The sequence below is a fragment of the Cricetulus griseus genome (assembly GCF_003668045.3).
Source record: "Cricetulus griseus strain 17A/GY chromosome 1 unlocalized genomic scaffold, alternate assembly CriGri-PICRH-1.0 chr1_1, whole genome shotgun sequence".
Lineage (NCBI taxonomy): Eukaryota > Metazoa > Chordata > Mammalia > Rodentia > Cricetidae > Cricetulus > Cricetulus griseus.
In genome coordinates this window covers 14,119,337-14,249,043 of record NW_023276807.1, presented here as the reverse complement: position 1 = coordinate 14,249,043, position 129,707 = coordinate 14,119,337, and the positions used below count along the sequence as shown (strand labels likewise).

The 129,707-nt window shown below is 40.6% G+C and overlaps 3 protein-coding genes across 10 annotated transcripts in view; all 3 read right to left on the bottom strand.

Moving 5' to 3' along the window:
• Positions 1-8,403: 8,403 nt before the first annotated feature.
• Positions 8,404-20,482, bottom strand: Bag2 (BAG cochaperone 2). The gene is made up of 3 exons (XM_027386930.2): positions 20,299-20,482; positions 11,220-11,329; positions 8,404-10,140 (listed from the first exon to the last, which is right to left on the bottom strand). Exons 1-3 carry the CDS (start codon positions 20,409-20,411, stop codon positions 9,731-9,733), a joined length of 633 nt encoding a protein of 210 aa, XP_027242731.1. The 5' UTR covers positions 20,412-20,482; the 3' UTR covers positions 8,404-9,730.
• Positions 20,483-25,986: 5,504 nt separating this feature from the next.
• Positions 25,987-87,160, bottom strand: Znf451 (zinc finger protein 451). 4 transcript variants are annotated; one of them, XM_027386926.2, is made up of 15 exons: positions 86,937-87,154; positions 86,314-86,397; positions 76,951-77,031; positions 57,118-57,243; positions 54,847-54,958; positions 53,357-53,507; positions 52,522-52,648; positions 49,358-49,511; positions 48,513-48,660; positions 45,657-47,242; positions 43,019-43,159; positions 40,485-40,615; positions 39,480-39,666; positions 32,615-32,680; positions 25,987-26,681 (listed from the first exon to the last, which is right to left on the bottom strand). In XM_027386926.2, exons 1-15 carry the CDS (start codon positions 86,955-86,957, stop codon positions 26,635-26,637), a joined length of 3,162 nt encoding a protein of 1,053 aa, XP_027242727.1. In that variant the 5' UTR covers positions 86,958-87,154; the 3' UTR covers positions 25,987-26,634. The 4 variants fall into 4 exon arrangements, with proteins under 4 accessions (XP_027242727.1, XP_035309392.1, XP_027242728.1 ...); XM_027386927.2 differs by lacking the exon at positions 25,987-26,681 and adding an exon at positions 26,724-26,971 and having other exon boundaries at positions 86,937-87,155; XM_035453501.1 differs by lacking the exon at positions 43,019-43,159 and having other exon boundaries at positions 86,937-87,155.
• A 30,296-nt stretch (positions 87,161-117,456) lies between these two features.
• Positions 117,457-129,707, bottom strand: part of Bend6 (BEN domain containing 6) — a 59,799-nt gene continuing 47,548 nt past the window's right edge. For 2 of the 5 annotated variants that reach the window (XM_035452525.1, XM_027386922.2), the window contains 3 exons: positions 128,651-128,843; positions 127,688-127,824; positions 117,457-118,789 (listed from right to left, as the gene is read on the bottom strand). In XM_035452525.1, coding sequence (XP_035308416.1) covers positions 127,697-127,824; positions 128,651-128,843 — 321 coding nt within the window. In that variant the 3' untranslated portion in view covers positions 117,457-118,789; positions 127,688-127,696. Of the gene's footprint in view, positions 118,790-125,165; positions 125,189-127,687; positions 127,825-128,650; positions 128,844-129,707 lie in introns of those variants that run through there. The other 3 variants (XM_027386924.2, XM_035452526.1, XM_027386925.2) reach the window with 3 other exon arrangements.

The following is a 129,707-nucleotide window of genomic DNA, read 5'->3' as shown; positions in this document are numbered from 1 at the left end:
TTATCGGACACCTTATTGGCATCCCTCCTTGCCGGTGGCTCATATCCTGCCGCTGGAGGAGGAAGGGGTAAAAGGGGGAACTTCCTGTTTCTCCTTGATCAAATATGAGTCTCCTTGCTATGTCACTTTTGGCCTGGATCACCACTTGTCTACTACATTTCCCAGAATCCTCTTTGACTCCTAGTCCTGTCTAACTTGCTGTTTCATTGGCCAAACAGAACTTTATTAAACAATCAATAAGATAAACATGCATAGAAGTACTTCCCCCATTAGACCTAGGCATGTTTGTTTAAAATTTTCCTCTTATCTCTCTGTTCTGGGTCAGGTTGTCCACCTGATACTGTGTCAGGAAGGAGAGCAAAAAAGAGAAGGCCAGGAAGACATTTTGGCCTTGATCACACTAAGAAGCAAACCATTTACAATATGTATTACAAATGTCTAGGTGCTTAACTGGCTCAATTACCATCCCTTTTTTTTCTTGTTATTGTTTTCTATCTTAAAAGATTTTGTTGAAACTTTAACATTCTGTATTTTAGTAACTGTAAGTTTGTTGTGTATTATTTTAAAAATTTATTTATTATGTATAGATAATCTTTACATAATCCTAATTTGAAATAATATACCATGTTTGTAACTTAGATTCCAGTCCTGTTTTTCTATTTTTTTCCAGAAAGGGTTTGTCTGTATGGTTTTGGCTATCCTGGAACTCACTAAACTGTAGACAAGCTGGCTTCAAATTCAAAAGATCCACCTGCCACTGCCACTTGAATTCTGGCATTAAAGGCATACATCACCACTGACTGACTGTTCTCAACTCTTGTTTAGAAAAAGGGTATTCTCCCAATGCACTCATTTGGAGTAACATGTGCCTTACTAACATCTTAGTTGATGAGGTAGGCCCACTTTGGAGTAAATAACAATGATGTAGTTTGCTGCCATTTTGCCAGCCACATGATTAAGCTACCATCTTTACTAAGGTTAATAAAATGGCATGCCTTCTGAATTTACCATCATCTTGATTAAGGTAACCACTTACTATCAATGAACTAAAGAAGTGCCATTAAAACACTAGACCAAGTGAATCCTCTGCTTACCATTATATCTCTTTTATTAGACAAAGATGGCAACACCAGGCTTCCAAATTTGTTTACTTGGAAACTCAGTCATAAAATCTTGACATTTTGTAAAAGCAGAATATGAAAAGATCAGGAAAATGAGGTTAACATCTGGGCACTGTATTTATGATTTACAGGTTATTTTGATATAAAGGGACTTAGATTCAAGAACTGAACTTCTGAAGGCTCAAACTTAACAGGGATAAAATTGTAAAATTGTAACCTCATGAGAAAGTCACTAACTTATTGTGAACTGTTAAAGATAATTTAAGATATACAAGTTAATGGTCAGTAATGTTAAGTACAAGTATAATTTATTTACAGAGAAAAATTTGGGAGAATAGAGCAATTTTTATATATATTATTCTCTTATCTCACATTGTCTAGTGTTCTTTATATGTTGTCAAGAAGGTATGTAAAAATTGATTATATAATACTGAATGTTTGAGTAAAATGTATTAAATTTATAATACACCTGTATGGCAGCAAACCTCTGGCCAGAGTAGTTTCTTTGCATGGAGCACTATTTCACCAGGTTAAAGTACATACTGGCCTACTTATAGGACAAGGAGGTATAGGGAATGGGACCTGCCAGAAAATCTGTTGCTTCTGCCTCTGACACCATAATTCTGACCAAAGCTGGGTGTGTGGTATTTACCAGATCAGGCCATGTAGGATGAAAGGAGAAGAAAAGCAGAAAGAAAACAACTTCGCATCTACAGAAAAGATGAATTATTCCTTATGTCTCACCTGACAGGAAATGGATTCTCTTGATCATTGGAGGATCTCCTCGTTGGCATGTATATCATGAATGTTTCAAACAACTGAGAGGCAAATAGCAATTACTCTCCCCTCAATTTCTGCTGAACCTGACATATAGGATGTTATGAACAGGTGAACCTTGGACATAAACCCACCACCTGCATGCTAGCACAATTGGACCTGCCCTTTATCGTAACTTTCAGTTCTTTCTCTTAGCAAAAGCTAAATTCAAGTACTATGCCCAATTACCCATGTTGCCTCATTAAAGGAAGACGTGAACTATTTAGTCATTATACTAACATCTTTGAAAGTTATTTAGAATATCCAAGTACTGTCTTTGATTGTGGATTTTTTATCTGCAGTCAACAAATGTTTTTATTGTGTTATAACAGATTCTTCAGAAGGAGATAACTTAGATGATGGGAATTCTCTCCAACATAGGCAAACCTGTGGTGCTTCAAGAATAAAATCTAGGCTTTGTCTGACTAGAGGGCTCCAGGGCCTCTGCTCTTACCTTGAATCCCTCAAGTAGTAGACAGGCTTTAATTAGTGATATTTGTGGATGATTTCTAAGAAACTCCAAAAACCAATATTTGAAAAATCGCATTTAATTTGGTTATCTTATATTACAAATGATGCCTCTAACTACTCATTTGATTCTTAAATAGAATGATATTAAGAAATATGCTTATTGCTGTCAGTATATGGTAACCTAGAGTCTCTTGTCCATTCACAACACAAGAGTTGGCTTTATTCTTTGTTAATTCATTCCATGTTACATGTTGTAGGAAGCCGGTTCCTGCATTATCCATTACAATAATAGGTGCCTGAAGACACCAAGATGTAAATTACTTCAACAGGCGCTGGGTAATCTCCATTCCTTTGATCTCTGCCTATCCCGTGGCTCATTTTGGCCTGAGGAGCTGAAGCCATTCATAGGGTAACACGTCCCCGGCGGCTGGCCAGCCTTTATAAGGGATGGTTTTCTTGGTTCAATGTCTCCGCTCTGGAAAGCTTATGCTCTCCCCTCACAAGACGCATTAAAAGCTTGTCTGCAGAAGGATCCGAGTGTCCTGCGTGTGATTTCTTGCTGGCCAGAAATACAGAGCGCGCGGGACATATGGTGCCGAAACCCGGGAACATATGAACATCTCCAGCACCGCGGAGACCCCTTGGCTACAAGGCAGATTCAGAACTGCAGGATGGTAAATTCGGAGAGGTATGATTTTTCTGGACTTTGGCTTGGGAATGTTGCTATTATGGGAGGTTAATATAGAGGCTTCTATGCTTTTACTAGGAGCTATTTTGACTTTTCTCACTGTTGTAGCAATCTTAAAGAAGTCCAGAATTACATATCAGAAACCGAATATGGTGAGAGATGGGGCGCGCCTAACAATAAAATATAAGAAAAAAGGACCTCCCGGGATGTCTAGTGACAAGGGAGTAAATAATTTGTTAAGAGAAACAACAATAAATAAGAAAAAAGGACCTCCTGGGATGTCTACTGACAAGGGAGTGAATAATTTGTTAGATGATTCTGTAAATAAGTTTAAAGCTTTAAATCTTGATAGCTCTAATGACTCTAAAAGCTCAAGAGATGGGGTTTTGGAAGGAACAGCTCAGCTAGATGAGGGAGAGACAGAGAAGGAGGGAGAGAGAATGGGGAATGGCCGGTCACACCCCGGTAAATTTAGTAGATATCGGATGCCAAGAATAAAGAAAAATATGAGGCCATCGCCTATTAATCCAGCGGGTGTGCTTCCATCAGCACCCCCATTATATGAGTTACAACAAAAATTTGGTACCGACTCCTTCTTACCATCAGAGGAGCGGAGAAAATTACAGATGGCTTTCCCAGTCTTTGATAGGGGAAAAGGCCATGCCTGCTATTCAACACTTCTTAAAGGCCTGGAATGCCTGGGGCTTTAAAGCCTCATAAACATTGACGCTCGGGCCAAGCGTCTCACCTCAAAACCTAAAAGGCCAAAAGGAAATGGTAAAATGGAAAGATATCTTAACTGATCTTTGGAGAGGCCCGGATCCTATTCTCATAAGATCCAGGGGAGCGATATTGTGTTTTCCACAGGATGAAGAAAATCCTCTGTGGATCCCAGAAAGACTCAACCCGAAGAGCCCCTTCGGACCTTCAAAAGTCGGAACTCCACCCTCTCCCCCGGGAGTTGAGAGCCACTATTATCCAGATTAACTCCTGTCCTTGACGGAGATTGTCATCATGTCGCTTCAGCTGTCTCCTATTTTAAGGAATGGGTGGAGGTGGGATTGTTTGGTGCAGCCGTTTGCTGCAGATTGGTGTTGCTTCTCTGGCTGGTCTGTAGGCTCAGGGCTCAAACTAAGAGAGACAAGATGGTTATCGCCCAAGCGCTTGTAGCTAGGCCGCTGGCCAGACAGCTCTTGCACACCCGGAGCCTAGGCTCATTGCACAGGGTAGAGTGTCTGGTTTGAGCAGCCCATGAGGGATGCTGAGCAAGGCATCGCACAGAGAGTTGCCCAGTATGCAGGCTTCTCTGGGAGGCATGTTGTCCTGCATAAGGGTTGCCTGCCCTAATCTCCCTTTCCCAGAAAAACGGCAGAGGACAGGTCGAGAGCACTTCGGGTCAAGCTAACAGCCTGATGGCGACTCTTGTACACAGTCTTAATATTTGATTGGGAAGGTACAACCTCTGCCTCTATCCCTCAAAATTTGGGTGACCTATTTGCTTGTAAAAATATAAAGCCTTATCATTAATTAATAAAAAAGGGGGATCTGTAGGGAGCCGTCCCTGCATTCTCCATTACAATGATGGTGCCTGCAGGCACCGAATGTAAATTATTTCGCAGGCGCTTGGTAATTTCCATTCCTTTGATCTCTGCCTACCCCGACACCAAGATGTAAATTACTTCACAGGCGCTGGGTAATCTCCATTCCTTTGATCTCTCTATCCCGTGGCTCATTTGGCCTGAGGAGCTGAAGCCATTCATAGGGTAGCACGTCCCAGGCGGCTGGCCAGCCTTTATAAGGTATGGTTTTCTTGGTTCAGTGTCTCCGCTCTGCTCTGGAAAGCTTATGCTCTCCCCTCACAAGATGCATTAAAAGCTTGTCTGCAGAAGGATCCGAGTGTCCTGCGTGTGTTTCTTGCTGGCGAGGAATACAGAGCGGGCGCGGGACATATGGTGCCGAAACCCGGGAAGCTTAACATCTCCAGCACCTCAGAGACCCCTCTAACGAGGCGGATTCAGAACTGCAGGGTGGTAAATTCGGAGAGGTATGATTTTTCTGGACTTTGGCTTGGGAATGTTGCTATTTTGGGAGGTTAATCTATTTTGACTTTTCTCACTGTTGTAACAATCTTAAAGAAGTCCAAAATTACATATCAGAAACCGAATGTAATGAGAAAAATTCGGAGAGGTATGATTTTTCTAGACTTTGGCTTGGAAATGTTGCTATTGTGGGAGGTTAATATAGAGGCTTCTATGCTTTTACTAGAAGCTATTTTGACTTTTCTCACTGTTGTAGCAATCTTAAAGAAGTCCAGAATTACATATCAGAAACCAAATATAGTGAGAGATGGGGCGCGCCTAACAATAAAATATAAAAAAAAAGGACCTCCCGGGATGTCTAATGACATGGGAGTGTATATAAAAAGAGAAACTACAACGTATAAGAAAAAAGGACCTCCCGGGATGTCTACTGACAAGGGAGTGTATAAAGCTTTAAATCTTGATAACTCTGATAACTCTAAAAGCTCAAGAGATAAAGTTTTAAAAGAAACAGCTCAGCTAGATGAGGGAGAGACAAAAAAGGAGGGAGAAAGAATGGGGAATGGCCGGTCACACCCCGGTAAATTTAGAAGCTGCCCTACAACGAAACTGGAAGCCTTGGAGCTGAGCAGCTCAGACTCTGAGATTTTAGACTCTAACAAGGAAGCAAAGCTAGAGAAAGAAACAACACGGCCAAAAATGCCAGCGGGTGTGCTTCCATCAGCACATCCACTATTTGGTACCGACTCCTTCTTACCATCAGAGGAATGGAAAAAATTACAGATGGCTTTCCCAGTCTTTGATAGGGGAAAAGGCCATGCCTGCTATTCAACACTTCTTAAAGGCCTGGAATGCCTGGGGCTTTAAAGCCTCATTTACATTAACGCTGGGGGCCATACCGAGGCCAAGCGTCTCACCTCAAAAACTAAAAGGCCAAAAGGAAATGGTAAAATGGAAAGATATCTTAACTGATCTTTGGAAAGGCCCGGATCCTATTCTCATAAGATCCAGGGGAGCGATATTGTGTTTTCTCACAGGATGAAGAGAATCCCCTGTGGATCCCAGAAAGATTCAACCTAAAGAGCCTCTACAGACCTTCAAAAGTCGAAACTCCACCCTCTACCCCCGGGAGTTGAGAGCCGCTATTGTTATCCAGATTAACTCCTGCCCTTGGCGGAGCGATTGTCTCTACTTAAGGGGTGGGGGTAATTGTTCGATGCAGCCGTTTACAGATTACTGTTATTTTTGGCTGGTCTATGAGAAAAGGGGTGGGTATAATTGTTCGATGCAGCCGTTTACAGATTGCTGTTATTTTTGGCTGGTCTGTGAGAAAAGGGGTGGGTATAATTGTTCGATACAGCCGTTTTTTGGCTGGCCTGTGAGAAAAGGGGTGGGTGTAATTGTTCGATACAGCCGCTTATGGATTGCTGTTACTTTTGACTGGCATGTAAGCTCCAGGGCTCAAACCAAGAGATCATCCAAGCGCTTATATTTTTGGCTACTAAGCGATAGGCCGCCGGCCAGACAGCTCTTGCACACCCGGAGCCTAGGCTCACTGCACAGGGTAGAGTGTCTGGTTTGTGCAGCCCCAATGAGGGATGCTGAGCAAAGGCATCGCACAGAGTTGCCTATTATACAGGCTTCTCTGGGAGGTACGTTGACCTGCATAAGGGTTACCTGCCCCGAGATTTCCCTTTCCCAGAAAAACGGCAGAGGACAGGTCGGGAGTACTTCGGGTCAAACTGACAGCCTGATGGTGACTCTCGTACACAGTCTTAATGTTTGATTTTGGGAAGGTCAACCCCTGCCTCTATCCCTCAACATATGGGTGACCTATTTGCTTGTAATAATATAAAGCCTTTTCATTAATTAATAAAAAAAGGGTGATATGTAGGAAGCCGGTTCCTGCATTATAATGCTGCCTGAAGACACCAAGGTGTGAATTACTTCACAGGCGCTGGGTAATCTCCATTCCTTTGATCTCTGCCTATCCCGTGGCTCATTCTTCCCTGAGGAGCTGAAGCCATTCATAGGGTAATACGTCCCAGGCGGCTGGTCAGCCTTTTATATAGGGATGGTTTTCTTCGTTCAATGTCTCTGCTAAGTCTCTGCTCAGTCTCTGCTCAGTCTCTGCTTAGTCTCTGCTCAGTCTCTGTTCAGTCTAATGCATTAAAGCTTGTCTGCAGAAGGATCCGAGTGTCCTGCGTGTGTTTCTTGCTGGCGAGGAATACAGAGCGGGCGCGGGACAGAGAGGGTGGAGCATAGTCAATTTTGTGAGAAGCAATCAGTGACCATCCAAAAAATTCCACTGTGAAAAATGACACCAAGGGCTAAAGAGATGGCCTGGTGGGTAAGAGCACTTGCTACTCTTGGAGAGGACCAGAGTTCAATTCTCTGCAGTCGTTTCAGGCAACTCAGGAGCTCCCTGTAACTCCAGCTCCAGGATGTATCACGCCTTCTTCTGTCTCTGTGAGCTTGAGTGCATGCACAGATACACACAAAACCTATAGAGAATGAGAAGGAAATAATACAAAGAATACAAAGGTCAAGGAGATAGCCAGAATTTGTGACAGAAGTTCTGGATGGATGTAGAGTGGGTGAACTGGGGGAGGTCGGCATATCTTCCCAGGGCAGAAAGGAACCAGAGAGCCTGACATTTGAGAGCCTAAGGGAAATTTGTGTACTTCTTAAGTTTAAGAAGCTGCCACAGGCCAGGAAGTGGTGGCACACGCCTTTGATCCTGGCACTGGGGAGGCAGAGGCAGGCAGATCTCTGTGAGTTCAAGGCCAGCCTGGTCTACAGAGTAAGTTCCGGGACAGCCAAGCCTACACAGAGAAACCCTGTCTCAAACAAACAAAAACGAAGCTGGTGACAGAAAATATGGTGACAGTGAGCCTGGTAGCAGGCTAAGTCTGCGGGCAGATGCTTTGCCCCGGCTGGGTCCACAGAGTCTGGCATAGCATTTTGGCATAGAAGGTTCAGCTCAGTAACGTCTGTACTGAGAGATTACAATCCATATAGATCTTTGGTTTTTGGTATGGAAAATGTCTCCGTCCTAATAAAAACTGTTGGAGGCGATTTACTTCAGAGTGGTTGTTACTGAGAAGTCAGTGTGCCACCAGCACTATTTACTTTTAGTAAATAGTGTTCCATTGCTGCTTTTAGTCACAGGAAGATGGCCTGCTGGCCAGCTTTCTCGGCAAACCAGGTGCTGATTAATTAAGGGGCTTTGTGTCTAATGGGAGAAAAGCAAAGCCCAGTGCTAGAGTTCGGTGAAATGGATTCTTTTAATTACTGAAGGCAGTACAAACTGATAAAACTTATAAAAATTTAGAAATATGTTTTTAGGCCGTGAAAATGTATATATCTCTTGGCCCAATGAACCCATTAATGGAATTTTATACAAAGAAGACCAAGAACAGAAAAAAGCTCCAAGGACATAAATATGCTGTAGTCATAGAAACAAGTTGAAACCACCCACATGTCCACAGAGAAGTGACTACTGGGTCATTATTCTAGGCTCCCACTGCACACTTGGTAACGTCAGGGCAGCTCATCTGCACCCACACTGAAGAGAGGCTGCTGCAGCCTGGTGGATACGGACCTTCACCATGGTAAAATGAAGCGGTTTCCTCACATTTTATGTCATGCTTCCACACACATAAAAAACATGTCATGAGATGCATAAAACAGATGGCCCAAAAATTGAGAACATGCAGGGTGAGGTTCTGATGTCTTTCCTTTTATCCTTCTAGGCACACTGTGTGGTAGAAATACACTGTTCCAGGTGCTGGATGCTCCATCACACTGGTGTGAACACACCGCTCCAGGTATTGGGTGGGTGCTTCATTCACACTGTTGTGAACACACTGCTCCAGGGACTGGGTATTCTGGTCACTCTATGGTGTGCGTATACTGCCAGAGGCTTGGGTGCTGTTCACACTGTGGTGTGAAAACAAACACTGCTCTAGGGGCTGGGTGCTGTTCACACTGTGGTGTGACAACACTGCTCTAGGAGCTGGGTGCCTGTTCACACCATGGTTTGACTACACTGCTCCAGGGGCTGGATGCCCTGTTTACACCGTGGTGTGAGTGCACTGCACCAAGGACTGTGTGCCCTGTTCACACTGTGGTGTGAGTGCACTGCCAGAGGCTGGGTGCTGTTCACACTGTGGTGTGAGCATTGCTGCAGGGGCTAGGTGCTCTGCTCACACTGTGGTGTGACTACCTTGCTCCAGGGGCTGGATGCGCCTGTACTGAAATCAAGGAAAGAGCAGTGCTGCATTTGCCCTTTATTTATTTCCCCACATACTATGTGTGCATCTTCAGAGGTTAAACATACAGAGCTGGAGCCCAGTGCAAGACAGGAATGCTGTTCAAAACTTCTTGGGAGGCGACTGAAATACTTGTGGTTTTTAAGTGTCGTGTGTCTGCTGACACTGGGATACTTCCTCATCTGAAACAGTTATCAGGATGCGGTGTAAGTGGTTATGCCCAACATAAAGAACTAGTTATTTAAAATAGTGGTTTTTCTTTTTCTTTCTTTCTTTTTTTTTTTTTTCAACAGCGTTTGTAAGGGCCCGTGGGTTTGAGGGCTAATTAAATTTGCCGTCCATGTTCTGCAGAGTTTTGGGACCGGCTCCTTTAGAGTGCTCTAGTAGTTTGATGGCCTTGTCGGAGTTGTCAATGTTCCTCAGCAGTGTCTCCAGCCGTCTCTTGATTTTCTTCTGATCTTCAAGAGCACAACCGATCACTATCGATTGAAATTTCTGGTCCACTGGCCCAGGCGGCACCTCAGACGAACACGCGCTGTAGAGGGACATTAGGTGGCTCTTGGCAGTTCCCACATCATCCAGGAACTTACTGACCACCTCGTCTATAATCTTCGTGGCGTGCTTCAAGGATTCCTCCTGCTGGGGATTTCGGATTGTTTCCACTGAGACCTCGACAGTGAGGGTTCGGCCCATCAGGCGGTTTGCAGTCAGGTTTAATTCCTCTCTTTCTCCTAAACATGAAACATCAGTCAGTTGGAGACAGAAACCTGTCACATCAGCAATGCCAAGGCATGCACTTGTGGCTACCTTTATTTTGTGTAAACACTGCTGTGAATTTTTAAAGGTAAACGCCAAAACTACCATAGCATGTAGGATTAACAGATGACGTGCTGGATGACGGAGCTAGGTTACAGAATGCCTTTCCCTGGAAGTCTGTCTACACAGTAAGGACCAGCTGTCATTCCCAAGTCTGTATGTCCACACATTTGGCAGAGGCACCTACAGCTGGGATGGAAATCATAAACTCAAAGCAAGCAAAATTTAGCTAGGAGGGTGGCTAGGGCTGGAGGTGGGGCAGGGTGGGGGCTCGATAGGATGCACATGTCTGTCAGAATACACTGCACACTTTCGGCCAAGAAGTAGCAGTGACAACGGAGGACCAGTGGGCTCCCAAGCCAGCCCTGGTCTTCTCCCCTGCAGACATACTCAAGCTGGCCCTAGGTTCAAGTCTTGGCCAGTGACAGGAAGTTGTGGTGGCCACGGGCTTTGGTAACATTTCAAGGTTTACACAGAACCATCAACAACTCCTTTCTTTTCCAGGTCCAGAGCTCCCTAAAACATTAATCCTTTGTCATGATGGTGAAGGACTAGGCAGGACCCATGGTGGATGGACGGCACTCTGGGTCCAGCTGCTTATCTCCCCAGCATTCCAGCCCACTGCATTCAGTGATCCATTCTTCCTAGGCTGCCATACTCCTCAGATGAGCACAGCAGTGCATTTTACGTTAGTTCCTTAGCCCATCACACCTCAGACCATCCCAAGTCTCCACCTCCACTTTGTTCCTCTGCTTTTACTTCCCCGCAGCCCAGGACCTTGTAAAGTGCTGTGGTCCTGAGGTAGGCTGCATGCCATACTTCTTGCCTGCCCCGCAGGCTAGCGTGGGGGTGGGGAGCTCACCAAAACAATGACCTCCACCAGCTGCAGCTGCTCTCCAGCTGCTGTTAATGTTGAATTGGGGTACACACACCCAAAGGCAGGCAAGTGCTGACTCCCATTCATCATGGACTCGCTCGGGGCAACATTTCTCACCGTCACTAATCTGCCTCATGTCCTGGCTGTTCTGGATACTGTGGATCATCTCCAGGAGGATTTCTTTCTCTTGTTCAACAGCAGTCGCTGCATCTCTCAAAGCTTCAACCCTGTGTGAATTGGCAAACAAAACAGTTGTTACTGAAAGGGGTAAACTAAATAAACTAAAAGGCTTCACTTCTAGGAATGAAGGGACCAGACCCTCACTCAGCCCCCTGCTTTAGCAGCCATGACAGGCTACAGAAAAGACACATAGGCCTGTAACACAAGGAAACTCCAGATCCTCTGGCTTCCCAGAGCCTAGGGCCAAAACTGAACACAAAGAAACTCCAGAAACCCCCCCCCCAAACCCCAGCCTCCAAGGTACTTGGTTCCTGGGAACTGTTTGGCCACAAAAGAAACTCCAGGGGAAACCAAAACCTCCAGGATACAGTTCTGAAAACTATTAGTATCTATGAACAACAGGTCACCTGCAAGTAACAAGACAAAGCCATAGAAACCACAGAATGTTCCCTCTCAGCACTGACCAAAGAGAATACCTGGCACACAGGTATTTCATGCCAAAATATGACTTTGAGAAATTTTCCTGATTGTTCCCAAATGTCAACCAATCAGAAACCAACCCGTACCTACTGATGTAATCCTGTAACTTTTGTCTTTAAAACCTAGCAGTAGACAGGGAACTTCACCCTCTCTGGAGGCTGCTGTGTCAGCTTGCTAGACGTGGTCCCTCCTGAGGTAGGACAATTTAATAAACCTGCATTTGCATCGGTGTGGGCACAACAGTTACAGCGACAGGGCCCTTCCTAGTAATGTCCCTCAGCTGCCATCTAAGTCAGTTCTAGTTTAAAGAAAAGTAAGAAAGATTTGCAAAAAAACACATTACTGCAAAAATACATTGCTGGGCATGGTGGTGCACGCCTTTAATCCCAGCACTCAGGAGGCAGAAGCAGGTGAATCTCTGAGTTTGGGGCCAGCCTGGTCTACAGAGGAAGTTCCAGGACAGTCAGAGCTATACAAAGAAACACTGTCTCACGCGGGGAAAAAAAGCATTACTTAAACATTTTTTTTCTAAAGGGTGTTTTTGTCTTGTTTTCTGAGACAGGGTTCCAAAGGTGGGCCTAGAACTTGCAGCAATCCTCCTGATTCCGGTGGGGCAGCAAGCACGAGTCACTCACTCCCTCTGGCTCCTCTGCTTGTTGAGTTCCTGTTTCCTTGCCCAGGGCAACTTTAGAGGCCATGTTCATCTATGGCTGTGTTTGTATATTTGCATTTTAAACTTGTATCCACTTCTTTTTCACCTTCCTCTCCAGAACCACCTGGTGCTGCACCCTGTGTCCTGTGTTCTCTTCAGTCTTATCATGCGGAGATGGTCACCCACGTTCACTTCTCACTTCAGTGACTTGGATGGGGTCTACATGCTCAAGACATTAACTCCTTATTGGCCGCCGACATGGAAACCTTTTTTTCCTGTGAGCTTTGTTCAGGGTGGCCCTCACTGAACAGATACCTGCCCAGCCCCCCAAGGTAAACGTACACTAAGTCTGGTACCCAGGGTGCCCTGTGCTGTTTCAGCCTCAAGCACTGGGATCACCTGCGTGTTTGTTGTTGGTCTACGTGCCTGAGTATTTTAGCTGCATTATGTATGTGCCTGGTACCCACAGAGGAGTGGAGGGCCTTGAGGCCCCGGTTACTGCTGGAGTTACAGATGGTTATGATGGGTGCTGGGAACCAACTCCCATCCTCTACCCTAGCATCCAGGGCTCTTAACCACTGTGCCGTCTCTCCAGCCCCTCATCTTGTATTTTTGAGACAGGGTTTCACGATGTAACCCAGCTGGCTTTCCTGCTCCTGACTCCTGAGTGATAGGAGATCACTTTGACGTGATTACTTTCTTGTGGCTTATCCTCTTGAAGTTTTAAGTGCTTCTCTCACATGCTGGTCATAATATTTTCCCATATTCTTATGTAAACGTTTACCTCCCTGGTATTTGTGTCTTTAGTCCACTAGAATACACTTTGGTGTTAGGCAATAACCCAACAGCCACTTTCCTTCTTTCTTTACACTAACTCCCATGTTACCTACAGGAAATGCACCTTTGAGATCTCTCCCCGTTGGTATGCTGGCTGCCCTCACCCACACTGCTTTACAGCAACATAGGCTTCATACCGTGCAGTGATCAGCCTCCTCCAAAATCTTCTATAAAGGCAATGGTAATGTAGATATTTGTATACCTTTATTCCTCTATATAAGTGGTATAAGTTTGAGTTCTTTAAAAAAAAAATGGGGGAATTTGGCATCCTTTTGACAGTGTGGTTTAATTTACATCTCTTTGTTTACTTCAGTTTTATATATTCTTTTTTTAAAATTTATTTAATTTTATGTACATTGGTGTGAGGGTGTCAGATTCCCTGGAACTTGAGTTACAGACAATTGTCAGCTGCCATGTGGGTGCTGGGAATTGAACCTGGGTCCTCTGGAAGAGCAGCCAGTGCTCTTAACCGCTGAGCCATCACTCCAGCCCCTTATATAGTCTTTATTAGCTTTGAAATATTCTTCACAGTAGGCTTGTGGATTTCTGAGTGTCCCAGAAACCTGGTGGATATTGCTGCAGATCATTTTAATTATATTTCTAGTCAATTATTACTGGCTTGAGACATGCTGTCTTTATAAGCTCAGCTTACAAATGGAAACTTTGACTGTATTAAATTTTAATGGTCAGCTGGGCAGTGGTGGCACTTGCCTTTAATCCCAGCACTCAGGAGGCAGAGGCAGGGCAGATCTCTGTGAGTTCAAGACCAGCCTGGTCTACGGAGCTAGCTCCAAGACAGCCTCCAAAGCTACACAGAGAGAAAACCTGTCTCAAAATAAATAAGTAAATAAATAAATAAATAAATAAATAAAGTCACTTCTATCATTTCTTATGAGTTAATGATCATACTGTCTGGGGGAAAAAAGAATTTCTGTCTCTTTTTCACCCATTGTTTTTTCTTTACAGGACTGATTAATGTCTTTGGGTACTATATTAGACAGTAGAGTGATGGGATTTTTGCTTTTTCCCAAATTTAAAGGGAAGGCCTCTTTAAAATTTTGGTGTAAAACCCTGATCATACATACCACTGAACACTTCATCCACCACCTCCACCAACTGCGCACACACACACACACACACACACACACACACACACACACACACACACACAGTTAATGAACAAGCAACCCCTGCTATTGAAAACTAGGTTGCTGAATCATGAAAAGCAGGAGAAAAATGTCTCACATATTTAAGTTTTCTATTTCTAGGTCACTTTCGTATAGGTTACAGTGACTACAGTCCCAGCTTTTGTAGATGACCCCAGAACATGAGGCCACAGGCAGGCGTTCCAACCCAGATCACTAGTGGAAGTGGCCAGAGAGGGAACAATCTCACCAACCTTTTATTAGCACACATCAACCCGTGACCTCCCATTCTCAACCCATCCACATGTCACCCACCTGTCAAACCCCAAAATAGCACTTTGGGGTGGTTCACTTATAGCACGTCTCTAAAGAGCCAGTACGAGCAGCCAAGAATTGTATGTACAAATCTGGCCACAAACCAAACAAGACAAAATATTGGTAGGGCAACAAGCTCCTTCTAAGCCCACTGTATTACAGTAGTGGCCTCCTGCAGATAAATGAGAGCCCAGTAGGTAAGAAAGAGGCCCAGCTGGCAAGATGTGAAATGTTTATAATTAGAAACTCTAATTATGACTCCAGTGTTTAGAGAGATGATGCACAGACTCAGAACGACGGGATTACATTTTAGCACTTGCACTTGTATTAAATATGACTGAGGGATGGATGCTGTTCTAAAAGGGCTTCATTACAGTACTCAGGTGCAGCCCTTAGTTTGTGGGGTTAATGAAACAGATTAAAAAGGAAACGTCCTAGGGGAAAACAGCTCTGTGTATAAAGAAGCTATTTGAGCCAGGGATGTAGCTTTGAGGTCCAGGATGTGCTTAGATTTATAAAGCCTTGAGTTTGATCTCAGAGAGAGAGAGAGAGAGAGAGAGAGAGAGAGAGAGAGAGAGAGAGAGAGAATGATATTGACTGATGGGGGATCTTCCTTCCCCTGAAAGTTCTTTATGCATAGTAGAAATTGCCAGAGCGATATACATGTCTACATATATTTCTACATTTATCGTGGGCCTTTCATTTTCTGTTCTTTCTTCCTCCAACATTCTTCCTGATATTTAGGGTATTTTAAAAAATTCTGTTTCCCTTGGGCAGGGACTGTTCACAGCTTCCCTCTTCCTTTTCCTTAAGGAAATGAGTACCTTCCTTGGCACTTGTCTTAGTCATGGTGTCTATTGCTGTGACAGATCAGCATGAGCAAGAGTGACCTGGGGAGGAAAGGGTTTATTTTTCTGACTCTTCCACATCACAGTGCACCACTGAATGCAGTCCGTGTGCTCAAACAGGACGGAACCTGGAGGTAGAAGCTGATTCAGAGGCTACAAAAATGTTGCTTACTGGCTGGCTCCCTCATGGCTTGCTCAGTCTTTCTTATAGAAAGAACTCCAGCCCAGGCATGGTGCCACCCACAATGGATGGCTTCTTCTACACCAATCACTAATTATAAAAAAGAAAACAAAATATCCCAAAGCAGTGGTTCTCAACCCCTTGGGGCTGGGGGGGGGGTCAAACAACCCTTTCACAGGAGTTGCCCAAGACCATCGGAAAACACATTACAATTCATAAAAGCAGCAAAATTATAGTTATGACGTAGCAACGATAATAATTTTCTGGTTGGGGGTCACCACAACATGAGGAACTGTATTAAAGGGTTACACAGCATTAGGAACGTTGAGAACCACTGCCCAAAAAAGGCTTTCTTGCCTACAGCTTGATCTTATGGAGGCATTTTCTCAGTTGAGAGTCATTCTTCCCAAATGGCCCTAGCTTGTTTCAAGCTGACTTTAAAAGAAGGCAGGACAGCACTGTTCATTGGTCTTACCCCCACCCTCTTCCCTCTGAGACAGGACCTCATGTATCCCAGGCTAGCTTGGAATCCACTTGAGCTTCTGACCTTTCCACTTCTACCTCCTGAGTGCTGGTGTTACAGACATAGACGATGCCTGGTTTATCTGTACTGGCGATGGAACCTAGGGTTTCATGTGCACTAGGCCAGCATTCCTCACTACTCAGCTTGTTTAAATTATGTTTGCACTGTTTTATTGCTGTACTTAAACTCAATTCACAGAATTTTGTCTATGTAGCTTTTCCATTAGTCTGAGGTTAGTGACTGAACCTTATATACTGTCTGCCTCCCTTCCTATTAGTTTCTTAAGTAGATAGACAGATATAAACATCCAGTCTTGATAAACACATGTGATGATTCTTCTCTTGTCATCAAGGGGCATTTCTGTGGGGACTGGGATCCAGGGAGCAGCTACATGTCCAAATTGGGAAAGGAGGCATCTCACAGCCCCGCTGACTGGGCGGCACCTCTGGCAAGCTGCACTCTGAGCGGGCTCTGGCAAAGAGACTGTAGGGAGAATTTCCATGCACACAAAACTGCAGCATCCTCACTTGGTCCCCAGCCTCCCGGCATCTCATAAGCCTGCAGCAAGGGCAAACTGGTAGAAGGGCAGGTGCAGACAGGTGTCACCAGACAGCAGCTCACAAAAGTGACAACTCCGGAGCTACCACCCATGCTGTGTGAGGAACTACTGCTGACTTCACCAAAATGTCCTCACCCAGGACACCAAGGATAAGGAGACCTGGCCGTGACCGAACAAAGCAAACCAGAATGACAGCACCGGCTGAAAACTTTGGCATGAGTCAAACGCTATGCATGACATCAGCTGCAGGAGATTCACGGTGGTTATTCTAGACTTACTCACGGCCACACTCTCATTTGTTAACAAAAATGTATGCTTCTATGAACAGGGAACTGGCAAACGTTCACATCAGTGGATTTATGAGAAAGGAACTTTTTCTAAAACAAGATCTTAAACTCACAGACGAGGCTCCATGTGAGACCATGGCATCTGCTGCAATTCCTGATACTGTCAGGACAGCAAGGTTCTCTCCTTCACCAAAATGTAGCACTCATTCACAGTCAGAATGACTCACCAGTACAATAGATTAAGACAAGGTACCTAGTCCCTCAGTTTCTCCTCCCCCCCCATCCAGACAGGTCTCATGTATTCCAGGCTGGCCCAGAACTCACTGTATAGCCCAGGATGACCTTGAACTTCTGATCCTCTTGTCTCTAGGACTGGGACTATAGGCATGCACCACCATGCTGGCTTTCTGAAGCCAGGTATCAAACGTAGGGTTCTGAACCTGCTAGACAAGCATCCTATCAACTAAGCTCCTTTGCAACCCACTGCTCTCACAGCTGAAAGAGATAATAACAGCTTCCTCCTCCTCAAGGGTTATAGAAGTTTCAAATTACAAGGTATATGAAAAGTGTTCTTTTAAATTACAGACTATTACTCCAATTAAATATGGTGTCGACTTGCTTTGTGAGTCCTGGGACACTGGGACATCCTGACAGGAACCTTAAGCAGTAAGAAACCAAAGCAGCGGACAGTGCATTTCCTTGGCCCTGGCGACAACATCATTTCCTGCCTGGGTGGACTGGAAAGAACTACTCCCTATGGGACCATTTGGGAAGTGTACGGACAGCCGACCTCCCAGTCCTACCTATCATTCATTCCTCCTCTGCCAATCCCCGAGACCCAGCTGCTTTATCACCCACAGCTTCTAGAAGCTACTCAATACTTGGCACGTACTGGGTGCTCAATATTTACTCAATTAAATGCTAAATTGATTTTTCTTTTAGTAAAAGCACGTTCTTATGCCAACTGGACAGTTTGAAAAATGATATATTCAACACTAAGACACATGGTGTTTGATCTGAGCAGCCCCTCTTCCTGTGTTCAAACGTGGAGTCCACAGCTCTTGGCTGCAACTTGAGGCATGTCGTTTATATCTGAGCTTCAATTTCTCATCTGTAGAATACAGATAATGGTAACTCCCACAGAGGCATGAGGCCTAGCATGCAGATAGATGCTAACATGTATTATTTATAAACTAGGATAAACATTAAAAAGTAATAAGTAAGCCATCTAGCCACGAAGGGCGCAGAATCCCATAGAACTGGTCGCAAAAATCAAGAAAGGACAGGGTTACCTCTTTAGAGGAGCTGTAGTAGAAAATATTTTTTTTAATGTCAGATAGTGTAGTTAATATTATAAACTAATAGAAACGAACGACAATCCACTAACAGCTTGTAAAACAGGGCTGAACATTTTAAAGCATTTTAGGCAATCCCAGAGGTCAGTTCAGCCTCCAGGATATAAAGCCTTTGATGTGGTTTCAGTTTCAGAAGAAAAAGTGACTTCCACTGTCAATAGAATCCACACAACTGACTGGAAAATGCATACTATCTACAAACCAGGGTTTTACAGCACCAAATCCACAGCCTTGCTAATATTTGTATACAAGGAAGCTAGTATCGGGAAATCACACAAGCTTCATCTTTCCTCTATCATCCATATTTAAAAATTTTGTTTTGTTTTATTTTGTTTTTTTTTAAGACAGGGTTTCTCAGTAACTATGAAGCCAGTCCTGGAACTCACTGTGTAGACCAGGCTGGCCTCAAATTCACAGATATCCACCTGCTTCTACCTCCCGAGTGCTGGGATTAGAGGTGTGTGCCACCACTGCCCAGCTAAAAGTCTAAATTTTTAATAGTGCAGTGCCCTGTGTCAAAGTGGCTTCTAAAAAGGAGCCCCATGCCTTGAGCCATTAAACACACATTAAACTCTCCCTCTCAGCAAATAGTTAAAGTATCAATTAATCACATATGTGCAACAGTCAGAATTCCTTTTACATTAACCAAACATTAGACTGCAACACCAAACCCAAGGCTTTCAGGAACCCCCTCCACCCCCCTACCCAGCACTAGGGAGGCATTAATTCAGGTTTCAGGACAGTGACTCAGCTAAAGAAGAGTAACAACTTCCTAAACCCTTTCAAGGAGAAAAAAATCTGAGCAGTTGAGAATATACTGTCCAAGTTCAGTGCCTACTTTGTAGAGGGAAGCATTCCCTCTCCTCAGAAGGGCTTGAAAGCTGAGGTCCCTTTGTCTCACTCCGGGCTGGGGACTGTATGGTTAAGGCTTCTCTTGTGGCTACTCAGGAAATTGTGAAAAAAATTTCTCACCGTCTGGATCTCTGCTCCTAATAGTAATAATAACAAATGCCTCATTTGTAACAATGCTGCTTGTGGTAGTTTTCTGTGCAAACATCCTCCCGTTTGTTTGTTTGGTGGACGAATGGAAGGAGATTAGGCACACAAGACTCTTATGATTTTGCTCATATTCTTTTGCTTATGCAGAACCTGGAGAAAACTAGGGAACAAAATGTTCGCAGTTCCAGAAGACCCAGGGTGCCTTGATAAGATTTTCATGGAACAACACCTGCACACAATCAAGACTTGCACAACTTCGGAGACATTAACCAGATAGGTAAGATCTCAAATTGCTGTAGGCAACAAAGTATTTACAGCATTTGCTAGTATTTACTATTTAGAAATTTTACTACAACACCGATCCTGCGATAGAATCTCAGGCAGAGTGTGACTCGTACCTTTTCAGGCCTGTGGCTGGCACTTCCTAGGTGTCATCAGTATCTTCTAAATGCACAACAGATACAGACCGAATGCGGAGGGCATTGCACGTGGTTAAGAAAATGAAAGAACGCATCCAACTTTGCCACCCACAACGGCCACTCGTGGGTCTAATTCTCGCTGGTCGCGGGAGGTGCAGTCTGGAATTTTCCTTACTCTTGTGTTACTATGAAGTGGTTTGGGGCAAAGAAACTTACTACAATGGGAAGGTGGGAGGGAGAGACCCCACTAAGCTGCTGCCTCCCTCCAAAGAGCATTACTGGAAACGTGGAAGTTAGAGGCAGCGGGGACCACACACAAGGTTCTGGAAGTTGGGCAGGCCGCGCGCGCTCGCCCGGGGAGTGGAGCCCACCCGAGGCGCCCCCGCCTGCACGCTCACCCGCCCGCCCGCCCTCACCTGAGCTCCAGCTGGTCCAGGCTCTCCAGCAGGCGACTGGAGCGGTCTGCCATGGACGAGGAGCGACAGAAGCGACCCTCGTGGGCCTTGGCGCTGATCTTCGCCTGGGCCATGAGCTCCGGGGGTCCGGGGCGTCCGCGGGCAGCAGTGGCGCGGGCCGCACGTCGCCGTCACCGCGGGCGCCGCTGACGCGGACGGCACCGCCCCCGAGGCCGCGCGGCCAAACAAGGGCAGGCGCGGGCGCAGCCGCCAGCACTCGGGTGGGGGACCCTGTCCCGGTGCCCGTCGCCAGCCTCCCACCGGGCTGCCGGCTCGCCGATGGCTTCTGATGTTTGTCCCAACACCCACAATTCACAGCAGGGACAAAATCGTGCGGCCCGTGACGTGGGAGAAAAGATCCCCTGGTGTAGCGTTAAGACAATTGAGTGCGCCTTAGGGGCAGTCTCTACTTGCCCGACCTGCCGGGTTACCAGGCAGGCTCCTAAGAGGACAGGGAGAGCCTGGGCAACACTGTGCTCCAAATAAGGAAAAGCCAAGTGCATTTATACTGTCTCGCCTTTCTAATGAAAGGTTATTACTTTCACACCCAACTTATTGAAATCCTCCGTGAATAATATTCAATAGGCTCCTGCAGAGGTCACTAAGAGGTGGAGTAGGGTTGAAATACAAAGCCATGTCTGGTTAGAGTTGTGTTTTGTCCTCTCGGTGCACAGAAAATGAGAAACTTGGATTTACAACCTTGAATCAGAACTCAAAGCCATTTGATGACTTAACAGAGTCAAGTCCCTTAAGCACAGCTGGCTTCCAGGTCCTCCACCACCATCACCACCCGCCCCATCCCCAACTCATTTTACATAATAAGGAACAGTAGGTTATCTGGCTTCATTAAACATTGTCATTTCATGACACAAATGTGAAATTTGAACGTTTTGTGAATGTCTTGAAAAATCGAAGCTTGCGCTCATCTCAGGTCTAATGCCAGCTCATCTGGATGTTGATAAAGGATTGTGTCTCTCGGGCCAGAGTGAGTTCAAAGGCCAGGCGGGGTTGCTTTGCCAAGAGCTAAAAATCTCAAAAAGTATAAGGGGCTGTAGACGTAGCTCGGTGGTATAGCATCTGCCTTTGTCCTAGGTTAGCAACTAAACAAGGCAGATGTCATGGATTCAGTGTCTTATGCTCTCTGGCATCTGGTCCTCAGTTGGCTGTTTGGGAACGATTATGTGTGGTCTTGCTGGAGGAAGTATGTCACTCTGGGCATGTTGCAGAAGACTAGCCATTCCCAGTGTGTCTCTGCCTCCTCCTTGGGTTCCAGATGAGTGCTCAGAACCTGTCCTTGATGCCATCGTGACTCTGACCCTCTGTAGCTGAGCCCAATTAAATGATGTTTTGCTTTGTTTTTTGAGACAGGGTTTTTCTGTAGCTTTGGAACCTGTCCTGGAACTCCCTCTGTAGACCAGGCTGGTCTGGAACTCACAGAGATCTGCCTGCCTCTGCCTCCTGAGTACTGGGATCAAAGGCAAGTGCCACCACCGCGGGGCTTAAATGATTTATAAGTTGCCTTGGTCATGGTGTTTTATCCCAGCAAAAGGAACTAATATAGCAGATATCTTCAAAGTAACCATTTTATTTTAATTTTGTGTCACCAGTTGGGCACACACAGAGGCATTTTCAGACTACATGTGTGTTCCTGTCTAAAGATGTGTGAACTCTTTAGAGAGAGTGTGCTTCTGAATGGCCAGGCTCCTCCCATATGACTATAGACTCTCTGAACGAAATCCCCAGTGCTTGTGGAGTTTGTGGAGAGCTTTGCTTTGGTAATGGCTCCCATGCTCTTCCTTCCTACCCAGTACAGGTTGCAAACCTTTGTAGTTTTCATCTTGGCTGTGCTTATTTTGGTTTCACAACCAACAGAACATTTTGTTACAGGTTTGGTAATTTTCAGGGTTCTAGACTAGAATCACTCTGGACTTTCACTCATATCCTGGACCCAACCCATTAGTAAGTCCCAATTCTACTTTCAGAATATATCTTGACTCTTCCAATCCCACCATCACCTGGCCAGTCTTCCCTGGGTGACTGCAAAGCCCCATCCGCTCCCTCGGCATCTATCTTGCCTCTCTTGGGAATTTTTTTTTTTTGGTTTTTCGAAACAGGGTTTCTCTGTGGCTTTGGAGACTGTCCTGGAACTAGCTCTTATAGACCAGGCTGGTCTCGAACTCACAGGGATCCACCTGCCTCTGCCTCCCGAGTGCTGGGATTAAAGGCGTGCACCACCAACGCCCGGACATCTCTTGGGAATTCTTAATACAGTATTTAAGCACAGTAGATTGTACCAAACCCTCAGGAACCTCCTGTGGCTCACCACAGAGCAAACAAAAGAAGCACCATTTCTCTTAAGTGTGTGTCACTTTTGCAAAATCCTAAATCAAACCACAAGTCAGGGGCCACCTTGTACATTTTTTTGCATGGCTGATTCCTTTGCCTTCTTTGAATCTTGGCTTAAGTTCACTTACCAGTGAAATTTTTCCTGACCACTGTTAAAAATATCAAGCCTGAGCTGAGCGGAGTGGGCGCACATCTGTAATCCCATCAAGCATAAGGCTGACCAGGAGGACCTGGATTGGAGACTAACCTAGGCTACACAGCAAGATGCTGGCTCAAAAAAAGAAGTAATTCTAGGGTTGGGGAGAGCTAAGTGGTAGAGAGTGTTTGCCTAGCATGGATGCTGCCCCAGATTTGATGATCCCCAGTGCTGCAACCCACCCTGAATCCGGCATCATTCTCACTGCTTCTATACTTACTACATTATCCCCAATAGGTACAGTTTTACCTATCTGCTTGTTACCCAATACTCTCTCCATATAGCCCACTCTCCATGTCTGAGCAGTAGAGGGACCGGAGCTCTTAGGATCACTGTCCCATCTCATGTACTTTGAGCAGCTGCTGTCACTTGGTAGATCCACAATACTTTGTGAACAAGTGAATTAACAATGAAATGAAAAAAAAAAAAAAAACCCTGTTATCAATATTAGAAATATACTTGAGATAATAATCTACAACTTTATTATTAATGATTCCTGTCTAAATTCAAATTATGAAGCAGTTTTATAATGTTTTAAAATCATTTAGTGAGTAATGATGTTAACACATTAAAGAACACTGTTACCTCTTCCTAAGAGCCTCAGGGAACTATCCCTTTCCTGTCAAACCAAAAGGTTCGGCTGCTGTATGAATGCTATAGGAGGTGCTGGGAGTGAATCCCTGATCTTAGGCACACTAGGCAAACACTGAGCCACACACTTAACACAAAAGCTCCTTAACAGACTATCAGGGTACACCATGCTTGGATGTAGAATTTCTGTGGAATTTCTGGCAAAGAAATGCAAATGTTTCTTCTTGTTCCAGATCTGCATAGCTACTTTCAAGGTTGTCTTTCTTGTTGTTTAGCAAGGTCCTGCAAATGTGTTTAAGATCAACATGAGGACTGCCTTTTATATAGCCTTGCTTGACACTTTAACATAAAAATGTCAAAGCAGCCTGGGCTGCATAGTGACAGCTTCTTGAAAACAAAAGCAAAAGAAAAATAAAGCACAGTCTGATTGATTTTGCAATATAAATACCAAATTCTCAAGCTATAATATCTACTTAAAAAAGAAAGGCATAGTGGCAAACCTCTGTATTGGGGAATATTACTTTAAGGTGTTTGACTTTTGCTGATGCTGCATTTGCTTAACTCTGTGAAGCTGTTTTAGTTTGCCTGCCTAACATACCCGATTGGTCTAATGAAGAGATGGATGGCCAGTAGCAAGGCAAGAGCAAGAATAGGTGGAGCTGGCAGGCAGAGAGTATAAATAACTAAGAATAATAAGCCTCCATGTGTGATTTATTTTGAAGCTGGGTATTGGGCCCCCCAAAGAGCCAAAAAAGTAAAACATTCCCCCCCAGAATCCCAACACTCACAAAGTAGAAGACAGTGACAGCTGGAGGCCCTTCTAGGTGCTCACTAGCTCCTCCAGGATAGCTTTAAGGAAAATGGTTAGACACTCTGAAAAACAAACAAAAAATCAAAACCAAAACAAGAGTGTAGGCAGAGAGGAGACACACTGCTTTTAAAGCAGCACCTGGGATATAAGCTCTGCCCTACGTATCCCAGAAAAGGACCAAGACACAACATACTCAGCTCAAAAAGTGACATTTAAAAAAATGATTTTTAGTATGGATTGAAAACACCAGAAATGCTATTTCATATTAAACTATCCAGTATTCAAGCCACATTTTTTTGTCTTAACAAAAAAAGAAAAATGTCTTATTTAGAAATTTGTGTTTTAGTCTTTTGAGGCACAATCTCACGGTGAAAGACCCCAACTCAAGCCTAGCCTGATACCCATCAGCATGTATTTGAAAATCACTCTGGCCATACACAGCTCTGGGACAAAGAACACATGAAATAGTGGTCATGATGACCAGTCTCTGGAAATTGTTATTATTACTAGTTTCTATTATCTTCAACAATTGTCTGATTTCTAAAAATTGTTATGGGTTACCCTGCTCCAGAGCACCCAAGTTTTGAAAATAAGTATAAGTCACTCTGTTCCCAGAAAAACCACTAACTGTCCCATGGCCTTACAGCTGTAAAAACCAAAATAAGATTCCAAACCCCTGGTAGGCAAAATTGTAAGTTCAGTTCCCAACCAATAAGTAAATGACTCATGTATGTTATATAGCCAATCAATATGTTGTCATACTCCTGCCTAGTGACCAAAAAGCCTGCTTTGGAAACTCGGGGCTGTTCTCTTCCCAGGGAACGACCCCAACGAGTTGGAATAAAATCCTTTTGTTTTTGCATCGAACTTGTGTCCTGTGAGTGACTCTGTGGGGTTCGTCTCCCAAGGTTGGACTGCACTTTTGGGTCCAACAGCCATAGGGTGGTCTTATTGCCTTAGACTTCTCAGTGTTGGAATCACTGTTGTGGCCAGCTAGAGAAATTTGTTTGTTTTGTTTATTTTTTTAAGACAGGGTCTCACTATGTAGCTCTGGTGGTCCTGGAACTCATAGTGTAGACCAGGTTGGCCTCAAAAGTGTTGAGACCAAAGGTGTGTGCCACTATGCCCAGAAAGAGAAATATTTTTAATATTGACAAATTACAACTTGAAAACTTTGTATGACATTTCTGCCCAAATAACATGAAGCATATATATCAAGATAATATGAGATTCTTATTCTTCCACTGATAAAAGGTTTTTACTCACAATGGAGCTTCAATACTTAAAACTAAATATATCATACCAGATGTAACTCAATGAATAACTAAAATAAAGACAGTCAATATGAAACTGAATTTTTTAAGAGTGAAGGATTACTCCTCAGTATACTAGAGCTTCAACATTAGTTTTTGAAAAGTATATATACAAAAGAAAAAACAGAAAACTTTTTTTATTTTGATTTTTTTTGAGACAGGGTTTCTCTATGTAGTTTTGTAGATCAGGCTAGCCTCAAACTCACAGAGATTCGCCTGCCTCTGCCTCCTGAGTGCTGGGATCAAAGGTACGGGTCACCACCACCCAGCCAGAAAACTTTTAAAAATAGATTTGCATGAATATATAAAAGACTAATATTAAGTGTAATTCTATGTATGTACATTGATATTTGAAGTTATACAAAAGGCTGAAAGGGATAGAAAAGGTTTCATTTTAATTGTTTTGAAGATGGTTTTATTGTAGCAATGTGCAGCTCTAATTAGAGAAAACATACAGCTGCATTACAGCACACAGAACCTTGCCGGCTTTAATCTGTTTCCATAATCAATTTCCGTTACCCATTTCTAATAATCATAAGCAATGATCTCAAAGTATATTATATATTAGGGTCACACAACATACAGAATTTCTGGAAAAAAACTGAGTTATGGCACCTTTTATTTATATTCATTTTCATTCCTAAAAAAATAAACTAGAGACATTTGTACAGTACAATAAACTAAAGATGTAATGCTACAGGGAAAACATACAACAGTCAAGAGCTTTCCACACGTTTCTCCCTTTAAAAAAGGATTTTAACCTAAATGCATGAATTCTAAGTTAGCTGGAAAAACGTGACACCCATTATTAGAATATGATTTATGTTTGCATTGGTATGTTTTCAGTTCCTTTCGTTCAGTTTTACCCAATAGCACAAAATACAAAGCAAATACAAGATTCCGAACATAGGAAAGAATAAAACATGTTTTTAGATACATTTATCCTAGTAGATTTCTGGTTTCCTTTAGAAAACAAAATCAAGAATTCCTTTTCCTGAGTCTCTTCAAGGCCACTTGATGTTGTGTGGTAATAACTTTAATTACATTTCCTCAAGACTTCTTCTAATAGCTTCTTCTAATTCCACATCTGCATTAAAAAACAGAATTTTAAAACACAGCAGACAACTAATCATGTGCTGCTTCTGAGTTTTATTAATACATTTCTTTCCGAGAAGCAGGGTCAGAGTGGATGAACGTACAGTGCAATGGAGTTCCTCGACAAAATCTGAGTATTTTGAAACATGAGAATCTGGATATGACCCCCAAGTCACCTTTACACACGAACTTAGTGTGCCAAGGGGCATGTAAGCTGTTTCTGTTCAGAGACGTAGAAACTCAGCAGACTCTAGCAGCACAGTGAACACCGTCATTTACTTCCTAAAAGATTCAGGATGATACATGTAAGAAACGAAACAGTGGGCTGCTTGGGGTGCTTAGGAGGTACTTGCCAAGCCAGACATATCTTTAAAGAAACAGAATCCAAATGTGGCAGCACCAGCCTTTAACACCAGCACTCGACAGGCAAAGGCAGGTGGAGCTCTGTGAGACCAGCAACCAACAAGGGCTACGTGAGACACCACTCACCTGGTGGGGGGAGGGGAAAGAGTGGTAAAAATAGGCAGATCTCTGAGTTCAGGGCTAGCCTGGTCTACATAGCAAGTCCTTGGCTAGCCAAGGCTACAATGAGATCCTGTCTCAGAAAAACAAAAGGAGAAGATGACACAAGGGAAAAAAGGAGGGAGGGAGGGAGACAGAAACAGCAAGGTAATACTACTAAATGGCTGTTAAATTTACTTTCTATTTGTTAACTATACCTCAGTAAGGCTCAGGGAAAATTACCTTAGATTTGTAGCATTTGAGGCAGAATGAAGCTCTCAGCTACATGACATCTAAGAAGTAAGAGGGGTGAGGGTACACCTGTCATAAATGTCTGCTAAATTCATACCAGATGCCAGGGACAAGAATATAGTACTGGAGATAGGAGAAGATTCAGTGGTTAATATTCCTGTCACATAGGCATGAGGCTGTGAGTGGATCCCATAACACATGTAAAAGTTAGGCATGATGGTGTGAGCTTTGTAGCCCCAGCGCTGGGGTGGCAGAGACAGAATGACAGTGCAGCCAAAATGGCAAGCTCAGTTCAGATTCAGTGAGATACTCTATCTCAAAAACAAAACAAAAAAAAACAACCAACCAACCAACCAAAAAAACCCAACCAAAAAAAAAAAAAAAAAAAAAAAAAAAAAACCAAAACACCACTGCCAACAACAACAACAAAACAGAAGTGGAGTGTTAACCCCTGGCTTCCATACATGCACACACGAGTACACACATGCAATGCACACGGAGAGAATACAACAGTGAACAGGACAAGCATCCCTGGCTTCCAGGTCTTTCTCTATGCTCCCATTCAGAATGAGACTGAAATCTAGAAGGGTGTGTTTAGGAGTCAATTCATCAGCTTTTACTAACTTCTCACCAACATCTTTTCCCATCTGGACTTTGATGCACAAGCACTAGGGGCACCTGTAACAATTTTCCTGAAAGGGGAGCTCTGGTTTGTTACGTTGCCTGCAATTTAAAATACTAAAAAGCTAGTCTACACCATGCATTAAGTTATAGCTATACTTCAGGGATAGTGAGATACCTAAGATGAACTCAAAGAAGTGAGTTAAACACAAGAAAAGCTATGACACTTAGAAAAACACAGGTTATAAACTTTTATATAAATTTACAGTATTTAAGAGTGTGATATTAGTGATATAGAGTCAAAAAACAGCAGAGCCGCCTCAGACCTAGAACCGCACTGCATATATGGGCACCTGATTACAACAAAGGCAACCTAGGAAAATATGCTCCTTTCAGTAAATGGAGGTAAATCAACTAATAGGCCATGTAGTAAAATAGAGATTTATCCCTATCTTAAGGAATATACAAAAACAATTTACTGATATACTATATAGCTAATTGTAACAGAAAAAAAAACAATGCAAGGAAATGTATTATTAATGATGTAAGGATAATTCCCAACATTATGGAAAAGGTCAATAATAGAACTGAATTACAACTACTTTTATTGCTGGGCGGTGGTGGCACATGCCTTTAATCCCAGCACACGGGAGACAGAGGCAGGTAGATCTCTGTGATTCAAGGCCAGCATGGTCTATAGAGCTGTTCCAGTACACCCAAGATTACACAGGAAACCTTGTCTCAAAAACAAAATAAAAAAAAAAAAACAAGCAAACTACTTTTATCAATCAAAAGGCACCATGGCACTCCAAAGGATAAGACAATAGGATGACTGAAGCTTGGGAGTTTGAGATCAGCCTGAGCATACAGTGCAGTCCTGAGAAAAAACAAACAGGCAGGAGAGATGACTCCAGAGTTAGAAGTGTTTGTCACTCTCTCAGGACCTGGTCTTGGCTCCAAACACCCACATGATGGCTCACAACCATCCACAACTCCAGTTCTAGAGGTTCTGACACTTTCTTCTGACTTCCATGAGCATGAGCCATGTACATGGTGCACATACATACATACATACATACATACATACATACATACATACATACAATAAAATAGATCTTAGAAAAGTAAAACAACAAACAAAACAAGATAGACCACATGGCACCATTCAATGTCAAAAAAGGCCAATCAAGGTCACAGAGTGGGAGAAAATATCTGCCATACACAAAACTAGTGGGGGGGAGAGATCTTTAACCCATAAGTATCAAACTAATCCAATAGAAAAGATGTTTGAAAGAGCATCAGGTATCTAGCTAGCAAACATTACTCATGAGGGGTAGAGATGGTATGCCTAGGAAGCACACTACAAAACAACAACAAAATAACTATACACACTATTAGTGATTTTTTAAAAAAGTAAATTAACTCCAAAAGGTGGAAAAAAATCCTCACCAGAAAAATGCCATTGCACAATTATTTGACTAAGATTAAAAGAACTGAGTGACCTAGGTGTGGTGGTTCACACCAAATACCCCACTCAGGAGACTGAGGCAGGTTCAAAGTTGACCTGGATTACATAATAAATTCCAAGCTTGCCTAGACTACAGTGTGAGACTCTGTTTCAAAAACAAAAACAAAAAAATCACTTCCATGATCAATAGTGAGGCTGTCTTATTATATAGAATTAGTAACAACTGACACAATCACATTAGAAAACGATATTGTAATACGTCAAGTTCAACCTCAGCAATTCCTGTCCTAGGTATATTTTCAGAAACAAGAGATAATACACTGAGAATCATGTACGGCATGAGAAAAAACACAGCTGAATCACTTCTATCAAAATATACAAAGAAATTAAATGTCTATTCAACAAGCAATCATTTAATGCCCAACACCATGCTAAGTTCTGACGGAGGAAAGAAATAAACATGATCTTATCATCAGGGAACTCAGCAGAGACGAGAATGTGGACAGAACTACTTCAAGGGTACTTGGTGTTGTATTATTCAGGCATCTGTACTGGCCTGTCCTTGGGATTCTGACAGGATATGTCCTCAGCTGTGGCCACTAAGAGCACCACCTGTGTACATTCACTGTTCCCTTTTAGAAGGGCCCTGCCCACCTCCCATCCTCCTGTCTGTCTTTCTCACCCTCTCTCTGTCCATCCCTCTCTTTCTCTCGCTCTCTGCCCCTTTCCTCTCTCTTGCCGCTCCTGTCCCTGGAGGCCAGTACCCCCCTTTTTTCCCCCCTTTTCTTAATAAAAACCTCTCTGCTTGAACCCTGTTGCATGGCATCTTTCTCTCACACGGTGCTTTTCTTAAATTACAACACTTGGTACGGTACAGTCGAAGCTTTCTCAGACAGTAGCTATAGCCATAGCTTCAAAGAAATTCAGCTGTGTGTAGTGTAAACCTGTAATCTTAGTAATAGGGAGGCTGAGGCAGGAGATTATGAGTTCAAGGTTGCCTAAACAATATGGAAACCCCATCTCAGCAAAATAAAACCAGAAAACAAACTAGAAATGACATCTGAGCCACTTATTGTGTAGAGGAAAGGGGGTGCTTAAAGGAGAATGGAGGGAGGCCATATCCGTTCCTTTGCAGGGATAGATACACCGTGGACTCAATGCACACACAGATAGAACGCACCATCAGGAGAGATGAACAAACCACACTTCCACGGCCCTTGTGTGTTCTAGGAATGGATTTCATGTTGTCACTTCAAATGTAGTAAACAGCTTAAGGCATCTTCTTTTGGATCCTCTCATTTGTTAGGTTTTTGAAAGATGGTTTCATGTAACCCCATGAGCTTCCAAATCACTAGATAGTCAAGGATGGTCTCAAATGTCTGGTTCTCCTGTCTGCTTACCTGACGACAGATTGTACGCATGTCCTACCAGATCTGGTCTTCTGTGGCACAGTGGACAAGCACTTTACCAACTAACTGACCTATGTCCCCAGCGTGTTATTTGGAATTTTTAACAGTAATTCTTTCCCCAAACTAAGAACCATAAAAAATATTCCATCTCCGAACTATACAATACATTGCAAAAGTAACAAAATGGGGAGGTTTTAAAACATACTCACTTGCACACAATGCATAATTACCAGGTTAGCCAGAGCCCACAAAACTGAAGAATCCCAATATGTAGGTAGTTAAAATTTATAATTTTGACTGGTTTTTTCCTGGAATTAGTCTTGGGTTTTTGCATAAAGATTGCAAAAATGTGGATTCCTCTCAATGGTGTTTATCTTTCAGTGGTCCCAGTAAACTACTTGGCACTACTTTTTATATAAATTCAACTGAATTTTTTTCTCTGCCTAACTCATCATTATGTGAATGCTAAACACAGACTTAGACCTCAAAGATCATGTTGGGAAAACTTGTTGGGCAAGCCATTTGCTTCTAATTGGGTTGTAGATTTTCTGCCAATTTCGTTAGCCTGTGACTTGGCTAAAAAAAAAAAGAAAAGAAAAGAAGAAAAAAAAAGACCACAGTTCCAGTTTATTAAATAAATAAATAAATAAATAAATAAATAAATAAATAAATAAATAAATTCCACCGCCAAACTCAAATTCCCAAGCTCCTCCAGCATACAGCTATAGTAGACTCTTAAGAGACCAACTAAATGCTCAGGAAATAAATCTACTGGGCTGTTTCGCCTGTGTGTTTAGCCACATTTCCTCTCCTACCTTCCAGCCTCCACATTTCTGCCTGCCTCAGGGCCCACAATACTATTAACTAATGCAATGTAACTGAACACCGTTTTCCTTTCATTAACAGATACCACTATCCTTTCAACTTCACCACTGCAATCTGAAGTGTTTTCTAGATCTACTTACTATTCTTTCCTGATTATTAAATAACAGTCTATTATGGAAAAGTTAAAATTAAAAAACAGGTTAGACAAGGAATGGCACAAGGCCAAATCACACAAACAGCTCTCTAGTCTATGGACGGAAAGAGTTTTTCATTGAAGGAAGAAAAGTGTGCGTCTATGCTGGTTTGAATGAAAATGGCCCCACAGTTCCATAGGGAGTAACACTATTAAGAGGTGTACCCTTGCTGGAGTAGGTGTGGCCTTGTTGGAAGAAGTCTATCACTGGTAGGTGGGCTTTGAGGTCTCAGATACTCAAGCCAGGCCCAGTGTTTTACTCTCTTCCTGTTGTTTGCCAATCTGGACATAGAACTTTCAGCTACCTCTCCAGCACTATGTCTATGTCCCGCCATGTTTCCTGCCATGATGACAATGGATTAAAGCCAGCCCCAATTAAATACAAGAATTGCCATTATCATGGTGTCTCTTCACAGAACTCAAAACCCAACTAAGACAGTTCTTAACACTTTATTTGCAAACTAGGCATTGGACTGGATTTGGCCAAATGGCCACAACGTGTTAATGTGCTCTCGTCTAGGTTTACTTTTCAGTCTTCTTACGTAAGGAGAAAATCTTTTAAAAGAAGAACTATGGAGACAGTGAAGGCATAAGAAATTACAGACGACAACGACAACAACAACACACACTCATGTGTGGCAGGGATGAGCTCTTACCCTCTGTGGATCTGAGCTCCTCTACTGGAGTGCCTTTCACACCAGTGCTGTCATCACTGTCACATTCTGCAAGAGACAAATGCAAATACATTTCTGAAAACCTGTGTCCTATACTTCATATTCTCAAATAGTATCTCCCTTTCCTCTATGTTGTTATCAGATTAAAACAAACAAACCAGAATGTCACTCTGTAGCCAAGGCTGGCTTCAAATTTACAGCAATTCTCCTGCCCCAGGTGTGCACCACTATGCTTACCAAACAACAGTATTTTCAAAGACTTTTCTCATGCCAAGGTTATTTATTAGTACCCCACTGCTAGCCCCGCAGGGATTGTTGTTAATGCTTACCTAGTAATATTAAAAATTGACAAAGTCTCCTATATTTTCAAATCCTAGGTACTAACCTTTATAGATAATAAAAAGCCTTAATTGACAACGATGCCACATGGCAAAAACTCACCTAATGTCACACAGGCTTTCATAACGAGCCTTAAGTTTCTATAAACTGCCATGATTAACCAGTTTTTAGAAAAATCACTTCTGGTATGATCAGTGTCCTCATTATTTATTTGGCTAATCACTTTTAATCAAAATTCAAATGGACATATATTAATGTATTAATATACAATTATCTGTAAGAAGACCTGCACATAAACAACATGAATATATCACAGGGACTGAATCACAGTCAAAATAACTAAGTAGTACTTGCTTTTGCAAAAATATAGAAAAACACTAAAAAATGTTCACAGTTGTCTATGAATAAAAATTAAATTTTTGTATTTTATTACATGTTTTTATTGCAGAAATTTTGCTATTTAAGCAAAATGCTTCAAATATTTCAAGCAGTAACTTTTCGTTTCATTTAGATTTTTTCTTTTTATTTTTTCTTGGTTTTTCAAGACAGGGTTCTTTTCGTCCCCTTGGCTATCTTGGAACTTTCCCTGTATATCAGGCTGGCCTCAAACTCAAGATATCCACCTGCCTCTGCCTCCCAAGTGCTGGGATTAAGGGCATGCACCCTCCACCCCTACCCCACCCCAGTCATTTCATTGAGTTTTAAAAACCAAGTTCAGCATCTAGAGTCTAGACATTAAACACACGGAGAGAAATAGCTGCTGAGATGGCTCAGCTGGTAAAGGTACTTGCCATCAAGCCTGACTACCTGATCCTGGGACCACATAGAAGAGGAAAACCATCTCTTGCATATTGTTCTTTCCTCTATAAGTGTGCAGTAGTATATGTATGTGCACAACCACAAGTAAATAAATAAATGTAATAAAGCCTATTTTATAAGAGAACAAAGGGAAAGAGAAAAAATATAAACAAAACCAATGAACAAAAAAACTACAAAAGAGCCGGGCGTTGGTGGCGCACGCCTTTAATCCCAGCACTAGGCAGACAGAGGCAGGCGGATCTCTGTGAGTTGGAGGCCAATCTGGTCTCCAGATCGAGTGCCAGGATAGGCTCCAAAGCTACACAGAGAAACTCTGTCTCGAAAAACAACAACCAAAAACTACAAAACAGTAAAAAAGAAAGTATCAATAGGTTTCCGTTACCATACTGTAAAGTGTAGGTCTCCCCAAAGCAACTTGTCCAAACTGACCACTTAAGTCTGAAAACATGCAACTGTTGGTTTTAACTGCATGCACAGAACACACAGGGCTGTAAGACTAAGAACAGGTTCTTTTGCCTCCACCAAGCCATGCACACAACTGAGAACATCACTGACATTCTATTTCTATTTCCTCTGCACCGATTAACTGTACTGTAAAGACTGGGAAGCAATAGGCAGATTGGCTTTGTTTTAATTCAAAAATTACTTAACATAATGCCTATTCTATAATCACAGCACAGGTAAACTTTTATATCCACTTTTAAGATGGATTTCAAAGTCTGTATGACTTTGACTCTACATACACCAATGAGGCTTAACACAGAGTAGAGAGAAGGCAGATGGACAACCAACTAGCCAGGGTTGCTACTGAATGTCTTGAAAGACACAGGCTATGTACACAGACAACACACTGCAATGCCTGAAGTTCTACACAGTCTCGGGGGCCTGGAAAGATAGGAAGATCAGTTTAACTGCTTGGCAGATGCTAGGACATTTAGCACGTGCCTGCTTTCCTTGAGTGTTCACAACTATCACAACCCATTTCTATCTTCTGACAGAAATACAACAAATTCCCAAATATTGCTTCAAAAGAAAATCTGATATATACCTTTATGTAAACTGCAGCATCATTACTCTATAGCAAAATATATCCCCTCTTCACTTTTTTTAAATTTTAATTTATTTTACATGCATTGGTGTTTTGCCTGCATGTATTGTATGTCTGTGTAGAGTGGGACTGGAACCGGAGTTATAGACAGCAATGTGATGTCATGTGGGTGCTGGGAATTGAACCAAGGTCCTCCAGGAAGAGCAGTTAGTGCTTTTAACTACTAAGCCATCTCTCCAGATGCCCCCCTTTACTTTTAAAGCACATGGCTAGAGCCAGTGACTTACAGTGTGTGTGGGAGGGGTGGGTGGGGAATCTCTCTCTCCATATCAAGGGATCTGGCTTGTACCAAACAAAGTCTGACCCACAACAGATAGTAATGATGAAAGAAAAGCACAGTGGCCATAGGCAGGTAATTTAAGTTTTCTAAATCCCTGCTTCCTGCCTCTAAAATGAAGATTTGTAATCCAATAAAAAAAAAAAAGACTGAAAAACATCTAAACTTGTTAAATGTTTAAAACAAGTTGATTACTTAAAAAAAAAGTAGCTAGCATATTGATTATAACATTAGCTTTTATTGAGAGTACACTCTCAATAAAAGCCAATTTACTGAAAACTTAGCTGACAAGTGTTATGTTCATCTTTGAAACATGAAAGCTTCGATAAAAGATTTCTGAATAAAATGTAAAAGGATTAAGATCAGCCTATGTAGCACCCCTGATTAGGACTACTAGGAAAAACTACTGAAATATTCTAAGTTTTTGTTTTTTACTGTTGGAGCAAGGGTCTCATTAGGCCAGCGTCGATTTTAAAGTTTCTGAGTTATGAAGTTACAGGTGTGTACCACCAACTCCAGGCTCCCTGGCACCTTTTAGGAAGGAATGCAATAGAAAATAGAATTGATGAAAGATAAGACCACCAAAGAGTCAATCAGGACAAAACTGCAATAGATTTTCATGTCTCAATAAGGATTTTTACATATATTGTATAGAAATAAAATCAAGGCAAAAACCATGATACAACAAAATTTAATTTAAAGGCTCACCATGACTGAAAAGTAACTGATTTTCAGAGACCTGGAAGAAAAACTACTGGTTAAAGCTACCTGGCTCCCCGACCCTGCACACACAGAAAATGACGTAGGGCCAAGTAACTGGACATTGATATATGGAACTAGCAACTCCAAGTAGCTCTATTTGATTTTGTTTTGGGTTTTTTGTTTTTTGGGGTTTTTTTGGTTTCTTTTTCTTTATTTTGGTTTTTCGAGACAGAGTTTCTCTGTCCTGAAACTCACTTTGTAGAACAGGCTGGCCTTGACCTCACAGAGATCTGCCCACCTCTGCCCCCCAAGTGCAGGGATTAAAGGTGTGTGCCACCATCGCCTGGGCCATTTTACAATTTTTACTAAGCTAAATATTTCTCAAAAAAATTTCCAATTAACTGAAAAGTTTACAACAGCTAAATTCTCCAAGGATAAGATACCACGTGTCACTGATCCTCATGCCACTATTCAAATAGCTGTTTCTGATTATACAGGACTCTCCCTTCTAATAAATACTGCATTCGACCTTGGCAATATTCAATTTCTGAGAATGAGACTCAAACATCTGTTTGTGAGAGAACTTCCTGCTGTGTTACCTACAGAATAAGCTGTTGCAGGGCTGGAGCTAGAGCTAACTGCCAAGAGTGTCTGCCAGCATACACAAGGTTAGCTTCAAGTCTCAGCAACACTGTAACAGAAAGCAAAAGCACTTCTGTTGTATCCTAAAAATCAGAGTTCTGCTTGCTGGTTAGAGCCTACTATGGAGACAAACCTAAAACTTTTATGTAATACTATCCATTCACTTTTCAGAGAAAGCTTTCAACAGATTCTCAAAAGGCTCTAGTGAATCCCCTATCCCACAACTACAGTCTTAAGAAAACTGCCAAGAAATCTACAGACAGAACACCCCTGCCACAGCAGCTATCAATTGCTAGCAGCTCCCCAGCCTGTGGTAGGACTTCATGCCCACCTCCCCTTTCCAGGCTGGCGATTTGGGCTGGCTTGAGTTTGTTGTATGTGTCACAACAGCTGTGAGCTCCCATGTGAGGCTGCCCAGCTGTGTCTGGAAGACAGTTTCCATACAGGCACCCACCACCTCTGGTTCGGACACTCTTCCTGCCCCTTGTTCTGCAATGATCCCTGTCACTTTTACTACTTTAGAAACACAGTGGCTAGGAATAGTTCTTTTTTATGGCAGTCCTAAAAAAATATAGTCTGATTCTCTGAACATCTAAAGTGCTTTATATACTGTGTTAGACATAGTCATACAGATCACCAATGCTTATAACCTAAAAGATATAAAAATAAGGTTCAGAAAAATAGAGTAACCTGTCTGAGATCACTCAGCTAAGAAGCTACAAAGTTAGCCATCAATCAAAGCCCATGCCCTTCCTTTTTTGGGGCACAATCTTTGCATTTCACAAAGTTCCTCCCAAAGCAGTAAGGAAAAAGGAATTCTGGGTATAGCAATATAGTAAAGGACTATGGACTACGGATGCATGAAAACAGTTGCCAGGAAACTGCTTCTTACCTCCAACCCAGGGCCCCCACACAGACCTCCTCACACATGGTACTCACTGCAAACCACAGCAACACAGGCTGTCTACAGCAGATCTCACATCCTCAAGTCCCTAAGAAACAGTCCCCACACTGGAGCTCGAAAAGAAAGATGACGCTGCTCTAGTGTAGCAAGGCACAAATGGAGGCTGCTAATAAGAATAGGAGTGACACAGAGGAACAGGGGTTTTGTTGGTTTTTTATAATTGTTTGGTTTTTCGTTTTTTAAAGAAAGTCCTAGATAGAAAAATTAAGTGGATGAAAATAAAAATTAGAGGCTAGAAAGATAATATTCAGAACTAAGGTATGGTACAAATACGGAAGAGCTCATTTTCCTTTTTAATCTTGTATCAATACTGTGACTTTTTGTGTATACATTAACCAAAGCCAGCTGTCAACTCCCAATGGCTCAGTTCCCCTAAGGGCTGGATTTCAGTCATATGACACCACACCAGCTTCATTATTTGTTTTATTTGAGATGGTCTCATATATCATTACTAGGGCTTTTATTTTTTCCTTTATTTCTTTTTTGGGTTGTTATATTCAGAAACAGGGTCTCACTTTGTAGCCCAAGCTGTCCCGGAACTCACAGCTATCCTCCTGCTTCAGCCTCTCAGTTGCTAGATGCACCAAGTGTGAATCACCATAGCTGTCCATTAGAATATTAAAATATCACTCTTGTATTCTCTTCATATTTATGTCATAAATTAGGGAAAAAAAAGAATTCCTATGACTACTTTCTTTTTAAAATACTGGGTGGTGAAACTGAACGTCAGTATTCTTAACCACAGACAAACTCACAAAGATGATCAGGAAAGTGCCAGCCACTCTACCCAAGGACTTAGAGGCTCATCAGCACTTCACGGTGTCATGGGCAACCTCTCAAATAGTATAACTTTTCTTCTAGGTATTGCTTTATTTTTTGTTTTCTTGTTTATCTATTAACACCTCATTTTCTGACAAAATTGGATTCATTCAGATCGAAGACTATACTTTCTAAAACTCTGAAGATAAATTTGCAATTTCAAAAACCAAACAATAATATGAATTCTAAGCTTTCCTATGTTTTAAGACATGAATATATATTTTATACAAGTGGATATTGATTTTTATCTAGTAGAATAAAAACGGCTGTATAAAATTTCTGTGAATTCAGACTGGAAGAGTCAAAACTTCAAAAATACGCTGCTGGGCTCTGTCAACTCTAGAGCAGTAGATGTGTACCAACACATTTCAGCTGAAACAGTAAGCCAGAATCATAAATGAGTAACAGAGATAATGCATAAAGATTCTATGAAGATTATGCTAGATGTTCTATAGGTTGAAACTATAGTTTGAAGTGAAGAATCAGTATCACTTATGCTGAATCAGATTAATGACTTGACAGCACCTCAAGGATAATTCTGGAATTTGAGCTCTATAAATCTTCCATGTTATGTTCATATTTCATGCAATTTCCACTAGTGACTGTGTCAACAACAGAGATAGATCTGTATCAGCTTCAGTAAAGTATGCATATATAGATTAAAGCCAATACTTCTGTTATCCACATTAGTAGAGATTACTTTAGCTAAAAGGCTTCCTATTTATCTAAGAAGAAAACTCTGGGGTAGGTCGGGGGGGGGGAGATGGGGTGAGGGAGGGAGAGGGAGAAGGGATTGATATGTGAAACAAGTTTGTTCCTAATTTGAACTAAAAAAAAAAAAAAAATCAAAAAAATTCTGTGAATTATCCTCATTCTGAAATACTAACGAATGACAATATAATGCCAGGCATGATGGGAGGAAGAGACAGGAGGATTAGGAGTTCAAGGCTAGCCTCTGCTACATCATCCTGTACCAGACAGAAGTTTGAGGCCAGCCTGAGCTATGAGACCCTGCTCAAAACAAACAAGTACACAAGAAAGGATAAAAAGACAGATTTATGAAAGCACAAAGGTTTAGGAAGCAGACAACAGTTCACTAGCAGACAGCATTTTATTGGTTTCTCTCAGCAGTGAAATCTCCTCTTGGGTGGTTTGCACTGTGATGGCAGCGGCATACCTTTGGTAGTATCAGATATGCTATTTAACAAGGCACACATCATGTCTCCTTCTAAGTGGTGAGGGTTCAGTATATGAGCTGGCCGCTGAGTCTTCTTAAATTGATTCTCTAGTTCCAGAAAACCTTGGTCTCCTGAGAGGATAGTGAAGGGAATTTGCTTGGGCAGTTGTTCATCTAGTCGGCCAGCCTAAATTAGAGCAAACGGCACAGGTTCTTAGAAATCTGCAAGTTTCAAATCAAGTAAAATCTATTTCACAATGAGCACACCCCTAAGAAAGTATGTTAGAATCATTTCCTAGCCAGTCTTCATAAATGATATGATATACATTTAGTCAAATATAAGATGTCAATAATACAAGATAACCTACATGTGTACCATTAAGGAAAAAGAAACAGCCAAACTACATGTACAAAGGGGCACGTATATGACGGAGGGACCCAAAAAGGCCACTGATCCAAGAAGGTGGCAAAGAAACCTTCACAGGGAAGATGTACGATAGGTGAACTGTGTAATTCAACCAGAGGAAGAAGGAATTGCTTGAGGTTAAAAGAGCAAATGACATGTCTGCAAAAGCATTCATTCACATTACATGAGTGATATAAAACATTCAAGCAAAGTACTTAATATAAAGTGAGTCCTGGCTCAGTAGTTCCGTTGGATGACTGGCATAGGCAGATGTAAATGCAAAGTGCATTTGGACTACAGTGATTTGTACAGTGCTTCTCAGTTTGAGGTATTAAAATGTGAAAGTGTATTAGTACACAACAAGTATAGTTATCATCAACTATTTGCTCCATACATAACTATACAGATGAAGATCTCCGAGAGGACCAAATAAGCAGTAATTAAATATGTGGTGGGCCCTTACCAGACCATACAGCAGCAAGCAGACCTGATGCAGAAAGTTTCATAAAACCCACACTGAATAATGAACTATGCTGTCATTCCAGTTCCAGTGGGAAGAAATCCAAACGTATCCTGCATTTTATAAAACGCCTACTTACATGCATACATATGGCAAAATCAGCAGCATCTTTTCTTTTACTACAGCGAGGATGAAGAAAGAAGCATCCAATCCTGTTCAAGTAATTATAGACCTTACAGCTGAGTGGGGGCTTCCAATTGGTGTTTCCTCCTATTATTTTAGAAAAAAAATATAAATGATAGTCAAGCAGGGAAATAGACGTCTGACAACCTTTTCAAGGTAAAATATAACCTATAAAAATTTTTTTCCTTAAAAATACTAAACTACAATGTGAGGGAACGTACCCACAGATGTAACTCAGTTTATTATAGTACAAATGTACTAGAATGTACAAAGCCTTTGGTTAGATCTCCAGCACCACATAAACCAGGCCTGGTGGTGCATACTCATGTAGGGTGGAGGCATGATGACCCGGAGTTCAAGGAAAGCCTCAGCTACAAAGCGCGTTTCAGGCCAGCCTGAAGCTATATGAGATGCTGTATCAGTCCCACCAGAGGCATCTCCATCGTGTTGCTTTACAGTCTTCGGAATGGAGACTGACTCCTTTAATCTACCTACATATGTACAAGTTCATGGGGTAGGGCATGGAGAGATGTCTCAGTAGTTAAGAGCACTGGCTGTTCTTCCAGAGAACTGGTCTTTTTGATTCCCAGAACCCACAGGTAGTTCACAACTGTCTATAACTCCAGTTTCAGGATGAGAACTAGCAGGTAATACACAGGCATATATACAGATAAATGCCCATACACATAAAAAATAACTTTTCTTAAGTTCATATGGATAGTGAGCAGAGTAAAAAAAAAAAAAAAAAAGTTAACAGAATGGTACATGAATTCAAAATTTGGTCTTACAAGTATGCCAAAATCAGTGGATAAAAATGATGCATAGTATCTAAGGCTTTCTGTTTATACCCCTAGGTTAGTACTACTCTTGCTCTCAATCTTCCTCAGAGAGGCTTCTCTTATATGGGCTCAAGTTAAATCAGAGACTCATGACTAGTTAAAGTCCTGAGACAATTGATGGCTGAATGATCAGTTACATCTTTGTAACCCCCTCCAATGCCCACAAAACACAATGGAAAAGGAAGCATAAAGAATGTAAGAGCCAGTGGCTGGAAGAGTGCTCTGAAGCACTGTCTTCTGGACATGTCATGGGCCTCAATTGAGAACTCACTCACAGCAGCTGTGAGGACCTACACCAGGTGGCCATCAACATTCCAAAAGCAACTGGTGAGGAGCATCTGGTTGCTGGAGACAGAGTCATTGGCTTGAGTGGCAAAGTCACTGTCATGCTCTACTAAACTGCCCATGCTCTACTAAAGAATCTCCAACCCATACTCATGAAAGGAAAAAAAAAAAAAAAAAAGAAAGAAAGAAAGAAAGAAAGAAAAAAAGACATGAAAATAGAAGGAGCACGTTTTTACCAAGTAGGGGTAGTAGAAGTGATGTGAGATGGTGACAGGGTGAAAATGAAATATATATAAGTGAAATTAACAAGGAGTTTTAAAAACTAAAAGAGTGAGGCAATCAGCAGAGCTAGACTTAATAAAACATTAGATTGGCTAATTTATCCAGATCAGTATGTTTCTATCTTCAATGTTAATCCTTATCTTTGTATGTCATTTCCTCTGAAAAATGACCTGTACCAGACACTCACTACACTAAATCAGAGAATTCCTTCCCATAGGTCTGGTCAGTGGTTTATGGAACCATCTAGTAAAGTGGTTCTTCATAAATAGCAACAATGAACTGAAAAGGCAATGGTGGCATGCTGAAAACAACAACAGTCCCATAGCTAGGAGACCACAGCTCAAGAGATAACTCTGCTTTCTAGTAATACTGTAACAAAACACAAGCTTCCAAGTCTGCTTCCTTGAATTTTGGTTTTTTGTTTGTTTTAAAGATTTATTTCTTAATGTGCCTTGAAGTTATACCTGCCTGTATATTTGTGAGAGGGTATCAGATCCTCTGAAATCAGGGTTACAGAGAGTTGTGAGCTGCCATGTGGGTGCTGGGAAATGAACCCAGGTCCTCTGGAAGAGCAGTCAGTTATCTCTCCAGCTTTTGAATTTTGTTTTTAAGTTATATTATGATTTTATACAATTCTCTCAGCCTGCTTTCTTGTATTTTAAAAGCCTGACACATTATAGGTGTTTAAATGAATCCTTCTTCAATGTGTATCAAAAGATGCATAAATTCTGGGTTAACAGAGCTAATACTTTCCATAGAAATATGTTAACAAAAACAAAAATCTAGATCAGCATCCAGATAGCTAGTGGGTAAAGATGCTTGCCACCAAGACTGATGAACTAAGATTGGTCCCTGAAACCCACACAATGTATGAAGGGAATAGATTCCCACAAACTGTCCTCTGAACTCTACACACATATACATAAAGTAAAATAAATGTGAACAAGTAATCTAGCAGAGCAATGCACAGTAATAATACTCAAGCTATGTTTTCATGTTCTATTCAGGAAGGCTCAAAGGGACCTTTTTAAATGAATCACTTTCTCAGAAGAAGTGCCTCTAACGCTTTCCTTCTTAACCATACCTTGAAAGCCCCAAATAAACGTTCCTTGATTAAGGTGCCCAGGTAGATGACCAAAAAAGTTCGACCAGTTATCAAAATCTACAAAGACTATATGAGTCATGGTTCGCAGGTAGTCCACATCTGGAAGCTCAACTTCCTCCTCTAAGAACACACACAAAGAAAACACAACATAAATTCAGTAAGAATGCTCCATAAATATTCAAATTTCTCAAGTCTAGAAGACATTAGAGGCCCACTATGCAAAAACGTTAATTGTTCCTATTATTCATCTCTATCGAAACCTTTTCAAGGAATCCAAATCTGTAAACACTTTTAAGATATTTCACACCTGATCATATATTCTTCTTAAAACTTTCCTTTTGACTGTAAGGCCTTTGTGTTTTTCTTTTATTTTGAGACAGGATCTCACTTAGTCCAGAATGGACTCAAACTCACTCTGTTATCAAGGCTGGCCTTGAACCCTTTGGCCTTCACTTCCCAAGTGCTAAGACTACAGGCATGCACTACCACGACTGGCTAAAGTCATTTGTGCTAGAAATTAATTTTTTGTTGAAAATAAAGTTATTTTTAGCAAATTAATGTACTAGGTCGAATAGGAGTCCAAATTTTAAGACTAAATTCCCTTATCCATAAATATTCAGTGTGCATGAAAAGATTCATTAACTTATATCAAAACAGAAACACACAAAAATAATCTAGTAGACTAATACATAGTAGCATTAAATTATGTCCTAATGTTCCATTTAGGAAGGCTCAAAGGAACTTTTAAAATGAAGAAGTACCAGTTAGGTAGCACACATCTTCAACCCAACACTCTTGAGGCAGGAAGGAAGATCAAGGTTTGATGGCAGTCTGGGTGACACAATAAAGCCCTACAAATATGATTGTCAAGGTTATTTACCAAGAATGCTCTTGGCACAAAAACTTGCTTTTCTTAGTCTTGACTGATTTATTAGTAGCCCTCTGCCTTGACGATTAAACATTTATGAGGCCACAAGGTAACTTCAAAGCCTGATCCCACCGGAATGAGAAATAGGTGCTGGTAGAAGTTACTACCTACATCTTGGTTCTCTCTTGGGTTCTTCTTTCATCTCCTGTTCATCACTGCTTAGCCTACCTCCCTTTCAAGCTTTTCCATCTTGACAAGGCCTGATAGTGTCTGTGATGTTCATGCAAACCTTGGAATATTTGTAAATGAGTATTTTCTAGTAGGCCTAACAGAGGCCTCTCTTCAGTGTATCACTTTCATGCGCTATCCCTAGCTCTTAGAAATCTTAGGCTTAGATGCTGCAGGCATCTTCTGTCCAACAGACAAACACACATTTCCCCCCAACACAATGAAAGACCAAAGGAAAAGCACAAGAAAAGATAAAATAGTGTAGCTACTGTTTCACTTTTTTGGAACTCCACACATGCTCCCAGCCAACTCTAAGCCAAGGCCCAGAGTGGCTATGTATCGCCAGGGAGGCTGAAGCAAGGTACTCTACCCTGGACAATGTCTTGGAATTCAGCAAGTGCTATAGCAGGGGCAAGAACCAAAGGGTTTCTTTGTTTTTCAGCTGATACCAGGAGTTTCTAGGTACACAGGCCCTTGCAGAGGTCTTACATCATGTGGACAGATTGTGAAAAATGTTAAAAACTATTACTTGAAATATTATTGAAATGCTACTTTACAAATAAACAATCCAAAGAATAAAACATGAACCACAGAATTTGTATTTTATCAGCCAAAATTTATTCACTGTTTTTACTCTGCCTTTTACAATTCACCAGGTTAATATTCAAAAGTCTACAGATTTATTGTATCTAGCCAAAAAAATTAAACTTTTAAATACCATAAAGAACTATTTACTTAACCCAGTCATATGGAGGGAAAGTTCAAAGGAAGTGTACAGGAAGGGATTTGCCTTCCAACTTCACACCCACCTTTCTAGTTCTACTTCTAATCACTAATTATTTACTACAAAACTATGTTGCAAAGTAATCTTAAATTACATTTATGATTTCTCATGTTTAAAGAATAGGCCAAGTGGGGAATGATAGCTTGTGACTGTAATCCCAGTACTTAAGGGGCAGAAGAATAGGCACAATCTCTAGGCCATCTATGCTACAAAATAAGCTTCAGGCTAACCTAGGCTAATGTGTGAAATCTTGTCTTTAAAAAAAAAAAAAAAAAAACTCAAACAAAAATCCTTAGAGTAAATAAATTTAAAAAACATTTAAATAAGAACAAGCCCAAAGAGATATAAAAGCAATTTACCTAGGGCTAGTCATGTAGCTCATGATACAGCACTTGCTTAGCATGTAAAAGGCTAAACACAGCACACACAGAAAGATAAAGGTGCGCGCACGTGCATGCGCATACATACACACACACACACACACACACACACACACAAAGATACAGATGGAATGACTTTAAGAATCTTTAAGGAGTAGCAACACCTGTTATTTTTCAATACTCTCATAAAGAGATCTCTATTATTAAAGACGGCAGAACCCTGAGACTGTACACTGGCTGGTCAGCAGCGGACACCTCTGATCTCAGCATTCCCTCAGCTTTTGACGGTGAGTGAGTGAGTACACACACTAAGTTCCAGTGAGAGTGGGAAACTTGCCCCATGCTACAAAGTCATACCTATATTCTGGCAGCTGGCGTCATGCTCAGCTCCTTTCTCCACGTCTGAATGTTTCTGATAGTTTGTCTGCTTTGGTTTTTTCTCAGCATGTGACACACTGGCAGCAAACTTGCCCATGCTTCCTCTGTCAGATCCACCATTAGTCCCACCGGGTTTCTGGCAGGCGCCATGCTTTCTGTGGAAGTGCTGCTGAGCACTCTCGGCATTCTGAAACGCTGTGGTGCAGACGCCACACTTGATCACATACTGCTGTCCCTCGTCACTGTCTTCTCTTCCATGCACTTGATGGATGTGAGCAGTAATGTCATCCGAATTCTGTGCTGTCGCTGAACACAAACTGCAGCGAAACCACAGTTTACCTTTATCTAGCATGATCTGAAGACATCTGTCGTAATCTTCCTTTCTGTTGACGTTACAGATGTAACTCTCATGACAACCACAGCTTAACAAATCACTGGTCTCTATTATTTTAAAATCATCCTCAGTTTTAATTGAGGTTTTAGTTTTTTCTGACACAAACACATAATCTGTGCTGTGGTGATCCTTATAATGACTCAGAAATGCTTCTTCCTTGTTAAAAATAAGATCACAAAGCCCACAGAAGTACTTAACCTTGATCTCATTGTCATGCTCATCCTGGCAATGTCGGTACAAAGTTTCTATTTTATGAAAAGTCTTTCTGCAATGGGCACAGCTGTACCTATGAAACTGGTGACTTGTCAAGGACATGCAGTGCTGTTTTACACATTCCTGGGAATCAAACATATCTTCACAAATCCTGCATTGCCACCTGCCCCTTGGAGGGCTGCTTGTCAGGCGATGATCAACAACAGTAATGGGTGAAGGTGGTTTGTCAGCATCTAAATGACTCACCACAGACGATGACGGCAAGACTTCATCTTCTACCTCATCCATCTCATAAAAATATCTATGGCCATTATGAAACTCAGTAATGTGTGCCATGATGGCATCTTTCTTTATTAGCTCTTTTTTACATGTCCGACACCAAAATAGAAAGTTATTTAAATGTGCTCCTCCATGAAACCGGCTCATGTGTAAACGCATGACCCCCGAATCTTCACACACCTTTCCACAGACCACACATTTATAACACATTGTGTTTGCTGAGAAGACATGCCTTTCTACTGCATCTTCACTAGGAAAGCGCCGATTGCACTCACAACACCAGGCTGTAACTGCTGAATTCTGTCTCTGCACACAGGCTGCTCCTCCATGGCTTTTGCCTCCTAAATTCAGCTTCTTTTTTGGAATGACACAATCCTCTGCACTGGATTCTTTAACAGACATAATTCGTTTAAGTGATGAAAATTTTGGTTGGCTGAATAAATGCAAATCACAAGGAGACTTACTGCCTTCACTGATATGGCAGTAAAGTAAGACTGATTCTTCCACTGAGTTCACAACTGTGATTTTGTGTCCTGAATTCTTGTGACTTTGGATGCTGGTTTCATCCACAAAGATCTGGTTGCAATCTGAACAATAACCTCTTACTATGAATTCTTCTGCAACCTGAGTAATACTTTTCTCAGCTATGGCTACAGGTCCAGCGTTTCGACAACGAACCCTAATTTGGATTTAAAAAAATAAAAAAAAGAAGTGTAAGTTTTCTTTGCTTAATAAGAATTTTAAAATAACAATATAAATAAGTAGTAAACGGTATTTTTCAATAAAGCAGTTAAGTGATAGTATATCATCTTAAAATACTTTTATATCACCTCTATTTTATCTTTCTAATCCATATACAAGGGGTTAAAAGTGGAATCAAAAGATTAAAAATATTAACGCAAACTTTAGAAAACTTCAATCAGTATCAAATATACTGATAAAGGACTCTGAAGCAAATTAGATTCTGAAAGGTCATTGAAACAGACGAACACTGTATAATTCTAGACAATATTCCACTCTTTTTTGTTGCGGTTTTCTAGCTTTATTGTGGGTTTTTTAATTGATTAATTGATTTAACTGTATCTATTTAACATGTATGGGTGTTTTGTCTACACATCTGTTTACTTCTTGTGTGCCTGGTGTTGGTGAAAGCATCTGGTCCCCTGGAACTGGAGTTACAGACAGTTGTGGGCGCTGCAAATTGAACCTGGGCCTTCTGGAAGAGCAGTCATGATGTGCTCTTATTCAATGAGACACCTCCCAAGCCTGTTTTGTTTTATGTGTGTGGGTGTCCGCCCTTGCCCCTCCCCCATTTTTGGTTTTTATTTTATTTCTTTTGATTTGGTTTACTTTTTGGAGACAGGGTTTCTCTGTGTAACAGCTCTAGCTGTCCTGTCTCTGTAGACCAGACTGGCCTTGAACTCACAGGGATTCACCTGCCTTCGCCTTCCGAGTACTGGAATTAAAAGGCATGTGCTACCACCACCCAGTTTATTCCCCTTTTGGATAGTTTCACCATGAAACCAAGGTTGGCCTTGAACCTGTGATCCTTCCTCCTCAGCCTTCTAAGTGTAGGGTTGTATAGGTAGGCACCACAACTACCAGCTCTACTTATTCAGAATTGATGAACTTATGTCAGGCATATGCTCTATCCATGTTTGCTTTTTTGCTAAAGAACAAGACTCATTAAGAACCGGCTGACAGGCTGAACAGTCTGGGGATGAAGAACCCTCTGCCTGATGGCTACTATTCTGCATCTCCATGCTTCCCAGCCACACTTCTCCCACTCTTCCAACTCCCCTCATCATGCTAGATTGGGTTACATTCCAGAAAACTACATCCTTGTTTTAAAGGACAGACACATGGAATAGAAAATACTTGCTGAACCCTTCCGCTATTGAAAAACTCACCATGATTTCTTTATGACTTAAGTTTAGACCTGTACAAACCTGAAATGGGCAGTGAGCTCCATGTGGGATCGCAGAGTCTGGCGGCAGGCCACACACTTAACTTGAAATGGAACATCTTTGCACAGAGAGACCAAAAGTTTCTTTGCAAAAGATGGAAATGATATTGGATGTGCTGTTAACTTATCATCTGAAAGACAAAATAAACTATAAATTGCAAAGTAATTTGAACAGAGAGTCACCCAATCTTTCTCTTCTTTCCTTTCTGAACATCAGCTATGTAAAAGATAGTTATATAGTTAGTAGTTTTTAGATTGAAATACAAAGAGTGCCTTCTACTGAAATTAAAAGGCATCTTAAATGCAGAGGAAGAGCCAATTTCCCATACCTTCCAGATAACAAAAATACTATCCTGAATAGATGGTTTCTTGCAAGTTTCTTTCCATCCTTCAAAATGCATAAAACATAGCTGGGTGGCAGTGGCACCTTCCTTTAATCCCAGCACTCGGGAGGCAGAGGCAGGCAGATTATAATGAGTTTGAGGCCAGCCTGGCCTACATAGTGAGTTCCAGGTCAGCCAGGGATACAAAGTAAGACCCTGTGTAAAAAAAAAAAAAAAAAAGAAAAACAGAGAGAGAGAGAGAGAGAGAGAGAGAGAGAGAGAGAGAAAGAAAGAAAGAAAAAAAAAAAAAAAAAAAAAAAAAGAGGGAGCTAAAACACATTCACAGATACAAATAAACATTTTCTTAAAATAAGAATTTAAATAAAAGCATTTCCTTTTTATGGTTGTAAACTGATAAGCATAGCCAAACAATGTTTTGCAAAGTATGATGATTTGCAAAGATATAAATCCTTTAGAGAAATGTAGCAGTGACACACTAACATACCACCCAGCTTAAAGCTCTGACGGAAATGACTCTTTGCAGACATATGCTTCAAACACTCGTCCTTGGTGGTGAACAGAAGAAAGCAGTGTGGACACGCAAAACACTGAATGACCTGAGGAGGAAGGCTACTGCTATGTCCATCGGCTGCAGCTACCTAAAAGAAAAGGCAAAGCCACGTCACAACTAAGACCAGTGTGTAAACTAACACAATAAAAAGGGGACTTTAAAATTTCCAACTTTAAAATTAGTATTTGGAAAATTTCATGCCAATGCTACAACTAAAATCAATACTCAACACATTTTTTAAAAATCAACTTTAAAATTTCCAATTTTATGTATTTGAAAAATTTCATACCAATTTTTTACTTTTCTTCCCTAAGTATGAATTAGGTAGCTTTTACCATTAACAAGAGACCATAGATACAATTTAACCTTTTTTTCTCAAAATATTATGGTCATCTTTCTTTTATACTAAAGAACATTTATTTCCTATACACTTATCATTTCTGATAAATTCATGTATAATATGCTAATATACAAATATGACCACAGTATACACTTATGAATCTGAATGCCTTTTTCTCTCTACCCTGAACTTAACTGATTACTATAATCTTTTAATAACCTTTTCTGTTTAATGATTTATAATTATACTGAGAAATTTATGAAGGAGAATGCTTATATCAAATGCTATCATCTTATAAACTTTTATTAGTTCTTTCATTCCATAATAAGTAGAAATTTCCAAAAATCTACTGGCACCACTTGAATCCATACTTCTTACTGACTGTCAACTAGTTGACAGAGAAGATCTATTCTGAATTAGTCAAATATTCATTGTGTGTGTCTCTGGTTTGAGGTCTACCCCACCACCACACACTATAAACAGTGATGTTGTAAATGACCTTTAAAATACTTGTTTCTCATTATTCCGGGCATCTCTACATAGCAAGAAGGTGTGCATACTTGAAGACTGAAAGATATTGCACGATTACTTTTCAAAAGGGCTCTATCAATGTATGTATTCCCTAGCACTGAATGAACCTAATGGCAAGTGAGACTAGGGATCTTTCTTATTTTTTTCAATCAAGCAGGTTTTAAATCCATTACTATTTTAATTCAAATTCCCTGCCTACAATTAAGTTTGAACATGCATTCCTACATTTATTGGGAAATTTGGTTGTGTTCTTTTATGAATTTCTCACTCATGTCCTTTAGAATTGTTTTCAGTTTTGTTTTCCAAGATAGGTTTCTCTGTGTTACAGCTCTGGTTGTCTGGGAACGAACTCCGTAGACCAGGCTGGCCTTGAACTCACAGAAATCCCCTATTTCTGCTTCCCAAGCTCAAGTGCTAGGAATAAAGGTATGCACCACCACTGGCCAGCCTTTTCTCCCATCTTTAGCAGTGCTATGTTACTGGAACTACTTCTTTTACTCATTCTTCGTTATGTAAATACTTCTCCAAATATCTACTAGTGTTTGCTTATGGCCACTTTAAAAGTTTTGGATAGTCAACTAGGTAGAGCTTTTGTCTTCTGAGACAGAGTCCTAATATACAGCTTATGTCAAACTCTCAGGGACTCAAGAGATTTTCTTGCTTTAGTCTCCTGAGGCTGACCTAGAGCACACAGGTATGCACAACCAGGTGTGGTTAGAATTTTTTGTGGCATCTAATTTTATAAACGTGGTTTAGAGTCTCCTCTATCCCAAAATTAAATTTAAAATTGCACGTTATAAGAAAAAGTATGTGTGTGCTTGCTGTAAATTACCTTTCCTATTAACCATCCTTACAGTAATAATCTTAAAATATACATCATGTCTTCTTAGATGTACTACCAGTGAAACTGGGAACTTAACAATTGTACAGTGTTTGAGACACAAGAGGAAAGACAGGAAATTCACATTTATACTGAGAACATGTCAAGACCACACTAGGATTCTGAACATGTTTCTCTGAAACATCTTTATAGCAATCCCATGGGGCATCATTTTCTTTTTCAGTTATCACCACCACTCCCAACATCTCATAAACAAGTTATGCCCCTAAAAGAGACCAATCAGAGATTTAAAGCTAGCTTTGTACCTCTGGCTCTGGTTCTATGCTCTTTTCATTATTCCCCCATATCCCTCGATTGTGTTTTAATTTGACTAATGCCACAGAGGAGAAAAATCTAGGAGGACATTCTGAATTACATTTAGAATTTTCTCAATGACAAGAGCAATAAAGGCATTTACTATCAGTCTACAAATTTCTCCTAATTTAAGAATCTTAAACTATTTTTAGTTCAATTCCAGGTTATATGCAGATCCAAAGTAAAAAATGTTTAAAGATTTGCTCAATAGAATCAAAGAATTATACATAAAATTTTACTATACTGTATCTACTACAAAAGAATGTCATATCTGTTGCGCAGTGGTGACACGTGCCTTTAATTCCAGCACTCAGGAGGCAGAGGCAGGAGGATCTCTGGGAGTTTGAGGCCAGCCTGATCTACAGAGAGAGCTCCAGGATGGCCAGGGCTACACAGAGAATTCCTATCTCAGAACCACACCATCCACCCCAAAAACCACACCACCCCCCCTTCCATCTAAAAATTGGAAGAAGGAATAGGAAATAGAATGTCCAGTTAAGTCAAGCCAGAAAATTTCTTTTTATCATGTTTTTGGGACATTAAAATAATATAGCATACAAGGGACAGAGAAATGGCTCAAAAGGTAAAGGTGCTTTGCCACACAAACTTGGAGACATGAATTTGATCACTTAAACCATGTCAATTTGAGAGAACCAATAGAATTTGAGAGCTGGAGAGACAGCTCGGTGGTTAAGAGTGTAATGCCCATGCAGAGGACCCAAGTTCATTACCAGCCCCCACACGAAACAGCTCACACCTGTAACTCCAGCTTAGAGGATTCAACACCTTCTTTTGGCCTCCAAGGCGCACGCGCACACACAAGATTTTCTTTTTAAAGAATAAGATGCAATTCCCTATCATGTGACCAAAACCACAGAGCATGTATAATAAGGTAATTTCATATACCACAGAGCAAGGTAATCTTAATGCATTATTAGTGACTACAAGATTAAGAGCAACAGGAAAAAAAAAACTACACCAACTCCATGTTCATCTAGAAAAAGGATATCTATTCATAGTACATGCTCTTACCTTAGCAAGAAGATGATCCCTATACTGCTGTTGAGTAGCAAAATGTTCATAACATATACCACAAGCAAAGGAATTAGCAAGAGGTCCATGTAATGTAATTGTTGGATCACATGGGGAGTGATCAAACCTACACAGCCAAGAGAAGTAGTATCAGAAAGATCTACTTTGCAGGAGATAAATCAGTCGGCTTTGCTTATGAAGCTGATCCATATGAACATAAGACACAAAAATCTTTCTGTACTTCTCCTTGAGACATCTGTGAAGGAAAATGGCTGGAAGCCCCAAACTCTCAATTCCTCATCTTTCAGCTATCTGAAAAGGAGACTGCAAAAACCCTCTGCTTTCTCATGATCTACTAGAAAGAAGCTCAGCTAATCAGTAAATGGGCAACAGCACAGTATTTAATTGTAAATTCTGCCATAGGTAATTACTTTGGAATGCTATACCAGATTATATAAGATAGACAATATACCTGTAAATGCTCTGTCTCCTGAAATTTACTTTTATAGCATGGATTTCTCTACAACTATTTCAACTGAACTGTAATGCTAGATAGAGAACAATCTAAAATCTTACCCAGCTTTCTTAAAAATAAAACTCAATATAAGTTACAAATCACATATCAAAATAGCACAAACAACCTGACTTTCAAATATTAAGCTAAAATTGTATTAGTAAAGATATATTGAACTTCATTTAACAAAATCATTTTGAAGACTGTTTACACAAGAATAAGATTCTAAACTGGATCTCCAACACTACAGAAAACAAAACAATGTCCCGTCCCCCCCAGATGACTAACCTTCAACATCTGAATTCTGAGAATCCTACTTACCTTTTCAAATGTCCTAAAAGAAGGTGCCCATTGTCAAATTCCTTGTTACAGTGCATTATAGGACACAAAATTGGCTTCTCGGACCTCCCCATTCTGCCTCCACTTTGGAATGATTTTTTTCTCCCAGAATTAATTGCACTGTTTTTGAGTCCTATAACATCATAACATAAATTCTTAGGTTACTATTTTTAGATAGCTGTGTACTGGGCTGGGGTCTTCAGAATAATGACAAAATAACAGAAATTAGATCATAGTATCAAGTAGGTGATCCTACAATCTTTCTTTTCTTTTCTTTTTTTTTTTTCTTTTGTTTTTCAAGACAGGGTTTCTCTGTGTAGCTTTGGAGTCTGTCCTGGAACTAACTCTGTAGACCAGGCTTGCCTCAAACTCACAGAGATCCACTTGTCTCTGCCTCCTGAGTGACAGGATTAAAGGTGTGCACCACCACTGCCCAGCCTCACAATCTTTCTTAGAAAATAGCTTTAAAGTAAACAGTTATTGGGACACACAAACATGCCTGTGTGCAAACATAATCAAGCTCCCTCATTTATTTAAATCAAAAATGCTCTTTCCCTTGAATTCTTATTTTCCCTTTAATCTAAACTGTTCAACATCTAGAAAATTCCCTGTGATATAGTGACATGGAAAGTAAGATTCTGCTACTAGCTCTTGAAAGTTCCAGATTACTTACCCAGAAAAAACTGTTCCTCAGTGGTCCTTCCAGGAAACTCAAAGCAACAACAACAACAATAAAAAAGGCTAGCCAAGCTTTAAAATAATTTCAAGGGAACACTTCCTACAATGTGTCAGCACGGGCCACACTGATAAACCACCAGATCTCACTTTGAATTCCAACTGTCACACACCTCTCCAGAGACACATGGAATACTTTATACAATGTTTAATAAATATCTAAAGAGCTCAGGGATGACCTATCTTATTCACATTCAAAATATACTTGGCCCAAAGAAGTCAACAGCAAAGTAGGCCACTGAAAAACAGGCCACAGTTGTAGAGTGACATTAGCACCATTGAAACTAAATTTCTGTGTGTGTGCACATGCATCTATACACATATACACATGTACATGTTCACATATGTATATACCACATTTGGAAGCCAGAAGAAAAGCATGGGTGTCCCTTCCGTGTCTGTCGTTTCTAGGGTTCTGTATGCCTTTTTGGAAGCAAGGTCTCTCAGTTGCCTGAACTTATTAAGTAGGGTACACTGGCCCACAAGCCCCAGGGATCTCCTGTTCCTATCTCCTCAGCACTGGGATTAGAAACACACGCTGCTGCCAGGTCTAGCATTTTTGATGTGAGTTCCAGGAATCTCACTGAGGTTCTCTTCCTCCCACCTGATCATTGCTCCATCCCTAAAACTAAATTTCAGTATCATCTATGTTCACTAGCAATGGAATCAAATCCACACACTTTCTACCCTATGGCTCCCAAGAAGTTCAGAACTCAAATGTGATCTCTAACGGATACCTGACATTTTTAGCCACTGGTCAACACACTGTCTTGCTGCTTCTGTTTCTGAATGTCCTTGAATAAATTCCAATTCTTGTAAACCATGAGCGTGCTGAAAATCAAGTTTTTCCTAAAGATAACAAGAAAAAAAAAATCAGTTGACTTATGATAACTACTGCCTCTTGGGTGAAAAGATTTTGATACATCAGTGATAGAAAATACTGAATACTCTGTATCCCAAGAACTCCTACCTAGAAATTTATACCAAAGATTACACATATGTCAAAATAAAGTCATGTGTACTGCTCTAAGATGTTGAGCCCACAGCTATTTGCACAAAGTTTGCTACATATTGTATCTCCAACAATAGGGAGGTAGGTAAATTACAGCACAAACATTTGATGCAAGTCAATAAACAATGACCAAACATTTTCCATGTTGTGAGAGCATATTTTTGTGAGTCACCAAGTGGTGTTAAATAAATAAGGACAAAATGAAGGAGTCATTCATTTCAAATTATATAAACTATACCTGATTTCAAAAAGGCTAAAAACAAAGCTAAATATTATTAAGGCAATACTGTAATGGAAATGTAAAGAATTGTTTTCATCTTTAAAATTTGAGACATTTTTGAATTTTTATAGTTTTCTATACAAAAGAGCTTAGTAAATACGTCTCAATGAATAATATTAATATCAGATACTCAGTAGCATTTCCTAAATGGCAGTACAAAGCATCTGTTACCATCTACACTGAGAGTTGGTGTACATTTTCAAAAGGGCTAAATACCCAACTAGGCTTAGCCCACTGTGTTGTCTCCACTTCTACCTCTCACCCCTGCTGCTGTAGCATCAGAGTAGCCATAGACAGTATGTCAACAAGTATGGCAGTATCCAATAAAGCTTTATTTACCCAAAAAAAGCTTTATTTACAAAAATCCACAAACAAGTACTCCCGAAAATACATGTATATATTTAGCTTTTCCTATCCACATTTCATATGTATATAGATGTGATCAATTTATCAAAATCTTTTGATAAAACTGCATCTGTACCAACATGTACTAACTTTCTTCTTCTTACTCCCTAAACAATATAATGTAACAACTATTACATAGCACTCATATTTACTAGGTATGATAATTAACCAGTTAGTAATTCAGGATTTTTCAGGATCTAGAGAATGAATGACCTATTTAGCCATATAATAAGACTTTCCTAAGAAAGGGTATACAGGATAGTTTCATATCTATGAGCAAACCTGTAGGGCATTTTCTTAATTAATGATTGATAGAAGAGGGTATAGCCCATTGTGGCTATTGCCATTCCTGGACTGGTAGTTCCAGGTTCTATAAGAAAGCAGGCTGAGCAAGCTAGTAAGTAGCAACCCTCCATGCCCTCTGCATCAGCTCCTGCTTCCAGATACCTGTGTAAACCAAATAAACCCTTTCCTCTCCAACTTGCTTTGGTCATGGTGTTTCATCACAGTAATAGAAGCCCTAAGATAAGGGTAAGTGAAGAGAAAAATATTGACCAAGACTTCATTATAAAGACAATTTATAAAATATTGTTCCAAAGGACAGCTATAAAGAAGTCTCAAGAATGCTGACACATACATATTTAAATTTTCTAAGTCAAGTAAACATAGAAATACTGGCTTTAATACAAAAATTTAAAAGTATGTTTCATATAGAACTTCTAAAGCCCTAATGTAGTAAAGTGATTTTTCAATACACAAAGCATATATCTCAACTTCACAAGCCACCAGTTTCTTACTACATAATCACTGCAATAAAATCTTCCTTAGTAATAACATTATCAGGGGCTAGAGGGATGACTCAGTGAGTACTGTGCCACAAGAGCATGAGGACCTGAGTTCACTCCCCAGAACCCACAGAAAAGCCAGGCATAAGGGCATGTGCTTATAACCACAGAGCTGGAAGGGTGGGTAGGCAAATCACTGGGGCACACTGCCCAGCCAGCCTCACCTAATCCACGAGTTCCAGGAGGCCAATGACAGACTTGTCTCAAAACACAAGGTAGATGGTTCCTAAGGAATAACACCCAAGGCTGACCTCTGTTCTCCACAGGAATGCACATGCACACATATAAATTATAAAACTCAACTCACAAACACCAAAATAATTAGAAGACATTTTCAATACTAGTATTTCAATACTAGAATTCTTCAAAAATTCTATTTATTATTTTTCTTTCTTGGAAATATCTTTACCTCTTTATTATAAATAATTCTATAAACTAGCAAATCCCAACTAAATTAGACACATACCCTGAATGCTCTATTCTTCTCTTCTTTTTGTTGTTTTTCCACTTCAACATGACGGGCGAGGCGAGCCAATGTTAAAGCAACTTTGTCCTTCTGATGGTCTATATAGTCTTTGTGTTTAAAATTCCCCTATAGTACAAACAAAATAAAACAATTTTCATTCCACTTAATACAAAATTAGCACTTAGACAGCAAACATTCACTTACCAAACAGTTATTGTCAAGAACCATTTACTTCTGTTATAGTTCTAAAAATATTCCGTGTGTGTGTGTGTGTGTGTGTATGTGTGTGTGTGTGTGTGTGTGTGTGTGTGTGTGTGTGTGTGTGTGTGTGTGTGTGTGTGTGTGTGTCTGTGTGTTTGTACAGGAGGGAAACAGATGGGGAGGGAAGGGAAGGTGGGTTGGTCTTTGTCTCCTGAGTATATATTGTACTTTATTGTGATATTTTGTAATTGATATGCTATTAGAAGAGAAAAATAGAATCAAATAAAACACTCATGTAAGGGGCTGGAGACAGTGACCAGTGGTTAAGAGCACTGGCTGCTTTCTAGAGAATATAGGTTTGATTCACTATAACCACATAGTGGCTCACAACTGTCTGTAACTCCAGTTCCAGGGGATCTGATGCCCTCTTCTGACCTCCAAGGGCATGAGAAATGCTAGTGGTGTACAAACACACATGCAGACAAAACATCTATATACATAAAATAAAAACAAAACACATACATGCACATAAATAAGCAACTCAAAACTACAAATGGGAAAAAGGAGAAAACATAAATAGGCAATAAACAAAAGGAAGAAAAAAGAAAAGCAACAAATAAACAGTAAGAAAATATAGTAAATATGGAATTAACCCAAGTATGTTAATCTCTCTACATGGCAATAGTCTAAATATACCAATTAAAAGATACACTGTCTAATCCTTAAAAAGATTTTTTGAAGGCCAGTGGGATTTCTCAGTGAGTGGTGCTCTTAGTACCAAGCTTGAGCAACCAAATTTACCCAGAGCCCACGTGGTAGAAGTAGATAACTAGCTCACACAAGTTGTCCTCTAACCTCCACATATGCCAAAGCATGAACACACTCACACACACACATGCACACAAAATATGTAAATTTTTTAAAAATTGAAAGCAAGATCCAATTATATGTTGTATACAAGATCTTCCTTTAAATATAGAGGTACACAGAAATTAAAAACAAAGGGGCTAGGGATTTAGCTCAGTGGTAGAGTGCTTACCTAGCATGTACAAGGCCCTCAGTTCAATTTCCAGAGGCAGAAGGTGGGGAGAGAGAGAGAGAAAGAGGGAGGTAAGAAAGAAAAGGGGAGGGAGAGAGAGAAAGAAGAAATGTGCTAACACAGAGGTCAGACGTTGACTTCAGATGTCTCCTCAATTGCTTCCCACCTTTTTGCTTGTTTTCCTAACAATTTCATACAGGTACAGAACATACTTGGTCAATCACCCCCCCCCTGATTTTTCACCCCCATCATGTCCTCCTTCCCCTCCACACTCCTTCTGACCCCTTTTTCCTCTCGATTACTCCCTCCTACTTTCTTATCTTGTTTGCTGGCCACTCACTGGGTCTTATTTTCTTCTTAAAAATAAACAAAAGGAACTCTGACTACCAATCTTGAGAGTAAGTAAGAGACACTGCTGGAAACTGCGGGAAAAGTTTAGTAAATGAAGCAAGCTTTGAAACTTTTGCCAATTTGAAGTCAGAACATAAAATCAGAAAATATTTTAAGTATTTTCTCTTTAACTGAGGGAAGATAAGTAATATGAGGCAGGTTTAATAGTTACAATGGTGCTATTATACTATTATTTATCACAAATCTTCTGTTTGAGGGTCAGAAGAGCTAGCTAAGGCTAAAGGCATGGCACAATGGTAAAGCACTTGCCCAACCAGACCACAAAACAGAAAACGGCAAGCTGCTAATTAGAGCCAGACATGAGTGATGTTACCACTCTCTCAAGAATGACAAATTCCACTGCTAGACGTACAAAGTGAGGAACGGCCGCTAGACCTCACTGGTTTAAAGTGTTCAGTGGTTACAGGAGAACACACTGGCCCTGAAAAACTGTCCAAAGATCACAGTAAACACCCACGCTACACAGCAACATAGCAGGTAATTCAAGGAATCAAAGAACCTAGATACAAATTTTAGATTATCAGACTCCAGGGAAAGAAAATTTCCCATCACCTTGTTAGTAACTGTGGTGGTTTAATCTTCACTGTAAACTTGAATGAGTTGGAATCACAATGGAAGCACACCTCTGAGAATGTCTACAAGGGTGTTCCTATTGGAGGATGCAATGGCAGTTGTCTCATGCTCCTGCCATAATGGACTATGCACTCAAACTGTAAGCCAGATAACCATTTCCTTCCTGAAGAGGATTTGTCAACTATATTACAACAATGAGAAAGCAGTTAACGTAGGAGTCTAACTTCAAGTGAACAAATTTCAGGACAGAAAGAAGTTTTTACATGTTTCCTATAAAACTAAGATAAAGGGGTCCACAATTCTCAGGACTCACTAATGCCAAAATGCTGTTGTGATTTATTATGAAGTCACAGAATTAATCTAGAACCTCCTATACACTCAGGCTGGATTTGCCATTGGCTTTTGCTTATTTATATTCTTAGATCTTTTCTAAGATCAGGTTTTCAGGTGTGTAACTTACCACGGTCACACTAAACTGAATCCACATAAGAATGATAGGTTTTAAGTTTTGTTTGGAATATTAGCAGCTATAGTATCTCTAGGACTGCACATCTTGCAGTACTCACCAAGGTCACCCTGGACTAACCTCTGCATATGATACATAGTACAACTAACGAGTCCAAATGGACAACAAATGATAAGGTTTTGTGGTAGGGGTAATACAGGAAACCTTTATTTGCACATAAGGAGGTAGATAAGCAACAATATACCTCCCCTAGGACTGAGGGAGTAAACCTAGGGCCTTGAGTGTTTGGCAAGTGCTCTAACCACCTAAGCAACATCCAGGCCCTCTCTCCTTACTCCATGTTTGAGACACAGTCTCACTATGTTGCCTAAGCTGGTCTCAAATGTTCCATCTTTCCTGCCTTGGCCTCCTGAGAAACAAACTGAGGCTGCAGGCATGTGCTACCACTCCTGGCTTACCTGTATTTTTGACCACTCTCGTCTTCTTCCATTCCAGAACTGCACAGAATTAGCAAAAGTCAATACAAAGCCAGGAGGTTCAGAGGCAGAAACATTTAGCCAGCATAAAATTCTTAGACTTCTTTACATTTTGTTGCTCCTAAGAGGGTCTCCTAAAGGCTAGATTGTCCTCAAACTTGCTATGTAGTCAAAGATGGCCCGAAATTCCTGATTCTTCTGCCTCCACTTGCCAAATGCTGGGATTTCAGGTCTGAACCACCATACCTGGCTAACTCCTTAATGTTTTTCTTTTAAACTTGAGATTAAACATGTACAAAGTATCCTAGAAATGTCAATCACATTCCAGATACTAGTTAAACCTGACTATTCACGCCCATGAACTTCAAGCAGAGACAGACAGATGCCAAGATAACTTTTAATGTAAAGAACATGTATAATACCAGCACTTCAGAGACAGAGGCAGGAAGACCTAGAATCCAAAGCCAGTTATAGCTACACAGTGATTCTGGGGCCAGATCAGGCTACATTACAACCCCATAGCACAGTGTGATTGGTTGGCATGCACAGGTGTCTGAGTTCATTCTCTAGCACCAAAAAAAACAACAAAAAGTTTATCCTTCAATACAGCTCTGCAAATCTACAAATGGTATAACCTGGGGAAGGAAAGAAGGAGAACTCTTTTATGATATCTAGATGAACAATTTTAACCTTGTAACAAACTAACTATGGTATCCTTTTCTTTTTGTTACAGATTAATAACCATCTCACCAGAAATTAAATTCTAACTCTGATGCCAAAAGATTCACTGATAATTACTTCCAATGAGAATTCTATCATTCTGACAGAATTTTCACCAAAAGATTTATCAAATGTAATACACAAGGATTTCCTGGAAAGTATCAGAACCTGCAACATTCCTAGTAATTGTGACCTGCTATGCAAACTATGCAATAAGGTACAATTATTAAATAGGCAAACCAAGTAACTGACACAAAATCCTACTAATCAATAGAGTGATGCTAAAGCTACATCTCAATATCTTTCTTTTCTATCATATATACATATGTGTGACAATAATACCATACAGCAAATCTGGAAAAGTATAAATCAAAATGTTTGTAGTTATCATGTTTTTCTGAAGGGTCTCTTTCTTTCAGAACTATTTTTTAATTTTCCTACAATGAAGACATGCAATAAAATTGTTAAACCTATTGATGACCAAGAGTAGATGAAGACAGAATGTGTTAGAGCTTTTAATCTTTTGTTGCCTGGAAATACCTAGAGATAAAATGATTGGATTATAATTTCCCCAAGCTCAACAGAAGCATATTAATTGAGTCTAGGTGTAGTGGTGAACATGCCTGTAGTCTGAGCTATTTGAGAAGTGGTGAGAAGTTTGCTTAAGACCATTCAGGGACAATATAGTAGGCGTCTCAAAAACTAAGAATTAAGATAAGTGACTACTGACAAACAGGTTTAGTGGCTACTGTTAGGAAGATATTTTCACAGCTTTGAGACCAGGTACCATTGCCATTTTAAAGCAAAAGGCTATTTGGTTAAAACCAGTTAGTGTTATTTTTGTTTACTTATATATGTGCCTTTCTAATATTAATATGCTTGTTTTCCCCTATGTTCCCACATTAAGTCTCCAGCTCTCGGACTCCAGTGACACACCTCTTTAAGCCTACCAAGTGGAGGGAGAGCAACCCTGAAACTATGCACAGCTCACAAGTGCTTTTTGAAAACATCCAAAGCACATGCACTACCTTTGTATTTTAAATACTAAAAGTACACATAACCAAAGTAGAAGCTAAAAATTTTAAATATTTACTTATCTAAGTTAGAGCCTACCTTCCTCTGTCTGCAACAGAAAGTTTGCCCAGTTATAAAAGCTTGTTCAATTATAAAGGTAGATCACTTCACAAATGTGTTAAAGGAAGCTGATTACATCCCCAAGGAAATTCTTATTAATAGTTAAGTTTCTACCAGGCTAATCAACAATGAATGCCTACATAATACTAACAGGTGAACTTTCCTTTAAAACTAATTTACAAATGCCTGCTTCTCAGAACACTGTATTCTCAATTCTGAAACGAATATGGTTTAGCAAGCTAAATGCCATAAGCTTGCCAACTCTCCCCTAGTAATTAAGTGCTGTCATTAACACTGAGTAGCGAGAACAATACATCTAAGCCCTGTTTTGTTTTTCCTTTTTGATACAAGGTCTTGCAGCATAGCCCAGACTACTCTCAAAGTAGTCATGGCAATCACCATGCCTGGCCTCTTGAAGGCTGGGATTACAGGCATGATTATGTTTTATTAAGAACTTTGTCAGGTATGATAGCGATGTGCTGGTAACCTCTCTCAGCAGTGGGGAGGTGGGAGCAGAGTTGAGGCCAGCGTGGTTACATCTAAAACATTACTAGAATTTTTTTCAACATCCCATCCCTCTATTTGGGAGGCAGTCTCATTTTGTGTGGTCCAGGATGGCCTCAAATTTACGCCAGACAATCCTCCTGCCTCAGCTTCCCAAATACTAGGATTACAGATGTGAGTTACCTTCATTGGCTTTTGAGGGGTGGAGGGTGTACACCATCACACCCAGTCCAGAAATTCTCTCAATTCACTTCTCATACTACTTTCACCAAAAGATGAGCCCATTTGCTGTCACTAGCTAAATCAGTTGTTCAGAAATATTTGCCAACATTAATGCAATAAAACTATAAGGTTAAAGAAGTGAGTCTGCTTTGACAAGTCCTAGAAACAATATTGGAAACCATGGGACTTTGTGAATAAAAGTGGCTTTTTAAATAATAAAGACTTAAATTCTTAAATCATTGCTCATCTCTAAAAAGATTTTAATAGCAGTATTAAATCTTGTACATCCTACAGAATTAATTTAACTGAAACATGAACAAACTACAGCCATGTTTCAGTTAAGGTAATTCTGTAATTATTTAATTCTGTAAAATGGAATAACTACCTACTTCTTGGGGTAATAGAACATAAGAGAAAAGCACCCTGTAAAAGCATCGCCTCAAGAAGTGTTCTTAACAGCCATCTTCCGATCTGACTCACCAAAGGCACTTTCTGGCTTTGGTCAAAGCCACTAAAAATGAAATAAAAATGTGCTGGCTACAAGAGGTTGAATAGTAAAATACACAGAAAATGACCCAAGGCCAGGTTTCCTTAGTTTCATCACCTTCTATATAAGGGGCCCTGATTTCACAAAGCTGAAAGGAGAGACTAACTGCAAAAGCATTATACATTAACCATCTGATCAGCACTCTTAGTTGGGAAGAATTCCTGAAACAAACGCATTACGAAATTTAAAGCCTTTGTCACCACCATTCTAAAGCTCCGAGATTGGTTTGCAATTTGTAATCCCAAAGTTCTGGGTACCAGAAGCCCCTTCTGCCCAATTTATGATTCAAGCTTCATCCCCCACCCCACCCCCCCAAAAAAACAGTTTGAAAGGCAGCAAGTTTTCTCAAGAATTTTATATCCAAATACAGATAAAACAGGAGATAAACACAATGCAGTACAATATATACTCATCACCCCCAGCAATAATTTTGAAACCAAGAAACCCTCTTTTTTTACAAAGCCATCTCCTTCCCACTCCAGTTTATTTTTCACAAATACAAAGTGCACAGAATATCTGCTTTATATAGACAAAGTCATAAACAAACATGCAGACATACCCCATTCTGTACTTTATTCCATCAAGAAAGCCGGTACCTCCAAATCTGTTACAGAAGATTCTACCTGTCATATCTTTTTAGTAAACTGTTAATATCTTTCTATATTTTTTTCTAACGATAGCACAGGAAACACAATGTGCATGCTCGCAGGAGTTTATACAACTTTGGAAATTAAGAGGATTTCTAACTATCTTTGACTATGTGAAATTGTGACAAAGGAGAGTTACTTTTGCACCCTGAGTGCCACTGAGATGCCTCTGACAGAGGAAAAGGAGGAATGGGAGGCAGGAAGCCAGGTAGAAGAGATGGGGAAGGAAAAGGAAGCAGGACTAGGCACATCGACTCATGCCCGTGATTCCCACACTCAGGATGCTGAAGCAGGACCACTGCAGATCTGAGGTTAGCCTGGGCTAGAGTGTAGAAAGAGGACTTGGAATGGAACTATAGGGCGCTTGCCTACCACTGAACAAGCCCTAAGTTTGAGCCTCAGCACAGCACAAACCAAGCATGGTTGCTCATGTCTGTTACCCTAGCACTCAAGAAGTGGAGGCAGGAGGATCAAAATTTTAGGTCATCCTCAGCTATACAGTGTGTTCAAAGCCAGCCTGGACTACATGAGATCTTGTATCAGAAAAATAAAAAGGAAAAAGAAAAAGAGAAGAAAAAAAAACAGGTTGATAAAAGTGTTTGGGGGCTCCTGGAATTACCAAGAGCACAAAACACCTGCAGATGCCAACTACAACATTCTTACAAATGTTTATTTTCTCCAACTCTACCCGGAAACTGTTCATAAGTCAACACATTTAGCTGCTCTGAAGAAAGTACTGGCTAAAGGACCCTATGCAGCTTCAGCCAGGAAGGATACCATAGTCTGTGTGTCTACAGTGCTCTCCACCAGACCTAAGTTCTCACTGTTTAAGCTACACCGGAAAGAAATGCAATGCTGAGGTCTTTCCTGGGCTTAAATTATTTTAGATGGTTGGGCAGTGGTGGCATATGCCTTTGCACTCAGGAGGCAGAGACAGGAGGATCTCTGTGAGTTTGAGGCCAGCCTAGTCTACAGAGCAAATTCCAGGACAGGCTTCAAGGCTACACAGAGAAACACTATCTTGAAAAGAAAAAGAAATTTTTATTAGATGTGCATGGCAGATACAGTATAAAATAGTTTCTGGACTACTTCCATAGCCTTCAAGTAATGGCCACTCAAGCAATATACTCTGAGTCACAGGAACCAACACAACTTCATGCATAACTTACCCTTTCTGCAGTTTAATTTCCTTAATTTCTGTCTACTACAGGCTGCTTACAATTCTGAAGCCAGACATACCTCATGGCAGTCTCAGTTTCCTCCCCCTAAATGCATGCCTGCCTCTCCAGCAGACCAACTACACCAACATCCTCCAAAGCTCAGCTGGGCCAGTTGGTGGAAAGGCTTTCCTGACCTCTCTAGTGGCCCTGTTTCACTCCAACGTTTCACAGGCACTGTTTCCTGCGAATAAAGTACTTACTACAGTGTATTGGCATTCAAAAGAACACCTGGCTCTTTCTTGGCTTTTGTTTTGAGACGGAGTCCCATTACTCCAATACCAGCCTTCAGTATACCTGTACCTTTCTCAGGCTTTGCCTGCAGACAGTGGATACTGAGGTGTGACTGACAGGCTGCCTATGCACCAGTGGATGACATATGGGCGGCACTAAATGAAGGCAATGGGATTTTTAAAAAAGAGCCATTAAGTTGGGAGAGAGATTTGTTTAGGGAGGCCCAAGAAAGTAGAAGGGAGTGGGGGTGAATAGGATCAAGATATATGGTATACGTATACAAAATTTAAAAAACTGTTCATTCATTTATACCCAAATATCATCCCATTCATAGGAAATCTAAGAATGCGGAACACCAAAATTAGAAAATTAAATCTGCACTGGGCTTAGTGCTTTTCAAAATATTTCCAGTTATTTATTATTTGGAGTCAGGGTCTATATAGCCCTGGTTGTCCTGGAACTCACTATGTAGACCACCCTGTCTCTGCCTCCCAGTGCTGGCATGTAAAGACATATGCCACCACACTCAGTACCTTAAAAAGTAGGGAAACTGAGGCTGAGACAATAGGTGATACGCTAACATTGAGGTCAAAGCCTTTAGTGTTTTAAAAATCAAATTCTCTGCACCATTTCACCTTTGTTTCATTAAACAAAAATGGTACAAAAAAAACAAGCAATAAGAATTATGACTGAAACAATCAGTGCTGCAAGTGGACTATAAGACCACTTCTGGGAACAGAAGCTGTGAGCACTATTAAGAATAACCTTAGTCCAGAACCTCAATGGAGGAGTGAAGACTGTTGCTCATCTGAAGTGAAATAACTAGAAATTAGTACCAAGTACTAACAAGAATGTGTGTAAAGCCATAAACAGAAAAATATTTGTCCATAAAAGACATGGCAGCAGGTGACCTCAGGGAGTTCTGCATCAAAGTGGAGCCACACCACTTGAACAAGTCATTTAATAATGACACTTGTGTACAAAGAGATGAAGGAAGTACGTACAGGATACAGTCTGTCCTTGCCTTTCTTCCCAAACAGGAAGTTGACAATTAAATCTTAGAATCAAGATCAAGGTGGTCTAACCATTCACAATACACAGAGCTATTACAGATCATTAAAGAAATATAAACACACACAATTCTGTGCTAAGAATCTGAATGAGGCTATTTACATGTTAAATATACCTTACTTAATACTGAATGGGCTGCATTCCAAACAGGAAAACTGCCACAAAGAAACAAGGTTTTGTTATTGTTGATTTTATTTTTTCTTGATACAGGGTTTCTCTATGTTGCCTTGGTTGGCCTGGAACTGGCCATATAAACCAGGCTGGCCTAGAACTGATAGGGTTCTGCCTGCCTATGCCTCCATAATGCTGAGAATTAAAGGTATGGGCCACCATACCTAGCTAGCAATGAAATGTTTTTCAAACAAGACTTGTGATCCTACCACTTGAGGCAGGAGGACCGCAAGTCCTAAGCCACCCTGGGCTATACAATGAGACCCTATATGAAAACACCCCGCACACACATCAAGTAACAACAACAATAACACACCCTGTGTCTTAAGACGGGGTAATTTCATTCCATCATCATTCAGGTCAGTGCTGCCTAACTAACTGAAAGAGATATAAAGGGTCCACAAGCACAGTAAGTTACCTAACACACACACTGCAATTATATAAACCAAGAAGTGTGAACCAGCCATCACAGTCACAAGAGGGAGAGCCCAAACTGTGTTCGTTCAAAATGAACTCTGTGATATCAGTCACTCTTACAGATAAGGCAAAAAAACAAAAGGCAGGGCATACAGTTCATGGGAAAAGGAGCACATGAAAACCTAGCCTTGTACAAGACTAACAGAACTTCTAATACCAATACTCGAGTCATTTACAGTCAAAGTTGAATTTTTTAAAGTTATCACCAAATATACATTTATTTTCACTTACACCAGAGAGAAGAGTTAAGAAATACTAAACACACTTTAATACTCAAAAACAAAATCTAAGGTCTTCAAAGTTCCAAGAGAAACCTGAGAACTCTGACCTCAAAAAATCCAACCATCCACAATAGTTCCCTCAATAAAACTACTAAAGCCCTTAAAAAAAAAAAGGCCAGTTAACATATCAGAGCTATACTATAAATTAATTTTATGATAATAAACATTAACAATATATACAGAATGCATCTGTGAAGAATAAACAATGTCTCTCTCACTCCTGTACTCCCAGGACATGGGAAAGTGAGGTGAAATTGTCTTCAAGTCAGAGCCAACCCAGACTATTGAGACACTGATCAAAAGATAAAACCAAGAGCAGCAACAAATATATATATATATATATATATATATATATATATATATATATATATATAAATACAGTTGAACTAAGAAAATGCCATTAGAGACTTTTTTTTAAAAAAATCAATGAAAGTTCAATAGTCAAGAAGCACTTCTGAGACTGGACTAGCTATGGGATATTTTTTCTTTCTTTTTTGAGACAAGGTCTCATGCAGTCCATGAGGGCCGTCAACTCAATATACACCTAGGGATGACCTTGAACTTCTGATGCTCCTGCCCCTACATCCTAAGTGCTGGGTTTAAAGACATACCATTACTGGTTTATGCAGTACTGGGGTATGAGCCCAGGGCATCCTGCACATTAGACAAGAACTGTTCCTAATGAGCTAAAATTTCAGACCCTGTATTTTTTTTTAAGGATTTTAGAAAAAAATAAATACATTCTTATCACAAATGCTTATAACTATTAAACATACAAATTAAATGGCATTTAAATATACAAATTAACATAAAATTCTTGGCTAATCGGACAAAGGGCTCACACTTTGTAATTCCAGCACTTAAGAACATGAAATAGGGTTGGGGGATAGCTGGCAAGGAAAAAGAGAGAGGGAAGGGAGTTGATGGGAGTGATGGGGAGGAAAACTAGAGCAAGCAAGCAAGGAAGAGGTGGGAAAATGGCTCAATTGATAAAGTGCTTGCCACGTAAGAATGAGGAACCAAGTACCCATGTAAAATGCTGAGCATAGTGGCATGCACCTATGATCCAGTATGGGGAGGGGGTAGGGTGGAGAATCCTGGATGTCATGGGCCAGCCAAGAAAAAAAAAAAAAAAAAAAAAAAAAAAAAAAAAAAGCATGAAAACTAAATAAGTAAGTCACCTGCCACCAACCTCTGGCCTCCAAGTGCTATATACACACATATTCACCAAACACACACACACACACACACACACACACACACACCCCACACACATACATTTCTAATAAGTATACATGGTACAATTAAAAATATCAACCTCAAAGAGATTAAGGGAAAATCAGACTTCCTTTTGGAAAGAGATTTTGGGTAAAGACAGATCAGTATCAAAAATCCTCACCAAGATGGCATGACTAAAGCCCAGCATGGTGCCATACCCCTGAAGTCCATGCCATTAGGAGGTGAAGGCTGGAGAATCTTGTTAGGGGCAGCTTAAGCAGCTACCTAAAGACCCTCTCAAGACACAACTGAACTGTGACCATGTCTACATCCTACAGGAAGTGAACACAAACTCCAGTAGTAAGACCTCAAGCATTACAAAAGTGCATCATAATAAAGTCAAATAAATAATGACACAGGAGTATAAAAATGGGACTCCACTAATAAGAGAAAAAGAATTTAATAAAACACCATTCTCATCAACCATCCAGGAAGAGAAACTCCATAGATTTTAATGGTATATAAAACTTGTTAAATATAAAAGAAGATTTGCATTCAATACAGTAATAATCAACATTCACTTACTGATAAGTTCCTTCTTTAAATTTTAAGTGAAAAGAACTGACTAGTTTGTATGTCCACTAAAAACCATACAGAATCAATCTGACCAACCGAATGACATGCATAAGATGTATCCACAGTGACAATTAGTTATTGGTCTAGCCACCAACATTAAGTCCATATGGGTAAGTTTCAAAAACAGGGCTAACTAGACAGTGCAAAACTGGGGCAAAGTATGCCCCACATTGAAGAAAAAAAGTTATTTTGTTATTGCAATCCTCTACTTCTACAAAGATCTAACCCATATTTCAAGCCTTCAGCAGAATCCCAGTTAACTACCTTCAAGAATGATGAATGTGTTGCTAACCTTTATGTTCATCCTTATCAGTATCCAATTCTACAGCGATAGGGAATTCTGGACTTTGTCTTTTCAACCTCCTTGCTTACAATACCTGAGAGGTATATATCCTGGATGTATCAGGCCCTTAAGGACATTATCAATCAGGTCACTTAGGTATAATGCAGTAAAGCAGCCTGAAAGAATATATGCTGCCTTCAAAATGCATTTTGAAGGTTAAGTAAATAAATGCAATATACTGATAAAGAAGCTGCCAGATTAAAAAGGAAAACAAAAAGATAATACTGACAAGAAAGCTGCCACAGACTACTATATATAAATATATAGTGCCATCAACTTTACTGTTTAAAACGTCCTTGCTTCTTCTATCCCAATAAACACATCCATTAAGCAAATATAAGTTGTTTTACTATGGCTATGAACAAGGTTAGATGTGAGACAAATGACTCAATCAAAAAATCTAGAACATGCAAAGAAAAGGGCTACTTTTATGTCTAGAGACAGAACCAATCACTAAACTTTAAAAAGAACTTCTGTGACATTACTTAAATAAAGAGGGAGGTTTATTCTATAACCTTCTGAAATTAGTAACAATGTTATAAAGAAAACAAATTAGCATTCAGAAGTACATTTAAATAGTGCAATTGTACACATAATAAAGATAATTAAGCAAATCACTGTACAGAACTCACATAAATACCACATCAAAGGCTAGGTCTTAAACATAAAGAGTGAAATTGAAAAAGGCACTTTATATAACAATAAATGGAAATAGTATTTCTCTATACATAGTAACTACAAAAAAAATCATATTGTCTTTAAATACATCTTATGTCTAGTCAAGAAATGGCATTTTGAAGGAAAGGATCACTAAATACATCCCTTTTAAGAAAACCAAATCATTATACTTTTAAGTATTCTAAGGTGTCTAAAAAAAGCTAGTGATACTCTCACTCAGAAGTAAACCTAATGGGGAAATTCTGTTGCAGGCTCTGCACATGGCAGACACTATCTAAATATTCACGTGGTTAAATCTAAATGCTATTTTCTACTGGACTGTCTACTGGGGCTGTCTCACTAGACCAAGTACCAACTTTTACTTTTAAAACACCACCATCATCATCATTCAAGTATGCCAGAGTTTAAAAAAAAAAAAAAAAAAAAAAACAGGTGAAGGCTATTGGAATAGTTCTTTCTGAGTTAAGTAGCTATAGCTAAGAGTGTTCCCACCCTACCATACTCTGTCCACAAATAACTTGACTGCCAAATATTTCTATTAGGATGTCTGTTTGGTCACCAATTTGGTAATTTCCTGACACTTTTCACTTTCAGGAAAATTGAATTCTTTGGAGTTCCCTGGACTTATCAATTAATGATCAAGCAATGTTACTTTTACTTCATTAATGAATACCATATACATCTAAGATAGAAGTAGGGCTATCCTAAAAATACTTAAGAGTGTATAATAATGCAAAAATTATTAAAGTGCTAAATTTCATGTGCTTTTTTTGTTGCTGTCTACTGTAATTTAACAGGGATGGGTACAAATAAATTAAGTGGGAGTGCCAAAACAGTTCCAAAGAACACATCTTCAAGCATTATTTACTTTTGCTTCATTTTTGAACAACAGGAGTATCTCACAAATCATATGTGATATGTAGCATCTAATTTGGGGCAAGACGGAAGAAACAATCTTAAATAGCCTGAAACTAATCAGAAATACTGCACAAAGCCACGTGCACCCTTTCCCCAGTGAAGTCTGGGTGCCTACTCCTTTCTCAGAAGAAAACTACAATACTACTGGTATGGGCTACCTCTTTGTATAGCATTCATTATAACCTCCAAAAGTCTTGTTTTTCTGCAGTTCATTTGAGATACACTTTAGAGAGAGCCCTGGTATGAACCCAAGGAAGTCAAAGTAAAATTTTGTTAACAGAAAAATAAGGTAACTATTAACCCTACGTACAATTTGTTTAAATCTGCTAAATGATCTTGATAATTTCAGGTTTCATCTACAAAGAAAACAAATAGGACCAATACAGTACCCTAAAATTATCTGACAAAGTAACTTCTTCCAAGTTGGAAAATCCATGCCTTCAATCTATATGGCACAAATGAGAAGCGGCAGCTGGGCCTGGTGGCACATGCCTTTATTTCCAGCACTCCAGAGGCAAAGGCAAGCAGATCTCAATGGGTCCAAAGCCAGCCTGGTCTACATATCAAGTTCCAAGTCAGCTAGGTCTATGTAGTGAGACCCTGTCTCAAAAACAAGAGGAAGAAATGCAGATTAAGCAGAATGCTGACTATGGGTATGAGAGAAGGAACAAGTTGCCTAATGAATTACAAAAAGGTAAGCATCACAGAAAATTTCAACCACTATGATGCAAGAATCATGGTAAGAAGCAAAAGTCACATAAACCCTTAAGACAGTGCTATATAATAGTATACCTAAAACATTTTGATCAAGCAGATTAAAAATTAAGAAAAAGCAGATGTTTAAGTAACCAAGAAGTTACATAATTACATTTGTGAAAAAATTATTTTTTGGCTGCCAAGTTACATTAGGTGAAGTGTTCAGACCTCCTCAAACTTGACACTTTTTCTACTTTAAAAGTCATGCGGTAAAGACAAAGACATAAGTGCTGGTATATTATACAGCCATTGCCTTGAGATTAAAGAGATGATACTGTGGAACACGAACATAACTGAGGTATCTGCTGCCAGCTCCAGAAAGTGCAGAGTTAGTATTGGGAGCAAAATGTAAATCACCTCTCAAGAATTAGTCCAGTTGGATTTCACAACAAATTAACCTAGTTAACCAAGACCATGTCATTGAAGTCTTGATTACAGCCTTTCAAGAATTCAGTAAATTATCTAGATATCCACAAACAGCTGTTTATCTTGAAAACACCCAGTCACACTTTACATCTCAAGGATTTCTCAATGAAGTCTAGACTAATTGCATCCCTCTTTACGTCAAGAGAGACCAGATTGTCAGGCATGTTTGGAATTCTTGCTCTTAGAGTTCAGATTTGCATGCCTGGATGATAGGATAATATTCTGTATTTCCAGGGCCATGATGATACATTTGTCTATTGTACTGAGAATGTAATGCACTATCAAGCTCAAAAGAATCAAGTGCTTAGAAGACAGGCTTAAGAAGGCCATCTTACTGAAAGGCCTACAATAGAGAGACTTTTATGCCTGAGTCTCATGGGTAGTTGACACGAGAGCTTGGTTAAGTCAAAGACTACTAGGATTGATGGCAACAAAAGCTATCTCACACGCAGTGTTATGAGTAGTGATGGTGTGGTAGCCATCATAGTCAGGATGAAGATAGTTTAACTTTTCTACAGTGATGTTACAGATAGGAATATAGTTTTTCCATTTTGAGTCCAAAAAGTTGACCTGTGACATTTAATCATTCCAGTTAGAAGTAAACTGGATTTGGCAACAATTTTAATGAATTCCAGCAGACATACAGCTTCATGGTTAATTCTCAAGTCTCACAGAGCTTGATAACAGTACAAACTATGGTGAGCTGATCATCTTAACATAGGGACTGTAACAGATCTACCACTTTTTGATGACCCATCGAGCTGAAGTTCCAGAAGCATTGATGACCTAAAAATGAAGGATTTACACTTCAGTTTTAGTGAATACTGATCTAGTAGCAAATTGTTTCCAGATCCAAAATCTGCTAGTCCTCAGTTACCAACAAGATTTTCCTGAGGCAAGAATCTACGTATTTTAACTCCAGAAGATTCAGATTCCTGAGTACCCTTCTCTGGACTTATTTTAGAACAAAAATAATGGGTAAACCTCTGTCCAATACTCCTTAGAGCAAAGTCTCCATTTGGCCAATAAAGCTTAAGTCTTTTTATTATATACTTCATTCCAAAAGTCTAGAACTCCAACATCAGCTGTGATTATTCCAGACATGCACTCAATTTTTTGAAATGACCCCCAACCTGGGGAAGAACAGGTAAAATAGGATCGTGGAAGGCTAATCTGATAAACATCCACAGTATCAATTTTTATACCCATGTCGCTCTGGAGACTCTCCCTTTTTTCTGTATCTGTAAGGGTGATTCCGGGGTTTGTACCAATCCCCTTTGGAGTACCCTCTGTTGTGATAATGTGCTTTCTGATCATGACTATAAAAGTATCGATGCTGAGTATAATATTTATTGTGATCTTTATATTCATTTTCTTTAATACTATTGTCTTCTGCAACAATAGCATTCACATCTTGTCCAAAAAGAGATGTACCATCAAAGGGTAAGTGTAAGATCTTCTCCTGGGTTTTCTTAGTCAGAGATGTGAGTCGAAGCCAGGCCTGTCTTCTATAGTCTACTGCCATAGCCATAACTCTGACCACAGAGTCCATTATGTCCCTGGTGGTACAAAGCTGCCAAAGTCCTGCATCCATGCCATCAGATATTATACACCTTGCTTTTCCACGATCAAACTCCGGATCATGAACCAGATCTTCCATGTCTTCCCAGAGTTTACGCTGATACTGAGTCATATAGGCCATATAGCTGGCAGCTCGGGCTGCAATGGAAGCAGCATGGTAGAACCTACAACCCATGACCTCCATTTCTTTTGAGGTAGAGTCTAAAGGAGATGTCGTGTTTCCTCTTTTGCTATGTTCTAATACATCTATAATGGGTCCCTCAGCTGGTGGATTTGGCTGGAAAGGAGATGTGTCCTTGGCCACAGGATATACCCTGTGTCCCATGAAGGAAGAAGGATGGCAATCAGCGGGGTCTTTAAAAACTTCAGTGGTGGCAATTCTCAAAAGTGGATGCAATGGAGGAACCAAACGTTTTTTAGAGGTCATCCAATCAGGCTTCCCCTCACATGTTTCAGCTTCAGACTGTAAAGTCACCCTTTTTATAACACCTCTTTGTTCCATTCTCTTCAAAAGACCTGTGAAACTAGATTGCATGGGGTCAGTTGGCTGCCCTTTGTCATCAGCTGATGGAGATTTGCAATCACCCTCTTCTTCAACTGTGGATAAACTGTCCTCCTTAGAGGTGGAGATATCCCAAGGAACTGACGAGTTCTCACTTGGTCTAGAATGATGAAATCTGAAACAACTCCTGGACTGCAGATCACGTATGACTCGGGACATTTCAGCCACTTGTGTCTGGAGATACAGGATGGCATCCTGTCCATTCTGTGAAGCTGAAGACATCGTGATAGGTAAATCTTCTTTGACCTCAGAAAAGGCCAAGGACTCTTGGGGGACCAGAAGTGATGATGAAGGCAGAGTCTGACAATTTTGTGATTTAGGTGTCTCTGTTTCAGAAATATTAATATCTGAATTATTTTGATCATTTTTCTGGTTCTCCAATTGGTTCTCAACAGAAGAAGGTTGAGAAACTATTCTTTGTGGACTGTTGGCACAACTCCCAGAGGAGGAGCTGCTGTCTCCAATGGGAAGAGGAACACTGCAGCTAGAGCACATTTCTGGGCGATGATTCTCAGAGGGTGGCACCTTAGATTCAGGCATTCTCTGGGTTATCCACATGAACAAGAAAACCAAGGAAGAAAAAAAATATGCTTTTAATACGTTAACTTTCAAGTGCAGAGATGCATGTCCAGTAAGTAGAATTCAAATTTTATATTACTATAAATAAGAATGACAGAAACAATCCACTATAGGTCGGCAAAAGATAACAGAAACCAAATGCACAGGATTTATTACCCTCAACCCCATAAAAACTATAAGCATTAATGCTGAACATAAAAAAAAAAAAAGAAATCATGATTATAAATAAATCATTTTGGAGTTGGGGAGATGGTTCAGTATGTAAAGTGCTTGTCCACAAACATGATGACCTGAGTTTAGATCCCTAGTACCCACATAAAAGTGAGGCACACAATTGGACATCTGTAATTCTAGCACTGGGGAGATGGACACAGGCAAATTCCAAATTCACTGACCACACAACCTAGTCAATCAGTAAGTTCCAGGTTCCTCAAAAATAAAGTAAGTAAAGTAGAAAGCAACTGAAGAAGAGCCCTGATGTTAGCCTCTGGCCTTCACAAGCACACATGTACACTTGCACCTGCACACTCATTTGCACACATCCATACACACACACACACACACACACACACACACACACACACACACACACACACACGCGCGCGTGCGCGCGCGCCACACAAACAAAACAAATTTCAGTCCTAAGTAGTACTATTCTCCTCTGCTGCTAAGATAAGATGCTGTGGTAAGGCCACTTGTAATAAAAACTAATAAAAGAAAAAGAAAGTCTGTTCAATATATAAAAGGCAGAGCTAGTGGAAGATAATGATGGCAAAGAAAACTTGAACAAAGTCCTACTGAAATGGAAAAAGAAACTTTTAAAACTCTCTCAAGTGGAGCCATTTTAAATCTCCTTAAGAACTGTTATTAACTCCCCATGAATAACCTTTCAGAGTTTTAAGGAACTTACATATTTGTTAACTTCTTACATCCTCACAACAACCCTGTGAGGTAGGACTTATTCTCATTTGAATTGAAAACCAAAATAAAGCAATACAATACTAAGGCTAAAACCAAGCAAGAGAAACCTCAAACTGAGCAATTCTGATCACAGATCCAAGTCTCAAGTCCCTACATCATATAACAAGATGATCCTGGCCATCATAAGCAAGCAACAGCCAGTAATTCTTTAATCCATCAAGAAAAGCTCATTAACCGAATTTTGGGCTAAATCAATAACAAATGGAAGCCAACATTGCCATGAAGGGTTCAAACAATTCAACTCTCAGAATAAGGCATTGGTTTAAAGGTCAACCCTACAAGTAGCAAGTCACATGTATCCATTCTAAGAATGGGGAAGAGAAAAAGGATAAAAGGAAAGAAGACTGGAATCATTATCAGCTGTAAGTCTCCGCATTCCAATTCTTAAAGGATCTTCACATATCCTTTCTACAAGATAAATTTTCTGTGGCTACATAGTTCAAAAAGTAAAGAATTCAGTTGTACAGATACCAGAAAGGAGGGAGGTGGGAGTAAGCAAAAAGCTTGTGGTTTTTAATTATATTTCCCTTTATCAGTTACTACTCTCCAGTGTTAAGTTTCCTGCAAATTAAAAGAGCTGACAGAAGCAAAAGACTCCTTGAACTACCGATGCTGGCCCATCCTAAGAAATGAACATTTTTCTAGAGCACTGATGCTCTTAAACACAGCCATTATTGCTTTCTATTTCAGAAAAAATAACCAAAACAAAACAAAAACTCTTAACTTACAAGTGAAAAAGTTTGAATCAAATGTAATGTACTTACATCACTATGAGAGGTACTAGGCTCTTCATCATCACTGCTGACCAGATCAATATATTCAAGAACAGGTCTTAATGGTCCTTCCTATAAAAGGAATTGAGGAAATTCATATCATGAACATCATTTAAACCAAACCAGCATTTTAAAAAATGTTCTTTGTTGGGATTGGATCTGAGAAGGAAGACATACAAGTAGCAGGAGAGAAAAAAAAAAAAAAAAAACTATTCAGAGAACATTTTTTAATTTAAAGTGACTTAGAGCCGGGCAGTGGTGGCGCAGGCCTTTAATCCTAGCACTCGGGAGGCAGAGGCAGGCAGATCTCTGAGTTCGAGACCAGCCTGGTCTACAAGAGCTAGTTCCAGGACAGCCTCCAAAGCCACAGAGAAGCCCTGTCTCGACCACCTCGACCACCCCTCCCACCCCCACCCCCACCAACAGGCATGATGGTACATGTCTATAGTGCTAAGCAGTTTAAAAGCTGAGGCATGAGAACTACGAGTTCAAGAACAGCTGGGCTACTGTACAGCAAGTTCCAGACCACCCAGGCCTATAAAGTGAGATAGTATCTTTAAAAAAAACAAAACAAAAAAAACACCTAAAATTTAGAGCCTAAATCCCCAGAGACACAGATACTACAGCCCAGTACATTTCAGCCAGAAAGAGTATCAACAGTTTAAGATACCCAAGTTTGTGAACACCAGAGTATATAGCACAAAACATGGAGATCTTTGACTAATGATTTAGCTTCATTTCCCCAAACTTAAGAGAGTAAAACATCAAACCCAGATTCTTCTCCAATCTTCCTATTCTTATGTCAGACTTAAAAGCCCAGATCTCAATTCTATATGCAAAGAGAAATTAATGAATAACATTACACTAGGAATAACATATTAATATAGGAAAACGTGGAAAGCCAGATAACTAATGATTACAGACAAATAAAATACAACTAATAATGGTGATGGTAAAAAGACTGAAATATACCTAAGATAATCTGGGCACAATGGGAAAAAATAGGTAAGAAAATTCAGATCTTATCCCAAGAACCAAAACCAAACAAAAACCCAAATCATGGAATTCAAGAAGATCAAGTGACTAGAAATACACTAATGCCAGCATAGCAGACGTGCACAAACAAGGTGCCTGGCCAACAACTAGGCACGCAGGCCTCTAATATGTGTATAAACATTTGGGAGTGAGATTCGGAAGTTGCCCACCCCTCAACAAGACTACTAAACTCTCAACTATCCAAAATGATTACAGATCAATGAAATGCTTCATGTGGGCAAAAACACTGTACATAGTACATTACTATGTAGTCTTACTTAATGTAGTCTTACCAAGAATAGTTCAATAGTCTATAGTCTTACTATGTAGTCTTACCAAGTATAGTCAATAATGACTTTTGAAAGAGAAATGCTAAATAAAGCAATAAGCACATAAACCATACAATAAAAGGAAAAGAGAGCAACACAAAAAAAAAAAATAAAAACTCCAAAATCTAAGATACGATTGGCATATGCCTATTTTTTTCAGCACTTCAGGTTAGTGCAGAAATTTGAGGCTAGGCTGGACTATGAAGTGAGAACTTGTCTCAAAATTTTAAAATCTAACACACTGGAATAAGAACAGGGGTGGGAGGTAGGAGAAAACCACAACTGATGCTAAGAGTTCCTAGAGTGAAGAAAGCTGCCTGTTGTAGATACAAGATAAGATCATCTAGTTCAAGATTCTCCTTTTCCAGATCGTCATCTGTTTTTCTCTTAAGTTTTAATAAACCATAAATTACCATTCTTCTGGATGGTGATCCAGACAGGTGATCAAGATAAACCAGTGAGCAAAACTTTAAGACCATGAAATGTAATAAAGGAACTGGAACTTTTGCTCAAGCTGTTAAGATGAACATCCAAGGGGTGGAACAAAAGAGGAAAATGGCACAAATCACATGTAACAGAGCTGTGTCATCAACTTTAAGACTTAAGCCTACCTATACTTCGTATTGACACTGTCCAATCATCCCGTCATACATGTTCTACTTTCAGGGTGAAAATGTATCTGCTTTCAAATAGTGGTATTACTACCACTATTTGGATTCTTCAAGCAATGTTATTTAGGAACTTGTTAAAATTATTATTATATTCTACTTTCTGGTTTCTGATATAGGGTCTATGTAGCCTGGGTTGGCCTGGAACTTTTTTACATAGCCCATTCTGGCCTCAAGTCACAATCCTCCTCAGCGTCCCAAATACAGGGATCACAGACATTATGGCTGTGCATAATCAGGCCTGGCTTTTAAGAACTTAATACTGTACACAGAAATATTAAATCAAGAAATACATGGAGAGGCAGGATAGTTAGCTGTAGCCTAGCCAGGCTAGAACACTTAGGCAATTGCAGGTCAGTTAAACACTATAGAATTATCTCAAATAAGCTGGGCATGTACAGCAGAGGCCTGTAACACAGAACAATGGCTACAAGTTCAAGGCAGAACTAAAGAATAGCTTGCAAGGGACTGGTGGTGGACATGCACAAGGCCCTGGAGTTCAGCTCCTGGTACTAGAGGAAATAAAAACACTTAAATCAGGTGTGGTAATATCCATCTAAAATCCCAGCATTCAGGAGGCAGAGACAAGAGGGTTATTAAGTTCCCAAAACAAGCCCAGGCAAAATGCTGGCTCAAACATAAAAATTTAACATTCTTAAAATGTATCTGAAGATATATTAGATGGTCAAAAATAAGAACAGATAGATAAAGCAACTACCAGAACTTTGCTACTAAATCATTTCACTGATATGCAACTGTTGTTGAACTATAAAAGGTAATTTTATATAATTTGTGGTAATTAAGACAAACAAATGAAAAATAACCAGGACAAATGAAGTAAATAAAGGCGTGCGCGGGGGGGGGGGAGTTTACTCATGCAACAAATAATTACTGACTTACAAGCAACAGAATGAGACAGGGAGAAGAATGTGATGATTGATTTTGACTCTTACTTGACAGAACTGAGAAGACCCACCCCTACTCTGAGCAGCATACTCTGAGCAGCAGCATCCTGTAGCTGGTAAAAGGGTGCAGAATTTCTGCTTCCTGCCTGTGGACACATGACCAGCAGCTTCTCTATTTCTGCTTTCTTCTCTATTGTGGACTGTGAGCCAAAATAAACCTTTCACTGCATAAGCTGCATGTCAAGTATTTGATCAAAGCAATGAGAAAAGTAATACAGAAGACAGTAGAGACTGAAAAGAAAAGCAATTATATGCATGCCAAAGAAAAATTCTTACATATAAGTGGAGTATACTTTAACTAATTTTCACTGCAGATACATAATAATTAGCAGTAATCCTTCTGCCTCAGCCTCCTGAGTGTTGTGATTACAGTGTGTACCATCACACTCTGGCTTGCCTTGAGATAGGATCTCTCTCTCTACAGTGCCCAGGATAACCAGGAATTCCCTGTGTGTTGTTTGTATCAATAGCTACTCTCAATCTTCCCAGTGCTTGGATTTCAGATATTCACAGAGACCAAATTCCTTCTTATCTTTACTTAAACTGTTTGTCATACTGAATTTGAGGAATCGAAACATATAGTATTCCAGTTATTCTATTCCTAATCAATAAAATTTATTGAGCCCCATGCCAGGCTCGGTGCTAAACTTTCCAAATTAGACCACCCAATTTCCATAACTGCTTTACAAAGATTCTAATTACTAAAATCATCCTATTATAGAGATAATAATACTGGAGTGATATCTACACAATTGGTGTGCAGTCACTATCAATTCAGAGATACTTTAAAGTACATATCAGATTTTTTAAAATTGCTGCTTATTACCTAGGTTTCCAACTTAACATCTTCATTCAGTAAAAAACAAAAAAACCACTACTGCCTGTATTATATTTCATAATGTTGCCCAATCAGATAAGTTACTAATTCCCCAAGAAGTGATGTTAATACAAATATGAAGAAAAACATTATCTCCTACAATATTTATTTCTACAATATTTATAATGAGTACCTATGCCTGTAATAAGAATAAATGCACATGGTCCTTCAATTATAAGTTACTTTATCCGAAGTTACACTACCAGTTAGTCTTTATCTCCTCTTGTACCAATACAAAATAAAGGATTCAACTCAAAATGCCATTACAATTTAGCAGCAGAGGATCATGAAGAATATTATCAGAACACAGAAGAATATTCTAAGTTTTAAAATATATTGCAATAAACTATTTGCATTCCTTTAATTAAATTCCAACTGTCAAAATGAAAACCACCAATTTTTCTATTTAGAAAGAGATGTTAATACATTAACTATCATCCACAACTGTTTTACTTCAAAGAAAGAAAAAGAAGTTAGGGTCATACCTCATTTCCGCAGTCCTGCCCATTTAAAACTTTCAAATGGTTTCCAACTGCCTACTTTTTGTTTCAAATATAGTCCCTCATTCAGGATCTGTCATACGGCCCATCTTTCTCTCTCCCACCTTAAAAACTAAAGAAACTATAAAAGCACCTCTCTCCAAAATTACACATCATGCTGTTCTTTCATTTTCATGCCTTTTCTCTTTCTATTCAAAATGCCATTTTAAATATTCAAATATCTGGGGACATGGCACTCAAATAGCAAGCAGAAGGTCCTAAAGTCAATCCCTACTACCACCCACCCACACCCATACAATTAATACAAATAATCAACCAGTATTTACAGCAAACTAATAAACCATAAAGTCTTATGCCTTCTCTGTATGTGTGTGTTCTCTGTGTGCATGTATGAATACAGACACGTGCCAGTACAGGCAGGCGCACATCAGAGCACACCTTCCAGGGTTCTCACCTTCCACTCTGCTGAGGCAGGGTCCCTCTTGTTTCTGCTGTTGGCTGTGAACTTGGGATTACAGACGTTCAATTGCCATCACATCCGTTTATTTATTTAATTTATAATTTGTAATGGGGGTTCCAAGGATAGAATTTAAGTCAAGTGCTTTTACTCACTAAGCCATTTCCCTGGACTTTTTGTGTCTTGTCTTTTTTTTTTTTTTTAAGTATTCTGTGCTTTTTATAAAATTTTCTATTGAGGCCATTTTCTTCTATCTCATTTTTTCACTAAAACACTGACATTCAAGGATAGGACATTTTTCAATCAAATATATAGGTCTAATATTAAGAACATACAACTTTGCACATTCTAAGCTTTGATACTGCTTTGTTTAATGAGTGATTTATAGGTAGTCTAAGAAACCTAGTCAAAAGATGCTTCTGGTCAATTAGAAAGATGGCTGAGTGGTTAAGCTCATACTGCTTTTCCAAGGGACCCAAGTTCAGTTCCCAGCAACCATATGATGACTCAATACCACCTGTAACTCCAGCTCCAGGAGTGCAAACACACTTTTTCTGGTCTCTGCAACTACACCGATGGCAAAGAATTACACACACACACATACACTCGCAGTTTTAAATACATAATTTTTAAATAATGTTTTCTGCATGTGTCCTTCCTTTCTATTGCAGAAAAATGTATTAACATTCAATCTGGGTGCTCACGTTTATAAAAGTATGTTTTGAAATTCTGAATCTCTTCAAAATTGTCTTGTTATGAAGATTATAACAGGTTCCCAGCAGTTGTATGCTGTTATATTTAAAGTGGTACTGTGAACAATCCTGTTAGTAGTTACTTAGCTCAAATTTTTTTGGAAGTAAAAGAATTAAAGATGTCCCATTTTGAAAGAAAACATGATTTACAAGTTAAATAAATGACCACATTTCTAAACAGAAAATGTAATTAATTGACAGGCAGAAACAAAAAGTTCTTATCAGTGTTATTCTTTTTCTTGATTTAGGCACTGTCCTAATTTGCTTTCCTGTTGCTGTGATAAACATCATAACCAAAATCAACTTGGGGAGGAAAGGATTTATATTATCTTATACTTCCAGGTCACAGCTCAGCTCTGAGGGAGTCAGGCAGGAACTTCAAAGCAGGAACTGAGAAGGTATGCTCTTACTGGCACTTGCTCAAGAGCATTCTCCCTTCTCTCCCCCCACCCCTATATACAGCTAGCTTTTATATTCAGCAAATAACCACCTGCCTAGAGACATACTACTCAGGTTAGATTAGGCCTCCCTTCATCAACCAAACATCAAAAGAATGCCCCCCACAGTCATACCCACAGGCCAGACTAATCTAGGCAATTCCCCAACTCAGGCTCCTTCTTCCCATGTGACTAGTTTATGTCAAGTTGACAATAAAAACTTACCAGTGCAAGCACCACTTATAAAATTGTATTGCGGTGAAAGGACTGGAGAGATGGCTCAGCACTTAAGAGCACTTGTTGCTCTTGCAGAGAACCCAGACTGCATTCCCAGCAACCATGTGGTAGTTCACATTTGGGTCCCAGCAACCACACCGTGGCTTACAACCATACACAACTCTAGTTCTCAGGAGATCTCCTCTGAACTCTGTGGGCACCAGGCATGCAAGTGCTGCTTGCTACACATATATACAGGCAAAATAATCATACACATAAAATAAAGTTTTTAAAAAATTCATTCAATTTATTACCTTTGCAAGTATCAAACAAGGGTACCTCCCTGAATATTTCAAGAAAAGTTAAACAAAAGGATTCATTTTCTATCTTCAGATCTATATTACTACTTTCTTTCAGCATGCTGTGTATGGTTTAGTCTGAGACACAGAGTCTCCTGTTCAATGATAGTTTACTCCTGTGCAACTTTGTCATACATAATTTTGTTATAAATTACAAGCTAACTGGGTGGTGGTGGCACATGCCTTTAGTCCCAGCACTTGGGAAGCAGAGGCAGGTGGAGCTCTGTGATTTCAAGGCCAGCCTCCTCGACAGAGGGAGTGCCGGGACAGGCCCCAAAGCTACAGAGAAACTGTCTTGGAAAAACCAAAATAGATAAATAAATAATAATTAAATAACAAGCTAATAATCAAAACCAAGCTAATCAAGAAGTTATAACATAGTTTGTACTGAAACACTCAAGACAGAAAACTGGTTTTCATCTTTACTAGATAAGACCTACCAGAGAAATAGAATTGTGTCACAAAGAGCACAAAGATTGTTTCTGGAGACTTTCGTCCTTCTGTAGGGAGACACTCTAGCCCCACCCCAGGTAACCCGTGAGGGCGGGGTGAGGGGAAGTCTGAGGGACCACGGACACGTGGACCCTCCCTTCTTCTGGCCCTGGTCCTGGCTCCCTCTTCCTCGCTTTGGCCTGCGCTTGGCTGGTGTATCTGAATAAAGAAGTGTTTGCCCGATTGACTGCTGAGTGATCACTTAACATCCTTCCTTATCGGAAAGTCTAGAACTTCCTAAGTAAGCAGCTCAGACCATACTCCAATTCAGGCTCCTTCCACTATGACCTCCCCAGTGCAAGATTCTAAATGTATCTTAAAATGAAACTATCACTAATCATAATTTAAATGATAGCACTTACATGCTCAGGCAAAGATCTATATACATTATAATACTTTATTCTTGATGCAAAGGCAGAAGTACCTTTGTACATTTAAAATAAAATGTAAATAGTACTTTTAAAATTCGTATCAACAAATACCTGAATTAACTAGTTACAAGCTATGTTATTTTATTTCACAAGATATAAAACAAAACATTTACCCCCACCCTGACAGGGTATCTCTGTGTAGACCTGGCTGTCCTGGAACTCACTTTGCAGACCAGGTAGCCTCAAACTCATGAGACCCATCTGCCTCTGCCTCCGAGGGGTGGGAATAAAGGGGTGTGCCATCACGTCCAGCTACAACTTACTCTTTGAACCTTACTCTTTACATATTCTATCAATTTCTCAAAAGGCCATATTTTATAATGAAGAGTTACTCCTTTTCTCTTACATGAAACATCAAGGTAAATATTCTGTTCATAAAAACTGTGATTCAGGAAGAATCTGAAATATTGGTCCTAAGGAGTCACTAAAACCTTTATTATAACACATTCATTACCAACATTCTCCTTTCTCCAAAATACTTCGGTTTGCTATGAAAAAAGGAACAAGACACAATGTATCTGCATACCTCAGTCCAGATCCTCAAAGTTGAAAATGAAAAGGACAGAGTGAAATGTGCAATGGAAAAACTGCCAAGAAAATAATTTTATGAGGACTTCCCTCAAAACCCCACTAAAACACCATACACAATGGATTGCCACAATGGCTCAATGTTGAGTAGGATCTTCTTCACAGATCACTATTTTATAGTTAGCCCAAACTTCCATATCCATATCAGGTGAACAATAAAGAACTATACAGTTTTATAATAGGCTGTAGCTAACTACAGCATTTCAGGAGAGCTGTAAAGAGCTGTAAGAGCAGGGACATTCTCTGGCTAGCTACTACTTTAAGAAGAGCCCAACATACAAACTTAACCACAGGTGAAAACCACCCAAAGCCGTTTGTCTTCCCCTTAATCATCACTTTATGAAGGTTGAGAGATCCAAATGTCCCAAGTTGTATTCCAAAATGACAATACCTAGGTTCCGCCCTGAAGTCCTGATTCAACAGATCTGGAGTGGGCCCAGGAATCTGCCTGCTCACAGTTAATGCTGGAAAACTACTGTCCCCAAAGGAATAAATTTAGAAAAACACAGCAATGCTCCAGGTGATGCAGGACTCCTCATTGTGACCAGCAATTGTACTGTGCTGTAACAAAATGACCTCAGAAATTAGGGACATCCTCAAGCTATCCTAGAAGATATACCACACTAAGATGCTGGGCTCCTCTTTGTTTGTTGTTGGTTGTTTTTTGATTTGGGGGGGGGGGGGATTCGAGATTGGGTTTCTCTGTGGCTTTGGAGGCTGTCCTGGAATTAGCTCTTGTAGACCAGGCTGATCTGGAACTCACAGAGATACGCCTGCTTCTGCCTCTCGAGTGCTGAGATTAAAGGCGTGTGCCAAAACCGCCCGGCAGACGCAGGGCTCTTTATAGCCCTTTCCTACTTCCTCGACATTAACTAGTCCTCTGTATATACATTTGGAATGCATTCTTGCCTCATTTCAAAACAAAAAAACAAAAAGCAGTCTTAAGAGACCAGACTTCAGTCCCAAGAACAAAACGGACACACTTAAATAAAGATCTGGGAGGGGCCATTGCATGCATAACAATTCTTCAGGCCATCCACTTTGTGATGCCTACTGTAATTGTTCCGGTATCCCTTCAGGTAAGCATCCAAGCATCTTTTCAGGTAAATGTCCTGTTCACCATTGTGTGGCAGCTATTCGACATTCATGACTATCTGTTGAGTGATGAATGTATGGTGAGGTTTAATCACACAATGGCTTACCATACTCTTTCAGTCCAGAAAACCGCGATTGTCAGCCTCTACTTACACTAACAAACTGAATGTCATCTTCATTTTCATCCGTTGTTGACTCAGATGCCTCAGGCCCAGCTGGTGGGGCAGATTCTATTATCTATAAACAAAAGCCAAAACACGCTTATCTACGCGGTCACACACTCGTAGAAGAAAAAAAAAATTTCTCCCCCCAAAAGAAACGAGTTAAGACAAAAGCCCCAGAGGGAACAGCGCGCATCACGCACAAATCCGACTCACAGAACTGCATGGAGGCGGGTTTTGCTAAGGCGTCTCGGAGCTGCAGAGACCTAGCCTTCCCAAGCGAGTTGCCACAATTCCCCTCCCCGCCTTCTCCAGGTGCAGGGATGCAGGCTCTAAACCTCCAGGATCCGGGGATTGCAGGCTTGTAAGGCAACGACGGCCTGCCTCTAACCGTCTCTCCCCCTCAGGGCTGCGGCTGCCACAGCTAGGGCGGCCGGGGGCTGGGGGCTGGGGGCGGCCGGACCGCCATTGTTGAGGGCTCCACGCAGACGTGCACAGGCCTGGAGGCCCAGCAATCGCCGCAGGCCGCGGCCCACCTGAGGCACCCACGGCCTAGAAGACAAACCCTTCGGGGTCGGGCTCGGCCGAGCCAAGGCCCGGGCCGCCACCACTCACCTCCGGCCCTGGGTCTCCCATTTCTCCCACGGTCTGTCAGCACCACGCTCCCGCCACTGCTGCTGTTCCCGACGCCGCCGCCACGACTTCCCTCTCGCCCTGCGCCGCCCGACCCGCCCTGCGTGAGCGCCCACGCAGATGACGCCTCAGGCCGCGGGGACGACGCCGAGCCGCTAGACCTCAAGCGCGGCCTCGCCGCCGCTAGCTTCCAGCGCCGCTTTGTACGCTCCCCGCCTTCCTCCCGCCCCGCAGAGGATCCTGGGAGTTGTAGTTTCCGCCGGCCTCGAAGCCGCCGACCGCGTGGCAGGGAAAGCGGGCGAGGACCTGGAGCATGGCGCTCACCTGCAGCTCCGGAAGATGGAGGAGGAGGCGGCGAGGGTCTTGACAGAGTTTTGAGTCCACGCAAAATCTCGGTCTGCTGCCGCCTTTTACTTGGGAGACACTGGCAGGGAAAGAGCGCCACTGCAAGAAGCGGGGAGGATGGAAAAATGGAGGACTTTTTCCTTTTATATCTTGGCAAGGGTGGCAGATGCAGAAGCTTATATGGCGTTTCTGAGAGGTCGTTAATTCTTGCAGCAGTCTCCCAAAGTGGCTTCCTTGTTCACAGGTCTCTAGACGACCCATAATTCCTGTAAACTAAAAGAAGCATTACTGATTAGGTCCCATAGTGCTGCCAGAGGTCTTTCATGTTTGTCTCTTGCTCTCTTCAGGCTAGGCTGAGCTGGTTCCTTAATTACTTGGAGAGTGGGACCCAGAAGTCTAGGCAAAAGAGGACCAGTGGAAAACAGACCTGGTAGTGTTCAGCTAATCTGTTCAGACCTTAATTGCTCCTACTGCCATAAAAGCAAAGCTCAGTGGTCTTTGCTTTGGGCCAGAAGGACGGTGACTGGAAATAATTTGTTGCCCTTTTCTCTCTCTCTCTCTCTTTTTTTTTTTTTTTTTTTTTTTGGATTGAGGTATGGAGTGGGTAGGTTTAGGTGAAGTCCAAGATGTGATGCCCTCTTAGGTAGTCACCTTTCTTATGGCTAACGCCAGCGCACCAGCAAGTATTGAATCTTGCTGAAGGACCAGATAGAGGAGCACAGCTGGAGTCCAGGGTTCAGCAGGAAAGGAAAAGCGCCAAAGACAGACTCCCTTCGTTAGGAAATGAACAGTGGCATTGTATTGTACCTTTTCAAGATATTCCCAGGCTCTATAAAATAAAACTGAACTTGTAAAAGTTGACTCATGCATTAGTCAAAACAACTATGGTTTTAAATTTTTTTCTCAAATAATGACTTGGAACAAAAGCCTTTTTAAAAAAATATATAAACAGAGGCTGGAGAGATGGCTCGGAGCTTAAGAGCACTCACTGGCTGCTCTTCCAGAGGACCTGAATTGAATTCCCAGCAATCATATGATGGCTCACAACCATCCGTAATGAGAGCTGGTGCCCTCTTATGATTGTCTGTGATATCTAGTGTTGTTCATCTATATTCAAAACACCATTTAACTGCCTATGACTATAGAAATTAGTAATAGCATTACCACAAAGTGTTCTGAAACTTCTATTGCTTTCTACCTAATAAGTTTGAGACATATACAAACCAACTGAGAACCAAAGATCCACTGTATGCATTTTTCAAAAGCTATATTTATGTAAATATTTCTAAACCCAAGTATGTAGTCCAGACTTTAAGAAGATAAGTTCAATGGAACATCTATTTGGTTTCTGGTAGGAATTGGTGGGTCAAACTTATGGAAAATATAAGTAGTTTGTGACTAGAGCAGAAAAATGCTATTCATTATCCATTAGCTATACTATTCATTAATTAAGGTTGCAATGACTTACCCTAAGGTTACATCATGGGTTTGTTTAGAATAGAAAAACATTGAAAAAAACATATGACTAGTGATTGAGGCTTGCATCTTACTTTTTTGAAGAAAGGGGTTCATCCTGGACAGGTGAACACAGTAATTTATTGGGGTTCGGCAGCTATTGGAGTATGCCTCTTTTTAAGTGATTTAAGTTGGTCATGTGAATGACTGTCTTGTAGGGCTTTAAAAACACCAGATCTTCCAGCTGAACCAAGTCAGAATGAGGTCAAATTGTGATGCCCTCTGCAAAAGTAATACTGTAGACTGACTTAGCTCGCTGAAAATGTTTCCCTACAATTTCTGTCTACTTACTTAAAAAAAAAAAAGAAGTGCAAGAGATACATTGAATAAGTAGAACCATGCCAATAGAATGTCTATAATAGAAAACCTACATAAATATGAATGTGATTTTTTTCTAGCTGCCTTGCTTGATAAGAACATGCTTGGAAGCTACCTAACAGAAGGTTAAATCAAAGCCAGTTTTTATTTAGCATGGTATAGCAAAGGAGGAAAGCAAAACATAAATATTATGGGCAAAATTTGGGAATATGTTTTAGGAAATTAAGGTCTTGGGTCAAGTGGTTCTATAGTCATTTTTGTCTGAGAGTGGAAAATAGTTTAGCTACTGGGTCTCCATTCTTGTTTTCTAGGAAGGAAGGAACAAATGAATGAACGAACGAAGGAAAGAAGGAAGGAAGGAAGGAAGGAAGGAAGGAAGGAAGGAAGGAGAATTCAGTCAATAGTTAAGCAGAAGTTTATTTACCAAAACAAAGCACACAATCCAAAGAAAAATTAAATGGGCTATCCCAAAGGAAGAATAATAGCCTAATAGGTTCTATATTGCAGAATTTAAAGAAATTTTCATGAATATTTATGAGATAGATGACATAGTCATAGAATAAAGAAAACATTTTCTCTTCTGAGTCCTGGTGTACTGAGTCTGGCTACATTATTTCTTCCCACAATCCTCTAGAAAAGCCCACAATAGGCTGAGAATAAAAATCGCAATGCATGTGGTGTTGAAATGATGTCGGGGTCTTTTGAGGATGCAGGGCTTCATTCCTTAGATATGTGTGGGCAGTTGGGAAAGTGCATTGGCCTTCTAGCATCTGATACAGTGGAAACAGTGTAACTCCAGCTCAGAGAAGTGTAACTTTATTTAAAGGGTGTTTCTGAATATCAGGAGACCCATATTCAGTTACATATACACAGTTACAGATTCCCTGGTTACCTTATATCTAACTCCTTGCCTAGCTAGTATTTTTTCACAAGGAATAGAGCCCCCATAATGGAAAAAAAAATACACAATCTTATAAAGGAAGAAGTACCCAGAAATCCTTTTCTTTCATAACCTTTTCAGGTTGGAAAAGAATGCAGCCCCTCACTCACATGGCAGTTTACAACGGCCTATAGTTCTACCTCTAGGGGATCCAGTACTCTCACACAAATATAAACACAGATAAAACAACAATGTACATAAAATAAACAAATCATTAAAAAAAAAAAGAATGCAGACCCTCCTTATGGATCTGTGTCCTTGCTCTGTATGTTGGAGTAACCAAGGCTGGTTAGTTAAGAATGGCAGCCATTAGTTGAAATATCAGATTTGTTTGTTGACTATGGAACCTGACTGGGGCCCAGGCAGCCCAACAAACTTTCCCTCATACTAATACTGCAAATGCATTATAAATTTTAGAATAGATGGCAATGTCCCCTGAGGGACATTCTTTTGGTATCTCAAAATTTAAATATGATAACCACTAATAATCTCTCTCTCTTTTTTGGGGGGGCAAATAAAAGTTATTTAAGTTGGTTACCATTAGCAGAGTCCTGTAACAAAGAACTCTTGGTCCCAAAGTAAGGTACGGTAGGGTTTATAAAGCCTAAAATTACAATTACATCACACCAAAGGCAATTTGTTGTTGTGAAACAATAGGTCTTTCAAAGCTGCAAGGACAGTTGCATGAGAACTTTCAGCAGCAAAGTGTGCTTATCAGGGCTAGGGTGTAGTTGGCTGTGCTAAAACTAGGACAAAATGGAATTACTCTGGGTAGTTCATCATTCCCCAAAATGCAACAGGAAGTTTAAAGAACCATATTTCTTTTTTGTAATTTATTTTTTCATTTAAATTAGAAACAAGCTTCTTTTACATGTCAGTCTCAGTTCCTTCTCCCTACTCTCCTCCCCTGCCTCCCACTGAACCCCCATCCCAACTCCTTTCTGCTCCCCAGGAAGGGTGAGGCCTTCCATGAAGGATCTTCAAAGTCTGTCATATCATTTGGAGTGGGGCCTAGACCCTCCCCAGTGTGTCTAGTCTGAGGGAGTATCCTTCTATGTGGAAAGGGCTCCCAAAGTTTATTTGTGTACTAGGGGTAAATACTGATCCACTATCAGTGGCCCCATGGATTGTCCAGACCTCCAAACTAACTTCCTCCTTCAGGGGGTCTGGAATAATCCTATGCTGGTTTCCCAGCTATCAGTCTGGGGTCCATGAGCAACCCCTTGTTCAGGTCAGCTGTTTCTGTGGGTTTCTAGATCCAGCAATTCCATTCTTAGGCATATATCCAAAAGATGCACATTCATACAACAAGGACATCTGTTCAACCGTGTTTTATAGCAGCATTATTTGTAATAGCCAGAAACTGGAAGCAACCTAGATGCCCCTCAGCTGAGGAATGAATGGAGAAAATGTGGTACATTTACACAATGGAGTACTGCTCAGCGGGGGGGAAAAAACAATGGAATTTTGAAATTTACATGTAAATGGATGGAACTAGATAATCTCTTTTTAAAAAAGATTTATTTTTATTTATTATGTATACAGTGTTCTGCCTGCATGCCAGAAGAGGGCACCAGGCCTCATTATAGATGGTTGTAAACCACTATGTGGTCACTGGGAATTGAACTCAGGACCTCTGCTAGAGCAAGCAGTGCTCTTAACGTCTGAGCCATCTCTCCAGGACCCACTGATAATCTCTTAATTGATGTTACATTGCATGATAAAGAAATCTAGGAAAGAAAACACAAATCTGTACAAACACATTCTTAACTGTCACGACCTAAAGGACATCAACCTGGGGCAAGAGAGTCAGGGATAGGGAATGGGGACAAGAGACACAGAAAGAACGACCACAAGAAAGGATTCTGATCAAGTGGCAAACTTTACTTTTCTCAGGCTAGCTTATATAGTCAGGATATGGGGAGGGGCAAAATGAGTCGTTTGTGCACCAGGTGTTGGTATAGGCAGGATATTAGGAAGCCACAAAGAGGATGTTTGGCAGGGTAAAGAGTTCATGAGTAAGATGTCCAGGAAGGGGTTGCCTAGGTGACTGAGCCTGTGGGTGGAGGACTGGGTCAGGTTGTTTCTTTTCTTGAGCTGAGGTTCTAAAGAGCTGCTATGTAAAGGTTAACTATGTGGCCTGCCAAGCATGGCCTAGGATCTCATGCCAAGCCCTGAGATTTGGCCCCCAACACTTAACAAAACAAGACAGACACACTCAAGTCAATTATAATCCTCGTGTCTGACACTGGTCACATGACCTTAGCTGGTTTATAACTACCTGCCTCTACTACCCATTCTGTATTCCTCCAACCTCAGCAATCCCTTCAGCAGGTCTTGGCTCTTTTCCTGAAGGAATGCTTGGAATAAGTTGTCATAGTTTCCCATAGACTTTAATCACAAGACACAGAAGCACTAAGGGATGGATCTCTTGAACTCCAGACATAATCCTTCTTACCTCCGTTGTAGAGAAGCAATCCAACTTACCCATGGTAATCTGGATCAAACACCCCTCCTAACACTGTTATTCCTTTCTTAGCCTATCTGTTTAAGGGCATCAGAAACCCAAAGTGGTGGCCAGGTGGATTGAGCTTCCAGTTCTGTGGAATGTTTGTTCTTTCCTGGCAGAAGCACTCCACATTCTGGAACTAAAACTTCTAGGCCAGCAAAACTTAAGGCTGCAGAATAGAAAGCAAAAAAAAAAAAAAAAAAAAAAAAATTCATAGTGGATCACTAGGAATGATAGTGAGTGGAACTAGTCCCTTTTCCACCCCTCGATTCCTGGACCCAATGGACCCTAGGTATGGAGATACTACACCATACATTGGACACTGATTCAAGCATATACTGTCTTCTGGAGAACCCAGCCCCAGCCATCCAGGCTGCTACCATCTAATTGGCATTGTAACTGTGTCTTCAAAAGGCCATTCCATCTTTCTATTAGGCCAGCTGCTTCAGGATGGTGGGGAACATGGTAAGACCAGTAGATTTCATAATTGTGACCCACTTTCTCACTTCTCTGGCTGTCAAGTGAGTTCCTTCCTTAGTCAGAGCAATACTGTATGGAATATCATGAAGGTGGATCAGGAATTCTGTAAGTCCACAGATAGTGGTTTTGGCAGAAGCATTATGTGCAGGAAAGACAAATCCATAACCAGAATAAGCATTTACTCCAGTAAGGACAAAGTGTTGTCCTTTGCATGGAAGAAGTGGTCCAATGTAGTTAACTTGCCACCATGTTAATGGCTGATCATCCTGGGGAAGGGTGTTAGTGTTTATGTCTTTAGTGGGGAATTGAGACCATTAATATTGAGAGCAATTATTGAACAATGTGTATTAATTACAGTATTGTGGCTTGAATGAAAATGGCCCCCATGAGCTCATAGAAAGTGGTACTAGTAGGATGTGTGGCCTTGTTGGAGTAGGCATGCCCTTGCTGTGGGTTTTGATGTTTCAAATGCTCAAGCCAGACCCAGTGTCATTCTCTCTTCCTGCTGCCTGAGGATCTGGATGTAGAACTTTAAGCTACTTCTCTAGTGCCATGTCTGCTGGTGTGTTGCCACGCTTCCCACTATGATGATAACCGTCTAAGCACAGCACCAATGAAATAAATGTTCTCCTTATGAGTTGCCATGGTCATAGTGTCTCTTCACAGCAATAGAAAAGTAACTAAGACAAACAGTAATTTGCTTAGGGTTTATATAGTTGTGAAGAGACACCATGATCAAGACAGCTTATGACAGGAAGCATTTGATTAGGAGCCTGCTTACAGTTTCAGAGCATGAATCCATGACCATCATAGCAGGGAGTACTCATGGCAGCAGGCAGGCAGGCATCGCCCTGGAGTAATAGGTGTGATCTAACACACTGAGAAAACAATCAAGGGGCACAGATGGTTGTTTGAAATCTAAATACCCACCCTCAGTGACACACATCCTCCATCAAGATCTATCTGAGGGTGGGCACACAGCCTGCCATTTTGACCCTTGGTAATGTGGCTGGTGAGGAGACTAGTGGGGAGTCAAACAGACTGGCTTTTGGGGGATCCCTACTGGAGATCAGACTCAACAGCATATGGCAAAGTCCCCAGGAAGCAGTGTTGTGGGTGTCAAACCTTGTTGTTTTTAACAGAGGACTATATTCTAGTTTTACATCACTGTACTGAATTTTGGCTTTAGGAATTTTAATAAATATACGCATACATGTGTATTATGAGTATATATGTATACATTTTAACTTCATTCTTCACAAACCTTTTATGACTTACATGGAGTATCTGAAATGTGCTTAAGCTTCTTCATCTTTCTTTTTCTGTTTTGAAAAAATCTAATCATTTTACCCTACAATAAAACTTTATTTTGCCATACATAATTCATAATCTTAAAAAAGTCTTTCATCGTAATATTCTTTACCAAATATATGTCCTTATATGTAAGTTTTTCTTTGTATTTTTTCTCCTACTTGCTACTTTCCCTTTGTTTTATTTCCTTCATCAATATCATGACAAAGCAACATAAAAAATTTATCAAATCACTTAAAATAAAACTGAGTCCAAATTACATCTTTAACCTGGTATAACAAATTAAGATTACCTAGCCATACATTATTAATTACAAGGTTATGTCTATTGCTAATCCCAGACAGATTTTATTGTTGCTTGGATTTCTTCAAAAATCTTTCTTACACATATTTTTTCTTGGCTTCTCATGACTTTGGGAGTTACAGAACATGACATTCTTGCAAGAGTTGAACAAGATTGCTCATCTTCCAGCAACCTTGAAGAGTAAAACCATATCAGAACAGGCAAAAGCAGAAGAAAGATAAACTACACAGAGAGCCAAAAATCTGTACATGCTGACCCTGTAATCACAGTTTCAGATACAAAAGACATCTGCTCAAAAGAAGAGCTGGGAGAGATTGTAAAGTATTTGTTTTTGAGTAGGAGTGTCAAGGAGAAGAAAAGAGATTGTGTCCAGTACTGCAGACTGGATAAGTGACTTGTTGTTCGGGCCAGAGCTGACAGATTGTACCCAGAGCCGTTTGTATTTTAAACAGGTCAGACATGAAGAAGGGTCTTGTAGCCAAATGGTACTGAGGTTCCCATGAGATCAAGTGTCACTTTATTTCATTCCCTAAATAATTTTTAAATGTTTTTTAATTTTAACTTTATTTTGGGGGGGGGGCGGGGTTTGGAGACAGGGTTTCTCTGTGGCTTTAGAGGCTGTCCTGGAACTAGCTCTTGTAGACCAGGCTGGTCTCAAACTCACAGAGATCTACCTGCCTCTGCCTCCTAAGTGCTGGGATTAAAGGCATGGGCCACCACCGCTGGCCTTAACTGTATTTTTAACTCCACCTTCCCCCAATCCCTCCTATGTATATCTGAATACCCTGTAACATGAGGTTTTCATAGCCTTGCTAGGTCCTGCTGCCTCTCTCTGCCCCAAAGAAACACACAGACACTATATTTGTTATTAAGCTGTTGGCCATTGGCTAAGGTTTCTTATTTTGCTAGCTGTGACTTAATTATTAACTCATTTCTATCAATCTAAGTATTCCCACTAGGTTTTCTCTTACCAGAGAAAAGTCCAGGGACCTGTTACTTCTCTGGCATCCTACATGCTACCGCTCAGGGTGTCTGCAGAGGAGAGGAGAGGAGAGGAGAGGAGAGGAGAGGAGAGGAGAGGAGAGGAGAGGAGAGGAGAGGAGAGAGCGATTTCATGTTTGTCCCTGCTTATATTCTGATTCTGCCCAGCTATGTCACTCCCTGCCCGGCCAATCAACCAATCATTGTTTTATTCATTAACCAATAAGAGAAGCATATGCACAGAAGGACTTCCCCCATCAATACCCCCTTTCCTTGATCCCTCTTGAGATTTTGGTCTCTTTCTTTGATATATATATATATATATAGAGAGAGAGAGAAACAGATACAGGCAGACAGACAGACAGACAGACAGACAGACAGAAATACACTGGCTCAGTGCTTTTAGTGTTAGTTGTATGTATATGAGTGCATGGCTGACCACTTGGAATTGAATAATGAGTTCAGGAGCTCATCCCTGATGAAAACTATTTGTCCTACTCTCAGCATTCCTTATTTGAATGGAGCTCTTTTTCTATGGATGGGATTCTGGGAGAGATTTTACTCTTCCAGGTTACATGTCTATTTGATGGTGTACTTTTTCTAGTCTTGTTTAGGTAGTCATATTTTTGGTGTGTCTTGAGTTACATTTCCATCATTTCTACAGGAACAATTTCACAGATTTCCTGGATTTCTGTCTCTTACAACTTTCCTTCCCTTCTTCCATGATGTTCTCTCAGCCTTGAGTGCCAAAGTTGTGTTGTAAATGTATTAGTTGGGACCAGGCAACACAAGATCACTTTTTCTATACATTTTTGACCAGTTGTGCTTTGTTTTTGGGTTTTTTTTTTTCTGTTAATGGTCTTCATCTTTGATTAGGAGTGTGAGCTACACTTACAGGTTTAATAGTAAATATTTAGAATGCAGCTATGAATTACACTGGTTAAGTGAAGTGGCAATAATAAATTCTTTTCTAATATCTATGACCTCATTTGTCCCAAGTAAATGATTAGGTTTCCAGTACTAGGCATTATTTCTCAACTATTGAATTGACCTTAAGTCTAGTTAGCCAGCTGTTGGTTACCATCAAGATAAGAATGCCACTATTGTGTTAAGTGTTGTGTGCCACATGGACATTTTGTAATTCAAAGGTTTTCAACTGTATAAGAATGTTGGTTGCTTCCATCCCTCAAAAGCTTGCAAGGCAGCTCCTGGTACTATGACGTTAGTCCTCACAAAGGCAGCTTTCAAGTCAAATCCATCTAGGGTCCTCTGGGTCTTGTATCTGTAGAGTGGTCATTTTCACAATATTAATTCTACCAATCAATGAGCATTGGATGCTTTTTCATTTCCTAATATCTTTTTCTTTTCAGAGACTTAAAAAAAAACAAATTCATATGTAAAGGTACTTGTATGTACATGGTTATTCTGGCACTATTTGCAACAATCAAACTATGGACTTAGCATAGGTGCTCATCAGTAGATGAGTATAGGAAGGGTAGCATATATTAAAGGGGAAGCGTTGTTCAACCATGAAGAACAGTGGAAGCATGCCATTTGCAAGGAAATGGATGAAATTATAGTCCATGGTGAACAAAAACAAGTGTGACATGTTTTCACTCTTATGTGACAGCCAGACAAAAATTACAATGAACTGAACTTAGTAGAGGGACTAGTGTAGAGGAACCAAAGGGCATAGAGACGTGGGAAAGAGGGTGAGATAAGGCAGTAGTCAGAAAGGAGGCTAAAAGCACAATTTATGCAAGTGTCTTAGGGTTTTTTATTGCTGCAACAAAACACCATAACCAAAAAGCAAGTTGGGGAGGAAAGGGTTTATTCAGCATACACCTCTACATTGCTGTTCACCACCAAAAGAAAGTTAGGAACACAAAGCCACATTCCAAGAACAACTCCGTGTTTTGCAGAAACTGAGGACACAAGAATTTTTTCCCAAGTACTCAGGATTCTCACATGGCTTCATTCTTGGACTGTGTCCTAGTAAATACACATAATTGTAATTTTTAGAAAGTAAAACAAAATTGGAACTAAGAATCTTGTATCTGGGTCTGGAGAGATGAATCAGTGGTTAAGAGCACTCGTTGCTCTTATAGAGGACCTGAGTTTGGTTTCCAGTATCCACATGGTGGTTCATAACCATCTATAACTCCAGTCCCAGGGGATTTGACATTCTCTTGTGATCTCCATAGACATCAGGCATGCACGTGGTATACCTACATACATGCAAGCAAACACTCAGACACATATAATTAAATAAATCTCCTTTTTTAATTTAACAAGAATCATATATCTAAACCCTAAGCTAGGCATGGTGACACAACCTGCAATCTCAGCATTTGGAGATGAAGTTGGGAAGATAATAAGTTCAAAGTTGTTATTCTTTTGTTTAAAAAGAAGAAAAGAGAAATATTGAGACAGACATATTGACTATAAGTTTATTATAAGGACTGGCAGAATGGGTAGACTAAGAAGAGTAACAGGGTAATGGCTGACCGCCATGGCCGGTCGCCATAGAGAGACAGAGCGGGGAAACAGAGAGAGGGGACAGAGAGCAGGAACAGGGGGAGAGAGAGAGAGAGAGGGCAGGGGCCTATCTTTTAAAGGGGTCCTCTGCACCTGCGTACAGACTTCTTTCCCATGGAACCTTGGGCTGACCAGGGTATTGCCTGAGTGGATTCCACCAGGTAACAGGGGCAGGCCAGCATAATGCCTGAACCTTTCATTCCCACCTCTACTTATTATTAAAAAAGGTGGGGTGTTTAGACATGGCAGGTTAAGGAATAAGGGCGTCGAATTCTTAAGACTGCTTCCTGCTGACGTGGGGGGCGTTGACCATCTTTGGGGGACCCGAGAAGGTTGGGGTGCTGCCACGTCCTGGGGAAGCTGGTTGTTTCATTGCAGTCCAGGCTGTATGGAACTCCCTGGCGCCTCTTAGACCTGGCAAGATGTTGACAGAGCAGAAAACAAGGTTGAGTTTAGAAAAAATTTTCTTAGGTCCTGTCACTTGAGGGGAAGATTGTAAGATGAGGGAGGGGTTCCCGAGGAGTCCTAACATGAGTGAAGGGAATTTGGGACCAGGGAAAGATTGAATATTACCTGGAGTGAACCTGACCTGTTGGGATCTGATTCGGCTCCCTGGAACTTACAAGAATCCTTAGAGTTTGTGGAAACATAAGTATTAGACATGTTAGAAGCATATTCATGTTAGAAGCAACTTGGCTGAAAGTATTACCATTTTAAAACAGACAGATTTTTGTAGGACAATGAAAAGCATCTTAATCTTGACCTTGTAGTTATGATCATATGGTGGTATTGTTGAACTTTACTATGAACAGTAGCATGAGAAATAGAGAAATCAGGAACATATTTTATCCTTTTTTAATGTCTTAACTCATTTTATCATCATTTAAGCCTTTTTATCCTCAGGCCTTCATACATCTTAGACTTTCCTATATTCACATAGATAAACCTTAAAATACCTGTTACTGGAATCTGTTTTGCTTTAAGCTGGCAAGACTATCAGTCGTTAAAAGCATCAAAGTTCTTGAGAAGGATAAGATTTTACCTGAATCAGTGATTAAAGAATAACAGAGACTTGCCAGCAGGCTGCATGGACAGCCATCCCCAAGGTGCTCCATCCATAGTAGTGGGCTGCAGGACACCTGCCTTCTTGCTGATAACTTGCGACCTGTGGATTACAGACTTTGGGAAGACTCGCCTACCGTTGGCCCAAGCAACGCCGGGAAAGTCGATTCCGTTGTCCTCTTGTCCATGGTCTGGAATACTTTGTACCAGTTGAGGTGAAGGGCAGGGTTGCTCAGTGACCAGCGTTGTCACTGAGATGAAGTTTCTTCAGTGCCCAGTCTTCTCGGAGGAAATGGGGTGGGGCCAGCAGCTGGCCTATCTCTCTGTTACAAAAAGCTTTTTAACAAAACATTTTAAATGCCATATTCTCTAGATCTCTGAGCATTTGAGGGCTGTCTGTTTAGTATCTTAGCAGTTAAGTTTGCCTTTAGTTAGAGAAAAAATACCTTTTTTGTAATAAAAGCTGTACCTTTGTAAACGGCTTACAGGATAAACTGAGTGGTATAAATATTTTGTTAATTTGAATAGACTTTAAATGTTTATCATCATTTAAAGATATATAGCAATTTAGAAATATGAGACTTAATAGTTTAATTTAAGTTGTATATAAAATAAAAAGCAAAAAGATCTGGCAGAAATCAAAAATCTGGCAGACAGGTTTGCTCGATAGGCCGCTGGAGCTGTGCGTGCCTACAGGTAGGTCACATGACCAAAACAGCGGCAACTGTAAGCCGCTTTTGTCTGTTTACCTGCTTGTTGGATGAAACCAGAAAGGTTCCTCTGTGCATTTCCCATGGGTGAGGCAGGTGGAGAACCGGCAAAAAGCTCCTCTACGGATGCACGTCTGCCCGTGGGAGTTGCCAGGGGCCTGGCCCCGAAGGGGACACAGCTGTCCCGAAACCGAAAAAGGACCCAGCAGTCCGAACTGAAAAAAGCAAAAAAGCACCGCTCCTGGAGCGGGATCCCATGCCTGACCTTTAGGAAATGCACCCAACAAGTGAAAGAAATAAAAAGTAAGATGTCAGGTGGCATTGCTTGCCGGTGGAAGTCATTGAACTGAGTGGGTAGGCCTAAGCCAGGTCACCTGGTTATGACCAAGATGGCGGCCCCCAGGTTAGCACACGTGGCCGATGGCGACCCCCGTAACCACATTCTCAATTGCCAGAAAAGTTTCAAACCAGCAAACAAACAAAATGAAAACCAGCAAATAAACAAAACTCTCAGAGCATCTCAAGCAGACATTGCCAACCAAGAAGAAACAGTCAGAGAAAGAACAAACAGAACAATGAGGGACATTCCCAGGTGAAAGAAAGTTCCCACTGGGAGGCAGAACTCCGCTAATTTACCTATTTGCTGCCAGTAACCGAAAGATCCCGTAAAAGTGTATTTCCCATGGGCAAGGCCGAAAAATGTACAAAAGAATAACAAAAGTCATCCTCAGATTCATTATGAATCTGAGCCAGCCTGGCCACTTGAGAATCCATTGAAAGCAAACAAGCAACTATGATAAAAAAAAATCATACATATGACAAAACTCCTTTCAGGACTTGCAGAGAAATTAGATTTTTCTCATGTAGACAAAAATACAATACATTGCTAGTAAACATGCTTTAAATTAAAGGTACAAAGTGAGTATCAGGTCAGTCTATGTCAGGGACCAAAAATTATCTATTATAAAGTTTCTCGGGGTCCAAATCTCCTCTGCCTGAACCCCCATTGTCTTGCAGATGCTGGCTAATTGTCACCAGATGGCATGGCTTCAGTGGAGAAAGTCTCCTCGTTTGCATTAGAACAGGCCTCGGCCCTGAATGTGCTGCACCTGTGCTGAGGGCTTTGTTTACATGCCTAGAGATTTTTTTAGGGGTGCCACTAGGGTTAAAAGAATGACTTAGCCGGACATTGGTGTCGCACACCTTTAATCCCAGCACTCAAAAGGCAGAGGCAGGCAGATCTCTGTGAGTTCGAGGCCAGCCTGGTCTCCAGAGCGAGTGCCGGGATAGGCTCTCCAAAGCTACATAGAGAAACCCTGTCTTGAAAAAACCAAAAAAAAAAAAAAAAAAAAAAAAAAAATGACTTAATAGTAGATGCTCTCTGTGGTCACCCGGACTGTTGGAAAGCGATTTAGGAGGATGCTAAAATAAACCAGAGACTCCAGTTTCCAGCATGGACTGAGAGCCCTCCTAAAATGACAAGATGCCTGTATCTGGTCTTTATCCCCATTTGGTAGCTAGCAGTTTCCAGTTCCACGAACTCCCACTCAGCGATGGACCCGTGGCTGTTCATATGGCTCTGATCACAGCCCCTAAGGACATCAGTTTGGAATAGATAGTGTCTGTAGCGTGGGACTGATACAAGCCAGGTCACGACAAGTCTACAAACAAAACCACAGCACTCATAAAGGTAACTATTAAATTGTTTTGTTTTGAAGGGACCAGCTCCCCTTTCGGCAACCATAACGTGCTTGTCTGACCTTGTCCTAGACGCTAGAAAGTCAGATGCCTGCCTCGTGACAAGGAACCAATCAGAAGTTAGCTGGTGGCGCAATGCTTTACGACCCTGGGTGTACTTTACGGACTAGCGCACAGCAATGACGCACAAAGCATAGCAACCACTCTGGGAGGGCCTATGGGCCATAACAACCAGTTGGCCAATCAACACAGGGCAAGCCCTCCAAGCCTGGAGGCACACCAATCCTGAACCTGTGCGTACCCCTAGACACTCCCCTTACGCTGCCCTACAAGCTCACTCGGGAGGCCCTAGGAGTTGTCTTTTTCAAGCCATCTGCCATGGCGGGTGGGTGAAAGACCCAAGCTAACATGGGGTTAGCTCGTTAAAAAAAAACAAAAAAACAATAAAGCCTCATGCAGTTTGCATCAAGCTCTCCAATCTGCCTGGTGATTGGGGTGACCGAGGTCATGGCCTGGGACCCCGGATACCTGAGTTTTCAAGGGGTCTAAGTTTTCCTTGTTAATTTTTGTATATTTTCATGTGTACTATGGTACACACATGGAGGTCTAAAGACAACCCATGGGAAGTTTTCTTCTTCTACCATGTGGATTCTGGGGATTGAACTACCCCCTAAAACATACCCCTAACTTACAGCTATGTAATTTTCACCTTTTAAAAATTTATTTTATTTTATGTGTCAGCCACATTTTGCAAGTACTGTTGGAGGCCAGAAGAGGGTACCAGATGCCCTGGAGCTAAAGTTATAGGAGACTGTAAGTCTGATATAGGTGTTGGAAACTCCAGTCCTCCAAAAGGTCAGGAAGTGCTCTTAACCACTGACAGCACGGTTGTCCGAACAAGACCTGCCTAATTACAATACCAGTTTACATGTCAATATAGTCCAGAGAAATTTCACAAGGTCTCACCATTAGATGAAGAGCTGCAGGCAGTCAATGGCTGCTGAGAAATGGAGACTCTGTTTTCTCCATGAACAAACTTGAGTTGCCACATAAGTTATGCAAACTCAACGCTGTCAGCTCTGTATACATAAACATATGAACATTAAATGGACGCCGTAGGGTATGTGTGAGTGCGAATGTGTGTGTGTGTGAGAGAGAGAGAGTGTGTCTGTGTGTGTGTTAACAGTAAGAATTAAAGACGAGACCATGGATTTGGGAGGGGGTCTATGAATTTGGATCGTGGGAGTAGTTGGAGGTAGGAGAAGGGAAAACAATGTGGAGCCTGTGTATGAAGTTCTCAATAAAATCAATAAATTTAAAATCAACAAATAGACAAACCTTTAGCTAAACTGGCCAAGAAATGGGCTTAAATGACCAGACCAGAAACAATCAGGGCTCATTTATATCACCCTTACCAAAATAACTTTTAGAGGATGTGTAATGAATAGTTGTACACAAACAAATCAAATTAGATAAAACAGAAAAATGCATAGGAAGCCGAGAACAATTAATGATGGAAGAAAAAGAAAGAGTTCTGGGGAAGATGGTGGTTCTACAATTTCCTTTAGTGTGACTGTGAAGGAGAGTCAGAATAAGCAGGCTCTGAGAAAGATCCTCAGAGATCAAAGACACAAGGAAACTGGCAAGTGTCTTGCAACTCCAACCCCTACTCCCGTGAGACAGGGGACCAGCAATGGCAGTGGTTTGATAAGCCTGGCAGCCTTGATGAGAACAGACTGGAATTCCTAGCCATATTAGGAACCCGTGGCTGTCAAAAGACGTAAATCCAGTGTGTGGGTTTGTTCTCAAGAAATCCATTTGTAACTTCTCAGATCACAGAGTGCTACAGCCAGGCAGCATTTTGAGAGAAGGCCGATTGTTTGTGATTGAATTATCGTGGGGACCTGGAAACAGTGAACAATCAAGTTAGGCAATTGAGGACTCTTGGCCGTGGTGTCTGGGAAGAGGGCAGCCACCACAAGGAAAGAGGGCAAGGTCAGACACAGACTTGCCGCGGAGTAGCAGAGTTTGCACTATGGAGGGTATGTAGGTCCCTGGTCCTGTCTCTGTGGTAAGCAGCGAGGACATGGTCATCGGATTGCTAGGAATCTGCAGCGGCCTCCCTACTCTCTTGTTTCTGGAGAGACTTAACAACTGTAATTACTCAGAGTTTACAGCCTCTCACCTCCCATAGGGTGGTGTCCCGCTGGGCAGGCTCTGGACACATTGAGATCAGTAGACAGAATGGCTGGTTCCCATGATTAGTCCCACCCAGTGCAGAACTTAGCATGGTTTGTTTCCCCCACTCTCTGGGACACTCAGGAAACCCCTCTTGCTTTGGAAATCTCCTGATCTTGGCATATCTAGATTGAAAGGGATCTGCCTGACCCACAGGCCACAGAGCTCTTTTGTGTCAAAAGTCGTTTCCCATATGCAAGGAAGAGAAGCCCATCTATAGCAACACACTCTTGGTGGGTCCAGTGTTGAACCTGCATCCAGCACCAACTTACAGAGTGAAACCAAAGAGAAAGGAAACCTCCCCAGCTCCACAGACCAGACAGGTCCTAATCTCAGAAAGGCTTTTTTTTTTTTTTTAAACATAACAAAACAAAAACATACACTTAGTATTGCTGTTTAAAATATTTACTATAATTACAGGTGTATGTGCATGTGCCCGAGTGTAGGTATGTGTACTCCACATTCTGGAGTGTATGCATGTGTACCATGTGTATGTGGATATCACTGAGGTCAGAGGGTATCTGTCACCTGGAATTACAGATGGCTGTAAGCTGCTTGATGTGGGTGCTGGAGCTTGAACCTGCTTCCTCTGCAAAAGCTCCTTAGACTGAGCTTTCTCTAGCCCCTAGCCTTACTTTTCTATACTTTATTTTCTAATACTCCTGCATGGATTAAGTGTCCCAACCCGCAGGATGTCAACCTGGGGCAAGAGAGTCAGGGATAGGGAATGGGGACAAGAGACACAGAAAGAACGACTACAAGAAAGGATTCTGATCAAGTGGCAAACTTTATTTTTCTCAGGCTAGCTTATATAGTCAGTAGAGCAGGATATGGGGAGGGGTAGAGTGTATTATTTGTGCACCAGGTGTTAGTGTAGGCAGGATATTAGGAAGCCACAAAGAGGATGTTTGGCATGGTAAAGAGTTTATGAATAGGAGGTCCAGGAAGGGGTTGCCTAGGTGACTGAGCCTGTTGGTTGAGGACTGTGTTAAATTGTTTCTTTCTTGAGCTGAGGTTCTAAGGAGCTGCTATGTAAAGGTTAACTATGTGACCTGCCAAGCATGGCCTGGGATCTCATGCCAAGCCCTGAGATCTTTGGCTCCCAACAATTAAGTGCATTAGTTATTAATTCCAAGTCACCAATAAGACATCAGTGTTATGTGAAGGAGAGAAATAAAGCGCTTCCCTTTGGCAACTTTAAACCCAGAGTGAGTCCGGATTTGAACTCTCTATTGCACGCTCCCTGTGTCTTCTGTCCTTTGTCTGTTGCAGGGATCTGGATCCGTGTGTGTGTCTCTATGTATATGTCTGTGTGTCTGGTTGTGTGCATCTGTCCCTGACAAAGGGCGACAAGCTCTGTCTTTATTGAACAGCACAGAAAGCATGGCATGGGGTGAGGGGATGGAATGGGGTACTTTACAGGAATCTTCACTCATTGCATAGAGGGCACAAATTCTTAACCAAAGCAACAAAGACATGAAAAATTTAAAAACGGATACATGTTGATGGAAGCAGAAGCAGAGATCCACAGCTAAGCACTAAGCTGAACTCCTGGAATCCAGTTGTAGAGAGGGAGGAGTGATGAGCAAGGGAGTCAAGACCATGCTGGGGAAACCCACAGAAACAGCTGACCTGAGCAAGTGGAAGCTCACAGACCCCAGTCTGACAGCTGGGGAACCAGCATAGGACTGAACCAGGTCCCCTTATCAGGCTTTCTTTAAGTATGAGTTCTTTTACTTCTTCCTTCCTACTTGTAGCCATGTTTTAAAAATTAATTTTTATTTAAATTCACAACAATCTCATTTTACATACCACTCCCAGTTCCCATCAACATATCAGCTGAGAGGTCTGGCCAGTCTATGGGGCCTCTGGCAGTGGAACCAATATTTATTATCCCTAGTGCACAAATGGGCTTTGGGAGCCCATTCCTCATAGAGGGATACTCTCTCAGCCTAGATACATGGGAGCAGGGCCTATGTCCTGCCCCAAATGATGTGTCAGACTTTGATGATCACTCATGGGAGGTCTCACCCTCCCTGGGGAGTGGATGGGGTGGGATAGGAGGTTGGTGGGGGGCATGGGAGGAGGGGAGGAAGAGGGAACTGGGAGTGGTATGTAAAATGAGATTGTTGTGAATTTAAATAAAAATTAATTTTTAAAACATGGCTACAAGTAGGAAGGAAGAAGTAAAAGAACTCATACTTAAAGAAAGCCTGATCCTACACTTAAAAGGTACAGAAGACTCCACAGGATATGACCGAGAAAAGAGACATTCCCTACATCAAGTCAAACACAGCTTTAGCTGCATAGGTTCCTGGTGACGGAAGAGAAGCCCAGCTTCCAAAGGTAAGCCAGTTGGAACTGGACAATGCTATGCTCTGGGCAAGCCACAGCCCTCACAAATCTAATTGAACTCAATCCAATTGCAGGTCTTGGTGAGATAATGAGATAATTCTTCTACAGAGGAGAAGAATTCCATCATCTCACCCTATATAACTCAGTGGCCAAGTGTCATCTTGTAAGAAAATCTATGGTTACAAACTGAGCCATCCAGTGAATAGCTTCACATCCATGCTCAGGTGAATGGTCCTGGTTAAATCCAGTAGGTCATGAAGTAAAAGCAAAAAGACATAAAAGTGGAATTGGGACTTGGTCTTAGGGGAAAATGTTGGCGGGGTTAGGAGGGTGAGAGATGGTAGAGTGTGACCAGAATGCATTATATACATGTATTAAATTGTAAAAGAATAAATTAATTCTAAAAGATGAGCTACTGTAGGGGATTAAGAACAAGGGACAATTTTATATGTGAGGGAGCCTCAGTGTGGTCTCCACAGCCTGTGGGTGATTGGAGGTTTAGGAATGGAGTTGTTGGGGTGGCCACTTTTTAGACCAGGCTAGCCTTGAACTCACAGAGATCCTCTTACCTCCGCCTTCTGAGCCCTGGGATAAAAATGTGTACTCCACCAAACCCAGCTAAGATTCTATTTGTTCATTTATATTTGCTGTATCGTGCTGATGCATGGACCCAGGGCATGGAATAACAGACCTAAGATTCTGTAATTCCTTTCCCTGATACCGCACAATTTGATGAAAATGCACTTTGTATATTTTTTTTAAAGATTTATTTATTTATTATGTATATAGTATTCTGTCTGCGTATATGCTTACAGGCCAGAAGAGGGCACCAGATCTCATTACAGATGGTTGTGAGTCACCATGTGGTTGTTGGGAATTGAACTCAGGACATTTGGAAGGACAGGTTGTGCTCTTAACAACGGAGCCTGTATATTCTTTTAAACCTTCATTGTGCTTAGTATAGTATAGAACCTTTCACACCCTGTAATATATCCTTGATTCTGAATATATACATGTTTGTGTGTGTATATAGTCAGAATTCCAATTAATTTATGAATTTAATGATCACATATTGATCTCCTAAATTTCTAATTTTATAATATTTATCTCATTTTTTTCTTCATGTAAAATTTCCTTGGAGATACATATATATATATATATATATATATATATATATATATATATAGAGAGAGAGAGAGAGAGAGACAGAAAGTATATATATAAACTCTCTATATTTATACTTTGTTTTATAGTACTGTAGATCAAACCTAGGGCCTTGGACATAGTAGGCAAGTATGAGCTACAGTCCTAGCCCTAGGTTTTTTAAAGTATTTTTTTTAGATAATTAATTGTTATTTTATTAAGTAAAATATAATTCTATTACCCCTTTCCCATTTCTTTCCCCCAGTCACTCCAATGTAACCCCCACTTCCTCTCAAAATCATGCCTTGTTTTTCTTTAATTTATATAGTGTGTGTGTGTGTGTGTGTGTGTGTGTGTGTGTGTGTACCTAAATATATCAGTGCAACATGCTTGTGCTATTTAGTCTTATTTATATGCATATGACTTCAGTGCTGACAACTTGGTATTAGATAGCAAATTATGAGGCTGTACTGGTTGATTTTTGTCAACTTCACACAAACCTAGCCATATCTGGGAAGAGGGCATCTTGAAAAGTTGTCTCCACATAACTGATCTATAGGCAATTTATAGAGCATTTCCTTAATTAATGATTGACATGGTTGGGCCCAGCCTCGTAGCCAGAGGCTTTTCTGCATCTTGCCCAGTCCCATTCACAGCTGCTTATAAAATAATCACCCAGAGACTTAATACTAATTATATTTGTTTGGCCAATGGCTCAGGATTATTACTAGCTAGATCATACATATAAATTGACCCATTTCTATTAAACAGTGTATTGCCACGTGGCCCATGGCTTACCAGTAATGCTCTGGCATCTTACTCTCCCAGCAGCTGTGTGTGGTGATAACTTGCTTGTACAAATAAAGCCTGTCTGAAGGTCAGAGAATGGAGCTTGCTACTAGCTAACCAATACAGGTCTGGAGGTCTGTACAGACAGACAGGAAGTGAGATAGTTGGGTGGAAACAGGATATAGGCAGGGAGAAACAGGAACTCGATGTCTTGTCTGCTGAGATGCTAAGGAGGTAAGGTGTGGCTGTAGCTAGCGCCTTCTCTCTGATCTCTCAGCATTTTCCTCTATATCTGACTCTGGGTTGTTTTTTTTTTTTTTTTTTTTCTTAGACCAACTAAGAACTCCATTTACAGCTTTGTCTGTCTCGGTCCTGCCTTCTTTCTCTCTGACTTCAGCTTGGCTTTCCTACCTAGCTATATTCTGCCTGCCATAGGCCAAAGCAGCTTTATTCATCAACCAATAAAAGCAACACATATTCACAGCATACACGAGGATATCCTACATTACAACCTACTGGGGGTAGGGCTACTCTAGGACTTACGATCCTGCATGGTATAAGAATACAAGATGAACGATCTAGTAAGCGTCTTTCCTTCATGACTTCTGTAACAGTTCCTAACTTAAATTCCTGCCCTGACTTCCCAGGATGATGGACTGTCACCACTCTAAAAGTGGGGGGCAGGGGGGAGGCTGGGAGAATGGGGCCAATAAATGAGGTAGACTAAAGTCTCATGCAATAGCCAACTTTATTCAGCGCATCAAGCAATTTATAATCTGAGGGTTCAGAAGAGTCACATGGGTAAAGTTTTTATGACTGCAAGGTGTATATAATCTCAAGAACAAGCTACATGTGGCAAAAAGCATGTGTATCCACATGATGGGGAATGTTCTTCTGTATATATGTTTCTGTTATTGGTTGCTGAATAAAATACTGTTCAGTGGTGAGGCAGGGAGTATAGGCAGGGCTGTGAGACAAGGAGAATTCTGGGAAGAAGAGGCAGAGAGAAGCCTTGAAGAGAAGCCATGTAGCTCCTGGAGGAGTTACATGCTGGATTATGGGTAAGCCACAGCCTCGTGGCAATACATAGTTTAATAGAAATGGGTTAATAGTTAAGAGAGAGCTAGCCAGTAAGAAACCTGAGCCATCGGCCAACAGCTTAATAATTAGTATGTCTCTGTGTGCCTATTTGGGGCTAATCTGCTGGGAGACCTGGCAGGAGAGAAACCTCCATCTATACCCACAGAGGCATAAAGGATAATTTAAACATTTAATTGAATAACAACAGAAAATTATGAGTAATCTGAAGTAAACTCACACCTATCTGCTATACCTGGGAGGAACACAAGAGCACATTCCAAGAACAAGGACAAGATCTTGCCTTTTTTTGCTTGGAGTGCTCTCAAATGCACTCAGAATTCTCCTCACACAACTCCATTCCTGGCCCATGTTTGAACACCTGTGCTTTTATTTTTAAACACAGGACATCCAGAGTGGTTTTGAGTTGAGATGTTGTGAATACATCCAATTGTCATTTGATGCATGAGTATCCTATAAGCAGGCAAATGTATACATAATGAATAATATTAGAACAGTGGTCACATTGTATGTAATGCTCTGCCACGATGAATTGGGATCAAACTAAGTCCAGTACTATGGGTGACATTATTATATTGATCAGAAAAATCTAGAAAATAGCTTGAAAAGAGACTCATATCACTAGTAGTTCTGGTCTCTTATAGAACATAACATATTTGCCTTTAATAGGAATACTAATGTTGTGATGTCCTAGGCAAACTAGAAGTGACTTAAATCCCAAGGGAAAAAATTAAGCATGGTCCCTTCTCCAGAAGAATGAATAAATTATTATGGTCCCAAGGTCCAGTAATAAGCACAGAGTCATTAATTAGTAAAGATTACAGGAATTGGATCCATCCAACCCACAAGTTGAAGCAAAGGAAAATGAGGAAGGTGAGACAAATAAATACATGTTCAGAGGCTAAGACAAATACATGTGTGACCACAAATGCTCAGGTCAAAGCAGATGACATCAGCAGAAAGGGATTCTCAAGTGACAGAGAGCTCAGTGTGTTTCATAGAATAACTTCTCCCTTGGTACATAGGGCCTTAACTTGGCCCCAGGTGAGCAGACTTGATTCCTGATGATATGGTTAACATCTCCTTTTGTCCTTTAGTTGAACGTTTGCTATGTTTCTGGTGACTTCCACTGTGTCTTCACCCTCTGTTGTTGTCCTTGATAGATGGCAGCTGGAGGAGTTGAAGGGAAATTCATATTGTTTCAGTTGATTTATCTGCAATGACAGACACATACCCCTTCCTAATTTTCTTTGGTCAATAGGGCTTCCAAGTCTCAAATTGTTTAAACCCCACTGGCCTATTTAAGGCAGTTCAGAATATTCTGTACAGAAATGTTTTTGAGCTCTTGAACGTATGTCACCTTGAGGCAAATTTTTAAAATTAAGGATAAATAAGAAAAGTGCAAGAATATCCCTTGGTGCTCCCCCTTTTAAATTTTTAAATAATTGTTGTTTTAATGTTCTATGTGCTCTTTCAATTATGCTCTAGTCTTGAGATTTATAAGAAATGCCTGTAATATAATTAATATTCCATTCTTTACAGAAATTCTTAAATATTTAACTACTACAGGCTGGTCAGTTTTCCGTTGTTATAGATGTAGACGCTCCCATGACTGCAAAAGTTTGTATCAGAGAAGAATACACTGCAGAAGCATTCTCTGAAGATTGAGGTACAGCCCAAACAAATTTAGAATATATATTAGTGCAAACATGCAGGTATAACATCTGGGGCACAAGAGCATAGTGAGTGGCATCCATTTGTCCTAATTCATTAGTATTTTTAACTCCAGAATTAGCTTCAGCTGCATGACTATGACAGTATAGGGAGCACAGATATGACATTCCTGCACCATTTGTCTCAAAGTGTAATGAGGCACTGTACATGAAGTCTATTAGTATTAGTGTGTAGGTGTTGATGTCCCTGTTCTGAAGGAGTAAAAAACAGGGCAGGTTAATGCATCAGCTTGCTTATTTCGTTCTGCAATAAAACCAGGGGGGTTAGAGTGTGCATGAGTAATAAACAAAGCACGTGTGCAGGTTTTAAAGTGTCCTACTTTAGGAATACCTAAGCACTAGCCAATCTATTTAAAACTCTAGAAGGAGAGACAGCATTGGATAATCCTCAATATTGTCTTAACTACAAATTTATGTTGTAGTTCCTGTAGCAATGGGAGCATATCAGGATTTGAAGACAGAATGAAAGTAGTTTCTATTGCTGAAAATACTCCTACAACACAGGCAGAATCTGAAACCATATTTAGGGGCTTGAACGAACTAACTGTAATAGGAAAATCAAAACAGTGAGTTCCATGTGCTGAACTGAGGAAAAGCAGTGTTAGTAGATTGATGACTATCTGGACTGTGAATCCTTCCTATATCCCCAGGTGAACTATTGATAAAACAAGTATTTGCCTGTAGAGTGGGAGAAGGTTGGATATTTTTGTAATCACAAATTCAGTTTGCACAAGAAAATCCTTACACCCTGGATAATGTCTTACACCCTGGATAATGATTTCCTATCATTCCATAATAATCTTCAAATGAAAATTTAAAATCCAAAGAGTTCTGTAATGCTCTTTAAAACTGATTGTTAGTTAAAGGTATTAATGATTCAGCAAGGATCAAATCCATATAATTGCTGACATTGGGTCCTCCCCTGATTTAGTGATTGAGAAAGAAGAGTAAGGTAAGCAGTTATTATTTTATGGCCCCCGGGATGAAAATAAATCCACTCCTAAGGTTTATCCTCTCGTGCTATAACACATGTAGGAAACAATTTAGTGGGAAAAATAAATTTAAAGGCAATGAAGAACACCCACGGTATACAAATGCCTCTTTAGTTTAGATCCAAATAGTTGTGGTTCTTCCTTTGCTTCTCAAGACAATATTGAGGATTATCCAATGCTGTCTCTCCTTCTAGAGTTTTAAATAGATTGGCTAGTGCTTAGGTATTCCTAAAGTAGGACATAGCTGATTAATAACCCCTAATAATTCCTGAAAGTTGTTAAGTGGTTTTAAATTGTCTAATGGGCATTTTTTGTGTGTAATTTAACATTTGTTCTAATAACTAGTTGTCCCAATATTGCACCATGTCAGATCTTTACATCTTTTCAGGCATAATAACAAGCCTGTTTTTACATAGCATATCCTGAGTTGTGTCATGTATGAAGGGACCAGATCCCTGCTTTAGCAGCCATGACAGGAAGACATATAGGCCTCTGATTCAGCACATGTCTGACTTTGCTGGGCTGGGCCTAGTCACAAGGAGGTCAGATACACTCCTCGTGACAAGGAACCAATCAGAAGTTAGGTGGCAGGACTCTGAATGGCATGTGCTTTATGATACAAGCGGCACAACAGTGACTTGCAGAACATAGCAACCACCCTGGGAGGGCCTACAAGCCATAATCAACACAGGACAGGTCATCCAAGCTTGGAAGCGGACCTATCCTGAGTCTGTTGCAGACTCCTAGACACTCCCCTTACGCTGCCCAATAAGTTCCCTACCTCATGGTTTCTCAGGATCCCTCTCAAACCAGGGCCTGAGTTAATGAGGTTAACTCATTAAACAATAAAAGACTCTTTGCTTTTGCATCGAAATGAGTCTCTTGGTGATTTGGGGGTTCAGAGTTTGAGTACAACACCTAACAGTGGGTCTTTAAGGAACAATGATCAGAATGAATATGCATAGTATAAAAACAATCTTTTAAATTCAAAACTACTAAAGGTCAATCTTTAGGAATTGCTACATAAACCAGGCTGTGAAGCTCCCATTTGGCCACATGGTGGCATTAACATTCTGTAATTCAACAATTTCCATTTATCAGATTTCTTTTTAATTATAGAAACAAGAGGACATAGGCCAAGGCTGCCAGAAGACCAGGTAGTCTGCCTGGGGACCTTCGACATTCTCTGTTACCTCAGGACCTATTTTCAGGGTCACCTGAAACAAAACTGCAACAAAACATTAGCTGCAGCTTCCCCTCTGCCCGGTCCACACCTGTGGATCCTTGAGACTTACCCCTGGCCTCCCCTTTCACTGGCCTTCAACACTAGTAAGCATATTCCACCCCCTCCCAACCTACGGGAAACATACCAGACTTACGGATAATAGGAATAGAGGAAGGAGAAGAATCCCAGATCAAAGGTTCAGAAAATATCTTTAACAAAATCATAGAAGAAAATTTTCCTAATTGTGGTAGTTTGAATGTAATTGGCCACCATAATCCCATAGGGAGTGGCACTATTAGGAGGTATGGCTTTGTTGGAGTGAGTGTGGCCTTGTTGGAGGCAGTGTATCACTGTGGGGGCAGGTGTTGAGGATTTTTTATGCTCAGGCTACCACTTAGTGAGTCAATTGATTTCCTGTTGCCTCAAGACTTAGTACTCTCAGGTCCAGCACCACCTCCCGCCTGCACACCACCAAGTTCCCTGCCATGACGATAATTGACTGAACCTCTAAAACTGTAAGTGAGCCCCCTCAATTAAATGTTCTCTTTATACGAGTTTTGTGGTCATGGTGTCTGTTCCCAGCAATAGTAAACCCTAACTAAGACACTAACCTAGAGAAGGAATAGAAAAAAACTTACAGAACACCAAATAAATTGGACCAGGAAAAAAAAGAAAGACCCCCCCTGCCACATAATAACCAAAACATACAGAACATAGACCTATGCATTATAATTTATAGCACTTTGTTTAATCTTGTTACAGCAAATAGGGTTGAATTTCCCTCCATAACAGGCCATTTGGTGGGTTATTCTTCTATGTTTATAATAGAAGACATGAGCTCCAGAATCCATTATTCCTGTAAATGTTTTTTTCTTTTAATTTTCGATTCAATAATGGTTTGTCATTTTCCTTCAACAGTGCTTAAAGCTGCAATTTTATCTGTACTACCAAATCCTCCCCCCACGAATCGCATTGTTCCATGAAGTGACTATATAAGGCAATAATAGCAACTCCAATTTTTTTTCCTCTTGCTTTAAATTGTTAATCATTGGGCACTGTGATGGTGACTGTAATTTCCCCTATATAAACTTTATCAATGATTCCTGTACAGGCATGAGATTCCTTTCACTGTGACACAGTAGCACTCTACCTGTTGCAGGCAGCATAGGTCCGAAATATACTGTGTATAACTTAAGAGGATATTGAAAAGGTGAAATGGCAACATCTTTAGGGCAGGCAATATGAATAACAGTACTTCTTTGAGTAGCAGCTTGTGAGGAAGGAATGGATTGATTACAACCTGAAGCTAACACAAATGTTACTGTTTCTAGACTTAAACCCTCTAATTCTGCAGGGCTTAATGGGGGGGGGCTCAGTTCCTTTCCCTGTTTTTTACTGGTGTTGTTATTGTTGCTAGGCAATGTATTGCCATTCTTATCACATTTAGATCATCATTCCTTAGCCCAATGTTTTCCTTTCTTGCATTTAGGGCATATACAGGAACTCATTGATTCTGAGCATTCATTTGTTATAAGGTCAATTTACATTGTTTCCTTAAGTGGCCAACAGCTGGAATTGAAAGATTTTGCTGACATTTGTCTTTGAACAGCATAGGTTTCAAAAAGTTCTGTTTCCCCGCCCCTCTATGTTTGTAGGTCCCCATATTTCTACAAGACTTCAGAAAGTCCCTAACATTGCCCACCTCTCCAGGAGGTCTGATTAATTCCTTGGCAATCTTTATTGGCATTATCAAAAGCAGCTGTTTTAATAATGTTAGGGTCCTGAGGAATTCCCACATAAGACCACCACCCACGTATGCAATCAACAAGAACATTTATTATTCCAGAGTGCTGGGACCTGCCATCCAACACAAAGGCAAGATGTTGAAGTCCGGAGAGGGAAGTGTGGGCTTCTTTTAAGCACTGCTAAGGGGGAGTCGTAAGGCGGTTCGATCATTTTGAATATGATTTGCTCAAGCAAGTGGCAATCATATTGTTCTGATTGGCCAGGACTAGTCAGGGGCTGGTCAGAGCTACAGTTTTCCATTTTGGAGCAGGCCTAGACAAGTCTCAGGCTTTGTCCTTTTTTGGATATTACTTTGAGCTGTTTATGACTTTGGCCCCCAGTCCTCCTCATCCTTGCTGTTTCGGGTGTTGGAGATTGATTGTCCTTTGTTGGTGGATCTTCCTCAGAGACTACTTGTCTAATCTCAGGAAACTGAAATCTGAAAATGAGGTCTGATCTGAGGGCAGACTGAGCAGCCTGTTATGGCTCCTGTTCAGTCCTTTCAAATAATAACTCTTGAATTTATTCCTCTTTTACTTGTTTCTCAATAGCATCTTTGGATCTCCCAATGGAATCAGCATAAGGCTCAGAGGGACTTTGTATGATTCTAATATAACTAGACCCGAAGTCCACTTGCCCATCAATTTCCATCCAAGCAGCCATAGCTGTGTTCCTAACATGTGGGAGGGTGTTAGGAGATATACTACGATCTGTTGATACCCATCTACCAGTCCCATGTCAGCTTCTCATACGTTATATTTTCAGTATCACTCCTTAGTCCTAGCTGTCGAACTTTTGAAGGGGCTTCATCTGTAAACCACATTTGCCGTTGAAGAAATTGGGAAGGGCTGAGAACCATTTCAGCAATTATATAAAACTCATTTTGTATTATTGTTCCAACCAAAAAGATATTCACCACAATATGGAGCAGTGGGTCTAAAAGAAGCACGAGCCTTTTAAAAATATTTCATTATATCTGTGTCTAATCCCTCATAAACATTTTGATTTCGTTGACATTGCACTAGAAATACCAAGCATAGTTCAGGAGGAATTGGTAAAATATTTCATTTTCTCTGCTCTGCCGTAGCTTGTCTAGGTTGTAAGTTTAGCATTTACATAGACGCTCCTAAATCCTCACCAGGAAGTGAAGGGAATTCAAGATTAGATTGATTATCAAATTCCCCATCCCATGCCTTCAGGGTCATTTCCGGGCAATGGAGGATCCACATCTAAAGTGGCTCCAATAAGGAGGTTGAAGGCATTGCCCAGCATAGATGTTGGTGGCTCTGCTTTTACTTCCTAATTTTCCTGATATTTTGGGGGGTGGATGTCTTCATTTTTGCCTCTTTTACTAATTTGAAGGTTTGATCATCCAGTTTTTATTCACTCACGGACTTAGTCATTCTTGCTCACGATTAACATCCCCTTTATCTTCCTTACGTATTTTTGATAATAGTCTGATTTAATGGCCAAGTGACTCAAAATCAAACAGCGATTTTCCCCCACCCCACTCCCTTTATACGCCTTTTCAATATTCCTACAGGCTCCATCCCAATACTTCTTCATCTAAATTTCTTGTAGGGAGACGGCCTACAGAACCGCAGCTGCTTTGATTCTGGAATGTTGGCTTTAATCTGCCCTTTGTCGTTAGCGCCTTCTGTTTGAAATACGCAAACCATGTCTAAGAGTTTCCCAAAGGTGCAAAGCCTATGCACAACTTGGTTAGGAAAATCCCAGCAAACCGTGGTATTTCTTGATCGAGAATTTACAATTGGCATTGTCACTTTGAGAGGCTTAGGTAAGATGTTTTGGGCTATAGAAATGAACTTGCTAAAGATGTAAATTGGATAACAATAAAAAAGTCCTTTGCTAAGGGAGAGTGTCTCAGTCCTCAGAGACTGAGACCCCCTGCAGCTGGAAAGGCTAAAATTGAGTGTCCTTAGAGCGCCTCTGCCTTCTTTGCACAGACCTGTGTGAACACACACCCATTCTACAGCAGTTCCTTCTTCTGGAAGCCAGAGATTGTAATTATAAATAACTTGCAAGCAGGCCAATAATTGTGATTTTGGTATTTGTGCTCATTCTTTTTTTTTAAAAAACAATGATACAAAAGCTCGACATAAGGCAAAGCCTTCCCTAGACTCTGCCCCTTTATTCTCACTCACCTCCCTCTTTGAGGGTTCCAACTCTGTTATCTTTGTAGCCAGCTTTATGTCTCTATTTGGGTGACACTTGTTTATCACTATAGAGGTAGCAGGACCTGAGAGAATGGTGCCAATAAATGAGGTGGAGTTCATCTCATGCAATAGTCAACTTTATTCAGAGCATCAGACAATTTATACTCCAAGGGTTAAGAAAGGTTAAAAGAGTAAAATTTGTTTTGCCCTGAAAATAATACATTATGAAGAAACAAAAAGAACAATAAGAAAGTGCATTAGTTTTTAATGGAGTTTAATTTTATTTAATTAAAAGTAGCAAATGTTGCATAATTTATTTCATTGAGAATATCTGTTTTGTACAACCGCACTGTTACCAAGCAATGTTTAGAGAGAGTATTCTCTGGGTCCACTGCACTGCACCTTAGGAATTCCCCTTTCCAGGCTTCAACATCACTTTACACATTCAAGAAGCAGAGTTTTGCCAGACATGGTGGCACACACCTTCAATCCCAGCATTTGGAAGGCAGAGGCAGGCAGATCTCCAAGTTCAAGGCTAACCTGGTCTACAGAGTTTGTTCCAGAACAGCCAGAGCCACACAGAGAAACCCTGCCTCGAAAGAAAAAGAAAGGAAGGAAGGAAGGAAGGAAGGAAGGAAGGAAGGAAGGAAGGAAAGAAAGAAGGAAAGACAGCTTCACATTGCAAAGTAATCAGGTGATCTGCCATCAAGTGAAAAGTCTTTGAAGAATATTTTATCTTTTGTTGATTTACAAAATGACTTTTTTCTGTGCCATTATTAAACAGCATTTTTAAAATTTATTTTCCTTCTGTTACAGTGGAAATAAACATGTTAAAATTAAGCAGTTTAGCATCACAGCTGATCAAACACGATGTAATATGTCCTACGTGCACTTTAGGTGATTCTGATGTTTAACAGTATTGAGAGTCATGTCTGCTCCACAAAGAGCCCATTCTAAAAATCGGGGCATCATTTTAACAAACAAAAATGGGATTTGGGGCTTTTAGGATTTTGTTGGCATAGTTTAATACTGAAAAGACTTTTACATATATATATTTTTTCCATTATCCTGTTTCACTTTAATGTTACATCATCATTACTTGGTTAGACTTGGTTATCATCCCTTAGGCTCTCTTTACTCCTTTTGTATTTGTAAAAATGTATTATTTCCATTGTATTTTTACCAAGCATGTGCTTGATGAATGTAAAAAAAAAACCCAAACAAACAGCACAGTAATTATACACATGTTTGGGGAGGGCATTGACCAATATGGAGGGTAGATGTTTTTGTTGCTATGATAAGGGCTTATATTATCTTAAGTTGGTTGTACAGGGAAGTATTTGGGGCTGTGAGAAATGCATATTTCCAAAGAAATCATGTTGCATGCTTGTTTGACAGACATTCTCTGTTTTGATGCATCACTAGTGGTTAGTATGGACTCTGCATGCAGCTTCTTCAGCCAGTCCTTTTGCCCCACCAGGAAAGCCATGGGCACTACAGATGCCGTACAGATGGTCTCTGATGTGTCTCAGATTCTCCAGCAAAATCCAATGCTTGACATGAGACCAAACATGCTTTATTTTAAGATACCTGTACAAACAAAGAAGCAAATTTCAAAGAGGTGCAAATACGGGCTAAAGATAAGAACTATTGTTATTGAGATGTGCTGTGAATTGTTTTATAATTTAATTTAGAGGAATTCCAGCATGGAAAACAGTTAAAATATTTTATATTAATTTTCATTTGAGATGATTAAATCGTATTGGCTAAATTTTAAAACAAGGTAAAATGATCCCCCTATACCAATGAAGCATTTAATAAAAATTATCAACGATTCTGTATAACATTCTTCAGTAATGTTTATTGGTTGCTTGTTAGCTGTCGGTTCCCCAAACCTGGTTTACCTGATTCAAAACCCAGTGGAGAAGGAAGCAGGTAGGTGACCTTCAGATCCTCACCCCGCCCCCTCCAAATCCAACCTTCCAGTCTCCCCCCGGCTCCATAGCAGACCATCCTCTGTGGTCGCCCCTTCCTCTCTGCCCCCACCTCCAGCAGATCACATGTATCTTCTCCTACAGCCTCCCTTACCACTCCATCCCTTTTCGTCCAAGTCCCTCAGGCATTCCCTGGAGACCTGCTGGCCTCTCCAGGGAAGCAGGCAGATCTTCAGATCTTCTCTCTCCCTCCTCTCCTCCAATCCAATCCCCAGTCTAATGCCCAGCTCTGTAGCAGACTCCCCCCCTCCCCCCGGGGGACTAAACAGATCCTGGTGGTACACCCTGCTCTTTCTCCTGTAGACCCCTTTAGGCCACCCTCTTCTAGTCCATCCCCATCCCTAAATGTCAGCTCTTAATACAAGAAACATCTTCTAAGCAGAGCCCCAGAGGCTGTTATTGTTTTGTTTAAAAAGAAGAAAAGAGAAATTTCTGAGACAGACATAAGACTATAAGTTTATTATAAGGCCCGGTAGAATGGGGAGGCTAAGAAGAGGAACAGGGTAATGGCTGACCACCATGGCCGGTCGCCATAGAGAGACAGAGCGGGGAAACAGAGACGGGAGAGCACACAGAGAGAGAGAGAGACGGGGGAGAGAGAGAGAGAGAGTAAAGGGGCATGGCTGTCCATGCAGCCTGCTGGCAAGTCTCTGTTATTCTTTAATCATTGATTCAGGTAAAATCTTATCCTTCTCAAGAACTCTGATGCTTTTGACGACTGATAGTCTTGCCAGCTTAAAGCAAAACAGATTCCAGTAACAGGTATTTTAGGGTTTATCTATGTAAAGATAGGAAAGTCTAAGATGTATGAAGGTCTGAGAATGTAGTTACGAAGGCCTGAGGATATAAAGGCTTAAATGGTGATAAAATGAGTTGAGACATTAAAAAAGAATAAAATATGTTCCTGATTTCTCTATTTCTCATGCTACTGTTCATAGTAAAGTTCAACAATACCACTATAGGATAATAACTACAAGGTCAAGATTAAGATGCTTTTCATTGTCCTACAAAAATCTGTCTGTTTTTAAAATGGTAATGCTTTTAGCCAAGTTGCTTCTAACATGAATATGCTGCTAATGTGTCTAATACTTATATTTCCACAAACTCTAAGGATTCTTGTAAGTTCCAGGGAGCCGAATCAGATCCAAACAGGTCAGATTCACTCCAGGTAATATTCAACCTTTCCCCTGTCCCAAATTCCCTTCACTCATCTTGGGACTCCTTGGGAACCCCTCCCTCATCTTACAATCTTCCCCTCAAGTGACAGGACCTAAGAAAAATTTTTTTCTAAACTCAACCTTGTCTTCTGCTCTGTCAACATCTTGCCAGGTCTAAGAGGCGCCAGGGAGTTCCATACAGCCTGGACTGCAATGAAACAACCAGCTTCCCCAGGACGTGGCAGCACCCCAACCTTCTCGGGTCCCCCAAAGATGGTCAACGCCCCCCACGTCAGCAGGAAGCAGTCTTAAGAATTCGACGCCCTTATTCCTTAACCTGCCATGTCTAAACACCCCACCTTTTTTTAATAATAAGTAGAGGTGGGAATGAAAGGTTCAGGCATTATGCTGGCCTGCCCCTGTTACCTGGTGGAATCCACTCAGGCAATACCCTGGTCAGCCCAAGGTTCCATGGGAAAGAAGTCTGCACGCAGGTGCAGAGGACCCCTTTAAAAGATAGGCCCCTGCCCCTTTACTCTCTCTCTCTCTCTCCCCCTGTCTCTCTCTCTCTCTGTGTGCTCTCCCGTCTCTGTTTCCCCGCTCTGTCTCTCTATGGCGACCGGCCATGGCGGTCAGCCATTACCCTGTTCCTCTTCTTAGCCTCCCCATTCTACCGGGCCTTATAATAAACTTATAGTCTTATGTCTGTCTCAGAAATTTCTCTTTTCTTCTTTTTAAACAAAACAATAACAGAGGCTATACCTGGCAGGATCTCAGAAGCATTCCCTACCTGGCAACTCACAGCCACCAAACTCTCGTAAGAAACAGAAGGGGCAACCAAAACCAAGAAGCAAAACAACCACCCAACAAAGACAAGACCAGATATCAGTACCTAGAATTACAATCACCCCAAACCCAGATGCCTAGCCCCTAGTGTAAAAACACAATCAATTATAGCCAACACAGTGTGTCTCCACTACAGGCCAGCAATCCTACCACAGCAGGCCCTGAATATTCCAACATAGCTGAAGCACAAGAAAAAGACCTTAAAATAGCCAGTGTAAATAACAGGAAAGCAACTATCATTGGTTGTTTATCTCTCTCAGTATCAATGGACTCAATTCCCCAATAAAAAGACACAGACTAACAGAGTGGATGTGAAAAAAGATTCATCTGATGCATGCAGGAAACACACCTCAACATCATGGATAGACATTACCTCAGGGTGAAGGTTGGAAAAAAATATTCCAAGCAAATGGACCTAAGAAGCAAGTTGGTATAGCCATTTTAATATCTGACAAAATTGACTTCAAAATAAAACTAATCAGAAGAGATAGGGAAGGAAAAATCCACTAAGAGGATGTTGAAATTCTTAACATCTGTACACCAAACACAAGGGTACTGTTGGGGGTATAACAGAAACACTAATATAACTTAAGTCACATACTGACCCTCACACGGTGATAATGACAAATATCTCATTCTTGCCAACACACAAGTCATCCAGACAGAAACTAAACAGAAAAATGAAGGCGCTGACACAATAAAACCAATGGGCCTAACAAATATTTACAGAATATATTTCCCAAACACAAAATAATATACCTTTTTCTTGGCAGCTCATGAGACTTTTTCAAAAATTAGCCAGATACTTAGAAAGAAAGCAAGTCCCAACAGATACAAGAAAATTGAAATAACACCTTGTATCCTATCTGAACCACTATGGATTAAAGCTGAACATCAATAGAAAAAAACAGAAACCTTACAAAGCCATGGAAACTAAACAACTCTCTATTGAATGAAAAATGGGTCTAGACAGAAATTAAGAAAAAAAACTTTTTGAATTGAATGAAAATGAAAACATACCCAGACTTATAGGACACGATGGAAGTGGTTCTAAGAGGCACATTCATTGCACTAAATGTCTACATTAAAAAGTTGAAGGGGCTAGGCAGTGGTGGCGCACACATTTAATCCCAGCACTCAGGAGGCAGAAGCAGGTGGATCTCTGTGAGTTTGAGACCAGCTTGGTCTTACAGAGTGAGTTCTAGGACAGCCAGGGATACATAGAGAAACCCTATCTTGAAAAAACAAAGCAAAATACCACCACCACCATAATAAATTAACACAGAAAAATCAGTAGCCTTCCTATGTACAAATGACAAATGGACTGCAGAAAAAAAATCAGGGAAACAATACCTTTCACAATATCCTTAAATAAAATACAAAATATCTTGGGGTAACTTTAATCATGCAAGTAAAAGATTGTATGATTAAAAACTTTAAGATAGGGGCTGGAGAGATGGGTCAGTGGTCAAGAGCACTGGCTGCTCTTGTAGAGGCCCTGAGTTCAATTCCCAACCCCCACATGGCAGCTCACATCTGTCTATAACTCAGTTCCAGGGGATCTGACATCCTCACACCAATGCACATAAAATAAAGTTAAATAAATTAAAAAAACTTTAAGACACTGAAGAAATTGAAAGATGGAAAGATTCCTCATGCTCATTGATCAGTAGGATTAATATTGTGAAAATGGCCATCCTACCAAAAGTAATTTACAGATTCAATGCAATCCCATCAAAATTACAGCACAATTCTTCACAGATCTTGAAAGGACAATTTTCAGCTTCATGTGAAAACATTAAAAAAAAACAACAACAGGGTAGTTAAAACACTCCTAAATGATAAAAGAACTGCTGGAGATATCACCATCCCTGATATCAAGTTGCACTACAGATCTATAGTAATAAAGACAAAATAGTATTGATATAAAGACAGACATGTTGATCAGTGGTATAGAATTGAAGACCCAGAAATAAGTTCGTACACCTATGGACACCTGAAAGAAGCCAGAAATACACATTGGCTAAACGATGGCATCCTCAACAAATGGTGCTGGTCAAAATTGATATCTGTATGTAGAAGAATGCAAATAGACTTTCAACCTGCACTAAACTCAACTCTGGATGGATCAAAGGCCTCAATATAAAACCAGATACACTGAACCTGATAGAAGAGAAAGTGGGGGAATAACCTTGAACTCATTGGCCCAGGAGAAGACTTTTTGAATAGAACGCTGTTGGCATAGGTGCTAAGATCAATAATTATTCAATAGGATCTCATGAAGCTGAAAAGATATGGAGACAGCCTAGGTGTCCAACAGGTGACTGAATGAAGAAAATATTTTTTTTTACATGCATAAGCTTTCTTCACCTGTAAGAAGAATGAACTTGTGATGTTTCCAGAAAGGGTGAAACTGCAGGCAATGCATGCTTTTTTCCTATGCATAATCCAGATTTCAATTCATACATGTGCATATATGTACATATTTATATATGGGACACGAGAGTAGACAGATTATAGTAATCTGGAAGGAAGAGTGAAAGAGGTGGGGAGCAATAGAATATATGTGCCATGGAAGGAAACAGAAAGGGGGAGTGTTTGTGGGGAAAAGGGCACAGCAAGAGGGGAGAGGGATTATATGGGAGGGCAGAGAAAAGGTATGAAAATGTTACAGTTAAACCCATTTCTTTGTATGCTCATCATGAAATTAATTTTTAAAACACAGAAAAAGTTGAAGTTCATGAAGTCAAGTGGCTTTCCAAAGTCCATAGAACAGACTTTCCAACCAGATACCCTGCCCCCAAACCAATAGTTGTGATGGTTGATTTTATGTCAACAATTGTATACCTTTAATAGATCAAATTTCTGCTTAAGTGCTTCCTTGAATGTATTTTTATATTATAGTAAAACTTAAATTAGTACTTGAATAAAGCCGGATATCCCCTACTATTTGAGTGCAGCCTCTTCCGAATAGTTGAAAGCCTTTAAAGACTGATGTCCTCTGAGGAAGAAGAAATTTTGCCTCTAAGTGGCCTTCAACTCTGACTCAAACATCAACTCTTCCCTGGTCTCCACCCAACCAGCCTGCATTTTCAGCTTGATATCCTACAACTGAATGAACACACTTGAGAGACTCTCCCCTCCCCGACTCTCTCTACATATAAATACAATTGATATATATCCTATTGGTTCTGTTTCTCCAGAGAGCTGTGTGCTACAGTTTGACCCAGTGTTGCCCATTCTGGTGGCTTGTTCTCACTGTGTTGAGATGGTGGGACCTTCATGAGGTGGTCTTAGTGGAGGGAGGTTACATCATCGGGGTACCACTCTTGGAAGGGTTTCACTCTGCTCTTTTTGACCTGTAAGTTCACTGTTAGAGAAGGGTCTGGTCCTGAATTCCTGGCTTCCTGTCCTGAATGTGATGTTCTCTCTTCTGTGTGATATCCCACTACTTTAACAACACTCACCATGAGGTCCTCACCAGAGTGAACACATAGGCTGTCCAGATCTTAGAGTTTCATCCTATAGAATCATGAGCTAAAGAAAACTCCCTTTACACGTCACTCCCTATGCACTAATTTTGTTTCTTTAACAGGACCCCAGACCTTAGCATGATTGACTCTGTGATGGGAGCACCATTCAGGCTGTGAACTCAGTGTATAGACAGCACCACCTGCCAAAATGAAAATAAAGACCTAATGCACTTAAGTCCATAGTTATGGGAAAGTCTCTAAATGTATTAACTTTGCTTTTTGGCCTCTGTAGCTCTGCTTCTGGCTAACTGTTCTTGTTAACTCAAGTATGTCAACTCAGGGCATGGTTTTTGTGCTTAAAAGCTTACCCCAAGAGAAAGACTCAGTGCCACACTGGGGGATCCCAAATACCCAGTATAGTCTCCAGCAGGGTAATAAAGACTTTCTCTTGGCTTAAACACATGTCTGAGCAGTCTCCTCTGGTGGGCTCCCCAGAACAGTTACCATAATTGAAATGAACTGAAACAAAAAGAAAAGCTGATATGAATGCTGTCTAGTGGTCACTAGACATGGGACCATGACAATTCATTTTATTTCTTCAGGTTTTAGTATCATTATTTCCAAAATAATGAGACCACATTGAACTAGGGTTTCTTAGCTTCAGTGATGATGTGGGTGGGTCTTTGCTGGGTAGACTAAGGGGGTGAGAGGCTTTACTATGAATTGCAGGCTGTTTGGTGGCACTGCTCGATTGCTAAATGCCAGTAATAGTACCCAGATATGAAAGCCAAACGACTTTCAGACACTTCTAAACATCTTCTGGTGGTAGCAAGAGAACAAAATAACCTATGACCCTCTTTTTAAACAACACTATATGAAATCATCGTTGTTATAACATAAGCATAAAGAAATGTTCAGATAGAGACAGACAGCTTTGAGAATTTCAGGAGAGAAGTCTTAGGCCTTTCGATGGTACAGGAGTGATAGCCTAAGACTCTTCAGTCCTTAGAAATCAAACCTTAGCTCACGAAAGAAACAAATGAGAAGAACTAGGAAAGGATATAAAGACTGCATCTATGAGTTCTTAGCAATTCTCAAGGAAGCTGCTAGAGGGCACCCATGGGATGAAAACAGACAGTTTTCAAAAGGAGACAGGGATTTAGCTCTTCCTCTCAAAGAAAGGAAACTTAGCTGGAAAGTAGCTGTCTTTTCAAATCTTATCAACTAAGACAACCTGAGCTCTGTTCTGGGAGCCAGGCACAGCCACATGGAGATAATGGTTGCTGTTAGGCTCTGGGATGCCTAGGAATTATAGACATCTGAATCTCTCTGGTGATGAGAATGTCAGCAAAGTCATTGTATTAGTGTTCCCCAGAGGAACAAAACTGATAGAATGTGTGTACAGAGAGAGAGAGAGAGGGAGAGAGAGAGAGAGATTAGAAATTAGAATTTCTAATTAGATTTACAGGCTGTGGTCCAGCTAAGAGAGAAATTAGAATGGTTTACAGGCTGTGGTCCAGCTAGTTCAATGGCTGTTCCATCTATGATGGTGGCTGGCTCAGCTGGTCTTTAGTATACACTGGAATCCCAAAAAAGTAGACTCTAATAATGCCAATAAAAAGACGACATGTCATTGAGAGTGAGGGCAAGCAGGCAAAGAGCTCCCTTCTTCCATGTCCTTTACATAGGCTGCCAGCAGAAGGTGTGGCCCTGATAATTGAGTGTTAGTTAATTCCAGATGTGGTCAAGTTTACAGCCAAGAATAGCCACCACAGTCATTTTCCTGAAGAATACTTTGGGTGTTGGGGTGTGAGGCAAGGCAGGGTTATGGTTTGCCTAAGTAAATGTGGCTCCTGTGAGTTAAATGACCCAGCAGAGAAAATTACAGAGGCATTCCAGTAGATGGTGCTGTGGCTAACTCAGCAAGCCAAAAACATCTGGTGTGATCCTTTCTCCCAGAAGCAAGCATCTTTTCCCAAGTCTTCAGGACATAATTTGAATGACTTCAAATGAAGGCTATCTCCTGCTGTAAACAAAGTTTCCATTCAAGTGCTGATTTCCAATTCTGACTCAAAATACACATTCCTTCCTAGTCTGAGCAACTTGGGATCACACACACACACACACACACACACACACACACACACACACACACACACACACACACACGGCCTAGGCAAAGGAGGCAAAAGAACAGATTTTCTTCATCGATAAACAGTCACTTATTTCAATTTTTTGAGACAAGGTCTTGCCTTAAAGCCCAGCATAGTATAGCACTATATAGCCCAGGCTAGCCTAAAACTTAAGAGCCTCCTGTTTGTTGGATTACAGGCACAAACCACTATGTCCTACTCCTTTGGTTTGATTTGAACTAATGCCGACCAAGGTGACTTAATCACACTATTATTCTCAAGCATAATCAGAACTGATCTAAAAATCTTCTAATGTTCATTTGCTTTGGTGGCTGCTATAGTCACCTATAGTCTGTTGTGTCTTTGCTTGTTAGTTTATGGTATTAAAACGTAATAGAGTAGGGCATAAAAATACCTTATGGAATTCTGAAATATAATAATGTGCTCCAAAAGAGAGCCATATGAATCTGAAGAGCTGGGTATGTAGCATTTAGAGGAAACTTGGTCATTATACACCAGGCCAGTGAGTTAAAGGTCTTGTCTCCTGGTTGGTGCTTTTGGGAGATGTTAGGAACTCTGGGAGTCTGGGCCTCATGGAAGCTCTCCTGATTATTGAGTCAATGCCTGACTTAAAAAAAAAAACCCACTAAATTATAACAACTGATTTTAATATCTACCAATACCTATCCCAATATCAGGGATGGTCAGGGAAAGAGACACTTTATGACAGAACTCAGCACTTCCCAAATTTCGATCCCTCCCCTGTCCTCCTCATACCCAAAAGGGCACCGAGTAGCATGTCACAGGCTACTAGTCCCCCCTAGCTGAGTGTCCACAGATAACAGCAGAACAGAGTTTGAAGAGCATGAACACTTGAAAGACATACCATTAGGAGCTACTTAATATCCTGAGAGTGAAGAGTTTTGCTCACATTTGGCTTCTTGGTGCAGTTATTCAGTTTTTGTCCTATCATCCTTCTGATTGAAATATCATCCGAGCTGGGAAATACTTGTTTGGTTATTCCTGTAAAAGATCACAGCAGCACACAAGAGCACTTTGTGAGGAGTTTTCGTCATGTGAACTGAGGCAAAATTTAGTTTTGTCTCAGATTTACAGAAGTAGCCCAATTGTCATGGCATATTTAATCAGATGAATACACTCAGGATTTGAAAGCTAACAGACAGGCTAACAGACAAGCGATACTATAAACACGTCATGCATCCTTGTCTTCCTATGACATCATTCGGCTTTAAGTCTTCTACTTGCTATGAATTTCATGTTTTTTGCTCCAAGCTGTCATGGATTGATTTTTATTCATTTCTAACATTAGTCAAAACAAATTGATCTCTTGTTAACTAAGAAATGGTACACAAAGAGCTTGGTCAGAGACGCTCAAAACCAAAACAAAGCAAAAACTGGAAAAGGTAGATCATTGTTTTTAAGGCAGACTACTAATTTTAAAAGTATGTGGTTAAAGAGATCTCTTTCTAGAAACAAACAATACATGGAGGATATAATTAAGAAAGAGAAGATGACACAAATTGTAACTGAAATTTTAAAATAGTGACGTTGCTGTTTTCTGAAGCTTTGAATTTTATTAATTTAAACTTCTCAGTTATAGACACTTTCTCTTTCTTTCTTTCTTTCCTTTGAAAATAGGTCTCATGCAGCCTAGGCTGGCTGTTGACTTTGCTATGCAGCCAGAATGATATCGAATTCCTGGTCCTCCCACCTCCACCTCTCAAGTGTTGGAATGACAAGGATGCCCCATCATGCCTAGATTCAATGACCATTTTAATAATAATTAAAAAACCTGTCTTGTGAAAATATAATGCAATGAAATTATCACCTATGATTTCTTGAACTTCATTCTGATTCATAGCTGGTTTTACAACTTTGTCTCTTGAAGTAGAGGATTTTGCCCCAGTCAGACTGTGTGTGGCCATGTATTCATTTGTGTAAAGCACTTGCATTAAATCATTAATAAATTTCTGAGGCTTGCTCTTATTACAACGGGCAATCTGCCATTTTTCAATCTTGAACTAAAAAATAAAAAAAAATGATAACTGAGATTAGAAAAAGAGATGATACCTGGAGAAATAAAAGTGCTAATTAAGACATACCACAAAACATCTGCACTCTTTAAGGTGGTATTTTGTAATTTAGTACGTATTTTACATTTTAGATAAAGGACTTAGTGATATTTGAAATGTTTGTTGGCTTTATGAGGTATTTGCTTGGAATATATGCAAATTTTTCTTGGGTCATCTAAACGTGATGCCTTAAGATCAACCCTATTTTATGTTTGGAGAATCATGGCTCTCAGAAGATGCCCCCTCCTAATCTCTGGTTCCTGTGGATACGTTACCCCACTGGAGATGTACAAATGTACATACAAATGTAGTGAAAGTTAAGCATTTTGAGATGGAAGATTATTCTGGATCAGACAGGTTGTCTCATGGAGTCCTTAAAAACAGATGATGGGGGTAGAAGAGGGGGCCAAAAAAAAAAAAAGATTGGGGGAAAGACGTGAAGGGAGAGGCTTGACTGTGAGATGGTGGATGGAGCCCTGAGCCCGGTGTGAAGTGAGATGGTGGATGGAGCCCTGAGCCCGGTGTGAAGTGAGATGGAGGATGGAGCCCTGAGCCTGGTGTGAAGTGAGATGGCGGATGGAGCCCTGAGCCTGGTGTGAAGTGAGATGGAGGATGGAGCCTTGAGCCCGGTGTGAAGTGAGATGGTGGATGGAGTCCTGAGCCTGGTGTGAAGTGAGATGGTGGATGGAGCCCTGAGCCTGGTGTGAAGTGAGATGGAGGATGGAGCCCTGAGCCAGGTGTGAAGTGAGATGGAGGATGGAGCCCTGAGCCTGGTGTGAAGTGAGATGGTGGATGGAGTCCTGAGCCTGGTGT

What these genes read in the sequence shown, in the direction of transcription:
- Znf451 (XM_027386926.2), bottom strand. Translation starts at nt 86,957, where the DNA reads ATGGGAGACCCAGGGCCGGAG. An exon ending in CTTTTAGGACATTTGAAAAG is followed by an intron (nt 52,649 to 53,356) that starts GTAAGTAGGATT and finishes TTGGCTGTGTAG; the next exon opens with GTTTGATCACTCCCCATGTG. An exon ending in GGAGCTCAGATCCACAGAGG is followed by an intron (nt 26,682 to 32,614) that starts GTAAGAGCTCAT and finishes TTTTTAATGCAG; the next exon opens with ATGTGGAATTAGAAGAAGCT.
- Bag2 (XM_027386930.2), bottom strand. Translation starts at nt 20,411, where the DNA reads ATGGCCCAGGCGAAGATCAGCGCCAAGGCCCACGAGGGTCGCTTCTGT. An exon ending in CTGGACCAGCTGGAGCTCAG is followed by an intron (nt 11,330 to 20,298) that starts GTGAGGGCGGGC and finishes CAATTCACACAG; the next exon opens with GGTTGAAGCTTTGAGAGATG. An exon ending in CATGAGGCAGATTAGTGACG is followed by an intron (nt 10,141 to 11,219) that starts GTGAGAAATGTT and finishes TTTCATGTTTAG; the next exon opens with GAGAAAGAGAGGAATTAAAC.